This window comes from Cydia pomonella, chromosome 26, assembly GCF_033807575.1.
Source record: "Cydia pomonella isolate Wapato2018A chromosome 26, ilCydPomo1, whole genome shotgun sequence".
Taxonomy (NCBI): Eukaryota; Metazoa; Arthropoda; class Insecta; order Lepidoptera; family Tortricidae; genus Cydia; species Cydia pomonella.
Window position 1 is genome coordinate 6,402,616 of NC_084728.1, and position 144,179 is coordinate 6,546,794.

The window sequence follows — 144,179 nt, forward strand, 5'->3', positions numbered from 1 at the left end:
TGAGATTTTCAAGACAAATTTTTCTCAAGTTCGAGTTCTGACGATGGGGTCCATGAGGAATCGAGGGAACTCTTCAAATGTGAAAGGCATACATATAGTGATTTTAGTATTTTCTTTAACAAATCGAGCTTTTACATTTTTAAAAAGTGACATTTGATGAAGTGGAACTGCTGATGATGATCAGAATGGAACTCTTCAACGACGTATAATACACGTTTGGCGATCGATTTGTTCTCTTCGCTGTGTTTGTTAAGAAAATTAGACTTTCAAGACAATATTTTGTCAAGTTCGAGTTCTGAAGATGGGGTCCATGAGCAATCGAGGGAACTCCTCAAATGTTAAAGGCATATATATATAGTGATTTTAGTATTTTCATCAACAAATCAAGTATTTACATTTGTAGAAGTGACATTTGATGAAGTGGAACTGCTGATGATGAACAGAACGGAACTCTTCAACGATGCATAGTTCACGTTTGGCAATTTGTTCTCTTTGCATGTTTATCAAGCAGTTAAGTTTTCAAGGTACATTTTTATATTGCTAACCTATTTTTTTTTAATTATTATCTGGCGCTCTATTTCATGCATGGTGTGAAATAATTTATCTTAAATACAGTCGAATACCCTATTGCGGGTATCTTACCAGTCAACCATAGGGCAAATCAGAAATGTGCCAAGGTGGGTACAGTGACAAAAAAAAAAACATGTTACCTCCGTTTCTACATAATTAAGCATAGGATGCTGTAATTTCACCGGTCTCCCTCATTGAAGTCGGTTTTTTTTTCTTAAAAATTATATTTATTCCTAATCACAACACGATACCGAATATGCCCTTAAAAGTATCCCCACTATTTTTGTTACATCTTGTATATGTATAGAAATATAAAATAATTACACTGTAGATAACAGATACTTTTGAACGTGAACTGTAAAAAAAATTCTCCGCAATAAATCCATGGTGGCCGTTACTTTTGGCTTGTTGTAATATAACAAGGGACCCGTCCCGACTTCGCACGGTTATTCATTCCACTCATCATTCGACGATTCCACTTGCCATTCAGCAAAAAATTATAACTAAGTACTGGAAAAAATAAATCCCAGTAGTTACCACCGAACGCTGCGCTACGCAGTGCGGCGTTAGGCGCCCTTCAGGTTTCATAGAAACGTCACAGCCAATTCAATTCATCCACACGTTAATTTCACCTTAAATACTTATTTTTTGCACTTGCACCGGTTTTTAATATTTTTGATCACTTTTAAGGTTACTATTTCTTCTGTTTTTATTAGTTTTGAACGCGAACAAAATTTTCGTGGTAACTACTGGGAAAAAAATCCCACCTTTTACTAAGAAAAAAACTCCCCGTAAGTACCACCAAACCGGGTTGGTGGTAACTAGTGGGATTTTTTCCCAGTAGTTACCACTGGTAACAACTTGGAGGTAACTAGTGGGCGCAACCCAGCAAAATCGACTCAGGACAAAAGTAAAACTTCGAGTAAATTTTCCAAGGCACAAATTTAGACAGACTGTACTTCAGTGTCAGTTACATTGTTTTTAATTCGCCCAAATAAAGACCCTCAATTATTCCCAATAAAACTTTTTCACCCCCAATCTCACACCCCTTTAATTTCGTCTGTCAGCCCCTTATTGGAATTTTTGCGGCATCGCGAATCGGGAATGTTGGTTCGATTCCGGCTCTGACAAGTTTAATTTTGTATTTTTAAGGGGTGGAAGTTTTTTAAACTGTATTAGGGTGTTTGAGACGTTGGGGGTGTTTTATTGGCATTTTTAAAGTTTGTAAGTGTTAATGTTTCTTGCAGTTTGATTGGTACAGGGTAAAAGCGCTGGTGGCCTAGCGGTAAGAGCGTGCGACTTGCAATCCGGAGGTCTCCGGTTCATAAACCCCGGCTTAGACCAATGAGTTTTTCGGAACTTATGTACGAAATATCATTTAATATACCAGTAGGCATTGTACCAAGGATGCTGGCGGCATTTCCTCGTTGTATCGCAATACTGATACGTTGTGCGAGGAAGCCGCCAGCTCTTCGGTCACCAGTTACGTCAACCAGACGTTTCGCGATTTCTCCAAAAAACTTGTGCGCGCTGGGACCCCATGGACCTAGAGTTTCAACGCCAAAAGGTACAAAATGGTACTCTCTACCGAGGCTCTTATATTTATTACGTTTCAAAATTTCGGCGCTTTCCGCCGCTGCGCCCGCTTTTACATTAGTCCGTTGGAGGTGGGACGGTGCCAGTGTGTCTACGCAGGTAGCATCCCACACTAACATCCGTCCCAAGCTCCAAGGAACCAAGGACACCCCATCAGGCCTCTTGCCATCATCCCTGATAATGCCAGTTGGCTCAAGAAGAGCAGGCACATTGATGGTGGCAAGAGATCGACGGATTATGTCATTAAGCGACGCATGTCTTGAAAAACGACCTGCACTTTTTTGACAAGATAATCCGTGGTGTCCCAGTCGGTCCACGTCCGTGCCACAAGAGCATATATGTGGCGTACATACCGAAACCCCGAGTCGCAAACCAGTCGCCAGTCTTAGGGAGGTCGGATCCAAGAAAGTACCAGTATTAGGTGAAGGATGGGCATGTAGCCAGTAGCCGGCTTCCCGGGCTCCGACCGCCAAAAGTCTCGCGTGATCTGGACCCGTACAGTTGTTTAGAAGAGTATTGTAAGTTAAATCACAGTAAATATTATCCCAGCTCCTTTGTGATTTTGGGTTGTCTGGAAATTGTTTGCCCGGGCAAGCAATTTTAAAAGCATTTTTAGCATCCTCAAAGCCCGTAATCTCATAGTTTGTGGGCAAAGCCCTTAAGATATTTCCTATGAGACCAGACGTGCTATTAATGGATGCCAAAAAGGCTGGGGAAGCCACACTGGAAATTTTGCGAATTCCTAAACCTCCGAACCGAATAGGGAGGGACGCTTGAGACCAGGAAGGCTCACTCAGCTGAATGTTTAGAATCGTCTCTATACTAATTTTGATCAAATCGTCTATAGGCGACAATAAATTTTGATGTTTCCAAAAAGGACAGCAGCGGAGCACATATGTAAATTTAGGGACAAAAAGACAGAATTTCAGAATCACAAGAGCATAATGAGGGCTAATTTCGAGTAAACTATTCGTGTGACTTTTGAATTTAGATATAGAGTTAGAAACATAATCAGGAAAAGATTCTTCAAATATAGGAGAACCCAGGAGGCAAAGAGAATCCTTGTCTACCAATTTTATATTAGGAGCCAGATCGTCAAATTTGGGTTTTAAGTCGGTCAAAGTACAAGAAGATTTGTGAATAAAGAGTTCGCATTTGCTGAAATTCAAATCTAAACCAATATTTTCGAAACTGCTCCTAACAAAAGACAAATCAGAGAGCACAGTATTCACGTCGCCTCCTAGGGTTCCGTCGTCTAAGTACCAGACGTTGAATTTTGATTTTAAATTTTTAATAATTGGATTTATAGCCAAACTAAAAATTGCTGGCCCGAGAGGGTCACCCTGCTGACAACCAACCTCAGAAGATAATTCATGTGATTTGTACATTAATTTAGACGAGTCTGAATAACAAAAGAAAAGGTAATTGTACAGTTCCGGAATTTTGTCCTTAACTTCTGTCAGCAAAGTGTCCCTATTAACCGAATTAAAAGCATTTTTAACGTCAATTTTGACTACAATTTCACAATCATCGAATGAAAGGTAGGTCCTTAGGGCATGGACGGCTGCCTCGCACCCACCTTTCGTGCCAAAACCTAGCTGTACTGGTTCAAAAAGGGACTGCAATTTTGATCTAAAGTGTCTAACCGCAATTTTTGATGCCAGACGTCGTAAAGTAGACCCCACCGCAATGGGTCTCACCCCTCCGTCCTTTTTGGTTAGGGCAATCAGGTTTGCACCGTATAGGATAGGAACAATTTCGGTGTTAATTTTGCCTGAAAACATAAAGTTTATTAATTTAGTAAGGGAACAGATAAGCTGCTCACCTGAGTCGCCCACCGAATGACAAATTAGGTCCTTCAAATGTTGGGGCGAGATCCCATCCAGGCCAGCCGCCGAACCGGTTTTGAATGACATTATAGCGTCAATAATGTCCTTGCCTCCGATTTGGAGGCAGGCCTGGTCAGCCGTAGGTGGGGCAAATGAGTGTGGTGTTGAAGGAGCCGGGGGATGTTTAGAACGTAAGGCCGAGAGGGTATCAGGAGTATCTGGCGATAGCACATCGTTTGTGAAAAGAATACGAGCGGCACCTTTAAGATCGCCGTCGCTAATTTTACTTTCAATTAATTTGGTTCTATTGAAGGTGGATGGGGCGCACCCTTTAGAAGGTCGATAAATGTGTGGAGTTGTATTCGAAACACAATTGTTTTTGATTTTTTGTGTTAAAGAAATTGCCCCATCCTTTTTGGCATGAAGGGTATTGAAAGAAAAAAGGAAAAGTTTATGCCAATCATCAATTTGATTATTTTCCACACATTTTGTAATTAGTCCTGAAAGGTGGTTAGCAACTGTGATCCTAGCGCCGCGCGGAACTCTTTTAACAACGGGAACATTATTTTTAAGTTCGCTGAGGTATAAATGGAAAGGGATAGAATTAGGTGGGTCAGAAAGGGGGGTGGTCAAAAAGGATGGGTCTAAATTTAGACCGGCATCGTTTTGACTGATACAAGGACGGTGTTTTTTGGTAATATGAATATTGAGGCCTCTCTGCGTTTTAAAAGAGTTATCGCATTGTACACAAGTAAAATTTAGGTATGACGTGCCATCGCCTGGTTGAGTTGCGGCATGCATCCACTTACCGGAAAACTACACTCCAATAGTTAGAGCACAAAATACTTATTCACAGAATATCACAAATCACTTAAAATATACAATAATGTAAATATAAAGTCCATTAAAGGCGTTGACGTCGGCCGTCAGGATGACACGACGTAGCCCGGACAAGGCCGCAACGTCTGAAACAAAAAGATATGTTATTATTTGTTCAGTATTGGGCCTGCCCACACTATTGCACAGTAATTCGATGGTTTTTGATAAAATAAAAGCAGTTTTAGGCATCTAAGGCCATGTATAATTTGAAAAATTAGACAAAAATATTGCTGTGCAAAGTGACAGACAGATGGTTGACAGTTTATTTTCATTGACTTCTAAAGACGCTAGAAGTACCGTTTGTATAAGCCATTTGGTAACGAGGAAATGCCGCCAGCATCCTTGGTACAATGCCTCAAGGGCCTATTTTAGATATAAGCTAGTTATAGTATTCATCTGTATATATCCATTATGTATATTGTTATTGTCAATAAATAGATTTATTTATATACCAGTTGCTTTTCGGTAAAGAAAAACATTGTGAGGAAACTGGTCTAATCCCAACAAGGCCTAGTTTACCCTCTGGGTTGAAAGGTCAGATGGAAGTCGCTTTCGTAAAAACTAGTGCCTACGCCTATTCTTGGGGGATAAGCGGACCCCAAGCTCCCATGAGCCGTGGCAAAATGCTGGGACAACGCGTGGAAGAAGAGTGTGATTGGTTTTTATCCACTTATTTTCATTGACTTCTAAAGACGCTAGAAGTACCGTTTGTATAAGCCATTTGGTTTCAGCAGGTCCAGAGAAACTAAAGATTAACATTTATGTGGTGGTAGTCAAAAAGCGTGGGTTCAAACCTCAGTTATGCCGTACGGTCACGTCTGAAAATATCGATACGAAATAGTGTCAAAAATATGTGTACACGACTTTATTGCCCATATGTTAAGGTAGTGTATACATATTTTTGTCACTTTTTTCGTATCTATATTTTCAGACGTGACTGTACAGCCGGCCCAGCGAAGGCGACAACGCTATCGCTACGACAATGAAACGCTCTGTGTCTCTCTATCACTCCACCATATTAGTGTGACAGTGACAGTTGCGTTTCGGTCGCTACGGAGCATAAGCAATTTGCATGATGGCTACTCTGCCTGAGCAGAAAAAATCGCTCTAGAAAAAAAATGCAAAAATATAACAAAATATTCGGTCAGGATCCTTATCATATGTAGACGAGAGGTTAATAACCAACTAATAACTATAAATTGTATTTAATACGTATTAGATTTGAAAAAAAAATCTGCGTCATTCTTGGTTGAGTATATGGCGTTCAGTCCCAGAAGTGCCCCAGAGGCGCAAGTTCATCATCCAGACCTGTGATTTTTTTTTTCTAAAAAATGTATGTAGCTTCTAATAATGCAACGAAGTAACATCTGTATGCTTTGTAAGAGCTTTAGGGTAAGAACAAAATACAAACAAGGAGCTATTTTTATAACTTGTTTTAATAATGTTTTTCCTATAAACTGCTACTGTATGGTTGGAGCTGGTGACATTCTGATGAGTGCATTATTAGCTATACGTACCAAGTGATCAAAATTATCTGTACAAGGGAACTTAGACCGTCAAGACGTCAAGTAACGCGGGTGAGTACAGCCCATTATTTCATTATTTTATTATTATTCGTGCATCCCGACAAGGTCCACAATGGCGCGCCGCGCACGATATACGTGGCGTTCTAAAGGTGAAAGATTTATTTTTCTGACTGTCATAGGGGTGTCACCAATGATGTTTTCAGTCTCTGTGTTTCATGATATCAGAGCAAGTATTGAGATTCTTGTAGATATTATTTGTAGACCACAAAGGTGGCAAACAAGAGAGCTTTGTTGTCGAATTACCAGTTTGTCACCAACCCTTACAACTCTACTAATTAATACTGCTACATTGCACAATAAATAACTTAATTATTATTAAAACTTATTAAATAATATTTACATGATATTTTAAATTATTTATTTATACAATCGAGTGGGACATTATTTATTTAACATTATTTATCTAAATATTTATTTACAAAGCCCATTTGTATGGCAAATTAATAAGAATGACAAATAGATATAGCGTCAATAAGTAAAAAAAAATACAGCACTTATCTCTTTTACTCATATTAATTTATGTTTCAGTGTAACTAAGAGAACGATATCTATATCAATGTCAACCCTTGAATATAGCTATCATAATAGCATTTGTAAAAATAAATTTCTAGGTGACAGCCCTAGTATCAATGCACTACGCTTTCTAGAAAAGTGGTAGAGCATTGTGCGTAGGTATTTACTATGGAGTGACGATTCTATACGCTAGTACTATTTATCGTTCTTATATAGAAGTTCAGGACAAGGTTTTATTCGGTTTTTTCAATAAGTACATGTAATTAAAGCAGATACCTACATATTTCAAATTTTTGCTGTTACAACTAAATTGTGTTTGACTTGACCACTATTCTCAGAATAAACATATGATATTTAATTTCTATAAGTGTTATTGCACAAAATTAAACAAATGTGTCGTTCCACGGGTAAAGGTACCAGGCGGTTGGCGCTTACGCTATAATTTCACCTCAATACTAACTCGGCGCTACGCGACGTAATCGCCAACCGCATAACCTTTACGCGTGGGACGTCACAAATTCAAAACAAATAGACGGCCCGATTCGAAGAATAATTAAGACACGTTTAAGATCTTGGAAAAATCTTTAAAAGATCGATAACTAAACGACATGTCAAAATTGACGTTTATTTCGATTCCGCTAAGTAAAAATAAGATCTATCTACGATATTTGTAACGTCAAAGTGACATTGGTTGCCCGAATCGAGCTGCTTCTGGCAATTATACGACATACAAACGAACTAAATGAGAACTTATCTAAACCAGAACTTATCGTCATCGTATTTAATTCTACTAATCGGGCCGAGATTTGATGTTATGAAGCTGTTATATCATACTGAATAAAACCCTATATAAACAATATTCTTACAAATTTTCGAGTCCATATATGTCATGGCACTAATAATTAGGAACAATATAACGGACAATCGCTTAGAAAACTTAAAAGATTTAACAAAGATTGTAAAATTTGTCATGAAAACGAAATCTTAAAGTTTGACTAATTCCTGAGTAAAAGTAACCTATCGTGTCCAAAAACTACAAATGCACGTTCTATTCAAGAATTTACATATTTCTGCTAAAAGACAAGGCTAAGTCTTTAAAATGTATAACCTATTGCAACGTTGTGTAGCAAATCTGTTTGTCTAAATTTAGAAAAGAACTTTTTAATATTCGTTTTCTATGATGTATGCTGATAGAAAACCTAAGAGATGCCCAGAAACACTTCTAGTCACAAAATAAAACAGACTTACTTAAGGATGACTCACGCTAAACCAGCCCGGGGTCGGGCCGGGGAGTCCGACACTTCATTTTCTATAACGGGTGATCACGTAATGCTTTCTGTAGAAAACGAAGTATCGGACGCCCTGGCCCAGCCCAGGGCCGGTCTAAGATGAGTCATTGTTTATATAAATTACTGTTCCTCCAACATGTATAATACAATAGTTTGTGGCATTCCGTTCTAGTCTTGATGTTAATCCAGATATACAAGATTATTTACTCAGCAGGTTCATTCATTTATTAAGTAATTTCATCTTTACCTTAAAATTTGTCACAGAGGCTGCCTTTAAAGGATTATAAATAACTGATCCAAAAATGGGTGCATATAATATCTGCAATAGCAGACCTGATTCTACCCAAATGAAGTAAACATTAGCCTCGTCTTTTCACAAAATCTACTGTCTATTCTGTTGCTCCCTCTCTCTCGCTTTCATCTCCAGCTCCTCTTCTTCCCTCGTCAGCGGCACCGTGCTGTGATTATACAAGCCCTGTGCCATCAGCTGTAAGGCTAGCGGGTTCCTCTGTCCCGAGGCCTTCTTGATCTTGGCTCGCTTGTTCTGGAACCAGATCTTGATCTGAGCTTCAGCCAGACCGAGCTCCGCGGCCAGAGCTTGCCGCCGCCGCTCCGTCAGGTAGCGATTCTCGGCGAACTCGTGCTGTGGATAAAAAAATCTTTCAGCATGTGTATCATTAAAAAAACGAAGATAAGCAGTCTAGAGGATATTTATGTGGACAAAACATAACCTTTAAATTGGAAATGTATGAAAATTATATGTTCTTTGAAAATCATAATTAGAATAGCATCATCAATTGGTAAAAAGCCATCTCAGGTATAAAGTGGTAAAGGCAATAATCGATCAAGACCGATGGAAATAAATTATTAGAACCTCAAAAACACGTGGTCACGATCCTCAGTAATACCAAACCGACAAAAAGAAAAGAAGTCATTGGAGAACCGTCTGTTTCAAAATATCATGGCTTCATATTTTCCGGGCACCTCTCAAAAATTGTTACAAATTGTCTCAACATACAGATGATCAATCAAGATAAGTACTATCGATACTGTATGAGTTTCCTCCAAGTCTAGAAAATGCCTTAAACTTCGTCTTTTGTCTACTGTTAACAGGAACTTAAAAGCCAAGAAGAATTACCTCTAGCTTGGCAAGTTGCGGGCTAGAAAAGGCGGTCCTGGACCGTTTTTGGTCGCACTGTGCTCGCCAAGGACTTCTTTGGACGACTGGACTTAAGTGCTTATTTCAGAATTACTTTTAGCTTGGCAAGCAACATTGCGGGACAGAGAAGGCGGCCGTAAGAAGGTTTTCCTCGCTCTGTCTGCCCAAGGGGCATCTAACTAACTATAATAACTACTAATGATATTTAGCAGTAGCTTCTCGGTGAAGAAAAACATCGTGAGGAAACCTGCATACATCTGCGAAGAAATTCAAAGGTGTATGTGCCGCATTGGGCCAACGTGGGGAATATAGCCCAAGCCCTCTCGCGCATGAGAGGAGGCCTGTGCCCATTAGTGGGACGTATATGGGCTGAATTATTGTTACCTTTAGCCTGGCGAGCTGCGGGCCAGAGAAAGCGGTCCTGGGGCGTTTCTCGTCAGTCTGCGCGGCCTCTCCAGGGGGCTTCTTCGGCCGGCGCGTGCGCGGACCTGGACAGAGAAAGAATATAATTATGCATATTTTCAGCTTCTTTTCATATGAGAGTTCAGGAGAAAACTTTGAGTCCATATATCCTAAATTAGGTTAAAAGACCAAGTATTTCATAAACGGGCAATATTTGACACCTTCCCTATTTTTTTAAATTATAATATTGATACATGTAGTAGTACAGGATGTTTTCTCTTCATCTGTGAGATGTTGAAATGACCACCTAGTTTAGTAAAACAGTAGTTTTGTTAACTTTACCTAAAGTCGAGCCGAAATTGTGGTTATTTAACGTTGAAATAAACATTCTAGAATCTAGATGACCATTACAAAATCTCATTGAAAGTGTAATGACTTTCGTACTTTTGTCGATAACTCAAAACACCGTAAACATTTTATAAACAGGGTAATCTTGGCGCCCATGAAACCACATAGAGTATAAAAAGGGTTTAATAAAAGATATGAAAACGTGGACAGTTAGTTTAACCTTGTGCCTACATATTGTGCTACCCATAGGACATAGTAGACCACCTGTATGTATGGGGTATATAATTCAACTTAAAAATACAAGTAGGCAGGATGTTAAACCAACTATGTGCCACAATTCTAATACAATTAACACCTGCAGCAAATTAATGCCAATGTCCAAAGCGACAGCTCTTTTCACGAAAGCTGGCACGAATGGAATGAACGAGACTTTAATTGTATGAGTGAAACATGTATCGGTATACATTCAGAGCCGCCATTTTGTTGGTGATACACACATAGATATTTCCATTCATTCATTCGTTCCGGTGGGAATTGACCTGTACCTTTTAGGGCCAAAAAACGCTGTCCTTTCGAATTTTCATACTCAAAATCGTTAGACATAGAGAGTTCTACAATCGAGTTTTTATAATCGTAAAACTGGATTAAAAAGTAAAACGAAATCATTCAAATGAAATATTTTTGAGGCTTTATTCTTTACCATCAAGTTTTAACTGTTTTAAGCCATACCTGTGTATTATTTGTCCGCATTTTCGTTAGTCTTTTTTTTCAGAAACGCGTAACTTTTCAGGATTACCATAAAACAAACCTAACCTAACCTATCTATAATATAACCTTACGAAAATACTGAGAAGTTAACGGTTTCAGAATTATGACTAATGATAATCCGATAATCATTACATTATGACTTTTAATAATTATGTCAAACAAAGGGATCCGGATATTTTTATATCCGTGACAACCCTACAAAGTTATTTACATTTGAAATGGACACTTCAAGTTGGTTGAAATATACAGATTTTTAAAATTACCAAGTGTAATATTTTTAAGCTGAATTGGCAGGCAATTATGATATTGGCGGACAACTCCTCCGATACAAAGATGTTCAGAAACGACACATGAAAAGATGCAACATTGACGCCTCTCGGTGGGAAGGTTTGGCAGCACATCGTCCTGAGTGGCGCAGGCTGGTGCAGGGCAATGTGCGCGATTTCGGGGAGCAACGTAAAGCTGACCTCGACGCTAAACGCGACGAGCTGAAAAAGCGCCAGCCTGCGTCCATTCACTACCACTACATAGCTGGTGTCCTCACGTGCCCTCAATGTGCGCGGGGGTTCACCTCAAAGATCGGCTATGTCAGCCATCTTCGAGCGCATAAGCGCCGAGCTAACTAGGAGTCGAAGTGGTCGCCATGGTCGAAATCGGCCGGAAAGATCATCATCATCATCATCATGATATTAAGTGATGGTAATGATATTTTACATGCTAAACATGTCGAGTTTTTTTTTCTTTCATTTAATTTTTACTTGTAAATATCGTTATAAATGTTGACAGTTTTACAGAAACACACACAAACGTCAGATAAGCATAAAACACAAATAACAGTAAATACAAACACAAAAAACGCTGCACGTTAACTATAATCTAAAAATGCAATGATTAAGAGGCTGTCAACACCCAATGTCCTTGAAATTGATGTTACTTAAACAGTTTTTTAAGAAAGACTATTTGTTTTAGTCAAGTAAGAAAAATATATGTTCATATTAATTATATTTCAAAGACCGTGGTTGTACTCGATACATGATTGAACGAAATCGCCTCGATAGAAAATAATTGCAAAGATTGTTCTTAAAATCACAATTAAACGGTTTTATGTCTTTATTGTTTTGACTTATGGGTCTGCAATTAAAATCACAATTTCAAAACATTTATATCTAAACCGCTGTTGAGTAATATATTACACTAATAATCCACTTTTTTTTTAAATATTTTTTCTTATTATTCCCTTGCCCAGGCCCAGTAACATGCGACAGTGCTATCTCATTTACTCCGATACAAATAGACAGTGTGCGCGCTTTAGGTATTGACAGCCTCTTAACAACATTTAGGCTAATCAAATTATTTTTTTTAGAAGAATTCATTTCCAGTAAGCTTTAATACCTTTATTTACTAAACGCGTGTAATCCGAGTTTGCGCAATGCCAGGAGGTGTGCAAAAATGTTTGCACTTTTTCAGTTATTCTCTTGTAGCTAGAAAACGGTACGTCCGACGGATAATTCACTCTAATCATGAAAATTGATATCTGAGGATCCGAAAGGTACCTTAATATGAATTCGTAGTAAAAGTTGTAATAAATGGCCGCCATTTAGATTTTTTAGATTTTTGATATAATCACATTAACCTTTTGAACGCCACGCCTATAGTACGCGGCGCGTAATCGTGAACCTTGTCGGTAGTACCTACCGACTCGGTACGCATGAAGGTTGATATTGGGCTGTAGCCGCGCGCGTCATATGACGTCTTTGGCAGTTAAAAGGTTAAAACCCGAAAACGCCTTTTCACCAGTGTCTGATCCACCAAACATTGCTGGTAGTGCCATTGTAATTGATGGTGGGTTCCTTCTATATCGAGTTGTTTGGCAATTCAAGGAAAATTGTATTTCCCAAGGCTCCCAAAATGTATGCACACCTCCTGGGATAGAGCAAACTCGGATTACACGCATTTAGGACCAAATTAAGGTATCATAACAATTTCCAGCATGCTGCAAATTAATTTCTCAAAACACTTATTTTGAGTCTAATTTGATTAGCCTAATTTCAATCTAGTACCTCATTTGAAAAAGGAGTTTGCCATAAACACTAGCATGAAAAATTACACAGTTTAGTATAAAACAAACACACATAAACCTAAATCACAAAAAAAACAATACTGCAACAACACACAAGTATAAAAGTATGTAGTAAACTGTGAATGAAGCGATGATGACCGAGTGGATATGACATTCGACTTTCAATCCTCAGCTCGTGAGTTCAAATCCTGCGCTAAGTTTGAAAAACCAGACAAGTGCGAGTGGACTAGCCCACCGAGGGTTCCGTACTTTTTAGTATTTGTTGTTATAGCGGCAACAGAAATATATCATCTGTGAAAATTTCAACTGTCTGTCGTTCATGAGATACTGCCTAGTGACAGACGGATAAACAGACAGAAGGACGGACAGCGAAGTCTTAGTAATAGGGTCCCATTTTACCATTTGGGTAGAGAACCCTAAAAAAGACCGTGGCAAAAAGCTGAGCCGGGATATCTCGCTAGGAATATGATGGTAAGTTTGAAATAACCTAAAGCTCGTTACTTTATTTGATTTATTCTTTTAAAAAGTCTTAAAAACTAGCAACACTCGCCCATAAATATATAGATGTTGCCTTAGAATAATAATGGTCCTAATATTACCAGTTTTTTAAATAGCTATCGGCTGTCAGTCTGTCACACCCGCTCGACCAACTGACGGCATATTTGTCGCGTCGTGTGTGTTACAAAAAGTATAGATTGATCTGATAGCCTAATACGTCGTAATTTATATACAAAACTATATCTTGAGAGTTGTGATGTTTGAAAAACATTACCAGAGAGCGGATTTCAGGGGGCAACATTTAATGGCAGATAGGGGGACCGATATCTAATGATAATAATTTTGTACCAATGTACATGAACAGCAATCTAGTGCAATATAAGCGTGTATAACCATGCATAAGCCTTTATCGTAAGTTATCGTTTGTTACGTCAAACCAATGGCACCCGCCACACTGGGGTATGATCAAAGAGTAAAGTACGAGTAAGTATGGTATGATAATGGCGCACCTGAATACTATCGAAGATAGGGCCATCTTAAAAGTATGTAAGTACTTATGCAAAATATGGCGAACGATCAATCTGCGTATATTAAGATATTAGATAACACAATACAAGAAGATGATTAGAAAAATAAAAACGCATTAAAAAACATACACACACATTCCAAAATAACAAACATTGCAAAAAACACACATAAAAGCCACAACACAAGACTTGCGTACCGGACCGCGATCTTGGTCTGGTCACTTCCATACCAGCCTCGTCCAAGGCTAAACCATCGAATGGAAGATAGTTAGCCGTACGTCCGTCTAGGACGCAGCTATAAGTGAAAGTGCTAAAGAGATAACCTGACCGTATCAAGGTCGCGTTTCGGTACTCCCGTCTGTTAGCATTATTACAATAAATACACAAACAAAAAACACACATTGCAAAAACCATGGCGCCCTTCGACGATACTCCCGCACGAGCAGACGATGCAATATCTTAACCAATTCAGTGTGTGCGCACGTAACTTTAAAATTGGTCAAAATATTTCACCGACTGCCTGCCGGGTCTGAAATGAAGTGATGGTTGCTGTGGGGAAAATTAAATGAACCATTTTGTACACTAGAAAGGATGCAAAAGTGAGTAAGGTGAAAAGATCGTCTAAAAGGTAAGATCGTCTACAAGTACATACACCTCGCTCGCACTAATATGCGAGTATGAGGGAAATATATAGAAAGTAAGTTACTCACTGACATCCTAGCGAATATTCGCTATATATATGTCAGTGTCAAACTGGTGGTAGCCATAAAGGTCTTTCGTCTTCGGTCTTTGTACACACATACTCAGCATACAGAAGATCGGTGGAGCAGAAGGAATGAAGCTCTTCCTTTTTAGAGGGTTTACCGCGAACACCGAAGTTTGCAAATTGCGGGTATCCTTCTCTTTATAATTTTATAACAAACAGAAACGTCAGCTAACGATGCTATTACCCCCCCCATTTTATATGCCGGTCTTTTCCATATTGACCTTACTTAGATTTTCATTCCAAATCATGATGTCTACTGATTGATTTCTTACTTCATTATATTTATTTCTCGATATAATGTTATGAGATAGGTATCTGATAACTTTAATCGAAAATCTGAGAATAAAGCCTGACCAGTAATACATGATCACGCGCCATATTGCGGAATTTCATTGGAACTAAATTGTTCATACTAATCTGAGCTGTCACCTGAGCTAAGAATAACAGCGCCATTTTGACAATTATTTATCATATATTTCTGGTCAAAAACCAATATTTAGGTAAAACTCTACTTTTTTAGTTGGAATTGTAATTTTAACACGTTTATTATGATTTATTATAAATTAATCTATCTCGTATGAAAAAAGTACACTTATTTCTTATTATCGAAGTGTAGTTCATAAACCATTTTTTTACTAAGTAATCATTGATTTAATATATAGAAACTTGGACTCAAAACCGATAATTTTTCATAAATACAAAATTTTACTTTCGTTATTTCGCTTTTTAAAATATACCTCTATTCCTTGATCCTTTTATTTACTCACTATCACTATGGACATGGACATGGTCCGAAATAAAAATAAATTGAATTGAATTGAATTGAATTGAATTTAGATGACCTGATAACTCAGAAAGAAAATATTTGTTTTTTTTTATAATTTTTTTAAGACATAAAAAAATTAAAATAAAGTCTATGTCTGAAAAAAGGTCACATTTCGATTTTCATTGAAACCAGTATAACGGTTCCTATCTCGAACACAGTTTAAACGAAAAGCAAACATTAATTTTACTCCATTAACAACTCTAATCGATTTACTTTACATTCCTCAACAATCTTTAATTGTCAAATGACTCGTCTAATACCAAACTTTTTTTATTTTCTACAGACCACGACCCAAACCATTCCGCCTCAAACGAATGACACTTTTTTGCTCCAACTTTTTTAAACACTTTATGATGGATCGTCTAAGGTCATTGGCCACGTATTTTTTCTAATCAACCATAGACATTTTTTCTAAGTTTTCTGAGGTATCATTTAGTCTATTAATTCGTTTTTTCGTAGAGTTTTTATTGTGGTGGCAGTGTGAGGGTTCACGCATGAACTGTCAATGAATAGGTTTGACATTATTAATGTTTGTGTCAAAATATTTGGTAAAATGACCATGTCATTCCCTTTTATTAATGAATCATGGCACAAATAGCCTTTAGTTAGTTTTAGATTAAAAGCATAAAAATATAGGTTTTTTTTATACTACGTCGATGACAAATAAGCATAGGACCCGCCTTATAGTAAGCAGTCTCCGTAGCCTATGTACGCCTGCAACTCCAGAGGAATTACATGCGGGTTGCCGACCCTAACACTCCGCACCCTCGTTGAGCTCTGGCAACATTACTCACCGGCAGGAACACTACACTATGAGTAGGGTCTAGTGTTAGGGTTTGAGATTCCATTTTATACTTATATTATGATCTTTTCAATCCTTTATAACGTTGCATTACATCACAGATTAATATTTTATACTTAATTATTATTATAGTTAAAAACAACCGTTAAATACCGTAAATTATAAAAAATCAAGAAATCTAAATGTAAGCTTATTATTAATAGTTATTTTCATGTTTTTTTTTATAAATAATATTAAAAATAATAAAATTGGATAGTTCTCACGTGTCTGCCGTGAGGTCCCGTACTTACTTCGTCCTAAAACAAAAGAGAAAAACACAATTAGCATTTTTGCAAACAAAACAATTTTCACACATGTCAATTGGAAAATAAACTTAAAATAAACATGTTTTTGATAAAGTCCGTCTCAGCTCAAATCAATGTATGGGAGTGTCATTATAAACGTCATGTTTTCATAGAAATTTGACATTAATTATGTCATTGCAAATGTCATGCAAAGTTGGCTTGGTCTGACTCTACGTATTACTTAAAATCATATAGAGCCTTTTCAAGTGCTTGAATATGGACCCCAAATGTTATAAATAATAATGTTTTATTACTGTAGATGTCGATAAAGTTTATTTCAGTAAATGAGTCCGTTAATTACTTAAAGAATGTTACGAATTATTCGTGCAACGGTTATAGCCTGCTTTAATTAAATTATACGACAAAAATATTTACATTTTCATTAATAAGTAATCGTTTTATAACATATTTTGCTATAGGTGGGGTGTGTGGTTGTGTTTAACAGATGGGTTCATTTGGAATCAAAGAATATATATGGAATATATTCGCAATGTAAGAGCCTCGGTAGAGAGAACCTTTTTATACCATTTGGCGTTGAAACTCTAGGTCCATGGGGTCCCAGACCGCACAAGTTTTTGGCGCACGAGTCTAGTTGACGTAGCTGGTAATCGAAGAGCTGGCGGCATCCTCGCACAACATATCAATCAGTATTGCGATATAACGAGGAAATGCCGCCGGCATCCTTGGTACAATGCCTCAATGGCCTATTTTAGTCCTTTATCCTCTGTATAATTATATCCATTATGTATATTGTTATTGTAAATAAATTTAGATGATATTTTTTATTCGAAATTAAAGTTCTTATTATTCCAAATTAGGCGTTGGTTCCATTTACCAATAATCCTAGATCGCAAAACGGAATGGTCTCAAAATGCCAGAGTCCCAGAATGTGTATTTTTTTCTCAAAATACTCCACATTCGACAATGACAATACCCAAACTTCAACACCTAAATCGTAAATGAAACCAAAGCTTACTTATAATTAGTCTCTTGACTTATTCTAGTTAAGATTTTATTAATTCAAAAATAACCTCTAATTTAGAAAATATCTTAACAGTAAATTAATCATTAACTTTCTTTAAATTGACATTTCTCAGCTTCAATTAATTAACATTTAAATCAGATTCACAATTAAAAAATAAAAATCTTGTCTATGCCGTTTTAAGCAAACATGGCGGCAGATAAAGCCATTAAACATAACACTTGGTTATTTATTCGCGTCCGAATTAATATTAACATATTTAAGTATTCTAACTGGTTCCAATTTCGCTATTTCTAAAACTCGTTTTTGGTATAATATTAAGATAAAGATAAGTTATTGACTTCCTTTTGCATGTTAATTTACACGATTGTCTGTAGAGTTAGAACAAGAAAAGTCTGCAACGATTTTGATAGCATACGCAGTGCAAGTGTTATTTATATGTCATAATTAATATTATAAGGCGTATATTATATTATTACACAAATTGACTAAGCCCTACATGCAGTAAGCTCAAGAAGGCTTGTGTTGTTGGTACTCAGACAACGATATACATAATATATAAAGCCCACAGCCCTAGGGTACCCGCAGTCTCAAGCAGTTTTTTTGAAAAATTCTTGTATATAAATATTAAATATTATAGGACATTTTCTCACTAGATTATAGGTATGTTAATATGCTCATACTTCTACCTACCGTATTACTCAATGTTTAGTGTACCTATTTAGTTTAAGATTATTTTAGAGCGCACCGCCAACAAACTGTTTCACAGTTTGGCGAAAAATTAGATTAAGGTACTTAAAATATTGTATTTTTTTGGTAAATAAAAAAAAAAAAAAAAAAAAACAAATTGGTTAAGCCCACATTAAGCTCAAGATCAAGAAGGCTTGTGTTGTGGGTACTTAGACAACGATATATATAATATACAAATACTTAAATACATAGAAAACACCTAAGACTCACGAACAAATATCCGTGCTCATCACACAAATAAATGTCCTTACAGGGATTTGAACCCAGAACCACCGGCTTCATAGGCAGGGTCACTAGCACTACCCACAAGGCCAGAACGGTCGTCAAAGGTACTTTCATAGAAGTTTGACATTTAAAATAACACTTGCACTGCGTGACACCCGTTGTCTAAACAGCAATGCTTAAATCGTCTGCAATAGACGCAAAGGCCTGTTGTGACGTATTCTGCTCCGCATTACAAAAAGGTTTTATTTATGGTTTACTTTTCATGTATTATTTTCTATTTGGTTTTAGAACCATGTCACAGTAAAATAGAATAATTTGAAATGTATGTAACCATGGCAGTCTGAAAATATCGTCGCAACAGCGATGACCTATTAATTGTTATTCTTTATATATATTTTTGTGTTCAGTTTATCCAAGTGTTTCAATAAATAACGCGAGTTCAACACATCTGGCGACCGTGCATAAATAAAAAATAAAGATGGAATCGTGGAAACGCAAACGAACACAGTTCAGAAGAGAATTTACAACTCTCGCGGACAAGACGGCGAAGGCGGTGGAGAATAAAGATTCGGCAGCACCGCAGATTTTCGACCTCCTGTCCGAAGCGGCTTCGAGTTTGTTTGAAGCTGAAGCCACATTGCGAGACTTATGGGTCGAAAGTGAAGAATTTGACGAGGAACAATTTCATTCAGACCAAGAAAAGGCGATGCAATATAAAATACATTGGCATCAAGTAAAAGCCGCATTTTCAAAACCACTTCCTTGCATCAGTAGTGCGTCGTCGCTACATTCAGCACAATCCAGCATCCAGCGAAGCCTTAAGCTGCCCAAGTTGGAGTTGGTTAAGTTCGACGGGAATATCAAATCCTGGCTCTCATTTTGGGGTCAATTTAAGAAAATTCACGAAGATAAAGTAATGGACGCAACTGATAAGTACCAATATCTTTTACAATCAATGACCCCAAATAGCAGCGCACGACAGCTTGTCGAGAGTTACCCACCTTGCGCAGAGAACTACAGTAAGGCAGTGGAAGCTCTAAAGGCTAGATTTGCTGGAGACGACTTACTCATTGAAACTTACGTAAGAGGTTTGTTAACATTGATGCAACAAAGAGGAGAGCCTAAAAACTTGTCGAATTTGTACGATAACCTGCAAACACACCTGCAAGCATTGGAAACACTCGGCGTGACAAAAGACAAGTACGCTTCAATGCTGTTTCCTATGATAGAGTCGGCACTGCCAGAAAGCATACTTCGTGCTTGGCACCGCAGTCAATCTGAAACCAGGGACCTAGCCAACCTGATGCAGTTCCTGAGAAAAGAGGTGGAATCTGAAGAACGGATTAAGCTAGCCAGAAGAAAAATGGAAGATATTACCCTAGCAGAGCAAAAGCCACCCACCGCTTGTTTTGTACAGTTGACAGAAGCCAAGAGTAATAAAGAAGCTTCCCGCAGACAAGGTGAGACATTTACATCAGCATGCATATGGTGTAGCAAGGACAACCACTCAGCCGTCGAGTGCTACAAAGCGGCCAAAATGACAGTGAGTGATCGTATCGAATTTATCAAAGGCAAAAAAGCCTGTTTAATTTGCTTGAAAGGCAACCACATTGCAAAGAAATGCAAATCTTTCCCAAAATGTCTATATTGCAAAAAGCGTCATTTTACAATCATGTGCGTCGACATTCCAGCGGATCAAGGCAGCAGCAATAAACAGTCGGAGACATTCAATAACGTGTCGTGTGTACAAAAGTCTGCAAGTACAACTTTATTGCAAACCGTGATGGTGAAACTTGTACACGACAAGAAAGAGGTCAGTATTAGAGCATTTATTGACAATGGTGCACAACGGTCCCACATAAAGAAAGACCTAGTGCAGAAGCTCGGCCTAAAATCTATCAGAAAAGAGGTAATAAGTCATTGTTTGTTCGGCGGGTTCGAGACGAAAAAGGAAGACTACGGAGTGTTTGACATATGCGTCAAGAACGTCGAAAACGACTTTTCTATGAATTTATCTGTTGTAGAACAAACAAATATTTGTAATTTTTTACCTAAAATAAGATCTTCTGTAATACTAGAGCAGCTGCGTCGAAAAAATATTATTTTGAACGACTCCATGACCGACTCTCCTGACGAAGTAAGTTTATTGATAGGTGCTGACTATTCTGGGTTACTACTTACAGGCGACGTAATACAATTAGATAATAACTTGACTGCTATAAAGACGAAATTTGGGTGGACCGTTCAAGGTCCTATAACGGGGCTTTACAGTTCCATGACAAACTCGACGACGACTTTCCATTGCTTAACAAAGATTGATCTTACAGATTTGTGGTCTTTGGAGGCGATAGGTATCAACGATCCCGCGGTACAAGCAACTAAGACAGCGCGCGATGAAGAAGTCCTCAGATCCTTCGAAGAAAACATCAAGGTCAATGAAGAAGGTCGTTATGAGGTAAGTTTACCCTGGCGTGACGTTCCGCGACCAAAAACTAATTACGATTACGATCTTGCCAAAAAGAGGTTAGATAGCACCATGGCTCGCCTTAAGCAGCTCGGTAAGCTCGAAGATTACGACAAGGTATTTCGCGAGTGGTTACAGCTAAACATCATTGAGGAAGCACCTGACCAATCTGTCCAAGGCCATTACATGGGACATCATGGTGTGATCAAGACCTCCAGTTTGACAACCAAGCTGCGTCCAGTTTTTGATTGCTCAGCCAAGGACAGGCATGGGATTTCATTAGTTGCTGATCTCGAACGTAAGAAAACTGGTACTGTTGCCATGCACGTTGAAGAAGAGTCTTTCCTAGACAGATTAACCTACTTCTCAAGCTACATCAAGTTGGTTAGAATGTTGTGCTGGATGTTACGATTCAAGAAAAAATCGACATCGAAGGAACTAACTTACGAAGAGTTCGAATACGCTGAGAATACACTAATAAGGTTAATACAAAATAAGTGCGTAAACTCTTTAATAAATAATCAAAACATACAAACCTTTGCGGATAAAAATGGCATTTTACGTCTAAACACGAAACTGTCACTTGGTAATGAAAATTACAATTTCAAGTTCCCCGTGATCCTTCCTGGTTCTGATCCGATAGTTCGGCGTCTAGTTGAGTATAGGCACATCGAGCTTAAGCACACTGGAGCACAAACGTTACTCAATAATCTACGTCAAAACTTTTGGATTATCGGTGTCAGGAAATTAGTCCGTAACGTTATACATCGCTGTATAAGATGCAAAAGATTTAAAGCAAAACGATGCCAAGCACCCACTGGAGTTTTACCAAAGGAACGAATGGAAGCGAGCACGGCATTTCAACATTCGGGCGCCGATCTAGCTGGACCTTTGACTTTACGCTCTGGTGCAAAGGCGTGGATCGTTCTATTTACCTGTGCTACCTACCGTGCTGTGCACCTAGAAGTGGTGGAGTCGCTGTCAACAGGTGAGTTTTTAATGGCACTAAGAAGATTTGTAGCACGACGTGGACGGGTAGAAACGTTATTTAGCGATAACGCTACAAATTTTCGCGGCCTGGACAATGCGTTTGGTTCCCTAGATTGGGACGAAATTCAACGATTTTCCTCAATAACGCGGATCAAGTGGAATTTTTTGCCTCCGGCTGCTCCTTGGTGGGGAGGGTTCTACGAAAGATTGATAGGATTTCTAAAACAAATCCTTCGTAGAGTCTTAGGAAAGGCATCTATCTCGCTTATGGAGCTGCAAACGGTGCTCTGTGACTGTGAAGCGGTAATAAACAGCAGGCCACTCACATACGTAGGTGGTCAGAGGGATCTGCAACCGTTGACCCCCTCAATGTTTATTCAGCCGTTGCTGTCAAATCGTTCAACCGACTTTGATGAAGTTGATAGAGTAGCCCTTAACGTCAGGCAACGATATTGCCAAGATTTGCGTGAACATTTGCGTAAACGTTTCAGGGACGAGTACATAAGTTCACTTGTACAAAAGCGTGAGCGGAATGGACCTGTACAACTTCAGCCTGGAGACGTCGTCTTGGTGGAGACTGAAGATAAGCGTGTGACATGGCCACTGGCCATAGTTGAAGAGGTTTACCCTGGTGCTGATGGCATGAGTAGAGTGGTTCGAGTTAGAACTGCAGCCGGAACAAAGGTGAGACCTGTACAACGCATTTTTCCTCTTGAGTTGAACTCACATGACCGACTTGACTCGTCTTTTAGGCTAGTTGATACTGACTGTACTAGACAAACACAAACAGAGACAAATGATAGTAGTGAGGTACGATCGACACGAGCCAGAAGGTTGCCACAACATCTGTTTGACTATATTCTGGACTAGAGTAGCTTAACCTTCCGGTTCTTCCCGTTTGGGAGTGTGACGTATTCTGCTCCGCATTACAAAAAGGTTTTATTTATGGTTTACTTTTCATGTATTATTTTCTATTTGGTTTTAGAACCATGTCACAGTAAAATAGAATAATTTGAAATGTATGTAACCATGGCAGTCTGAAAATATCGTCGTAACAGCGATGACCTATTAATTGTAATTCTTTAAATATATTTTTGTGTTCAGTTTATCCAAGTGTTTCAATAAATAACGCGAGTTCAACACACCTGTGATGACTGCGTGACAAATGAAAAAACGTAGTGTCGGACAAATTAATGCCAAATTTCTATGAAAATATGACGTTTATAATGACACTACCTTACTTTGTTATGTTGATGTCAGTGCAAAGTTTGTTTAAAGGGACTCCAAAGCCTAATATAAAACTATTCTGTGATATTCCCTGATAAGTAATAACTTTTCTATAACCCATAAATTATCAGTATCAGTCTCACGAATCGGTTAAGTATATTATGTATATATATGTATATATATATTTATTTATTTATGTAATGTATGTATGTGTCTTTATGTATTTAAGTAGTTTATAATAAATTTATGTGTATTAGGACTCTAATTCTTTCAATAGCAATTTCTTTTGGTTTTAAACGCGCCGCCTACATTCTTTTCTGCTTTGCCCTGAGGTTGACTGGTAGAGAATGCCTCATGGCATTAAGTTCGTCTTTTGTACATTAAGTTTGTCTTTTGTGCAATAAAGTTTTAAATAAATAAATAAATAAATGTATGCTCAAAACATTTTGAACACTCCCGTTTAGCAACTTCTATAACTATGTGTACCCGATTTTATGTTAATTTTAAAAGCTATAATAGTTAAGTACCTATATTCATTTCTTACTTTACGTTTTAAATTCAATTACTGGAAAAAAACGCAATAAAAAAATACTTATAATTTTCCAATCCCATAACACCTACTACTTTTACGGTGCGATCATAATTTTTAATTAAAAAAACAACATGTAATTTTCACGCCCAAGTCTTATTAAAACGTAAAAAAAGATAAAACAGGTCTTTGCTACCTCGTTTTACAAAGGAAATGTCAGTTCTTGAGTCAGAGACAATTATTTTCGACCTTTGTGGTGAATTATCGATGACAAGTGTGATTCGTGTGTTGCCGTTATTGAAAAAGAAAGAACTGTAATTAAATAAATAATTAAACACTTGTCTTCGAGACGTGTAATATAGTAATAACTGTAATTTAGGCTAAAATACGTATTTTCATACGTATTTTTTAAACTTCGTCGTATTAGTAAGTGACAGTCACTAATACGACGAAGTTTAAGTTTTTGTAGCAACGGCCATATTTTAGTTGGAGGATTTAACAACTGGAGACGCCTCGTCTGTTATTTTCTGTACAAAACAGTCTGCCGATTTTTGCGAGTTGAAGGAAACGTCAAAAAAAACAAGCATCGTAGTTTATATTTTCTGTCAAAAAAATTTTTTTTTCTCTTTATTTAAGAGCTTTCTGTCAAAATTATAACGAAAGAAACAGGCGAACAGGGGCGTGATAAGCTCTGGGGTTACTTCGAAAGCAGGATAATTTTGAATATCTCTGTATCTACGAAGATGCTATGCAAGATGCCTTGATAAGCCTTCAAGTAGTGTTAGTGTTGCCAAAGTAGTGCTTTTAATTTAGTTTAGTAGAAATAGCCGTCCAAACAAGTTTGTCAGTAGAAAAAGGCGCGAATTTAAAATTTTCCATTTAAAATTTTCCAATAACGCCAATAACTCTTAGCGCCTACATATTTTAAATTTGCCGTTTTTTCTACTGACGGAAATGGCTTGACAGACTATATCACAGACATTGTTTTTAATAGATAGTTTGTTCATAATTTTGTGATACGATTTGTCTTGTGATCAGACAGAATGCATACAGCAGATTAAGTCAATTATGATTATGACCTACCTTAATCCTGCCAAATATCTTCTAAGAATTAGCACAGTATGCGTTTAACATAAAACCAATAGGGTTGTTTCCAATTTTTTGAAACGCTCGTATTACGTTCTATATTAACTAAAAGTTGCCCTAAAATTCAACTTTTATACTAAAAACGTCTTTAAATATGTTAAGATAACAAAATATATTTTGACAGATGCTTTCGCGCCCAAAACGCTCTTTGAAAATTGTGTGACGTCACAGTTTACGGTTTGACACATAACTACATACGCACGTAGAAGATACGAACTGTCAACTGACATTTGTCATTTGTTGTTTATCGCCTAACTGTCAACAGTGTCAATCCGAGAGTTGTGACGTCATCAGAATGTTCAATGACGTTTCGAGTTTGGTCACGTGACGTGTGCCAAAAGATATTTTAAATTCAATATTTACAAAATATGATTATTACAGGTCCCCTAAAAGTAGTTTAACATGTTCTTATAATCCAAAAGAATGTATTAGGATACAATTCTGCCCTAAGATTTGTAGATGGAAACAACCCTATTGACCAAACTTGCGTTCATTAATGAACATTGCCATTTCTTTTCCAAAAATTATACTTTACAAATTATACCTAACACACAAAACTTAAGGTCATATCTGTCATAAAGCCATACAGAGCATGAACCATAGAGAATTGGATGTCTGTATTCGATTCGTTAATAATTAAAATTCTAATAAAATTCCTCAAACCGTCCGGCGGGACGGTATAACCATACAAACCGGACATGCGCCACCAACGACGATCTTTAATGAAGACATTTGCCTCCAATAAGCAACCCATTATTACTACTTAGCTGATAAAGAACCTCGCAATAACGCAAGGAAATTTGAGCCTTGACATATTAATGTTTAAGTTCAAATCGATTTGCAGAAAAATTTTAGGATAGATGGAAACGTCCCGTTCGAAAATTCGAAATTGCGCTTGAAATTCAAAAATCGAAGACGAATTTTGAACTTTAGCTTTTTTAATTAAGAAATATTTCAGGTTGAGGTCGTTTGCTTTCGTTTTATTACTTAAGAACAAACTTAAAATGAACTTTATTGTGTGTAGGATAAAGTTTACTTTTGTTTAAGTTTAAGGGTTAATTAATTAGAATATAATAAATCGTTAAAGGCAATTAAAGGTTATGTTTATTTAGGTTGGGTTTTATGTTGCCAGCGGCGAGATCAAACGTTCGGAAGCCGTGGTTTTGAATTATTTCATGTGGCAACACACGATTTATTTGATAAACTAGCTGCCTCACTTGAATTATTGGGGTTTATATTTAATAATAAATAAAAAACTACACAGAAAACACCTTGTCAAAATTCCCCTTAAAATCTTTATATCGATTGTGTCAAAAGTGATGTCTATCTTTTTTAAAACTTACTAACAGATAGACAGGCAGTTTTTAATTATCAACCTACTTTGGCTGAATACAGTCATTCGCTTGAGTCGGCGCATGTTAAACAACATGGCGGCCAATTAAAAGAGCGATATGATCGCAATTATGGCCTGATGTCTTTATTAGTCAACGGTTGCGGGTGGTCCCGGCTTCGAATCCCGTCGAGGCAGTTTGTGTGTTCTATTGTTTTAAGTTTAAGTGTGAAGGTTGGCCTAGTGACAGTCAAAGGTCAAAGATGTTCAGTTCGAGAAAACTGACTGTCTCGGTTTTAAACTGAGAACTGGTGAGTTTCTTAAAGTTGTCATAATTGTCGAAACCATCAGTTTATATTACTTACACTCTGTACCTTTAGGTATTTAAATAAATGTAAACAATTTATACATTTTCAGGTAGTTATAATATTTATTCTCTGACTCAAGAACTGACATTTCCTTTGTAAAACGAGCTAGCAAAGACTTGTTTTATCTTTTTTTACGTTTTAATAAGACTTGGGCGTGAAAATTACATGTTGTTTTTTTAATTCTGTACCTTTGCTTCAACCTCAAGATACAATACCTACAGATATGGTTTAAACCTACATTATCCGGGAACGACCTCTGCCCTTGTTAATAAAAATATAGTATTTATGTGCACAAAAATTGATAACTATCTCCCTAAGGAACTGAAGGAATTGGACTTACCGCAATTTAAAGCAAAACTATTTAGGTGGTGTTTAGAGAAAATGTATTACAATGACTTGGAACACTTTGCCATTTCGTGACGAAGCAATGTAAATATAGATATAAGTTCTGTAAATATAGTTGTAAGGTTATTTAATTTGTATGTCTGTAATAGGCTGAAAATGGAGAAACTGTCTACAGAATAAGATCCTTTATGTATACCTATTTTTTTTACAAATAAATAAATATAATATAATATTGGTTAACCAACCAAATACAAAACCGCCTGGATCTGTCACTGAACGACCTGACTTTAACCTGCATATACATTATTTGATCATATAATGTTTTCATCTACCCTCAAGTCCCTAAACGGGCTGGAGCCATTTGAGGGTAGATTTTGTTTACTTTTATTGAAATACCTAAAGATATAGAGTATAGTGTTGATTAAGACGAAAATGGAGGACCCGTGCGAAATCGCCTTTTCATACAAACGCGGTCCTCATTTTCCTCTTCGGATATTAACATTGTTGAAAATATTTTCTCAACTCATCAATCAACTCAATTTTATTACTAATAAATTTTAGTCAAAAAATATTTTTGGTAGGTTACAAGCTTTTATCGCTGACTGTACTTTTCTTCCCACAGGCAACTATCATCGAGACAATTCTATAAACCACAAACACAATTAGGTTGCGTTGTTTCATCACAGAGTTCCTATGGCCACCTCCTGTCTCCATCATCAGACCAGTCCGATGATACCATATTGCATTGTCACCAGACTTACATCTGTTTGCTTTTCAGCTCAATCGGATCATAAGTATCATTATACAAGGTGTAAAAAAATAGTCCATTTAAGGTCGTATTCGGTATTGTGTACTAATTAGTAGAAGAACAAAAACCCCCGATGCAAAGGACATTTATTTTTTTCGACAATTTTTTTTTCTTCTACTTGTTTCTAATCAGGATACGAATATGCTCTTAAACTAAATGGATCCTCACTACTTTCGGTACACCTTATTGGTGGATCTGTGAAGAATGACCATCCCGGATATATCACCCGTCAACCCGATATTGATGACTAGACTAGTTCGGTCTTGAGATAATGGTCTGACACCTGCCATTTGAAGTTGGCCAAGTTGAGAGCTACCACAAGTACCACATATCAAAAAGCGGGGTCTAATTTAGAGAGCTTACAATACCACTAGTTTATTGTGTCATCTGTTTCAAATGTCCCTGTAAAATGTAAAATCTTAAATCAAAGTCCATGGTTAGAATGCCTACAGCAAAATTTATATTTTCGATTTTAACGGTAGACCCTCAAGCCAGGGTCTAGAAAGATGGGTCAGAAGCGTATACTATTGCTAGAAGCCAGGTATGTAGTTCACAGATTCACTATTTTATTTTGTAATTTTTTTTTAATCACCTAATAATAGAAATCTCAGATCATATCAAGGTACAAGTTTGGCATCCACTGTGGTGTTCAGAGCAGGGTCTACGACGGGCCAGTAGCCTAAACCATGGCTAGAAGCGCAGCGCGCGGTGCGCACGCGCTGCTCGGCGCCTGGGCACAAACACGCGCGGGTGGTCGCCCACCCAGGCCGAGCGCACATAGCCGTGCGTGGAACTATTGGGATTTAACAATTAAAACTTTTAAAAGTCTAGTGCTCTTAGTTACTGGGGTATCTAAATTTAGGACATTATACATAGACGAAGCTCTCAATACCTTTTTGACTTCGAAAAATGATCCATATGACTGAAACTTAAATATCTGACACAAATCACCGTCTCTCCATAAATACGGGAAACCGCGGTTGTACATAGTATCCTATACATTATACCTATTCTGTAATTAAATAAAGTAGTGACGGCTAAAATAAAATTGTATATTGCAATTGGTTGATGAGAATGATGAGTTCGCATCACGCGCGCGATTGGTGGCAACTAGTTGCGTTAGATTACACGATTGGCTCGAATTTGTGAGTGACACCGCTGAACTAGCACCATTCTTAGTGCCCGTAAGGCCAGTCCTTAGATATATGTCAATGCTTATGATATGATCTTGGAAAAATCGAGGTAATCCTTTAAATGTTATGGGCATATCTATGTAAAGAGTCGCAAGAATCCGTCGCCAAAAAACCTTGTCTATAGTGACCCCTGGCCTACAACGTCCCGGGCTCCAACCCTGGTATGGGCAATTATTTGTTCTATATTTGTTCCGTTATGTATGTTTTCTATGTATATGCCAGATCTTAGAATTAATCATATCATGATGTGGCAATTTCATGAAATTTTCGGTCGAACAGATAATGAAAAAGTCACATTTAACCTAACCATTTCATGAAGTGATCAAATATAAAAAGGAATTTCATGAAACAAATTCTATGATCTGGCCACGACATATGTTACAAGTATTTATATCGTCTAGTACAGTCGGCATCAAAAGTAGCGGTTCAAACAAGGTTTCAAAGTATCTACCATTCTGTAACAGCTTAACAAAATGTGGTGGTTCTATATGTAGAACAATTAAGACGTTAAAAGATATACTTTTGAACGTAAATTTTATGGATTTATCAATGTTTGGAAAAGTTATCCGGAATACCAGATACTTTTGGAGCGTTGTTTTATCCGCTACTATTGATGCTGACCCTACCTAGTACCTACAATACACGCCTTATTGAGCTTACTGTGGACCTAGGTCGATTTGTGTAGGGTCATTAGGGTCAAGGTGGGAACAGTAGCTCAGCTCGAACAGTGGCTCAGTCGCCCAAATATATATCGCCCATAGGTTGTCTAGAGGAGATCGCTCTCTAGCGGTAAGACCGCCTGTCGTCTGCCTCTACATTTAATCATTTGTTTATTTTCCATTCTTTTGTATTGTTTTACTGAGGTGTGACAATAAAGAGTATTCTATCGATTTATATTGCTCTATACTGTAGCTTTGCTTGTCTATTTGTTCGATTACTAAATGTTTCTGCTGTATTGAAAATGAAAAATGAAAATGAAAATGATTTATTTCATAAATGTTAAGTGCACATATGACAACAAGGTTGGGTCTTCCTAGTAGGTAAGAAATACCTGTGTCAGGAAGTCCCGTTCCTCCATAATAAACAGTGGTTGTTTGTAACTATTTAATTACTTATCTATAACTTAAAAACTAGAAGTAATTATTACTCATTACGACAACAGAGTGTAGTAATAATAGAGTATTAGCAGAGCTTCTCTAGTGTTGTAATTAGATTGAGTGAGCCACTGTTCGAGCTGAGCCACTTTTCCGGCCTTGACCCTAAGATTACATTTTTTATTTACTTTACTCTAATTACGTAAAGCTTGGCATAAAGTTTTCTTTGCCAAAATTGTTATAAAATTGAGCTGAGGGAAATTTTGTATGTCTAAAATTAGGTACGTACAGTTGGGTGGATTTAACAAACAACAAACGTATTGCCGCTAACGTATCAGTAAGGTACCTACCAACTTAAAAATGCATAATACTGATAATGAAATGCATAATTATTTTAACAAACGCGACTCCACCCCCTTCAGAATCATGCGTTGTGCGCATGTCACCAAAACATTTCAAGCCAACTGGCTTACCACATCTCTCTGCAACACGTTCAAAAACACACTTTGTGATAAGCTATTAAGGTTCAATTTTGAATGTACTGTATCGTCATATTTACTCATATGTCACAGATATGAAAGTGAGACTTATATGTTAATCATTAGAGTTGTTTTTTTATTGAATTGCTTTAAAAGGATTATAAAGGAATTTGATAGAATTATAGCTGGTGTAATTTTGAATTTTAACGCTTTAACTTTAAGGTTGACTTTCGTACGGTATTTGGACTATCTATTTATAAGTTTTGTGAGAACTAATTGAGATATCTTCCGTTGTTTTGTTTTGTCTGTCTGTCTCAGTATAGCTTGAATGTTGTTTTATTGTTGTTTTTTGTGGATAGTATTAAATGGAGCACTTTAACCGACTTTAGACAGGCTCACTTTCACAATTTTTTTTTCTATTTAGTCAGCTGTTTTCAAATATAAGTACCTACTTTAAGTTACAATAATCATCATCGTCTGAGGCATTTCAAGCCTGGCCTCAGCTTGTTCAAGCAAATCTAGTGTTGATTAAGACTCGAGTCCTTTGAGTCCTCTGCTCTGAAACTCGACTCAGTTATTCAGACTCGCATAACTGACCAACATGTGTTCAGCGGCTTTTGAAAATAAGTTGTATTTTGATTTTTAGTGGAGTGAAACACATTTTCCATCCAAATTTTTAATGCTTCTAACTCTTATATATAATTAAAAAATCGATAAAAATCAAACGAAGGGGAATAGAGTCAGACCAAGCTAAGTTGGCAGCGATTGATAGAACAGACGGGGCACGTGTTATTTTAAACGTCAAACTTCTATGATGACGCTAACTTAACACTTGCACCGTCTGCGTCTGGGCTATCAAAATCGCTGTCAACTTATCTTGGTCTGACTCTAGATAGGTGTGGTTGATATAGATTATATAGGTACATCAAATAGTATCACAATATTTTCAATAATGTCCAGAGAGGGAAAAGGGGACTACGTTTGTATGGAAAGGCGGTTTCGGAGCGGTCAGCCACTTTCGTTTTAATCGTTGACACATTTAATAGGTAATTGTTGACATGTTCAGTGTGACGAAAACCCACTGTTTTCACATCGTTATCGGCGACATCCGCTCGAGAAACAATAGTAGCTGTTTCCAGAGGGCCTACCGCGAACACCGAAGTTCTAAAATTCCGGACATCTTTCTCTGGCACTCTAATTAAGCCTATTGGAGTAAAAGAGAACAATGCCCGCAATTTGCTAACACCGGTGTTCGCGGTAGGCCCTATGTTTCCAGGTCGATTTACGAAATTAGACTTTAACGTAGTAGTAATAAGGTTATATGTATCTATATTAAACTGAAAAATGTTGTGAGTAAGGCACCAGGAATTTTTGGTGGGCGTTGGATGCAATTTCGCTAATTTTTAGTGATTCACTGTTTCATAATGATTTTATACTGATTATTAAACTGTTAATAAATGCATTATAAAACATGCTCCTGTCGATGCAAGTCTCAAAAAAAGTTTACTATGTATTTCTAATTCAATAATAAAATAAAATAAAATATATTGTTAGAACAACGGTGGTTTAAATTATAAATAAATATAAATATTATAGGACATTATTACACAAATTGACTAAGTCCCACAGTAAGCTCAATAAGGCTTGTGTTGTGGGTACTTAGACAACGATATATATAATATATAAATATGTATAAATACTTAAACACATTGAGAACACCCATGACTCGGGAACAAATATCCGTGCTCATCATATGAATAAATGCCCTTACTAGGATTTGAACCCAGGACCATGGGCTTCATAGGCAGGGTCACTACCCACAAGGCCGGATTTAGGGGAGGGCAACCGGGGCTACAGCCCCGGGGCCTCCACAAAAGAGGGGCCCCCACAATAGAGACTTTGGAAAAATATAATTTTATTTGGAAATTTTTTTGGGGCCAGGGGGCCTCCTCTCCTTTATTGCCCGAGGCCTCCAGACCTCTAAATCCGGCATTGATTACCCACTAGGCCCGACAGGTCGTGACAAATATATAAATATATATTTTTTTATTTGTTCCATATTAGACTTAAAATTCTATATTCCTGTTTTAATTGTGTTCTTCCAGAATATGCCTGGAAGAAAAAAAATAGTCCTAGTTTAGATTGTCTGTTGACGTTTCATATGTCGGCTCAAATTTCGATTGAGCTCTATCTATAAAGCAGTAAAAATCGTTCTTAAAAAAATGCAAAAGATGACTAAAATTCGGTCCAGATTACACAGACAAGAGCTTAATGGTTGTGGTGGATTAGGACTTTAAAAACTCATGCGTTTTAGAAGATAGTTATATGTACAATTTATTTACAATAACAATATATATAATGAATATATACAACTTAAATCTAAAGTAGGCCCTTGAAGCATTGTAGCAAGGAGGACAGCATTTCCTCGGTGTATTGTGCGAGGAAGCCGCCTCTTCGGTCACCAGTTACGTTAACCAGACGCTTCGCGATTTCTGCAAAAACCTTATCCTTGCTGGGACCCCATGGACCTAGAGTTTCAACGCCTAATGGTGCAAAATGGTACTCTCTAGGTAGTAATTACGCTTTCAGATATGAGATCAAATAATCATATATAATATTTAACACTACATGAAAAATAAGTTTGAATGTTTAGGAATTTTCTAATTTATTTTACTAGTGTCTCCAGTAGGTAGGTAGGTTTAAAGTAAAGGGTTTTTAGAAATCTACAGGTACTTTTGCGAACTTAATAGGCCGTTATCGATATTAGTCGCAAAAATGTCAAATTGATAGATTTAGTCGATGAAATTGTACACCTTTTGTTTACTATTAGTAATAACAAGTACTGGTTTCTATTAGTATGTCTTGTTATTTTTCATTTGTTTTTTTTTTTTTTTAATTAGTTTTTTAAACAGTATTTTTTTTTTCTGATGGACGTTTAATGTAAACGCGCGTAAAGCATTTTGTCGATCTTATTTGTATTTCGTATAGTTTGGACTGATAAAAATGGTAATTTTGTATTACACATATCCTGTACTTCAACTTTAATAAACTACATTGATGTTATTATAAATCTGAAGTAGTGTAAATGAAAGTTAAACGAAATAAATTTTCTCCAGAAATTACTTCAAAAAAGTGACAATTTCTCTGAAAATCGACTTAATTTCAACGTAATTTTGATACTTAAACAATCTGCATCATTTGCTGAAACTATTCTTATACATAATTTTGTATAATTTACTACCATATTTTTTTGATGAATTTTTAAAAACTGTCCCTTCTCGTCACATATTACCGGGGACGCACGCTTGCGACCTCATTATTGAAGGCAAGATGAAAAAACGTGCTAATAGAAACCAATACTTATTATTTAGATATTACGTAACAAAAGGTGTACAATTTCAACGACTAAATCTATCAATTTTACATTTTTGGTCTAAAATCGTTACCGGGCTCTGATTTTAAGGGGTTATTCATAATAATCATAATTTATAGATTCAGCTTTTTTCACTGATAATGTTTTTACGTAATAAGGTTAGGTTAGAATGTAACATAACATATCTAAAAAACAAATTCTTAGGTCTTTTGGTATCTAAGCCTTTTAGTCGCAGACAATTTATTTATTTATTTTAGATTAATAAAGTGGATGACAAAATGGGCAACAATTTTAGTGTTAATAAAGTAATCAACATCCCTACTACTGGAGCCCATTTCTCGAACGATAATATTAGTCCACGAACTGTAAGTCATATAAAAAAACACACACTAATTATATTAGACGCATACCGTCATATTAGGGGCCCATTTCTCGAATGGTATTACACTAATATTATTAGTGTGTTGTCATGGAAACCTATACGATTTGACAGTTTGTGGACTAATTTTTTTTTCCCTGCCCTGCTCTGCCCCTGGAGGAAATCATAGTGTATTTATATAGGTTTATCACATACCTATATAGACCTAATATTTTGTATTGACCTAATATTTTGAAAATGAAAAAATGAAAATGAAAATGAAAAAATATTTATTTCCTTATTTGGCATAAGTGGTTGGAGCTTCCTTTTAGGTGAATGAACCTGTATCAGGATGCCCCGCTCCTCCATAACTTACAGTCTTTTTACTTAGTAGTAGGGAAATATTGCATAAGTACATGAAAGTTTTATAGCTATTTTATTATATATATGCTATTTGATTTGTGTCTAGTCTAATTAATATATGAATATATGAGTGAATGAATAATATTTTGACGTATCGTAAAGTTCTAATCGGACCGAAAATAAGTGCACAGCAATTAAACTATTAAATAGGTACTAATATTTTATTTTATTCGTATTTCTAATTTAATTTAATGTATAGTTTAATTTATTTATTTGAAAATATTTTAATTGTTTGTTGTTTTGTGGATATGTGGATATGGATATCTTGTCCGAAATAAACGCTTTTTTTTAAACTACTTTTAGTCTCGAAACGAAACGAAGTAACTATAGGTACCGATAACCACAGCACGTGTTCGAGGTAAAAAATGTAGGGTGATAACAAGTTTACCAAAAACAATAATAATCCTCAAAGATAAGATCAAACATTAAAATGAAGGAAACGTGCAATTTCCGCCGCCAGACGGCACCGAACAGTAGCGAAATACTTGATGTGTCACTTTTTTCATACAAACGTTTTTCCATACAAACCTACTTAGTTAGTGGGCCGCAACCCAAATCTTAACACTTTGGGTGGACGTAAAAAATGTGGGCAAGGCGGTTGACCGCGAAGTTTGAAGGTTCCGTACCTATTATTTAATAACATTTACTCCGGTTGCAGAATTAATGTAATATCATGAAAAAAACTCGTGACTCAGAAGACACAGGAAAACTGTAATATTAAATAGTGCAACATAATATTGCAGCAAATTTTGCAGCAGAAGAGGTGGTTTTTATATTGAATTTTTGCACATTTTAATCAAGGACAAATTTCACGAAAAAAAACAAACAAACGGAAATTAGAATATATTTGCAATGGAATATTTCAACCAAAACCTTAAAAGGTTCAAGTTGCGACCGGTCTGGCCTAGTGGGTAGTGACCCTGCCTATGAAGCCGATGGTCCTGGGTTCGAATTCCAGTAAGGGCATTAGTTTGTGTGATGAGCTCAGATATTTGTTCCTGAGTCTTGGGTGTTTTCTATGTATTTATGTATTTGTATATTATATATATCTTTGAGTACCCACAACACAAGCCTTCTTGACCTTACTGTGGGACTTAGTCGATCTGTGTAGGAATGTCCTATAATATTTATTTATTTATATTTATTCAAGTTGGCTCGATAGAAAGAATAACGAACACATGTCTAATTTTCATTTATTTTCAGTTATATATCTTTACCCTGAATATAGTACTCGTATATATTTTCTCAAATGATTTTTACGCCTAAGACTTAGACCTTAATCTGTTAAACATAAGCCATTGTTTCTTAGAGTCTGTACGGAAAGAGAAGAGTCGTGAAATGTATGGGGCCCAATACATTCCACAACTCTTCTCTTTTCGAGCAAACACTCATCATAATCAGAAATTTAAGAGTTGCGCTCTTATGGGTGAAACAATCTCCAGGTATTTCTTTCTTTGGCCTTTTCTTTTACAGCCTGATACGACACGACGTTCTCTTTCTCCTTCACTTGGTCCATGTATGTCCTTCTTGGCTTTCCTCTCTTCCTCTTTCCTTCGACTTTCCCTTCTATGATGGTCTTGATGAATTCGTTGTGTCGTAACAGGTGTCCCAACATGTTTCCTCTTTTACTTTCAAGCAGAACAAACGCTACCATAGCAATATAATTTTAGTTAAAGTATGTAACAGAACGAAAAGAAAGAGACCTATTAATGTGTAGTTCATACTGAGCAACTTTTACTATGGGACTAACTCTGAAATCGACAACACAATTTGGGACAGAGAAATAATAAGTAATAGAGTGTTCACTTTGTACATCAGTTTTGGTACCAAAATGATTATTATATTCGCAGTCGACATCTAGCATCGAGCGGAACTCTCAATAGTACTGCTACTCGACAATAGATATCGCGGCAAACATAAAGTCTAATGATCAATGGTTTTCCGCTAACATTATAACCAGAGTAAGCGGAACTTTATTTTCAACTCCTATTTTCAGAGTAAATTAGATAAAAGGTGAAGGTGGTGAAAACCGCGAGGTGACTAAATTTACCGACGCAAATTTATTTTGTTTCTTTTTAATTTCCTGTCTTTACTGACTGTCACACACAGGTAATCAAGCGAATTCACTCCTAAACTCAACATTGTCCACCACACACCACACAACCAACCACAACCAAATTCAATCTTAGATATGTGAAATTTGTCTAAATATGTCTCGATTCTCACGGAACCCTATCCATAATCCGCTCTCTTAAGCCTTTTTAGCTACCCATCAGTTACGGCTTGACTCACTATGCCACCCAGCGCGCCATCTACGCCCGTCCCTCTCGCGCGTATAGCTCTATCCCTGTCTATCGCTTTTTTATCTCCATTGAGGCTGGCTGTCAAAATAAGGATTATAAAAGCGTTTGGATGGCTTTATGCTGTATTGCTGTTGCGTGAGTTGCATATGAAGTAAGTGAAATAGTTGAAGGATTATATTTTTTGCAGTTTGCAATGGTTTTGTTTATGGTAAGTATGGTTTCCGGATTAGGAGTTTCCGCGCGTACTTTACTTTTATAGTCTGTCAAGCTATTTCCGTCTGTAGAAAAAAACGGCAAATTTAAAAATGTAGGCGCAAAGGGTTATCGTCCCATAGAAAAGTTGAATTTCGCGTCTTTTTCTAGTAACGAACTTGTTTGACAGGCAATACTTACGGAGTGGGATTATGTGCATTTATTTTATGATATTTTATGAATCTGTTAGACTGAATTATTTATTATACAAGATAGTGATTTACGTAAATTAAGTCGAAATATAAAATGGAATCTGACTCTATGCGCTATGGTTACTTGGATTGAATTGTATGGTTATATAATATCAGGATAATTTACCGTTAATGAGAAGTTGAATATTATTATTTTAATCCGAAGGAGGTCTTGGGGCCTAGCCATACATAATTTAAGTTTCTATTGGCGTTTTCTAACAAAGATTGTCATCTTAGCTAGGTTAGGTCTCCGAGTGGTATTCTCGATTCAATTTCCTATCGACCAGATTCATATGTGACCGCGGCCGAATTTAAGTTTTTACAAGCTTTTATTTAACTTGCCCTGTTAGTATGTATGGGACAAATCTTGCAAGTTAAATTTGACCCACTTCCCGGTTTCCGATAAAGCCGAAAATTTGCATACATATGTAAGTCGGGTGACAATGCAATATTATGTTATCATGAAGCTGATCTGATGATGAGACAGGAGGTAGCCATAGGAACTCTGTAATAAAACAATGCAACCGAATTGTGTTTGGGGTTTTTAGAATTGTCTCGATGAGTATTAGTTGCCTGTGGAAAAAAAGTATAGTCAGCGATAAAAGCTTGTACCAAAAATTTTTTTTTTGCCAAAAACTTATTAATACATCACTTGGTTATGCTTTATTTCGTTTGTTTTATAAACTGGAATAGAAATAATTACATGTCATTGTATATGAAAAGTTTCATTACAATCCAACACGTATTACACACACGAGTTTTGAAATGAGAACGAAACTCTGTTTGTATGGGAAGGTGAAATTCGGCCGAGCTTGTTGGGGACTCTTAAGATACTTTTTTTGTTCAATACTTATTATGCAATAACATGCCCAATGTAAAGAAAACCCTAAATATCGAATTCCGTGGTACGCGGTAAAGTTCAACTAATGTCATAAATATAAAAAACAATGCGTTTCGCGTAAACATGTTGGCGTGGGTGGCATACAGCCGTCCCGCAGTAAAAAGGCAACAAGTCTGTGAGTGATGACTTAATTTTTAGAACCACCGCGGAGTAACCGGACACTGCACTGCGCAAACGCCGATGGTTGATATGATAGGGTTTTATTGGTTAATACTAGTTATAAAAAATAATTTTTAAAAATATATGTATTTTCTTATAGATTGCTATACTTTAGAAATAATCCTGAGGTAAAAATTTAATATAGTTGCAAAAATATATTATTATATGTATTTTTTTATACTACGTCGGTACGGCACAACGACAAGCATACGGCCCGCCTGATGATAAGCAATCTCCGTAGCCTATGGACGCCTGCAACTCCAGAGGAGTTACATGCGCGTTGTCGACCCTAATACACCGCACCCTCGTAGAGCTCTGGCAACCTTACTCACCGGCAGGAACACAACACTATGAGTAGGATCTAGAGTTATTTGGCTGCGGTTTTCTGTAAGGTGGAGGTACTTCCCCAGTTGGGCTCTGCTCTAGATCTGGAATGACATCCGCTGTGCAGTGCCCTACCACACAACGCGAGATGACATTCACAGTGCCCATACCTCTCTTTTGATAGGCATGCATGAGGATATAGATCCAATACCTTAGGCCCTTTAGAGAGATTTAATGTCATGTAGAATGCCTGCTGGAACCCGTTCACAGGCGCAACAATAGACACCCATGAACCGGTATTTTTTAATTTAATTTAATTTCATTTCATTTTAATTTAATTTATTTATTTCATAAACATCATAGTTTATGGATTGAAGTTTGGGTGGACTATGATACTGGGTTATTACAAAGACGTCCGGACATCTGCCATAACAATGTTTTCAATAGTTATAGAGGGAGGCGGTGACTTGCCGCCCACTAGATGGGCCCCTGAAACTGCCGTCGTGAAGACGACCAAGAACAACACCGATGTGAGCGGCTCAGGGCTGTCGAGGGGTGTACGCCACTTTCTATCCAGTGGCTGATAATAGAACCTGTGGCCGTTGGCGTCGTATGCATCTTTCACTTCCACCTCTAGAGCAAATAGCTCTAACGACTCCTCTCCGGACGGTCAATAAAGGCAAGCCAGAGCTGAGAGTCCTGCGGGTGCCCTTGGGGTCCACTCCGACCGACGAAGATACGCCTGAGACGGAGACCCTGACCGACTCTTGGGAGTACTCGGGTCCGTGGGGTCGTTACTCTCCAACAGCTCGCATAAGTTATTCAAAGAGTTACTTACTTTAGCATTTATAATATATAAAATTAGAGATAGCATAACTAATGTAACATCAATATTAAAAGTTTTAAAAAACTAACTATTTTGTTATTCAGACACAAAAAAGTTGGCGACACCAAGAAAATTAATGTAAAAGTTGGTTTGTCATCCTTATCAATTTAAATTAGGTATATATTTTTGAAAAACAGAATAATTTTCAAGCAACAACCATCGCCGCCAGCGGGTGTGCATCCTGATACCCAATATATCCGTGACATATGATATTTCCCGCGACGATAATAATATCCAAGATAGCGACTATAAATCCACAGTTAGGAAATTAACACTGTTTTTAGGCGAAATGTTGTTTATTATTGTCTTTTATCAATGTTGGCCACACAACGTCAACGTAAGGGTATTTTTTGGAAAAGATTTTTTGAAGATGCTTTTTTTAAACCAGTTTTAAGTTTTTTCATAATGTTGTTGTGAAAAATGAAGAATGATATTTCCCCCGACATAACGGCAATAATAATATCCACGATAGCGATTTTAAATCCACAGTTAAGAAATTAAGTGTTATAGGTGAAATGTTGTTTAATTATTGTCTAAAATCTAAATCTACGATATTTTATCAATGTAAAACAAAAAGCCTCCATTAAATACTTTTTTTTTATATAATACGACTATACTTTTTTTAAAGACGAATATCTGCTATCTTTATTCGCCTAACAGTGCATTTTTTTATCCCGTTGTGTGACTTTTCCTCATAATATGTCGAACACTATAAATATCTACTCGTGTGACGAACGCAGACGCAGTATCTAATTCTATCAATCAACTTTTTACAGGTTTTTACATAATTATACAATATCAAACAGTGCAGAATTACTTGCCGTAAAACGACCCAGCTATAGTCAACCTAATAAATAAATAATAATAAATATTATATTACATTATTACACAAATTGACTAAGTTCCACAGTAAGCTCAATAAGGCTTGTGTTGAGGGTACTTAGACAACGATATATATAATATATAAATATTTATAAATACTTAAATACATAGACTCAGGAACAAATATCCATGCTCATCACACGAATAAATGCCCTTACCAGGATTTGAACCCGGGACCATCGGCTTCATAGACAGGGTCACTACCCACGAGGCCAGACTGGTCGTCAAAGTAATACTACGAGTATAACTAAGTAAGCACAATGGTTGACGATTTGCGGAAAATGCCCATCATAACCAACTAACTATGAACTAACTATGATACCAATGTTCATTTTGATTCAATCGGGGTTTTTTTCTCCCATCTGTGAAAATGTTTTGCCTCAGAAATGCGTCATTTAAATAATAATCACACCTAAACCACAGACCTAAACGAAGAAATTCAACTTAGTATCAGATTGAACAATGACTGATATACTTTGGGCTGTAACTTTGGTGGTTTTACGGTAGTCACTTTCCACACAGCATCATATTATTATAAAGTATCTGATCTTTATTGCATAAAAAAAAACGATCGTACAAAAGGCGGACTTAATGCTATAAGGCTTTCTCTACCATTACCATTCAACCTTCGGGCAAAGCAGAGAATTTGTATATTCGCGTCATTTTGAATACTTTAGATATCGAAAAGGTATGATAGAACTTTGGGTCATTTTCGAAATTACCCGACATTCTGAAGTGTTCAAGCTTAGTGACTACTGTCAATTAAAATAAATACACTAGAAACAATTAAAACAGTCCAGTTTGTACCGATTTATCCATATCTAAATATTGCGAAGAATAATGATAATTTTCTATCAATCATTGAACCATTCGGCTTGAAAATGGTATTTCCAAAACTATTAACACCAGTAGTGACTAATGCCTCAAATAGTTCCCTGCCATCCATCATGGCGTTTTGACAGCTGTCAAATTAGCGTCAATGGGAGCGTTTAAGCCTTTGGATGTTTGAACAAAATTAATGTAGGTATAACTTAAAAGGTTCCACTGAAATACAGAACAGTATGAAGAAAACGAATATTTTGGTGGATAGCGCAAAAACTATAAAAACTATTTGTATATTTTTTTAATCTGAATGGTCTTTGTTTGAATCAAAAATAGGAATGTAGGCACCTAATTATACCTAGTTTAATTATAAAAATATTTCTAATACAATCCCAATGATCTATGAGTATGGGGATTTTTGTGAAACTAATCTACAATACAAATACTTGGCAAAAAAAATAGGTGCGAAGAGTTGACTTCTCATAGATAATTTGAATTTCGCGCCTTTTTCTACTGACAAAGTGGGTGTGTTTCAGTATAAATATGGATTTCCCTTAAGAAACGGTTAACGGTTTTGGTACTTCATATTCCCGTAGAGAATATTTGTGAGAAACTATGAAATTGCCAAGTAAAGAAGCGTAACGGTGTTTCACGTCCATAATTGAGCATGAACGTAAAATTACTCTTAACAAAGTGCAATCGCACTTTTAGGTTAACTTTAATTACCTAACGGCTACGAAATCCAATTGATTCACCCGAAACGTATAAAAACGCCTCTGAATGACACTCAACGACTCCCATTCAGGTCATAATTGTTAAAAAAAGACACTCGAGAACGCACCCATGTGAGACGAGAATGACAAGATTCTGTAACAGAAAACCGGCTGCATTTAAAAAGAAAAAAACAGACAACTTTGACTCTAATCGGCCAAGAAATAAAGTCAAATTATTATTAATTATGTGAAACCATAACTCTGTTTTGATGTTACGACCGTATAAATATGTCCACGACAACATTTAGTTCCACTAATCGTAGCATTAATTCGCTAAACGCCTCTAAAAATACGTAATCGGGAACGCATTGGATGGAACATGACAGGTGCAACGTTTCGCGCCAAAATCGCTGTCAGACGGACAGTTCGTTTGATTAACGCGGCTAAACCATAGACAAGATTTTCTTTTATAGAGCGTGAATTAATTTTGGTTATTTATCGGACCACACATTGTGAATTAAATATGCTTTCAGTTTTCATAACAGTCTGGCGTGTGTCCTGTTAATTATGAATGGCGCGGTTAAAAATGGCGCCATTCGGGAGCTATTTTTGGTTTCATTAAGCATTTTGTTGCGGGTTCTTTTATTGTGTACAGAAATCAAATACAAAAAGTAGTTTATCTTGGTCGATAAAAGTAAAACCGTAGGCACGAATGGTCCTCCCATAGAATATATCAATTTCGCGCCTTTTTGACAAAATGGGTTTGCCAGAGAATAGCGTATGAAATAAGATTTTGGCAAAAATTTCATTTTTGGTACAAGCTTTTATCGCTGACTGTACTTTTCTTTCCACAGGCAACTAATACTCATCGAGCAAATTCTAAAAACCCCAAACACAATTAGGTTGCATTGTTTTATCACAGAATTCCTATGTCCACCTCTTGTCTCCATCATCAGATCAACTCGATGGTACCATACTATTGCATTGTCACCCGACTTACATATGTATGCAAATTTTCAGCTCAATCGGAAACCGGGAAGTGGATCAAATTTAACTTGCAATATTTGATTACAAACAGACAACGGTCAGGTGAAAGTAAATAAAAGCTTGTAAAAGATTGTAAATTAGGTGAATAACTTAACATTGATTTCATATACTACGTATCAAGACCTAACTATTTACTAACACCTAACTACAAGTACATTACAACTAACACCAAATGTTGCTACGCCCTAGTAGGGTCCATGTTTGTACTGACTACCTAATTATAAGAACAGCTTGGAATACCATGGTTGCAACGAATAAATGAAATATGAATATGAAATATGAGGTACAAATTTTTAAATTCGAAGTTTAAAAATTTGTACCTCATATTTCATATTCATATTTCATTTATTCGTTGCAACCATGTTACGTTACGACTTGTGACCAAAAACTAAAATTTAAATCAAATTAATTTAACAATATTAGGATCCAATATACAAAGGAATGAAGGCCCTCTTATAAGTCACTGGGAGAGCAACAAATTTCAATCACGGAATTTAAAGATTTACTACTTTGCGATTCTCTGTCATGGCGTTAGGGTTCAAAAGTGACGAACTTTCAAATATGTATATAAGTATCGTGTCATTCACGAAGACGCGTGCCTTGATTCGTATTTTTATTTTATTATAAGTTAGTTTTGACAAATCTGGGCGTCATCATAAATAACACGAACTACTACTAGCGATTCTGATTTTAGTTTTACTAGGTTTATATTGAACTTTTGGTTCATTAACCCAGCTTACCTCATCATTTCATAATGAACTTAAATTTAAAACTTTATAGCTCAAATTAGATGCGCTTTCTTTTAATTTAATTAGATTAGGAAACAAAATGTCTTAACGAATTCATAAAAAGTAATAAAAAATCATGGCAAAGTTATTTTGACTGTTGAAACTGTAGATGACAATTTTTTTTTTTTCAGTTAGTTAAAGATTATTCTTCGATAGCGAAAATCACGGAGTACTAAGGAATAATTTAATTCATTATATTTCATTAGTGCTAATTTTAAAACACCAGGGGCCCGTTTCTTAAAAGCTTGTAACTTGTAATAGGTACAAGCGGATGTCACTTTTTGATAGCTTTTGTTAGAAAGGGACTTCCACTTGTATTACAAGCTACAAGCTTTTGAGAAACGTGCCCCTGTACGGCTACCACCAATTTGACACTGACATATTCGCTAGCGTGTGTCTAACTTACTTTCTATGCATCTCGCTCGTACACGCATATTAGTACGAGCGAGATGTATAGAAATTAAGTTACGCCGACGTTAACGAATATGTCAGTTTGACACTGCGAAGCCATTTTTAAAAACGTTCGTCTACAGTTATAGCACAACATAAATACTACTTTTAATGTGTGCTTTATTGTCACAACAATAATGTCTGAAATAGCTTTACGGTCTTAGCACACTATTACAACTCACCAGCCACTCGACTCAAAATTAAATATTGAAATTAAAGCCTTATCTTGTATGTCCTACAGTACAATGTTTAACATTTAGTAACTGTCGGGTGGTCTACGCGTCGTCCACTCGTCGTCCACTAAGCTGAACCAAAAGTGAGTTGAGTTGGTGTGGAATTGATATAGTGTGCGAAGACCTTAACACAACTTTTCAAGTAATTTATTTAACTACATCATCTAAGACGACACGGCTACCAGATAAAATTAAAAAAATCGCCATAAAAACAAATGAGCGTCAAAGACTATTCCAATTAACTTTTTAATTACTTGGACCATGGAAACTGGACCATTGACAAATGAGTTTGACGTTTTGTTTTTTTTAAAGATAATTTGACACGGCCCGATAAGTCGGGTGATGGATCAGGCCTAATAGGCCCTATTTATAAGTGTCTCCTTTAGATAAATCTGTAAAGGGCAGTTTTGTCAATCGAGATAAAGTTTTTTGGGTTATGCTAGTAGGTACTGCTGGATTAATTAAACCGAATGCGCAGTCTCTGATATCTTAACAAAAAGATACAAGTCCCCTGTAGAAGTGTATATTGAACAGTTAGACTCACAAATATTTATACAGTACATATGGTGCTACTTCCCCAATCCGCATTGGGCTAGCGTGGGGACTATAGCCCGAGCCCTCTCGCACATGAGAGGAGGCCTGTGCCCAGCAGTGAGACGTATATAGGCTGAATTATTATTATTATTATATATGGTGCTACTTTCCCGCACACGTGCGGGAATGAGCACTTGCCGTGCGTATGTCGAAACTTTAAAGAACCATATTATATACTTTAATACGTTGTACGATACACGTGCGAATAGGTAATTCGCAATTTGTGTCGATTTTAAACACTCCCTTCGGTCGTGTTTTAATTTATTACGACTCGTTGCGAATTTCCTATTTTCTGCACTTGTATCGTAAATAACTATTTTATCAAACTTGCTCGAAAAAGATCATATTTCATGCAGATATACTGAAGAACAAAGGCATGTATTGTTCCCGCGGAGTTGTGGATTGTGAAAAAAAGCTATAAGTCCCAAGGGAGTTATAGCTTTTTCTTAATTTGTGTCACTAATTCATACGAACCAAGTAGTAAACTCATTTATGAGTTTTACTTTTAAAATACCGACGTATATAATTTATTTTTATTGTTTATGTAAAAAAAATACGTTGATATACTTAATTACGAGGGGTATACGTTATCCCAGGTTTTTGCTAGGAGAGCCTAGGGTCCGGTCGGCAACCAAGAAATTGTGTCCGCAAGCAGACATGTACATATTTATTTATTTTGTTTAGTATGTTTATGACGCCCTTGGCTACCCGCGAAGACATATGGCAGCTTGCGTAGGCGCGAGCCGGGATTTCTTTAGTGTTCCAAATGTACAGGTTGATGTCGGAAAAAGTACAGCTGGCAATAGGCAAATGAAAACTAGGGGAAACCATCATTTTTGATCTATCATATTAGAACTTTTTTTATTATTCTTGTACATTATTTAACATTAATTCGAAATTGACTGTAAACTTTACTTAAGGTACAGCAGGTTCAGAAAACGGAGTTTAAAAAAAGTCGTAGCGCTTTTTTGGCTCACAATACGGCTGCCATAAATTTAATTAGTAATCTTAATGATATTCTATAATCACTTCATCGATTCGAATTGACTGATTGACTGAACTGACTGAACCTGATTCTTTGACTTTCACTCTATAGAAAATAAAAATAAATGCTCAAAACCTAAACATATGAACATTGCTTCAAAAAATGCGCAATTTTATGTTTAAGGGACATCAATTACTTTTTTACTGGTCCGGCCTAGTGGGTAGTGACCCTGCCTATGAAGATGGTTCTGGGTTCGAATCCCGGTAAGGTCATTTATTTGTGTGATGAGCACAAATATTTGTTCCTGAGTCATGGATGTTTTCAAGTCAATTTGTGTAATTATGTCCCTATAATATTTATATTTCCTGCACGCGTGCGGGAATGAGCACTTTCCGTGCATATGTTGAAACTTTAAAGAGCCATATGTAGTGTAAAACGTTGTACGATACACGTGCGAATAGGTAATTCGCAACTCGTGTTGATTTAAAACACTGCCTTCGGTCGTGTTTTAATTTATCACCACTCATTGCGAATTTCCTATTTTCTGCATTTGTATCTTAACTAACTGACTATCCTTTATTTCTATTTGTTCTTAGGATGAGGTTTTTTACAATACGGATATAAAAGTAAAATATAAAAACAATTACAAAACAATACAAAAGATATAAACACATTATATAAAACCTAACCTAGGGTGCCGCCAGCAGCGGGGCAGGGCCCAAGCTGCCGGTGGTCAGGGCCGCAGAGAGAGGAACCGACCTACTATACGCGCCGTGTCCAAGATCACCGCCTTCTGAATCTGATCCTTGATCCAGCCACCCAGCGAGAGTCTCTCTAGGTGTTGGTCGAGACTCTTCGCTATGAGACCGTTCGCTGACACGACTATCGGAACAATGATCTTCGTGTCAACACCCCACATGGCGGTTATCTCGTGAGCCAAGTCTAGGTACTTGCTGGACTTCTCCTTCTCGGCTTTCACGAGATTCTCATCATGGGGATGGTGACGTCGACGAGTACGGTTCGCGTCGATCGGTCTATCAGCACGATGTCAGGCTTATTGGCTACAATAGTCCTGTCGGTGATGATAGATTATTATTTATTTATAGTGAATATATATTTTTGTACTTTGCTTGCACCCTGTACAAGCAATAGCAATTGACAACTATATCGCGTCGTGTGCGGTCTATAGAGGCTTCAGCCCACGCCGGTATGTTCGATACTTCGATGACGTCCCTTCATTTCGTACAGGAAAGATTATTTTATACATCTGTCAATCTCTCAGAATCACACTATGCCACGTTTTTGTGCCGAGTTGACGTCAAATACGCTATCCTATAGGTCCTATAGATTTGTACCCGGGTGTGCCCTAAAGTACGTCCAAAATAGATGTATGGGCATTGTGAATGTCATCTCGCTTTATGTGGTAGGGCACAGCACAGCGGATGTCATTCCGGATCTAGAGCAGAGCGCAACTGGGGAAGTACCTCTACCTTACAGAAAACCGTAGACAAATAACACTAGACCCTACTTATAGTGTTGTGTTCCTGCCGGTGAGTAAGGTTGCCAGAGCTCAACGAGAATGCGGAGTGTTAGGTTTGTATGTTACACCTCTGGAGTTGCAGGCGTCCACAGGCTACGGACATGCTTACCACCAGGCGGGCCGTTTGCGTATGATATCGTAAAATGGAACGCATTAATTAGTGACAGTAGGTAAAGGTAGAGTAGTGTTTTCGAATAGTTTTGACGTTTATAAAAGCCAGTTGAAGGTAGATCGATTCGATGGCTACTCATGGCCGTATGCGCAAGCTCGTTCATCGTAATAAAACAGAGGACCTACCGCGAACCACGTTCGACGTGTTGCCTCTCTGTCGCACTTATAAATTCATACGTAAGCATGACAGGGAGGCAACACGTCGAACGTGGTTCGCGGTAGGCCCTCAGAAATACGTTTAAACTGTCGATTTGTGATCGAAACCCTCGCCGGAGCCACTACAGCATCACCTCGCTATTGGAGAGTGTCGGTACCGACCAGCTGTTCGCCGTGCAGAGACGGGGATTTGTTAGATGAGTTTCCCAAACGCAGTTATTCCTTGCATGCACAGCTAAAGGGTGAGTTGGTTTTCGATTGATTCGCTTTCACGGGTATTATATTGTTAAATTACTCTCCAAAATTAATTTCACTACTCGAGGACGTTTGTACGTAGGTTATTATAATATTGATCAAGTTTATAAGTTTTGATTAAATATTTATATTTATTCGTCTCAATAAATGATATATATTTAATTATTATAATAACAATATAAATAATGGATATATACAGAGAATTACTATAACTAGCTTATATCTAAAATAGGCCCCTGCGGCATTGTACCAAGGATTCTGGCGGCATTTCCCCGTTGTATCGCAATACTGATACGTTGTACGAGGAAGCCGCCAGCTCTTCGGTCGCCAGTTACGTCAACCAGACGTTTCGCGATTTCTGCAAAAAACTTGTGCGCGCTGGAACCCCATGGACCTAGAGTTACAACGCCAAATGATTAGTTTATAAATAAATACATACTAAGTATGTGTATGTGTTATGTGTATAGCATATTAACTGCATAAGTACTATTAAGTATAGCGATATGGCTTGACATCGCTCGATGTATGTTTTGACAAATTAATTCCGCGCGGTGTGCCTGTAATTATATTCCTGCACAGGGTTGGCACTCGCTACAAAATAAATTTTAATTTTAATCTACTGTTTGTGTACAATATTATGTTGTAAATAACTATCAAGAATAAATGCTTTTGCCTTTACCATTTAACTAAGTGGTAAAAACTTTTTTTGTACTAAACAAGGATAGGTTATAGCTGATATATATTAACCCCGTTATTCATCAACGTGTACTAAAGTTACGATGCCGCTGATCATCGTTTGTCCCTTTCCGACGTATTAGTATGATGGAAAGGGACAAACGATGATCAGCGGCATCGTAACTTTAGTACACGTTTATAAATAAGGGGGTATAAGTACAATTTCGAACCTATGACGGATCTTCTAGCTAACCTCAAAAAGTAAATATAATCTGTACCTAAAGTAATCTTACATTAACTCAGGAACGGTGGAATGGTTTTAAGTCTCAGAATTTAAAACAAAATCTAGTATACACAGGTAATATTCCTGGGGTATTTTTAGGTAATTTAATGTGTAATCATATTTTTCTTTTCATTTAAAAATTATAATATATAACAACGCTAATCTTGACCTTATACGATTTTAGTGCATGCTATGTATGTACTTACCAAAAATCTAGAAATTTCTTTCGCATAGATTTTGGTTAGTATTATGTCAAATGGATATGTCAGTTGTCATCTCAATATGTACTATTTTTATAACAATAAAACGTAAATTATACCGGAATGAAGAGAATTAAGATGGGGAGTTAAACCAGGAAAATAGAAAGAAACAAAAGATGTGGCGCGCCGCGAAAAAAATGGCGATGGAAGATCTAAATTATTTAAATTTCTCTGAAAATATACTTCAGTTTAAAATTTTGCTCGTCATCTCCATCGCATATACCTACCACTACTTAATTTGTTCTAACTCACGTCAAACGTCAACTTTTGACTACCATAGTTAGTCTTGTACGGAGCTGTACTACACCAGAATTCATCTTAGACTTTAAACATCTTATACAATCAATGAATATTTACTATAGTCAAAGATACATTGACGATGTGTATAATCTAAGACAATTTCGTGTTTCGAATTTGACAGGTAAACGACTGACTGTACAGCTCCATATATTTTACGGTAACTCTGATTGTCAAACGTTGACGTTTGACAATTTAGTGACCGCAAAAAAGTACAGCGCCATCTGTTTTGGATGACAAACTAAGGGGCACGTTCTTTTTGCTATAATTAAAAGTGTTATTTGTTTAATCCGTCAGCGCCAACCCTAGCGCGCCGTCTGGGTGGCCCGGCCGTCCGATAGCGAGGCAGTTTAAAACAAAACCAATAAGCGAGCGGGACGTACTGTATCTGCGGCTCTTTCGCACTCGCGCGCTGATCTTGCAGATTATTTATGTATAGACAGAGCATCTAAGTATTAGACTTTATGAGTGTCTGCGACACTAGCATCTCTAAGACACATTTGTTTTCAAAATTCCAAAAAGAGATCTTGAATTTTAAAAAGGTTCTCGATTTCGTTGTAATTTGAGTCAAACCAACATAAGTCGGCAGCGATTTTAACAGCCCAGTCTACATGTTATTTTAAACGTCAAACTTCTATGAAATTATGACGTTTACTTAACTGGCTAAAATAAAATCGCTACCAACTTAGCTTGGTCTGAGTAGATTTTTCAACCTATTGGCAAAAGTATATTTTTTTATTGAAAGTATATATAAATACTTACTTACAGATTGGTCCCACTTTTGTCAAAGTCTAGTTCTGGTGATGGGATTTACGAGAAATCAAGGGAAGTGCTCAATTCTTATAGGCATACATATGGCAAATAAGTGACAAATATGATACATATATAATCGTCTAGTCCCCACAACACAAGCCTTAGTGCGGTTTCAGACTAGCGATTTATAAGAGCGTATTGACCAAATGTAGGGAAAACTAACGCGCGTGTAAGCTCGTAACGCCGAAACGACCGTATACTTACTTCCGATGGCGCTACAACCCTTTGTGGCTCTTGGCCACCTCCACTTATGTTCCTCCAGTTGTCGCGATCCTTGGCAATCTTCCTACAGCTGGTATACTTCCTCATCCTCCTAAGATCTTCCACACAGTCCAGCCACTATAGGTTTGCCACTAGGCCTTTTCTGTTGTGGCTTCCATCTTGTCATAATTTTTGGAGCTCTCATGGCGGGGATTGGTCTCCTGTTTGATCTGAGCTTCCAGTTCATGGTTCATGCGCTGCCGGTAGCTACCGTCAGGTTCCTTGGACCATCAATTTTTCGCAGCACTTATATTTCATAATCCATTCTATAATATATATATTTATGTTTCATGGTGCGTAGTCTGTTGGGTGTACTCTATGGCTGTACTGCATGTGGAATCGCTACTAATTTCTATAGATATCAATGAAAGTTCAGTTTGTACCGAAATAATTCATATCACTTTGATTTCCGCTTGTTTCATACTTAGGAATGACGTTGTCACTGTCATAGGAAGGAATGGGACAGAAACTAATAGTTGTCTCACTCGCACTGGTACCATGTTCTTTTAAGATTTGGTGGAACTGGATTTGCTAATTCAGTACGTAGTATTAGTACATTACGATACGCGTGCGAAAAATAGGAATCTCGCAACGAGTGGCGATAAATTATAATTTATAAAACACGACCGAAGACCGAAGGAAGTGTTTTAAATCGAAACGAGTTCCGAATTACCTATTCGCACATGTATTGTAAAATGTTTTACAATACATATGGTGCTACTTTACCGCACTAGTGCGAAAATTAGCATATTACGTTACTGTGTCGAACATTTAAAGGGCCATATGTACTGTAAAACGTTGTACGATACATGTGCGAATAGGTAATTCGCAACTCGGGTCGATTTAAAGCACTCCCTTCGGTCGTGTTTTCGAATTTCCTATTTTTCGCACTTGTATCGTAATGTACTATTACAGTACATATGGCACATAAAATTTTCGACATACGCACGTATAGTGCTTGCTAGTTACCGCACTAGGGCGGTAAAGTAGCACCATATGTACTGTATAAAACTGTACTTAAGGGTTCCATGTTTCTGTTTTAGATTTTTGCCCTTGGGAGTAGACATGACACAGTATTAGAGTCAGACCAAGATAAGTTGGCAGCGATTTTGACAGCCCAGACGGTGCAAGTGTTATTTTAAACTTCAAACTTCTGAACTAGTAAGCATCTAATAGTAAACTATAAATAAATAAAAATTTAGTTAGTTTGTGTATTTAAAGATTAAAGATAATACTCCCTAATTAATGCAATGTTCGGCCGCCAGAGAGCAGCACTAGCACATATTGTAACTTTAACATACTACTACTACTTTATCAGTAGTTCCACATACCACAGCACTAGCACATATTGTAACTTTAACATACTACTTTATCAGTAGTTCCAATTACAGTATCAATAAAAAAAAACGCATTTTACTTACAGACAACTAACCAATCGATTTTCCGATCTCTACGTAAAAACGTTTAAAACTACCCCTTGGAATCCTCCCCAAGGGTGAGTAATGACGCGAATGAACATCCTGTAGATGAACACCCTATCAGAAAGTGAACACCCTATCGCTGCTGTACACTCGGCAATAAATGTTTGTATAAATGACTTTACGGTTTTTGAATTAAACAACGGTACTCTAATGTTGTTTTGCGTATTGGTTAGGGTGGGTTTTCTGGATCTTTATATTTCATATGCTTAACTTTACTTTCTTTCGTATGGCTTAGTTTTAGAGAAGTTTCCAAATTTTTTGAATATTTCCGTAACTTACATATCGGGCAATAAAAATAATTTAGAAATCGCGAATTTTTTACACTTATATTTTTTTTAATTAATGTATTTAGAAATGTAATAAATAAGATACGGTAAAAAATACTATTCAATTAAAAAAACCCTACGTTCACCAATTACTTTCTTCAGGGGTCCTGTTTTTAAAATAAATATTATAGGACATTATTACACAAATTGACTAAGTCCCACAGTAAGCTCAATAAGGCTTGTGTTGAGGGTACTTAGACAACGATATATATAATATATAAATATTTATAAATACTTAAATACATAGAAAACACCCACGACTCAAATAAATGCCTTTACCAGGATTTGAACCCGGGACCATCGGCTTCATAGGTAGGGTCACTACCTACTAGGCCAGACAGGTGGTCAAAATAAAATGATCATTGCGGAGTTTATTAAATACGCAAAAGTCAAGATCATTTTGGAAAAGAGCTAATTCAAACTCTTCTCTAGAGCTCTTCAAACTTCTATCATACATAGCTATGAACTACCGCAAGGAAACTCGCTTTCATGTTAAAATCGATATCGGTCCGTCTGTTGAGCTACGATGCCACAGACAAGACACGCAGACAGACAGACATTGGCGTCAAACATATAACACCCCTCTTTTTGCGTCGGATGTTTAAAACACATTTTTTTAATTTAAGCCCAACATAAAGAGACGTGAGAAAGTGACGCGAAAATAGTGACGGCCATAGTTATTTGTGTCCCAAGGGAGGAAAAGTAGGAAAATGCGAGCCGCGTGTAAAATTGTTACCCGAGCCGAAGGCGAGGGTGCAAACACGCGGGATGGAATTTCCTACGTTTCCTCCCGTGGTGCGCATGCTATTTTTCTGCTCGACGGAGGCGGAAAGCGGCAACTTCGTTTAGCGCAGCGGGACCAAAGTTCACGCTTTCCGCCCGGTAAATGTTTTATCCCTTTCTTTACAAATACATAAGTCAACATGACAGATAAAGACAAACGCTTCATAGCTAGTTCAGGCCAATAACGCGTTTATGAACGCCATTAGAGTCTGTGCGGAAAGAGAAGAGTCGTGGAATGAATGGGGCTCAATACATTCCACGACTCTTCTCTTTCCGAACAGACTCTACCAAAGAAATAATAATGTAAACTCTATATAGCGACACTCAAGGGACTGGACGTTTTTTGACGCTATAGTTTTCGTTATAAACAGAGAAATTAAGAGAGAATTATACCTCGTGGTCGTCCATACAACGAAAAAAACGAACGTAAAAAGAGAAAACGTTTATCCACTTCTAAATATTCTCCATGACTTTTTTGTATGTTACTGACACATTCAAAAACTAGGTTTTCTTCAAAATTTGCAAAACAAAAAACGAAACATAAACCTAGAATATATTATGCTGAAGCGACCGACATCAAAATCAAAGTGATTTGTTAAGATTTAGTTAGTGGAAACCGATTTCTCCCGAAATGAAATATCATAGAAAATTTACCGTTATTTCTTTAGATTCAAAAAGCTATTTTTCCCTCTTAATATTAAAGTAAAGCAATTATACACAACAACTGATACAGATTGACATATTCGCGGATAGTGTTGGTTGTTTTGGTAAAAAGCTATCAGTATTCCTTAGCCAATATTTGGCCACATAAATTTTGACTTCTATTTTTAATAATTAATTATAATGATGATGATTTCCATTTGACTAATTTAATTTATTTAATATTCCTGTAAATAATGAACTATGTTTTAATGTACGTAATGTAATTTGTATTGTAAATTCTACTGTAATCTTTAGCTAGTTTGTAAGTTTGTAAGCGATTTGGTGTACCTTTTAAGATTATAAATGTCTAATAAATAAATAAATTATACAAATGTTACAAATATCGACGTTATAAGGAGTAAATCGATATGTTTTGCGTTACGTTTGCACTCTATTTCTATAATTTTGATCACTATTTATTTGATGCTGCCTAGCATTATATAGATAAACAACAATTAAAACATAAATCAAATTAAAACCGTTACAATCCTACCAAGTAATAACACAATTACATAGCCAGTTAAATTGCGAAGGGCGCTGCGAGCTGTCAAAAGTGACGGCCCGCCATCTTGGATTCCTACGTGTTACTTCTTGGCGTAATTGCTGGGGCGATTAGTCAAGTTTGCTCCTTAAGGAGACGCCTTTACACCGACGCTATTTATTTCAATAAAGATATACCAATATTCAATAAGTAGCTGATTTCTATATATTTTTGTTAGCCAAATTGAGTGTTCCACTGCTAGGCAAAAGCCACTTCCCTGTCGAAATAATGATATGATTTATATGTAAAACGTTTTAAATGCAAAAATTTCTACTCACTTCATTATTTTGTATTACAATTTCTAGCAACATCTACCACTACGTTGTTGTTGTATGTTATTTGAGGTTGTCTAGAATATTCTTTATTGTACCAAAGAGAATTTAAAATAGAGGTAGATTTTCAAAGAAAACTTTGTAGCCACGATAAATTTACTACCATCTTTCGACACATGATTAAAACTTTTAGAACGCCATTTGACTTTGATCCTTATTCTTCCAAGGATATGTGTTACATTTGTTAAATATCAAAAAGTGGCGCCATCTAATAGATCAAAGGCCAAAGGTATGGTGACATCATTTCGAGCGATGGCGCCATAACCTTTTGGTTCGCCCCGGCGAGATGGCGCCACTTTTTGGTATTTAACAGATTGAACACATATCAGTGAAAGAATACGGATCAAAGTCAAATGGCATTCTAACAGTTTTACTTATAGACAAACATCGAATTTTAAAAAATTTAGACATGTAGCATACAAAATGTTCCAAGTAAATCAGAGCTATGTCTTCGACTATCTTGAGTAATCAAGTAATGATTGCATCCATTCCTATCTTTAGGTATAATTAGTACTGCTACCGTATGAGGTATACCATTGCATGCCTATATCCATTTACTTGTGAAACCCATTTGGTGTGACGACAAGTTACCTTATGTGATAGTTATCACGGACACGTGCCTAAAAGGTTCACACCTATTTTGTGATTAAAAGATAAAATAAGATTGTGGTGTGATAAGTTTTTTATAATAGCTGTAACAGACGGGCGTACCGGACCGCGACTTTAGTACGGTCCGAGGCGTGTTCGATCGAGTGGTTGTGCGCCGTAAGTCCGTTAAGACGAAAGTGGAGGATCCATGCAAAATTGCCTTTTCATACAAAGTAGTTCTCATTTTCCCTTTCCTTAATATGAACATTATTGAACATATTTTGACACAATTTGTTGAATATCAACCACAGCTATGCCCCGTTTGATTCAAATTTTGAATTATTAAAAGAGTTAGGAGCATTTAAAAAATTGTATGAAATCTGTTTTTCCCTCCTAATTTATACAATAATCAAAAAATCGAAAAAGTCTAACGTAGCGGCATACCGCGTACCTATGATTAATTAATATACATGAAATGATGTAAAAATATTTTCAATAATGTCAAATTCTAGAGAGGAAAATGGGGACTACGTTTGTATAGAGAAGCGGCCGTCACCTTTCCTCTTAAGAATGCAGCTGTAAGTAAGAGTGAGAAAGAGATATACTGACAGGATCAAGCTTGCGGTCCGGTACGCCCGTCTGTAACAGCTATGTAAAGTTAAGTAAGTAGATGTTGTTTATTGCACCAAGAATAATACATTTTACATGTAAAATACAATAAAATTTTAAAGGAAAATAGAACTAGGTAAGAACAGGCAGTCGTATTCCTAAAAAGGGACAAAACAAAAATACAAGAATACTAAAAAAAAAGGTAAGTAAATAATATTAGATTGCTAACCAAGGGATGAAAGATGAAAAACTTGAATAAGTACCTATAAACTTACATAGTATTTCTTGAGGGTACTTACAACTTAGGTAAAAGTATCGTTATTTATGGAATGGAGAATTAATTACTGGAGAATATAAGCGGAAGCGGTGGTGGCCGAGTAGATACTAGATATGATGTCCGACTTTCGATCCGGAGGTCGCGGGTTCAAATCCTGGCTCGTACCAATAAGTTTTTCGGAACTTATGTACGAAATATCATTTGATATTTACCACTAGCTTTTCGGTGAAGGAAAACATCGTGAGGAAACCTGCATACATCTGCGAAGAAATTCAAAGGTGTATGTGAAGTCCCCAATCCGCATTGGGCTAGCGTGGGGACTATAGCCTAAGCCCTCTCGTGCATGAGAGGAGGCCTGTGCCCAGCAGTGGGACGTATATAGGCTGAATTATTTATTTATTTTATCGTAATATAAAAGAAAAAAAATCGTAGTGGGAAAGTAAGATGCTCTAAGGCAGATCATATCATTTTCTGCACACTTTTTACAACTACAACGACCCAACAGAAATGAAAGGTTTTTAAAGTTTCTTAGTAAATTTACACTGCAGTTGTCGATATTGCCATATAGTTTTAAAAAATGTTCTTGTTTTAACTGTTACGGTGTAACACGAGCTCTGTTTAGCTAAAGCTAGCGACTTTACAGATAATGACCGGGCGTCCATTAGTTCGTCATTGGCGGTAAGGCTGCAGCCTTACAGTAGATACGCGTATAGTTCAATTTTCGGCCGAATCGTGCTGGGACGTCGTTGGCTACACGTCCGGTCAATAGTAATAATAAGTACCTTTAAACGAGCAATTCTTGTATATATATTTCCGAGTACATACAACTTAGTGACGTAACTTTAACTTCAACAGCAACTGAAAATTAATTTATAAAAAAATATTCGCAGTTCAGTAAAAACAAACTTTTTGGAACGATAATCGTTTTTATTCATTTAAATTTACTTTCCTAACCAGTTTTCGGTTTGGGTTATAAAAATACTGATAATTTGATAAAACATTAACAAAATTGCCAAAAATGTGACGTCACATCGTCATAGGTCCTCCCGTCGGAGGGGTTCGCCAAATGTGGCCAAGTGTGATAAGGAGGGGGGGATGGGTAAAAAAATCTATCATTTCGTGTAACGTCATTAAAGGATGACCCCTAAATGAAAGGTTAGGTAATCTTCCTAGTCGATCGCCCCGCTAACTCTAAGACGGCGCCTTAGGCATCGTTAAGATGCAAGTACTCAAATTAAGCAATTTTACAAATGACGTCTTGGAGAGCCGTACAAGGACTATATTGGCAAGCCTGACGGGGACAAAATGACGTAACTAATAGGAATTTGTTCTCAGGCAAGGACAGTAGCTTTTCAGAGAAGGGTAAAATTTCATTAGGCTGCTTTATAACGGTAGTTTTAACCAAAACAATGTTTTACATGTTTTATTTTATTTATTAGGGGAACGAGCAGATTAAAATGTACACAATTCTGTATTAAAAGTAACTTATATACTAGACATGCATTTATTTACCTCCACAGCAATCCTCACCGAGACCAGCAGTAAAGTTCAGTTTACGAATTATACAATTAAACGGCCCGATTCGAAGAATGATTAAGATCTATAATACGGAAGGTGGAGATAAGGAATGGAATCTCTATATACCAAAAAGTGTCACCAAAAAACCTTAAATAGGTGGCGCTACAATACCTAGAATACTTGAAAAAAAAAAAAACAAATAGACAGCGCACTTCACTCCGTTAATAACGCCTAGGTCCTTAGCTACTCTAGCGCTACTCTGGAGAGATTTGGAACTATTATTTATAGCTGACCACTGGATACTTTTGCATAAGTTCTGCCTTTGGAGATTGCGTTCCTTAATCTATAACTAAACGACATGTCAAAATTGACGTTTATTTTGATTCCGCTGGGATCCCAATAAGATCTATCTACGATATTTCTAACGTCAAAGTGACATTGGTTGCCCGAATCGAGCTGCTTCTGTCAATTATACGACATACAAACGTTATCTAAATGAGAACTTATCTAAACCAGAACTTATCGTTATCGTATCTCATTCATCGAATCGAGCCGTAAGTATGTAGGTGGTACCTATCTGTCCTATAAATGTTAATCCTTTGCCAAGCCTTACACAAAGACAATATGGCGTAAATGCTCAAATTCGTCCTTTAGCGAGGACAGTAGCATTTAAGAAACTACAAAAAATTCAACCCTCAGCTCTCTGTCGGCAGAACATTGCAAATAGGGGGTATTTGAACCCTTACATTACAATGCCCCTATTCGACAATACCCAAAGCTTGCACTTGATTATCGCAAGCTCATTTTAAGCTTAACTAATTACGCCCGCGGTGGTCTTCTCTCGGTATTGCCTGCCATTTACTTTTATGTTTTAATTGAAGGAATTGCATCATTAAGCTTGGGACAAAGTAAGGGCTTTTTCACCATACCAGCCCGTCTCAAAAACAGATGAAAAAGTTGCATTTTATCCACGCGTGGCAAAGAAAGTTGATGCATATTTGGGATGTTTCCTTATGTTGACTGGAGAATTGACTTTACAATAACAATATACATAATGGCTATATACAGAGGATTACTATAACTAGCTTAAATCTAAAATAGGCCCTTGAGGCATTGTACCTAAGATGCTAGCGGCATTTTCTCGTTGTATCGCAATGCTGATACGTTGTGCGAGGAAGCCGAAGCCAACTCTTCGGTCACCAGTTACGTTAACCAGACGCTTCGCGATTTCAGCAAAAACTTATGCGTGTTTGAACCCCATGGAATTGACTTTTAACGAAATGATTTTGAATGTTAAATGTTTAATAACATTCATTTGTGTTCGATTTCTAATTTTACTCACGTTGATGTATAATTTTTTTTTCTTATACCACGACGGTGGCAAGCAAGCATACGGCCCGCCTGATGGTAAACAGTCACCGTAGCCTATGGACGCCTGAAACTCCAGAGGTGTTACATACGCGTTGCCGACCCTTTAAAAATCAGTACACTCCTTTTTTGAAGAACCTCATACTCTAGACCCTCGGGAAAACCTCGGCAGGTAGCTCATTCCACAACCGGAGCGTGCGAGGGAGGAAGTTCCTCTTAAACCGTTTGTTTTTTGATGTTTCATTCGGTAGCAATCTTTGTTTAACATTCGTGCCTTGAAACCCCTCTGGTGATGCGGGTATCCATAGGCGGCTAATCGCTTACCTGCTGTATCATAAAACAAACTTTCCAATACATATTTTCAAAATAACTTCATTTTTCACGATTTCACGACAATTTCACGATAGCAGTAGGTAAGTACATACTTATTTCAGGGATTTTAGAAGCCTCCTCACCCGAGTATTGTGATCGTCCAAGCATAATCAATTAATTACTGAGCCCGATAAACTTCAGACTTTTAATTGCCAAAGTTCCAATTGGATGGACCAAATGGAACAGCGGAGAGGAATTTAGCTAAGTATTGTGCTTATTTTACTAACTTTTAGCCGCGAATTAAGATATTTCAAGGGCTTCAAGGCCCCGTAGGCTCGTGTTCTTCTCTCACTCTCTCTTAGCGTAAGCGTGAGAGAGACGGATGTGCGTATGCTCGGGACCGCGGATATCATGTTTTTGAATTTTAATTTGCCGTAAGTTTAAAAAAAAAGCAATCAATGAGTTCCTTCAAAAATAAAATTTCGCATGTGTATAAACAATTTTCTATCTTTTAGCTTTTAGCGTTGCCTAAAAACCTGTACACGTATGTTACGGTACGTTTTTGAAGAACCCCAGTAGCCCCTGTGTTTATTTACCTACCTATATGTATTTACCTTCTTTAAAGACAAATAAGCCCATTGTATGAAGTAACTGTGACAGTTAGGCGACGACAAAGTAGGAACTATTGTAAATAGTTCAAGTCACACATCAATCTACGTAGAAAGGGGTACACTGGCGGCAGTGCGAGTCAGAGGCGGTGGCGATTCATTTCCGCTAACTAACTGTGACAGATGACGACAAAGTAGGAACCATTGTAAATAGTTCAAGTCACACATCAATTTACGTAGATAGGGGTACACTGGCGGCAGTGCGAGGCAGAAGCGGTGGCGATTCATTTCCGCTAACTGTGACAGGTGACAACAAAGTAGGAACCATTGTAAACAACCGTCGCCAGTACACAGAACTGTTGGCAATTAGAATAGTTGCCAGTTGCCACTCGCCCGTTATTCCCGCCACACGCTACTATTATCTCTAGTATCTTGTAAGTCGCGCCGCAACTCAACCGTCGCCAGTACACAGAAGTGTTGGCAATTAGAATAGCTGCCAGTTGCCACTCGCCCGTTATACCCGCCACACGCTACTATTATCTCTAGTCTCTTGTGAGTCGCGCCGCACTTCAACCGTCGCCAGTACACAGAAGTGTTGGCAATTAGAATAGTTGCCGGTTGCCACTCGCCCGTTATTCCCGCCACACGCTACTATTATCTCTAGTATCTTGTGAGTCGCGCCGCTACTCAACCGTCGCCAGTACACAGAACTGTTGGCAATTAGAATTGTTGCCGGTTGCCACTCGCCCGTTATACCCGCCACACGCTACTATTATCTCTAGTATCTTGTGAGTCGCGCCGCCAATCAACCGTCGCCAGTACACAGAACTGTTGGCAATTAGAATAGTTGCCAGTTGTCACTCGCCCGTTATTCCCGCCACTCGCTACTATTATCTCTAGTATCTTGTGAGTCGCGCCGCTACTCAACCGTCGCCAGTACACAGAACTGTTGGCAATTAGAATTGTTGCCGGTTGCCACTCGCCCGTTATACCCGCCACACGCTACTATTATCTCTAGTATCTTGTGAGTCGCGCCGCCAATCAACCGTCGCCAGTACACAGAAATGTTGGCAATTAGAATAGTTGCCAGTTGCGACTCGCCCGTTATACCCGCCACACGCTACTATTATCGTTAGTCTCTTGTGAGTCGCGCCGCAACTCAATCGTCGCCAGTACACAAAAGTGTTGGCAATTAGAATAGTTGCCGGTTGCCACTCGCCCGTTATACCCGCCACACGCTACTATTATCGCTAGTCTCTTGTGAGTCGCGCCGCAACTCAACCGTCGCCAGTACACAGAAGTGTTGGCAATTAGAATAGTTGCCGGTTGCCACTCGTCCGTTACGAGACGCCACACGCAATACAGTTGCACATATAGATATGCCTAGTCTTGAGAACTGTCTCAGAACTTGCGATCGTAACGAAATAACGATACTTTTTTCTATGAAATTCCATTCCCGGAGAAAACGGTTTCCATTAACTAAATCTTAACAAATCACTTTGATTTTCATGTCGATCGCTTCGGCATAATATATTCTAGGTTTATAGGTTTCGATTTAAAAAAAAATGTTTTGCATATTTTGGAAAAAGGAACACCTATAAACCTAGCTTTTCACTGTGTCAATAGCATACAAAAAAATCATGGAGGATGGAAAATATTTAGAAGTGGAAAAACGATTTCTGGTTTTGTATATGGATGATCACGTGGTACACTTCCCACAAGTAACAGGGATTGCGGTAATCTTTCTCTTTTACTCTCACTAAGACGTCATTAGAGTGAGAGAGATAAAAGCCCGAATCTGAGAAACTTTGATTTTCGCAGTTATAGCCCCTGCCTTGGGGGGGGGGGGGGGTCAGCGTGCAAAACCTGCTATAGGTAGACCGCTTAAATGAGTCTTCGCCCGCGCGGTACAGGGGCGCGGGGGTAAGACGACAAAGGGGATCGAGAGAGATGCGGGCGGCAGGCGCATTTTTGCCGTAGCTCAGTTTGCTAGCCACGCGGTTAGCAGTCACTCGTGTTTATAAGTTCCGGGCGCTTGGTGAAATATACACATGAGATTACATTCTCAAGATGCCTCGACTTATCTTTGGACAGAAACTTAATGACGATAAACTTAGAAAATGTGACTTATTACAACTAATTAAAAGAGAGTTCACAGAAGATACATATTTACAAAATTGACGAGTTATTAAAGAAAAACGGACATGAAGTGTTGCGTTTGCCTCCATACCACCCAGACCTAAACCCAATTGAATTGGTGTGGGGGGATATTAAGGGACAATTAGCACAAAAGAATATCGAACCTAATTTCGACCAAAAGAAAATTACATTAGAGGGATTATTTGCTGAATATTCCGCAGAGAAGTGGGAGCAATGTGTCAATCATGTAATTAAAATCGAGGACGAATACTGTAATCATGACAGAATTCTAGATGATGTTGTTGATCAATTGATTATAAATCTGCAGGACGATTCTGATGATGACGATAACTCCGAAAGTGAAGAATCAAGTTCAAGTGATATTGATATGGACATAAGTGATTGATCTATAATTTATAAATCACTTTCGAGTCGTCATCATCAGTATCGTACTTACATATTATTATAAATTATTATATTCATAATTTGCATTGAATAAAAGTACAAAAGTTAATTAAGTTTGTTGTTTTATAAACTTTCAATAAAAACGTCATATTCTTTCCCATTAAAAAAACACCAACTATTAACCGCTATAACGTCACATATCTCAAAACCTGTCCAGTGCGCATTTCACCTCTTGTGTATCACACTAGGCGCGCCTGCCGCCCGCTCCTCTCTCGATCCCCTTTGTCGCCTTACCCCCGCGCCTCTGTACCGCGCAGGCGAAGACTCATTTAAACGGTCTACCTATAAATGGCCATATCATTCATTCGTCGCAAGTTTCACGTGGTGCGCCATATTTTTTGTTTTGTTTGAATAAATTAGCAACATATTAACAGCATATTCACGAATTATTTTCTGGCTGAAAGAGTCCAAATTTCCGTAATTAGAGCAGTCTCCATAAGAGTCAGAGGCACAAGACGACACATCAAAGCTTTCGAGTGCGAAGATGGAGCAGGAATCATATATAGAAACTCCCCCAAGACCCCTCTCTTCTACTACGTCTTCACATCACTACTGAAGGCAGCAGTATTTTTTATATGCTCTTTACCGTCTCCAAGTTTTATTGTGTCTTACGTTATCTGAATAAATTTCATAATTACATTTGCAACTAAACATTAAACGTGAGAATCAGGATTGGGGTGTATCTACATTACACGACATACGACGTCGAATTAAAATTATGACGAGTTCATACACAAAAGGAAGAGCGCGCGCTACTGGTAGCGGAGAGGAAGATCTACCGAAAAATCCTAGGACCCACACGTCGAGAGGATGGAACCTGGAGACTCCGCAGGAACCAGGAGATGGAAGATCTGTTGTCCGAGCCGAACGTCATTGGAGAAACGAAAGCCACCAGACTCCGATGGCTCGGGTACGTGGTCCGGATGGGTGAGGATCGTTCAGTCTGGAGGGCGTACTCTGGAGTTCCAAATGGCCGAAGACCGTCTGGATGCCCTAGGTACTGCTGGAGAGATGAAGTGCAAAAAGACCTTAGCGAACTCGGCGCCGTCGACTGGACAGCAGACACGACTTTGGACAGAGAAGCATGGCTGTCTTTGGATACACTTCGGGTCGCTGCGCCACAGCAGTAAGTAAGTAAGTACAAGTTCATAATTACCAAGAAATAATTATATAAATTACTTTAATTACTCTCTATAGATCCTATAATAATAGATTAGATAGGAAGGCGTGGCGCGAGCTTGTGAAGGCCCTTTGCACCTCTAGGGTGCTTTAGGACAACAACTCTCTATTGAAAGTGTGGACATTTTTATTATTAAATTTATATAATTGACTTTTTATTTTGTATCTTTTTGTTTTTTTTTATTATTTATACCACGACGGTGGCAAACAAGCATACGGCCCGCCTGATGGTAAGCAGTCACCGCAGTTTTTATAGATTTATAACTGGCATTTAATTGGATTATACTATGTAAGGATAATTTATTTTCAGTGTTTTTTTTATTTGTATCCATACAACTGTCATGTGAATTAGCTTTACGAATAAAATGATTATTATTATTAGCAACATTTGAATATAACGTCCTATGTATGAAAAGCCCTCAATCCTCTGACGGTTGTCATAAGATTAAAAATAGTATAAGTGCAAAAAATTGTTGTTTTATGAATGTTAACTAATTTTTAATACCACGTCGGTGGCAAACATACGACTAGCCTGTAAGCGGTCACTATAGCCTATAGACGCCTGCAACTCCTACTATCGTCGGATCCTATTGCAGCCCAGTTCACGTCCTAAATAAGCTTAAACCGTAAATATTTCTCCGCCGGCCGGCAATCGATTCACGTCGCATTTTCCGGGCCATTTGCTGGCGGCCATTTTTCCTTTATTTCAGCTTTGATGTTCCGTAATGGACTAGTATTGATTTAGTACTATCCGACTAAGTTTAGTAATCAGTAATCACTGATAGATTAATCTTCGTAATCACCAATAGATTAAGGCAGAAAGAAGGCTGTCGTTAACTATTTTACTGGGTCATAGAGAAAAAAGTACATAGAGTAGTTTTGATATCAAAACGCTTATTATTTTGGTAGTTGACATCTAGCATCGAGTAGCGGTATTATCAGTACCGCTACTTGACACTAGATGTCTCAAGTGTCGCGACTGACGAAAATTGTATTGTCAATTCACAACTAATATTACAAACCGAAGGAGTTGAAAATAGAGTTGTAATATATGCTGAAAATTGTTGAGAATTAGACTTTTCCTTTGTCGCAGCATCTATTGCCACCGACGTAGTATTAAAAAAAAGTTACTGCTGACTAGGCTAAGAGAAATATGTAGGTACTATGTTTGTTTTATACACTTTTTTTCCAAACGTTTCAGCATCAGAAGTAACCAGGCGCGGATACAAGGGGGGGGCCATAGGGGCAATGGCCCCCCCCTAAAACCCTGGCTCTCACATTACTAAATTGAGTAATTTTTTTTTTACCTTATTTTCTGTGCAAAAATATATGATTTTCTCAAAATGGCCCCCCCCTAAGCCAAATCTTGTATCCGCGCCTGGAAGTAACGGATCAAATAACGCTTCATAAGTATCTACCATTCTGTAACAGCTTATCAAAAAGTGATGTCTTTGATATAGAACAAGTAAGACTGTACAAGATATACTTTTGAATGTGAATTTTAGGAATTTATCTATATTTGGAAAAGTTATCCGGAATGTCAGATACTTTTGGCGCGTTGTTTCATCCGTTACTATTGATGCTGACTGTACCATTTCGAAGCAAATTACAATAAAATTACTAGTTTAGCGAACTTTTTACGAGATAACACGATTTACTTTATAAATGAGTTCAACTGTATAAACGATAATGTCAATTACGCCCCATTTCACTGTGGGTGGTACAGTCAGTTAGAATAACAGCGTCGCTGGAATTGCTCTTCAATGATGGCTAGATTTAGCCGATTACGGGCAAAAAGGTGTAACGGGGTATACAATTATAATTAACTGGGCCGGGTTCCGTGTGTATACGAGGCTTTGTAACATGGGCAAAAAATTAACCGTATTAGTAGAGGTATTTTTTCTCAATAAATTCAAATAGCAAGCTAATTATCAACTTAAAATAATCACAAATCAATTAGTAAATTGTTTTTATAAGAACTTTTTAGGTTACTTTAAAAAGCGCTAAAAACTGCCAAATAAATGCGCTGTAAACAGACGCCTGCTGGACGCCTGGGATACAAAATTGGCAACCATAAACGCAAAAATCAAAACGCTCAGACATAGATAATTTTCTCTGGCAACCTTACTCACCGGCAGGAACACAACACTATGAGTAGGGTCTAGTGTTATTTGGCTGCGTTTTTCTGTAAGGTGGAGGTACTTCCCCAGTTGGGCTCTGCTCTAGATCTGGAATGACATCCGCTGTGCTGTGCCCTACCTCACAGAGCGAGATGACATTCACAATGCCCATACCTCTCTTGTGGACGTAGTTTAAGGACATACCCGGGTCCAAACCGGGTCTTTCTCATTCCGTTCCCAAAAATTTGTTATGATTGGTTAAATAATGGCGGAGAAAACGACACCTCGCTTCCTGAGATTTCGCAGGGTTGTTCGCCTAAGCTGCAGTTGTTAGCTGCAGATATTACCTATTCTCAAATCTGAGAAGGGTTGTTAACTGCAGATATTACCTATTCTCAAATCTGAGAAGGGTTGTTAGCTGCAGATATTACCTATTCTCAAATCTGAGAAGGGTTGTTAGCTGCAGATATTACCTATTCTCAAATCTGAGAAGGGTTGTTAGCTGCAGATATTACCTATTCTCAAATCTGAGAAGGGTTGTTAGCTGCAGATATTACCTATTCTCAAATCTGAGAAGGGTTGTTAGCTGCAGATATTACCTATTCTCAAATCTGAGAAGGGTTGTTAGCTGCAGATATTACCTATTCTCAAATCTGAGGTATTTCCTCTTCTCTTGTTATATAACTTATGTACAGTCAGCATCAATAATAGCGGATGAAACAATGCGCCAAAAGTATCTGATATTCTGGATAACTTTCCAAATATAGATTAATCTCTAAAATTTACATTCAAAAGTATATCTTTTACCGTCTTAATTGTTCTACATATAGGACCATCACATTTTGTTAAGCTGTTACAGAATGGTAGATACTTTTGAAACCTTGTTTGATCCGCTACTTTTGATGCTGACTGTACTATGCCAAATACGTACGCAACGGACTTGCTCATTAAAGTCTTATATTAATGACCATATCAAGAACTAATTTATTACCAGATGTATAACAAAAAAAGCGGCCAATAGCGAGTCGGACTCGCGCATGAAGGGTTCCGTACCATTTAAGACGTATTAAAAAAAAAATCTACTTGCTAGATCTTGTTCAACATTTTACCACTTTGGACACACATTTTACCACTTTGGGACTGTCTCTCGCGCAAACTATTCAGTTTAGAAAAAAATGATGTTAGAAACCTAAATATCATTTTTGAAGACCTATCCATAGATACCCCACACGTATGGGTTTGATGAAAAAATGTTTTTTTTAATTTATTGACGTATTAAAAAAAAACTATTCACTAGATCTCGTTCAAACCAATTTTCGGTGGAAGTTTGCATGGTAATGTATATCATATATTTTTTTTAGATTTTTCATTCTGTTATTTTAGAAGTTACAGGGGGGGGGGACACACATTTTTTCACTTTGGAAGTGTCTCTCGCGCAAACTATTCAGTTTAGAAAAAAATTATATTAGAAACCTAAATATCATTTTTGAAGACCTATCCATAGATACCCCACACGTATGGGTTTGATGAAAAATTTTTTTTTTTTTTAATTTTTATGACGTATTAAAAAAAAACTACTTACTAGATCTCGTTCGAACTAATTTTCCGTGGAAGTTTGCATGGCAATGTATATCATATATTTTTTTTAGATTTTTCATTCTGTTATTTTAGAAGTTACGGGGGGGGGGACACACTTTTTACCACTTTGGAAGTGTCTCTCGCGCAAACTTTTCAGTTTAGAAAAAAATGATATTAGAAACCTCAATATCATTTTTAAAGACCTATCCATAGATACCCCACACGTATGAGTTTGATGAAAAAAGATTTTTTGAGTTTCAGTTCTAAGTATGGGGAACCCCCAAAATTTATTGTTTTTTTTCTATTTTTGTGTGAACATCATAATGCGGTTCATAGAATACATCTACTTACCAAGTTTGAACAGTATAGCTTTTATAGTTTCGGAAAAAAGTGGCTGTGACAGAATCGGACAGACAGACGGACATGACGAATCTATAAGGGTTCCGTTTTTTGCCATTTGGCTACGGAACCCTAAAAACCATCAATTAATAAATGACTGCGTATCTACAAACATTAGCATGCATCGATAATTGTTCAAGAAATCAGAGCTAATTATTTTAACCGCTATGAATTGTCTTTGAACTGCGTAATGGAAAACCGTCTGTATTTTGATGGAATAAAATCCATTCTTGTGCGGAACTGGATTCATGTTGGTACTTGGAAATGTATGTTATATGCGTATGTGAGTCAATATCGTAAGGGCTAATTCACATTGCCGATGCGGTTTACCTGCGTGTCAAGAAGAGACGCTTTCCACAGAGATTTTCGTACAACCCGCCCATTGCACGCGTAATTATATTGCTGTCCCACCCATGATGCCGGTTGTTAATGTCACTGTGCGAGCTTGACAGCAATATAATCAGTGGTTTAGATATACCTACCGACAGACGTTAAAGTTTCAAAAGAAACAAGCAATTTTTATCTGTAAATAAAGAATAAAACTTTTTTTCGACATGATGTAACTACTTTGACGACCAGTCTCGCCTAGTGGGTAGTGACCCTGCCTATGAAGCCGATGGTCCTGGGTTCAAATCCTGGTAAGGGCATTTATTCGTGTGATGAGCATGGATATTTGTTCCTGAGTCATGGGTGTTTTCTATGTATTTAAGTATTTATAAATATTTATATATATTATATATATCGTTGTCTAAGTACCCTCAATACAAGCCTTATTGAGCTTACTGTGGGACTTAGTCAATTGTGTAATAATGTCCTATAATATTTATTTAATATTTATTTATTTATTTATGTAAAAAAATAACGTGTCGTGTGCAAAAAGACCAACAATTTTTTTTGCTGAATTAGATCGAAACCCTAAAAATCATTGTTGCTTAGGAATGCCTGGTTGAAATGTCGGGTCTTACCAGTCCACAGTGTATGGTAATGTGACACAAATGTGAATATTTTATAAGAATTACTTGATTTATTCCTAATTGCGTCTATCAGCAATACTTTAAATGTAAAAAGACTCAATATCATACCAAAATATTTAATTGTAAATTAATAACTTAAACAGGGGTTGCATCCTTATATCTTTGCCTTAGTGACCTTAGTCCATATAATCTTAAAAATATAAGATTAGTTCTAAGTAAATAGAAAAGTAATTGTTTTCCTATAACAATAAACACTAATTTTTTTTGAGGTTAACCTTTGTGTGCACTCAGCCTTGTTTCGCACGAACAGCGGCGTTTCAAAGCGGCCATTTTCCGAAGTAGATAATAATTCTATTACTGCCTATTAATTACTGCTGACAGCCTGATTATGTACTGCCACTGTTTAAATAACCGTTACGTAATGATTCAGTGTACTTTAAAAATGTTCACTAGAGTTGGATCAAGATAATTTAACTCTAAAAAAGTGTGGACATGTCATCATAAATGTCTTTTTAGGGTTCCGTAGCCAAATGGCAAAAAACGGAACCCTTATAGATTCGTCATGTCCGTCTGTCTGTCCGATTCTGTCACAGCCACTTTTTTCCGAAACTATAAAAGCTATACTGTTCAAACTTGGTAAGTAGATGTATTCTATGAACCGCATTATGATGTTCACACAAAAATAGAAAAAAAACAATAAATTTTGGGGGTTCCCCATACTTAGAACTGAAACTCAAAAAATCTTTTTTCATCAAACTCATACGTGTGGGGTATCTATGGATAGGTCTTTAAAAATGATATTGAGGTTTCTAATATCATTTTTTTCTAAACTGAAAAGTTTGCGCGAGAGACACTTCCAAAGTGGTAAAAAGTGTGTCCCCCCCCCCCCCCCCCCCCGTAACTTCTAAAATAACAGAATGAAAAATCTAAAAAAAATATATGATATACATTGCCATGCAAACTTCCACCGAAAATTGGTTCGAACGAGATCTAGTAAGTAGTTTTTTTTTAATACGTCATAAAAATTAAAAAAAAATAATTTCTTCATCAAACCCATACGTGTGGGGTATCTATGGATAGGTCTTCAAAAATGATATTTAGGTTTCTAATATCATTTTTTTCTAAACTGAATAGTTTGCGCGAGAGACACTTCCAAAGTGAAAAAATGTGTGTCCCCCCCCCCCTGTAACTTCTAAAATAACAGAATGAAAAATCTAAAAAAAATATATGATATACATTGCCATGCAAACTTCCACCGAAAATTGGTTCGAACGAGATCTAGTAAGTAGTTTTTTTTTTAATACGTCATAAAAATTAAAAAAAAAAAATTTTTTCATCAAACCCATACGTGTGGGGTATCTATGGATAGGTCTTCAAAAATGATATTTAGGTTTCTAATATAATTTTTTTCTAAACTGAATAGTTTGCGCGAGAGACACTTCCAAAGTGAAAAAATGTGTGTCCCCCCCCCCCTGTAACTTCTAAAATAACAGAATGAAAAATCTAAAAAAAATATATGATATACATTACCATGCAAACTTCCACCGAAAATTGGTTTGAACGAGATCTAGTGAATAGTTTTTTTTTAATACGTCAATAAATAAATAAAAAATTTTTTCATCAAACCCATACGTGTGGGGTATCTATGGATAGGTCTTCAAAAATGATATTTAGGTTCCTAACATCATTTTTTTCTAAACTGAATAGTTTGCGCGAGAGACAGTTCCAAAGTGGTAAAATGTGTGTCCAAAGTGGTAAAATGTTGAACAAGATCTAGCAAGTAGATTTTTTTTAATACGTCTTAAATGGTACGGAACCCTTCATGCGCGAGTCCGACTCGCACTTGGCCGCTTTTTTTTTATAGAATAGAATTACATCGAATTTTTCGACACGTTCCAAGTTTAAAAAAAAAAAGAATTCGGAACAGTACCTTACAATTATACGTGTCCTAAATTTTATTAGCGTGATCCGAAAAATAAGAATTTGTATCTGGTCACTTTAGAATGATAGATAGCAAAAGTCAATCTAAAAACATTGCTTTATCATTCAAAATAGGTACCCATTTAATTCAATGAAATTGTACAAACTTCACCATACAAATTACATCCAACATACGCCATACGCTATAAATGTAAAAAAGCGCCAAGACCCCAACTGAAAATGTACCCCAAAACAGGGAAAAATCTAATCAAATTAAGGATCATTAGGCATGAAAGTGCGAACTGATAAATATTTAGTCGAGGGGAGATGCTGGGAGTTGTAAAGGACGTAAGTGATTAAAATGTTGTACAGGGTGCTTGGAATATAACATTTAAAACTTTCGCGTTCTTAACACAATAACACATATTGTATTGTATTGTAATGCGGATTTTCTGATTTTCATGAGACTTTAACTTGCCAAGTGTCGAGAATGGACCCTCAGGAACCCTTGTTCCCAATTTGCCTCACTACGGAGCAATTTGCGACCAAATTGTCTTATTGGGGATCTGCCCAATCCAATTATGCCTATACTTCGCCGATTTTCCGCAACTCGACGACTGGCGCCTATTTTACCTGACAGGGGGTGCCAGCCCAACTCCTCGAGGAATTCTATCAAACCTTTGATAAAGAAACCATGAGTAGGACCTCGAGAAGGTCTCTCGAGGATCCGAGATGTTTTGCCCCGTAAAGGGTCACTTCGCTGTATTCCAGTTTTTAACACATATTAAGTGACTTGGTGGCAGGCGGCAGTGGTTTTTGTTTGTTTTTATATTCATAAACTATCGCCATGCGAGTTCGCCTTACAAATAGTACCTAAGCTTAGTGTTAAGTGCATAGCATAGATATCAAAATGTATAAATGGGCGCTATCTCGCCAACAAATTGCGATCGCATTTTGGCGAGGAAGAAAGTGGTGCCACAATGTTATGTAAATCCTGACCAGAAATATTAATAATAATATTTCTTGCAAATATTTACAGTACCTATATACATACAGTACAAATATATGTAACATGCATAAGTATATATTTAAACATATAAGTACATTGACTAGTGCTGCACTGGTCGTTTATTAGTGTAGGTTTTAAGGTTCTGACGGAAGATCAGCGCTGTGGTCTCCGCAGCATTTATGCTGAGTCAGCGCCTATTCTTTACCACAACACATGACCCTCTACTAATATCTCTATTAATCTAAAAATAAGACACGTAATACATTTGATTGTTGACGTAATTATTGATATTAGTGTCAAACTGTATGTTACTTTTTCTTTGTCTCTTGTCAATTTTCTTTCTCTCTTGTTATTTGTTTGTGTCACAAAGCATGTAAGTTGTGGTTGAATAAAGATTTTATCTATCTATCTATCTATCTAAATATATGATCATTGTCAAGAGGGCGCTTCTGTCTCATGTGTAGGGTGACAGTTCAGTTTAGTATGAAAAAAATTGTTCCAATGAAATTCCGCAATATGGCGCGTGATCATATATTACTGGTCAGACGTTACATTTATGATTTAAAAAAAATTATAACCGCCGACGTTTCGACGCAGCTTTTACTGGTCGTGGTCGCAGATAACTGATGGTGGTGTCCCAGCAAAATGTTAAAACAGAGATTTGTGTAATTACCTGACGAAAAGTCTATGAAAAAGTTATGAAACGTCGGTAAATAAAGGTAATAAAATATAGACGCGTCGAATCAAATGACACGTATTTAAGGCAAACAGTTGTTGACATGACAAAAAGTGTTAAACATCTTGTAAGTTCAATGCACATGATGAATATTTTTTTGTAAGAATTATAATTTAATTACTTTTCTGAGCCCCTACTATAAATTTATTCGATAGCGAAACGTGACGTACGCGTTTGCGTTAAGTCTCATTTTGTATGAGAAACACCAAGTTTCAAAATCATCAGTCATCAAAATTGACAATAAAGTTAATCCAGAGAGGAAAATGAGGACTACGTTTGTATGAAAAGGCTATTTCACGTGGGTCCTCCACTTTCCTCTTAAACCATCCTGTAGAAATAACTTGGTCCTTTATAACACGACTAGAACAGAAGGAACGACACAGATCCATAATGACGTACACGCCACTAAAACGTCTACATTTTGTAACCGTTGTAAAATAACATGTTTTTGAGATGGGGTGGACCGGAGTCTATTGAATCCAAGTGTGATGTTTGCTATTGGGGTTCTTAAGGGGATAATATGGGTTGTTTAATAGATTGACTTAAACAATATATGTCTGCGTAGATATTTCGAAAATTTATAGGGTAAAAAGAAAAATGTGTTAAGTGTGTCTTTTAGAACTGAAGTAAAAAGCAATAGGTGGAAGAAATCAATGGGCCCTGAAGGGAAAGTGCCTTGAAACCTTAAATTAGCTCATTTTACTTAAAGTAAACATTCTTTTATTTTTATAAAGAAATAAATCTGCATTTTTTTTTACAATTTGCTTGTCTAAATATATTTTTATGTAGGTATATATTCGATTTAATGGATTTTGTAGGACAGACGAGTATTGGTAAGACCTAAATGTTTCGTGGAGGATTATTAACATTAACTGTATCGATTAGTGAAATAATAATTAGTGAAATAAAACAGCGGGTGTTTAATAAAATAATTTAAAAAAGCATAATTTTAATTTGTTATATATGTTAAAACCAATTGCAGTGTCCTTCATTAAACACGATGAAAACATAAAAGACAAATAGGTAATTCAACTTTTAATGCGCAAATCGTAAATACAGGTATCGGTGAAAAATCAAAAATACTTACTCCAAATTTGCTCTTAAAAATCTCTTGATTGGTGCCACAACTATAAGCCAACTGATACGTTTCGTAGATGTATACGTAGTATGTACCTAAATTTGCTATCTATGGATATATTTTGCCGTTGCAATGCCATTGGTACAAGATAGAAAACATAGCAAACCAAGCTTGATACAACCAAAGAATTGATTATATTCCTTAAGTCTCTATTTCAATACTACGGCGTTACCCGGGACCGTCAACTTCGCTCTTCCGGCAATATGTCTCTATCTATCCCTCTTCACCGCACTGGGTTCATGTCGAATTCGTTTTCCGTGCAGGCGCCCCGTCTTTGGAACGGACTTCCCTACGGCATCAAAAATGCTCAAAATAAGTTTGCATTTAAAAAATCCTTACGTGCTTTCTTTGCTAGCAGAATGAAAAAATAATAATGTATGGGTAAGCTCTATATGTTTTGTCGTTATTTATGTATATATTATAAGAAATATAAGTATGTATATTTATGTATGTATGTATGTATTATGTATGTATGGTATATTATTGTATTATATTTGGTTGTTGTTGTTAAAGTAGCACCACCCACAATCTCTCTGCTTTGCCTAAAGGTTGACTGGTAGAGAATGCCTCATGGCATTAAGTCCGCCTTTTGTACTATAAGGTTTTCTTTTGTGCAATAAAGATTAAATAAATAAATAAATAAATATATTAGAGAGGTAAAGTCTAAGAAAAAACCTGCCCTGCTGTATGACATCCAAAACAGATGGCGCTGTACTGCACTGCGCCATCTGTTTTGCGATCACTGAATTGTCAAACGTCAACTTTAGTCAATCAGAGTTACCGCAAAATGTATGGAGCTGTACAGCGCCATCTCGTTTACCTGTCAAATTCGAAAGCACGAAATTGTCTTAGATTTCAAACATCTTACTCAGATCCGGGTCCAAATCCTAGTAAGGGCATTTATTTGTTTCTGAGTCATGGAGTCATTGTATTTAAGTATTTATAAATATTTATATATTATATGTATCGTTGTCTAAGTACCCTCAACACAAGCCTTATTGAGCTTATTGTGGGACTTAGTAAATTTGTGTAATAATGTCCTATAATATTTATTTAGCACCCTAACCATATCATAACCACATCATATCTGCGCTGTACATTTATGAGATTACACCCCCAACCCTCTGGATGCTGGCTGAAGATAAGGGTGTGTCCCATCATAGACTTCTACGAATAGACTTCGCTTTATATAATATTTGGGAGAATCAACTTTTTAGTGTCACTCGTTGCCATGGTTACGATTAGTTGTCCAGGGGATAAAAGTTCATTGAAATACTGATTTTATGGTACTTAAATGTATTAAACTTGCGTTTTTGTGGTCGTTATAACCAATGTCCATAATGGGCTCCCTACTAAGCATGTTAATAGAACGGCATACAACGTCTCTTCAAACAAACTGTGCCACTGTTGTCCCTTGGACAACGGGACAGGATAACAAAACAAAAAAAGTTGACTCACCCATTTACGAAGATCGCTACCAACTTAGGTGCACTTTTATTTGACGTTTTCCTAGCCTATACTCTCTGCTGCATCTTTAGGTAATTAAATAAAAGTAAACAAAATCTACCCTCAAATGGTAGATGGAAACATTACATGATCAAATAATGTATGTCAGGTCGTTCAGTGACAGATCCAGAGTTAAGACGACGCATTGTAAAATTTTGGCGTCAGGTATCTTGATTTATCTTAGCAATTACAAAACTCATGTAAATATTGTTTGTTCGTCATATTAAGGCAAAGTTTTGCACTAAAGCGCATTTAGGGTACGTATTTTTGCAAATCTTATTTTCAATAAACTGCAACATTGGTAACGGGGTCTGGTCATATTCAACGCTACATCTAGTGATCTGCAGTCTCGATTTATTATGATCAACCCTAACAAAATCTTACCCTAGACAACAAGCGAAATTATACTTTATCCGGACGTCATAAGGATTAAATTTAATTATATTTTCTCACTATATACTTATACAGTGAGTGGTGTTTAGTGAAAAGTGTTAACACTGCTTTAACGGTTGTTTAAACACGTCTGTAATCTCATGGGGGTTGGTGGGGTTAATTTTCCAGTGGATTATTGATAAGGGGAAACCGCAGCCAAATAACACTAGATTCGACCCTACTCATAGTGTTGTCTTGTGTTCCTGCCGGTGAGTAAGGTTGCCAGAGCTCAACAAGGGGAGGGAGGGTTGTTAGACTTGTTAGGGTCGGCAACGCGCATGTAACTCCTCTGGAGTTGCAGGCGTACATAGGCTACGGAGACTGCTTACCATCAGGCGGGCCGTATGCTTGTTTGTCACCGACGTAGTATTAAAAAAAGGGTGTGATTTTGGGATTGGAACAATCGTTTGGGATGCTCGGAGCATCCAAGCGGCTGTCGTATGATATAGTTTTGATAGGCAGGCGTGCTGCATGCAGTATTGTCTCTGGGCAGTCCCAACCACACGCGCTGTAGCGCACAGAAAAAGCTGACCACTGACTAACAGTCTGCCGGACGGTATCGGCCTGTCGGTTGTTCAGATCTGTCAATTTTTTGTTCTAACTGACAGGCCGATACCGTCCGGCGATGTTAATCAGTGGGCCCCTTTAGTGCCCGCACGGCCTGAGAGGTTCTGTCACAGCCCGTGCGGGCACTAAAGGGGCCCACTGATTAACATCGCCGGACGGTATCGGCCTGTCAGTTAGAACAAAAAATTGACAGATCTGAACAACCGACAGGCCGATACCGTCCGGCGGACTGTTAGTCAGTGGTCGGCTTTAGACTCTTCTCGAACGTTTCTCGTTCTTTAAAACTCGCTTCTGTCATGATGGGCAACAGAAAGTGATATTTTTGCTACTCCCTGGGCAAATATATGTCAGACATGTCAGATGTATTGTGAAATTCTGGATGTCACTTGAAATTATTATGTTCCTGTAATTTCTTGTATATAGTTTTTCTTTTATCAATAATATTAGTTTTCACAAGAAGCGCTAGTGCCCTAGCGCCAACGGTTAGAGCGTGCAACTTGCAATCCGGAGGTCGCGGGTTCAAACCCCGGCTCGTACCAATGAGTTTTTCTAAACTTATGTACGGAATATCATTTGATATTTACAAGTCGCTTTTCGGTGAAGGAAAACATCGTGAGGAAACCGGACTAGTCCCAATAAGGTCTAGTTTCCCCTCTGGGTCAGTCAGGGTGGAAGGTCAGATGGCAGTTGCTTTCGTAAAAACTAGTACCCACGCCAATTTCTGGGATTAGTTGCCAAGCAGATCCCAGGTTCCCATGAGCCGTGGCAAAAAAATGGCGGGATGACGCAAGGATGATATATGATGATGATAAGTGCCTTAGTTTTCACTGTAATGCTGTACAAATTTCATGTAAAAATAAATAAATAAATTTCAAAGCTAACCAACAGATATGGCCTTTAGGTATGTATACAATAACTTTTTTTATCTAGAGCGCGCCAACGGATTAATTTTTATCTTAAACCGGGCTTAAACAAAAAGTTTCCACCTAAACCCTAGGAACTAGAATAACTATAGGTCTAACTAGAGCTCAGAAATGACCCCACGAGTCGCGAGCGACTCGGCCATAGATATAAGTAAGTCTATGATCTAAGGACTCAGCCATACTTGCACGTAGCTTGACAACGTCAAATATTGTGATGCCGCGGAGGTTTGACATATACGTACCTGGGCCCCATTTCTCGAACAATATTAGGCTAATATTATTAGTGTGTGTCATGGAAACCCATCGACAGTTTGTGGACTAATAATTATTCTAATACCGTTCGAAAAATGGGCCCATGTTGATTATTTTTACCAATCAAAACTTTGAACGAGTATTTTACTAGCTGGGACCCATTTCTAGTACTAGGTACATGTTTTTACCCAATTCATTAACGATTTTATGTAGGAAACAAGTAAACATCCATATTTATGTTTGCTAGTTCTGTTTTCCAAAGCACAACACGTTCTTTTTCCGCCTTACAGCTTAATTAACTTTTAAAAAGCGTGAAAAACTAAATTTACAGTACATATGGGGCTACTTTATAGCACTAGTGCGAGAAGTAGCATATTACGTTACTGTGTCGAACATTTAAAGGGCCATATGTACTGTAAAACGTTGTACGATACATGTGCGAATAGGTAATTCGCAACTCGTGTCGATTTAAAACACTCCCTTCGGTCGTGTTTTAATTTATCGCCACTCGTTTCGAATTTCCTATTTTTCGCACTTGTATCGTAATGTACTATTACCTTTTCTATTACAAGTCAGATTAGAGAGATATGAAAATAAAGACTTTCAATAGCCACATAAAGTTGAATGAGTCAACATTTTAGATGGCGCCACTTAATGTGTAAATCCATATAACAACTTTAAAACATATAGGTACTAGTACATAATGGTAAGGTACTAATCAATGAGTAAATAACAATAAATAACAATAGCAGTAAATAACAATAGCAGTGGTCGTTGTTATATTATAGTACTCACCGGAACTGGGTCGGTCGCTATAGCGTGTACAGTACACCCAGGCTGGCCACACCATGGGCCCGTCCCCGGACGTCGTCCCTGAAATATAATGGTATTACAATACACTTCTACAAGACCAATCCCAACTTAAATTGTAACATCAAAGCGATGTCTAGTGGGCTGTAGATCTCGCGAGCATAACTTGAAGCTGAACCCCTAGTGTAATTTTTTTGAAATAGCGCGCCAAGCGGGACGTTTTGAAAACTCAAAATCTCATACAAAATGAGACTGTCTGCGTCTCGCTATCGAATAAATTTACACTAGGGGTACTGAATAAATGATGATTCATTTTTAAATACGAGAATCGGTTGAGAGTTGCGACTTGTAGAGGAGAATATCCGGACATACGAAAGCATTTTTTCCCAGGCGAGACGCAGACATTATTTAGATAGGTAGCATTGTAATTTCACAATGTAAGTTTATATTGGCCTTTATGTCATAATTGTGAGCAAGGCCAGTAGGGACATCGTGTAAACACATCCTTGCTTTAACATGTGCTCCTGATGTTTTCCTAGGTTACCCTCAGAGCTATAGGAGCATCACAGAAGAGGTTAAGGGTACGTTAAGAAATCTCACTGTCTAACAAAACCGATGTTTGACAGCGAATCGTGTAGTCTATTCCTAAGGCATGGCGCCAATGACGCGCTCATGTACCTAAACAATTTAGAACCTAACTAAAGTTACATTTTTGAGGCTGCGTCTTGCCCATACATACTTCATCATCAGGGCCTTGCACACCTTTACAAGTGATTAGCAGTGGTGGGCAAACTTTTTTCATGGGGGACCAGAAAGTTTAAGAAATTTAAGAGGAGGGCCAGAATTGCAGCAAAACTGTATTTAGATTTGCGACTATCGTGGGCCCATGTCATATACTAATTATTTCATAGGACCGTCAGCGGGCCGGATAAAAGCCTTACGCGGGCCGGAGCTGGCCCGCGGGCCGTACTTTGCTCACCACTGGATTAGAGAGGATGACTCACGCTAGACCGGGCTGTGCCCGGGCCGTGGAGGAGGCGTCCGACACGCCATTTTCTAGGTATGACGGCTGATTGGTGATCACGTGGTGCTTTCCATAGAAAACGGAGTGCCGTAAGTTCCGGCCCGGCCCCGGCCCGGTCTAGCGTGAGTCATCTTTTAAGCAGAATTTGCGATTATTGAACGGCATAATCGTCTACATTTATGACAAGTAAAGTGAGTGTCTGCACCAAGGCGAGATTCATCGTGTAATTATGTGTCTTATTGCCCGTTTTCGGGCAAAGTTTTGAAACCAGGACCTGTCATAGGTTTCGCGACCTGTTCTTCTACTCAACGCGGTTTCTTGTTAATAGGTCATCCCATGAGTTGCAGTTGATGTTAAACACAACCATTTTGCGCTTTATGCAGTCCTTAAAGCGGAGTAAATACCTATTGCTTTCATAACTTATATTTGACGCTAGAGCTATATTACTTAAGAAACGCTTACCAGTGGTAGACCCAGAATTACTCGCACTGTCATCCCCCTTCGACAAGTCGATCGCCCCTCCCTTCTCCCCACTCTTCACCTCCGGCACCCTCGCCTCCTCCTTCGCCTCCTTAACCTCCTTAACTTCAACCCTCTTCTTCCTCTTCATAGGGTCAGTTATCCTCCTCCCAAAATCTGCTTTCAAAATATTATCTATACTAAACTTTAAACTTTGACTCATGAAATCCCTAGATTCGTCAGGAGACTTTGGAGTCATATAGTTAAGTCTTCTATTTTCGTCTGTCCGTGCGTTTCTTAAATCTTGAGTCTTTCGACTGAAATTTAGGTTAAAAACTTGAGGGTTCATTAAATTACTCGGTGCAGGCCGAGGTATAGGTGCTTTTAGATCCATAATCGGATTCTGAAATAATAATGGCTGATTTAAAAACATCAGAGGATTTGGGGTTATAGGATTCGGTCGTAAGATTAAAGGCTGGTTCATCGTCAAATTCTGACTCAGTTGTGAGATTGCGTTTAAATGTGTCTGTATGTGTTTGAAAGATGTTAGTCCCTGTTCTTTATCATTGTTTTCATAATTGACAGGTGCTTCGTTTCCGACAGATAATACTGTGTCATCACTACAGCAAGAATTGTCATCATCTACACTTATTTCTGCTCTGGATTCGTTTGTCTGATTATCGTCATAGTCGATTCTAGGGCTGACGCTTTCAGAGTTTCTAGAATCGTTATTGTCATTTTCTTCATAATTAGGAGTATTTTGGAGGAGTTTATCAGTTGAGAATACATTCTCAGGGCTGGTGCGTTCCTTCTTCAGAACGTTGTGGATGGAGAAGGCATGTAGGGGGCGTTCTTCCTTGTCTTCTTCGTTGAAGTCGGGGGTGACAGTGTCTCTGGTGGTTGGGGAATATGGTTCTTCGTCACTTTCTTGTATTTTGACACGGGAGTCCTGCATGTGTGGCGTTGATACCGCCGCCATTTTGGTTTGCTGTTGTTACGCCATCTGTTGACAAATAATATAAAAAAATAGTTTAATAAATGTTTGATACCTACATCGCGCTTACGGTGTTTCAAATGTCAGTTGCTATATATACAATTTTGACCAACTCTCAGTGGACTTCCGTCCCCAGGCGTAACACATAATAAACCTAGCTATACATATAACATTAATGTTGGTCCAAGTATATGTGTTGTCTCTACATACTTTAGCGATATTAAGTTAAATAAATATCGAAACGTCGAGGTAAATGTCACATAAGTTCAAATCCATTTATTCAACGTTACCATAAATTCTTAACCCATAACTTAAACTATGCCAAAAAAAACCAAGGCTCTAATGATCGCATAGAAATTAGCACAAAACAACAACACTAAGAAATTGTAGTGGTGATCACAACAAAACGATTCAATACCGGGCTTTAACACTTTAACTAACAAACAAGCTGAAACTAACCTTAACACTCAGCAATAAGACTGAAAATCGAACCAGAGTTAAAAGTAAACGACTTAACCCGATCGCACTTCTGACAAATTTAAAAATGCGGCTAAAGTAATCTTTACTGCTTTAAATTAAGGCTTAAATCAGTTAAACCGCCCGTATAGTTAACTTTGTATAAAGATTTACACCAGCTCCAAGATGTTGTTAATTATTTAAAAGTTAGTCTTCAACCGTTGTATTAAGGTCGATTCTCGTTTAGTTAACTGCGAGAGTAAAGTTAACATGTGCGCAATTTTATTAATGCAGCTGTTTTCATAGGTTTGAACCCTAAGCCGAAAGAATAAGGTTGATTTTTGTATAAATAACGCTGAAGATAATTTTGTGGAAAGATTAAGCGAAATGTAAGGTCTTGCGCAGCTTCGTGTGTGGTCCCGGTTGGTCTGGAACGTTGCTCTACTTTGATTTTATTTCCTCTGAACGTAAATAAAAATAATTGATTATACGGGGCTAGCTATGTATATAAACGTCTATAAAATTACTGTAAATAAATATAATACCCAGTTACATTACAAGCCCTATTTACACATGTGCTAATTTATTAATTATTAAACATACAGCTTTTTATACGCCTCATTGTTAAACGGTTTACTAAACCCATTTTTTGTAACCATCACAAAAATAGTTATTTGATTGTAGATTAAGGAATAACACGAACGTAAAATAAACAAATACGTTTATATCGGTAATTTAACATTACGGAACCGAGTGATTGTGTAATCAAGTTTAATAGCTTCTTTAACTGTTTAATAGCAGTTTTTACTGGATTCGATAATGGCCGATATGCGGTTCCGAGACGGACATAAAAAGGAAAATGTGGGTAGTTTGGAAAAACAAAACGATGCTATTTATTGGTTAATTTAAAGGCTGCCCAAATGGTTATATCGGTGTACATAACTGGAATTTAAATACAGTCAGATGCAAAGATAGGTGACCCCCCCCCCCCCCTGCATACAATCAGTCTATGGAGGGGGTACATAATTAATGGTAATACTCATTAGGATACGATAAAAAATAACGTATCGAAAGATAAAAATAATAGAGATTTTGACTTATATAGCCTAAAATGGACCTTACGTAATTTTGGGCTTTGCTCTAGTTTCTCCTAAAACCGAAACGTAACATGATTTTTTTGCCCAACCCTGCCGAAACCAAAACCGAAGCTTCGATTGGACACTACCGAAAAAACTGTTTCAGACCGGCCGAAAGGTTCGACAGTTTTTTCTACCAAAACCGAACCTTCGGCCGATAATTGATTTTTATGCCGTAACCGAAACTTCGGTTGGATACTACTCGTAGTTGTTTTATCCGCTACTATTTAATTGATGCCGACAGTACAATATATATTAACAGAAGTCCATTTTCATCGCGAAGGCTCGGGAAAACGCCCGTAATTTTGAAAACAACCATAATTTAGAACCTATGTTGAGTCGAAAATGTTCGTTCACAGTCTACGGATGTCATTGAGGCATATTTAATCGTTGACATTAGTATTAGGAAGTATTTGAAGTGTTGGAGTATCGATCCAGAGGCCGTGAGTTCAAGTCTCACCCAGTAGTCATTTTTCCACTTTTAAATATATTCTGTGTCGAGAATAGAATACACGGAAATGGAGATGGATAGGACATACTATTCGAAGAGGGGAAACGAATAATGCTACCATAGCTTTCGCGTGGAAACCGCCGGACGGAAGCCGTGGCTCCGGGCGTCCTGTACACTCTTGGCAACGGTCCGTCCAAAGAGAGTTACGAGCGGTCGGGTTGAGCTGGAGCGAGGCCAGAGGACGAGCTGAAGATAGGAAGGCGTGGCGCGAGCTTGTGAAGGCCCTTTGCACCTCTGGGGTGCTTTAGGACAACAACACAAATATATTCTAAGCTTAATAGCCTCGTCCGCAGACGTTTCTGCTTATTACAAATTTAAAGAAATCTCTATTGTACAGAACAGGGTTACGTTTTCAAAATAACGGGCATTTTCCGAGCCTTGTTCATCGCAGTTATCTATGGCGGCAACTTTTCGAGAGATGGCGCCAAACCTTTTTTTAAAACCGGCTTTGCAAGTCATATTAGAGCGTTCCATGTTTCCGAATAAAAGCAGTTGAAGGAGTCGCCGTCGTCGGATACGGCGAGGAGGACTATGTAGATGGCGCCACTTTTTGATATTTAACAAATTTAACACATGTCAATGAAAGAATAAAGATTAAAGTCAAATGGTGTTCTAAAAGTTATAATTATGTGTCGAAAGATGGCAGTAAATTTACTGTGGCTACAAAGTTTACTTTGACCATCCACCTCAATTTCAAATTCTCTTTGGTAGAGCATACTTCCCTCGCCCGGCCTCAGGCTGTGGTTTCGTCCAGTCAACTATTGCGGTTAGCAATGCCCCGAGCGAGCACCCGCGTGCTTCTCATTTTTACGACTTCCATTATTATTTATTATAAATAATACGTAAATAAATTTACACCCTTTCTCTTTTCATGTGGGTTTTTCAAGACCACAGACAGTTTTCTAGAAAATACTCCTTTTCTTTTACTAAAGCTATCAGGGGCCTAGCCAAGATGCTAATCGTTGATAGTAAATGCCAATTGAAATTTTACATTATTGAAATAGTTACGGGATTAGTTACAATATTTTAATGATCGTTTTTTTTAAATTATATTTTACCTCTGACACTTAGAGACTTTTACATCACTAAAGAATTTTACTATTTTTTTTTTTGTATTTGTTATCATATTTTTTTTGTGTAATTCGACATTTATTTGACTGTATCCTTCGTGTAAATTTATTCGATGGCGTAACGTGACGTACGCGTTTGCGTTAAGTCTCATTTTGTATGGGATTTTGAGTTTCCAAAACTTTCCGCTTGGCGCGCTGTTTCTAAATCCCATACTAAATGAGACTTAACGCAAACGCGTATGTCACGTTACGAAATCATCTCACCTCATCATCTGTATTCATCTCTGACAAAGTATCTAATATTTAATTGATTCCATATTTGTAATTGTATTTTGTTATTTTTAAGATTGTAAAAATTTGACATATAAAAGTGCCCCTGTGGCCTATTTTCTAAATAAATGTTTGTTTGTTTGTGTTTGTTTGGACTTTTCGTAGCATATCTGGGTGCCTACCCAAAGTGCCAATCTTTTACGGTCCGTAGCGTAGCGATCTCTCTTTACACTTCTCCATATTAGTGCGACAGACATTGGCGTTTCGTTCGCTACGGAGCGTAAACGATTGACACCTTGGCTAGGCTGTCATACCGATATATTTTTTCATTTCGTATGGAGATTGTCGATGTTCCTATACGTGAATTATATGATCAAAATAGTCGGATATAAGTAAATAATATAAAGATATTTTATTTGGTTTTTATTGTCTCAATATGGATCCCTAAAAACTAGTTTTTAATAGCCGTTTTTTCATACCGGAGCCTATTTTATAGCCATAAACAGTACAAAGGGTACTTAAACATAATGTCCCCTTAATTACCCGATTGGGGCAAATGAGTTAATTGTAAAAACTGCCATGCTAATGCCATACTTAATAGGACATGTCTTTAATGTATACAGGGAGGAATTAAATTAGGGTTAAATAAATAACTATATACTGTAGCATCTGTTTCTAAGCCTATGTATACAGTATGTAACTGAACGGTCGGTGTTAACAACGCGCATGTATCACCTCTGGAGTTGCAGGCGTTAATAGGCTACGCTAACCGCTTACCATCAGGCGGGCCGTATGCTTGTTTGCCACCGACGTAGTATATTTAAAAAAACATAACGTAAACGTATTTCGGGGTTGGTCTCATAGTACAAGTTGCTCAGGTTAGGTTACAGGTATACCTACTGTATATTGTCTTCGATTTTTACGATCACTTTGTTGTCCGCCCGGCCGTCCGTCCGTCCATCTATCTGTCCGTCAAGACCCTTCATCTTGGGAACGTGTGGAGGTATCGTGTTGAAATTAAACCATATACTCATGGCCACAGTCTCTTGAAGTTGTGAAAAAATAAAATTTCTAGGTTAACAGGTAAAAACATACGGACGTTTATGCCGCAAGAAACGTACCTATATATTATCGACACTCTCCAGGGAATCAAAACTTATAGGGTGTTTCCTGTTGAACTAGAACTATGAAATTGGGCAAATAATATCGTCACTACAAGTACAGGGAAATGTCTGAAAACTAAAAATGACTAAAATTAGAAAAAAAGTAAGGGTAATTTGTATTAGCACGGAATCCTCTGTGGGCTATTCCAACTCGCACTTGGGCTCCTTATCCTAGGTGCAACGTGCAATAAACACGAAATTCCAATTTGCGACTGTTATTTTTCCTGATTACGTATTTACATACGTTTTCGTTACTCCGTGGAAGATCTTTAGGACATACGCTGACATTGCGTTTATTATGTACACAATAGGAGGCAAATTTTATCCAAATATGACAAAAAAATCGACAAAAAATAAAAATCGCTCCATCTGTAGAGAATCCCAAGCAAAAACAGATTGACGACGAAAATTTTCTTGACCGAGAAATCCTTGACCCGCAGATTTTAAGTGTAGGTAATATAAATAATAAAAGGCATTTTATTTAATATTTTTGACCCTAATATTTTTAGACGTTTTCACGGGTCTTGTTTCCGTAAAGTTTTAAATCATAATGTATTGTTTGTCCGTATTTTCGTTAATCACTATTTGTTTTTTCTCAGAAACGCGGAAAACTTCAGGATTGCCATAAAAAAATTTTTTTTACAAAATAAACATAAAACTAACCTAATCTAACCTATCCTGAGAAGTTAACGGTTTCAGAATTATGACTTATGATAATCTGACAATCATTACATTATGATTTTCAATAATTATGTCAAACAAAGGGATCCGCGTTTTCATACTGGCCTTTTTGATGGGTCATCCTGTATATTTGTTTCTAGTATCATGTGGTTTTACAGCTTTTATAGTATGGGGACAAACAGCGGTAAAGTTATTATTAAGGTGGTGATACACAGGTGGTGGTATTTAAAAGGTAACTCATATTATATACGCGCTAAATCCCTTGCTGTTTTCAAATCCCATCTTAAAGACTATTATCTGTCCCTTCCTTAGTGTTCCTGTCCGCGTTACTGGTTATCACTTTTGGCAAGAATTATATAGTATTGTATATATGTAGGTATATAATTATGTAAGTAGTATGTATGTATATCTATTGTCTTACTGTTGTAAACTTAAATTTTAAGGGTATTTTAGTTTTAATTTAGTTTGCTATTTAGTTTTTTTGCATCTCCTAATTAGTTAATTTAAGTTTCATTTCTCCACTACCTAAAGGTTGCCTGGAAGAGATCGCTCTGTATCGATAAGGCCGCCTGTTGTTTACCTCTATCTTCATGTATTATATGTGTTTCCATGTACATTTTTTCAGAGGTTGTGCAATAAAGAGGATTTGTATTATACTTACATATTATATGTATAAGGAAGATATCTTGGTAGTAGCGAGTGAGTAGAAGTTTTACATATATTTATTTATTTAAACTTTATTGCACAGTTAAGATTGTACAAACGGCGAACTTAATGCCTGAAGGCATTCTAATTAAGTAAAAACTTTATTGTACGAGAAAAATAAATTTTGATTACATCAGATACAAAATAACCGAAATTATCCCTCAAAAGAAATATCTACCAGTTAACAGAGAACAAGCAGTAATAGGTGCAAGAAATTTTTACAAACTATAAAATATTGACACAAAAACTTTTGAACTTTTGAACTCTTGAATATACAACTCCTACTCGTTCTATTTTAAATAAAAAAATAGATAAAAACTTAATTGCATAAAAGTATCATTACAATGATGAACTTATATTAGAAATACTAACTTAATTAACTACTAGGATTTTTTCCCACGACACATTTGCGAAAAGGCGCCGACTCAGCATCTGCAGCATTGCTGGCGCAGCGCTGGTATTCTGCTGGTATTTTCTTTGTATAACAATTTTTTGCTACGAAAACTAGTGCCAGACATAGATATATGTTACGTTAATGCTCATGCCAAGTTTCATGTAATTTAAGCATGTCGTGATCAAGTATAGGACGTACTCTTCCATACAATACATAATTACATTTCCATACATAATTTTCCACTTATTTTGACATCATAATTATTTACAAATAAAAACTTAAATTAAACACTTATAAATAAATAAAAAGCTACGAGGAAACAGAAGACTTACAAAATTAAAACATACTATATCTTACTAGAGATCCACACACACACACACAATTACTGGCTCCATTATTCCTTTTTTTACTATTTTCTACTGCATGTCTGACAACCCCGATACTTACCTAGTTCTATAAACAATTGTTATATGTGATTTTAATTGTATACATATCTTATATTATTAGACTTACTTAAATTTTCGTGTGAAAATCTGTAAATTAAGGAAGAGCGGTGTTGCCCAATACAGGCAAATTTTGCTTACCGGGTAGCACTATCCCCTACTTTATAAACACCTGTATATTTTACGAAAATAAATATTTTTTTTTTTTTTTTAATTTTAATAAATAAAAATTTGACCCAAGTCGAGACCGCTTGGTAGGGTGCCCCGAAGGCTAGCTGCATTGCTCCTCTAGACAGCAATGCTTATCCGCTGGGCGAAATACACGCCAGCCCTCTGGTCACTTGAAGCCTCTATAAAGCGCTTTGCTAACTCCTTATAGAGGCGGCGCACGCTAGGCCCCCACTTATTTTCTATTCTCCATGAGTTTTAGTATATTATTGACACAATGAAAAACTAGGTTTATAGATATTCCCTTTTTCCCAAAACTTGCAGAACAAAAACTTTTTTTTTTCTTAAAAGGGAAACCTATAAACCTAGCAAACATTATGCTGAAGTGATCGACATCAAAATCAAAGTGATTTGTTAAGATTTAGTTAGTGGAAACCGTTTTATAATGGGAAAAGTACCATTTTTTCGTTACGATCGCAAATCTATTCTTCCCTCTTAAAATAAGAGGGAAGAATAGATTTCATCATTTCATTTAGAACATCGCTTGTATAGGAGCGGCTAAGTTGATACTAACTTAACTTAAAGTTCGTGTCATCCACGATGACGCGCAGATTTGTCAAATCTAACCTTTAACGACATGAGATTACGAGTCAAGGCACGCGTCTTCGTGAATGACACGATCTCTATGACTCTTAACATCCTGCATGTGTGTAGGTTTCCGTAAAATTGTCCATAGACAAGAACCGGATAGACAGATATCAGGTTACTCACGCAACTAACTAACCTAAGAAATATGCAAATGTATGATAAAACTAGGCCTAGTAAAAAGTCGTAAAATGGGCTGTAAATGTACAGCTGTTTACCTTACCGGTACCATAGAGAAATAAATAAGTAAGCAGAGCAGGTTCGCTCCATACATCAGTTTTTTTACCACAACGCGGGTATTTTCGTAGTCGACATCTAGTGTCAAGTAGCGAATTTATCAGTACCGCTACTTGACAATAATGTCGCGACGAACGAAAAGTCTAATGCTTAACAATTTTCAGCTAATATTATAACCGGATTAACCGGGACTCTATTTTCAACCCCTTCTGCTTGTAATAGATGTAGATTATTTTAGCAATACATTTATCGTCATTCGCGACACTCGTGACATCTGGTGTCAAGTAGCAGGACTGATAAATCCAGTACTTGACGCTAGATGTCGACTACGAAATAACTCGCGTTTTTGCAAGAAAACTGATGTATTGAGTTCACTACTTGACGGTTGACGCTATATGTCGACTACGTATTAAGTATATTTATCTGTGGTAATACGCCACTCGAGTCGATTTAAAACACTCCCTTCGGTTGTGTTTTAATTTATCGCCACTCGTTGCCAATTTTCTATTTAGCACACTTGTATCGTAATGTACTATTGTTTCAACTTTGACAGCGAATAGGGTTGTTTCCATCTACAAATCTTAGAATTGTATCCCAATAAATTCTTTTGGATTATAAGAACATGTTAAACTACTTTTAGGGGACCTGTAATGACCATATTTTTGTAAATATTGAATTTAAAATATCTTTTGGCACACGTCACGTGACCAAACTCGAAACGTTATTGAAGATTCTGATGACGTCACAACTCTCGGATTGACACTGTTGACAGTTAGGCGATAAACAACAAATGACAAATGTCAGTTGACATTTCGTATCTTCTACGTGTGTATGTAGTTATGTGTCAAACCGTAAACTGTGACGTCACACAATTTTCAAAGAGCGTGTTGGGCGCGAAAGCATCTGTCAGAATAAATTTTGTTAATTTAACATATTTAAAGCCGTTTTTAGTATAAAAGTTGAATTTTAGAGCAACTTTTAGGTAATATAGAACGTAATACAAGCTTTTCAAAAAATTGGAAACAACCCTATTGAAACGGCAGTATTATCATAAGCGCCTATTAGGAATTAGAATTTAAGCGCACTCACAACCTTGTTACAACATAGAATTCGAGTCCGTATAACGCCATCTATCTGTCAAAACTGCCTTTATATTTTTACTTATATCTAAATCAAACGACTCTTACATCAAAACTGGTTAACATATAGGCTATAAAGCAAAAAAACATACATACACTCGAGATACATTCTGAGTCTGGTATGAAACATATTTCATGTAAATTAAATTATCACATATGATCAATCATATTCAATTTGCAAAATAATCGCATTAAAAATAATAATGTACCTTAATACGGCCAGTGTGTACACGCCCTTATATAGTGGCCATAGACTACCTCCTACCGAGAATAGTATGTGTACTATTTGTGGTAATAGTATGCGAAACAAATGTATCAATATAGAACGTTTCCGAACGTATTTAAAAAAATATATTTAATGTCTAATGGGCCATCTCCCTCTCTTGCACCTAAGCCAGCTTAACGATAAGAACACGCCCACTCTGTTTTTTTTCTTCCTTGCGTTGTCCCGGCTTTTTGCCACTGCTCATGGGAGCCTGGGGTCCGCTTGACAACTAATCCCAAGATTTGGCGTAGGTACTAGTTTTTACGAAAGCGACTGCCATCTGACCTTCCAACCCAGAGGGTAAACTAGGCCTTATAGGGATTAGCCCGGTTTCCTCACGATGTTTTCCTTCACCGAAAAGCGGCTGGTAAAAGTGGTAAATATCAAATGATATTTAGTACATGAGTTCCGAAAAACTCATTGTAACAAGCCGGGGTTTGAACCCGCGACCTCCGAATTGAAAGTCGCATGCTCTTACCGCTAGGCCACCAGCGCTTTAAGAACTGTAGGCCAACAGGTAAAAAAAATACCGGTGGACCCGCTTTGGGTCAAAGCAGTGGGACCACGGTTAAAACGCGAAATAAAGTGATATAATAATCTGTATACTTTTCTTAACACCCAATAACAATTATTTGAGAGCCATAAATTATGACGTATAAATAACACTTCCAAATTTGCTCTGGGTTGGAAGGTCAGATGGCAATCGCTTTCTTAAAAACTAGTGCCTATGCCAAATCTTGGGATTAGTTGTCAAGCGGACCCCAGGCTCCCATGAGCCGTGGCAAAATACCGGGACAACGCGAGGAAGAAGATTTGCTATCGAAATCGCTGCAAGTGTTATCTTAGTCTAACTCTAGTATATATTATATACGTACGTAATAGGTGTTTTAATTTAATATAAAAATAGCATAAGACATAACACAATTGAACGGTACGGCTTGATAACGAATAATTTTAAAATATACTCAAACATTTATAAATTAGCAAGCACGAGTCTTAATAATACATCTTGTAGGAGGCCATCTATTATATCAACGAAGGAAAGTTACAGAAATTAGACTTTAACGTCATTCAAACAAGACTCATTATCATTGATTCATGGAAAGAATGAACTGTTTATAGTACTGAGTGAATGATAATGTAATGGTTATTACTTCTACTGAACAATATTGATGACTGAGAAAATGAACGGAATTTTAGAATGTTGAAGCGGCATTCGGACTCGAAAATGCTGAATTTGATTTAATATTGACTTAGTAACATTGCTAATCTTGCAACAATATGTAACTACGAACAAGATGGTGCACTACAAGTAATATCAAATTAAAAAAAATAACAGATTTTATAATCCGAATGCCGCTTCTGAACAATGACAATGGCTAGAGTTGTCACTTAATCATAGTAGATTTTTAACATTGGTAGTTTTTTACAATAATTTAGTCAAGTGTGAGTTAGACTCGCACACTGAGGGTTCCGCGTAATGAAAGTGAAATTTAACATGTGTATCTGTGTGTCTGTCTACGGCAACGTGCTCCCAAACAGATCAAGTTTTGTGATAAATACCATCAAAGATTTTTTAGGTTGGTTCGATTCGAACTCATTAGATATCGCTGTTATAGCTGTGAGTAAAATTCTACACAACAATTTTTAAATTTTAATTTAAAATTTACTTCAAGAAAATATACGTATATAAAGAAGAGACTCTTTCCAGATAGAATTTCGTACATTGCCTGTTGCTATCTCTATTGCACTCGCATAATTATATTGCTGTCAAGCTCGCACAGTGACATTGACAACCGGCATCATAAGCGGGACAGCAATATAATTATATGCGTGCAATAGACATAGCAACAGGCAGGACAATGTACGAAAATCTATCTGGAAAGCGTCTCTGCTTTATACACCACCATTTATATGATTGGCAATTTTCAACTATGCCTTTTCTCAGAAACATCCTACCCTAGCACAACTATACTGTGTCGCTCGCGGTATTTCCAAATCGATACAATCTGGCCTTAAAAAAAAATCGGGCTAGTGCGAGTCGGACTCGCCAACCGAGGCAGCAACAGAAATACATCATCTGTGAACATTTTAACTGTTTAGCTATCACGGTTCATGAGATACGGCCTGGTGACAGACAGACAGACGGACGAACAGCGGAGTCTTAGTAATAGAGTCCCGTTTTAACCATTTGAGTACGGAACCCTAATAAAGGTAGAGTCACACCAAGACAAGTCTGCAGCGATTGTAATAGCACAGTTGAATAGGGTTGCCAGAGCTCAACGAGGGGAAGGGGGGGATGTTAGGGTCGGCAGCGCGCATGTAACTTCTCTGGAGTTGCAAGCGTAGGTATATAGGCTACGGAGACTGCTTACCATCAGGCAGGCCGTATGTTTGTTTGCCACCGACGTAGTATTAAAAAAAAGAGCAGTGCAAGTGTTATTTATCCGTCATAATTTGAGACCGCGGTACATTTAATAGAAGTTTGACGTTTAAAATAACACCTGCACTGCGTGGGCTATCAAAATCGTTGCAGACTTGTCTTGGTCTGACTCTAGGTATGTTACAATACAATTCAATATCAGCAGAACAAATCAACACACAAACTACTTCTTTATTAATAGCGATTGAAAACCGTAACATTTTATATTCGTACATTTTCCACGCATTTCATAATTTCAGACGTTTATAATCGGAAATGTTTCTATCATAAATCTGCATGACGTGAACAAGACGTTTATAGTCAGTTAAAACATAGTAATCATGACGTTTAGTTATTTATCATGTAAATTCGGAGAAGATAAGAAGGTATTTTTAAGTTGCTCGACATGTTTCGCTCCATAACGAGAAGCTTCAACCGAAGCACGCGCTCTCGTCTCCCATGCCGCCGCCGTCGCCTGCGCCGAGCTATCATCGGTCGCGGAGAGCTGGGAGCAGATTTTTGAATTTCGACCGCTCGATTTCGTGGTTTTAACCGCTAGATTTCATGTTTTCGACCGCTCAATTTCGTGTTTTTGACCGCTGAATTTCGTGTTTTTCGTTCAAAAGTATCTCCACTACTAGTTATTTAAATTCTACTACTTAATAGAATTGAAAACGAGTGGTCAATACCACTTTCTATCACGCGCAGATTTTTGAGTGACGAAATCGAGCGCTCGAAATTCAAAAATCGCCTTCCTGTCGCCCGTAGTCTGCGTCGGTCCGCCAACGTTTGCTCCTGTCGAAGTAAGTACCTCGTTATGGAGCGAAACATGCCGCTACTAAAAAAAAATACGCGAATGACCCTTTTTAATATGTGTGTGTCTCCCGAAAGTATTGTTATTTTTTTTTTATATTATATATTTCAGACGTTTATAATAAGAAATGTTTCTATAATAAATCATAACGACGTGAACGGGACGTTTATAGTTGGTTAAAACGTAGTAATCATAACTTTTAGTTATTTATTATGAAATTCGGTGAAGTTAAGCAGATCTAATCAACTGTTTTTATTTTTGTCGACCTATGGTTCCATCCCTTGTTGTGTTTAGTTCTGTCATTAATACTAAATAATTAATTGACCGAACAAGCGCAAACCGCGAGCGAAGCGTCTCCGTTTCACTTTGGGCAAAAATATAAGATTCGTATGTATGATTGTTCTACTCTACAGGCCGCTTATCCAACGTGCAAATCTATGGAAGGTAGAGGTAAGAAATTCAATCTCCTTAGGCAGAACTGTTGTAAAAGTGTCCAGCTGTCAGCTATAAATAATAGTTCCAAATCTCTCCAGAGTAGCGCTAGAGTAGCTAAGAACCTAGGCGTTATTGACGGAGTGAAGTGCGCTGTCTATGACTTGAATTTTTTCTTCAAATATTCTAGGTATTCTAGCGCCATCTATTTAAGGTTTTTTGACGGACACTTTTTGGTACATGGAGATTAATGCTAATCGCTTACGCTCCGTAGCGATCGAAACGCAGCTGTCACTGTCGCGCTAATCCGGAAGAGTGACAGAGAGACACAAAGCGTTTCGTTGTCATAGCGATAGCCATTGTCACCTTGGCTAGGCCGGCTGGTCGCATTTCTTTACCGAATAAATTCACTTCTAATTAAAGAGCCTCATAAAAACAACACGCTTACTTCTGTGGAGTTCTTTCTGATGCTAAAAAAACGAAGTATAGAAGCCCTTCCTTCTCCCAATTTGTCCCAGCATTTTTCCACGGCTCAATTGGGTAGCCTGGGCTACGCTCAGCAATCTAATCTCAAGAAGTATCATAATTATCTACTGCTTTTTACGAAAACGAGTGCCATTTGAGCATCTGCCTTCCAAACCAGAATACTTTTTCCTCACAATGCTATCTTCCACCAAAAAACGATTGGCAAATATTAAATCTCATTGGTACAGTCACGTCAGAAAATATCGATACGAAAATTGTGCCAAAAATATGTGTACACTATCTTAATATATGGGCAATAATGTCATGTTTACATATTTTTGGCACTTTTTTCGTATCGATATTTTTAGACGTGACCGTACGAGCCAGAATTCGAAGCAGCGACCCTCAGTTTGATTGAAAGTCGCCTTTCCGCTAAGCCACCAACAGTTCGAAAGCCCTATCGTTTTCTAATTAGATTACATCGCACTAATGTTTTATTCATTAATTCATATCCTTTTAACACTAATTACGAGTAATTAGTAACGTAATACCCACAAATGATATTATTAAACTATACACAGACAAATAGTTTCGTAATTAATGTACCATAGATGGCTTCTTTTCGAAATGTCAGGTCGTTGTGTACAGAATACGCGATGGGTTAAGTACGTTCCTACTAAGCGCGCGTATCGCACGCACTAAAATAAATGTTTGCATAATATACTCTGGCACACCCAATTTGTCAGTAAGAATAAGAAGAAAATAAACAATACTCATCCCTTTTTTGGGTGCTAATACAAGCGTAGGTAAGACAAAGACAGTATGATTCTCTCTATCTAGGTATGTTTAAAATGAGAAAAAATTTTTGTTACTATTTACACAAAAGTGTTTGACACACTGTGACACGCCACTTTTTGATATTTAACAAATTGTACACATTCAGTGCAAGAATAAGGCCCAAAGTAAAATGGCGTTTTAAAAGTTTTAATTATGTGTCGCAAGATGGCAGTAAATTAACGTCGCTAGAAAGTTTTCTTTAATAATACACCTATCATTATTTATTTATTTATTCTACTGCTACTAGCAAAATTGGTTTCCCGGACTATAAAAATAGTTCTGTTTTACAGAGCTAATAGATATGTACTACTTATGCTTATCTACGTTGTATGTTAATATGTATTTACACACATATAGTTGTAAACACATAATATACCTTATATGGACAGGTGCACACGGAGATATACCTACGTTTAATTTCTTTCGAAGAGTATTGCACCCTATAAAACGCATTAAACTGTTCTCCGAAACCTACTTTAGATTCATATCAATCGTTATAATAATTATCAAAGCAATAACAAAACGCAATTATAAAACAACATCGTATTAAGAACGGGTATTCTATCTCGTTCTTATTTGAAACCTTCTGTATGATAGAACAGGTAGGATATGTTATGGTTTTTCGCGCTGTTTAAAATGGCTGACTGGCCGTAACTGTTCCATAGATAACGTTTTTTTTAATGAATTAATAAGTATTGATGGCAAAGGCAACTCAGTTAATGTCACAGTGACACTTCAATGACATATTTGGAATTAATTTATGTAGTTATTAGTGCGGTGTCACATTTTTGTGTTAATTTTGTGTTTTTGCGGCATTTATTATTTCTTAGTATATTCTGTGTAACTATTAAGTGCAAAATGGACACTTAACGAGAATATCAAGCTAAATACCGATCACGCTAAGACTAGGTCAGCATCAAAAGTATGGGATAAGACGTCAAAAGTATCTACACGCATTCCGTAATGACTTATCAAAAAGAATGGCTCTCTATGTATCTAGAGCAGACTGTGACAGATACTTTTGGATGCGAACTCTAGTGAAAAATCCCTATTTGGAAAAGTATTCCAGGGCGGCAGATATTTATGGTGCGTTGATTACTATTGATGCTTGTACATACCTAAATACAGACTAGATGGAATTTACGTACAAAAATTCGCGCGATCATTTCTTCACTTCAAGAAGACGAATGAAACAATGTCTACAGAAACCGAAACTAAAATAGCTAACACCTATCAAACTTATGACAATATTTTACAACTTATTATTTGCACACTCCATAAAAAATGGTGAAATAGAAATTGAACAAAACGCAACATATATACTCTGGCGAGCCAGCTTTGTCAGCAGAGAAAGGAGTAATATATGATCACGCGCCATATTGCGGAATTTCATTGAAACTACATTTTATTTTTCATACTAAACTGAACTGTCCCCCTATACATGAGAATAACAGCGCCCATTTGACAATGATCAAATATTTCTGGTATGGCTATAATTCCATTTTTTTACGGGATGTTTTTCTACCTACAGTTTATCAAATTTGGCGCCATTTTTACAGACAAACCTGGCTTGCCAGAGCGTAAAAGCTGAACAAAATGCAACATATAGTTATAATTAGGTTCTTTACAAGGCACCGGGCGGTTATCGCCGATCGCGCTGTAAATCGTGCCGCCACAATAAACAACCTGCGCGCGCCATCTAGCGCTGCCGCGGGGAAACAGGAATCTGTGGTCGAGTTTTGTTTTTTTATAACGGTTACGGCCAGTAAGGTAGTAAGGTTTTAAAGAATAAGTAAACTTTAGCACAGCGGCCTTGACAGTAGAAAAAGGCAGCAAATTTAAAAAATGTCGGCGCAAAGAGTTGACTAATGAGAATGAATAGAAAATTTTAATTTCGCACCTTTTTCTACTGACAAAGTGGGTGTGCGAGAGATTGTACAGTTTGCTATATTATCCTAAAATCGTAATTATTGGCAGCTATTCATCGGTGGAAGAATATACCTAGTTTATTTAATACTGATCATTAACTTTGCTCTATACTATCAGGTAATATTTCATAAAATCCAATTGTTCTTTCTTCTCGAAAGGATTCTAGAGCCAGGAGAGAATTTTCGTATTTGATTAATATCGGCCAAATCTCAATTTTAGTTTTGCCGAATGGCAATTTGTCTCCAATGTCTTCTAGCATTAAGTCCGCCATTTGTACTTTCATGTATTGTGCAATGATGTTAAATAAATAAATATAAGTAAATTGTATAGTTAAATAAAATCGGCCAAGAGCATGTCGGGCCATACTCAGTATAGGATTTTGTAGTTACCATTCTGCCAGAACAGGCCAAACATAGGCTAAGGATAAGGGAGTACCTTCGCAGCGCTTTATACGTATTTAAAGGTTACACGTACTTTAAGGCTAAAGGTTGTCTGGAAGAGATCGCTTTATAGCGATAAGAACGCCTGTTGTTTACCTCTTCTTTATGTGTTATATTATTTGTACTGTTTCTGTATTGAGGTGTGCAATAAAGAGTATTTGTATTTGTATTGTATTGTATTTTTACTAAGGAGAAAAGATTTTTGCAATAACGCATAAACGGCTAAACCGATTATGTTCGCTATAGTTTTCGTTAAAAGTATTTATTAAGCTCTTGTTTTACGATTTTTTTTCATATTTTTTGGACCCATTAGGCGAGAACACATTTTTTTTTCAGAGCGATTATTTCCTAAAATATTAACTTTATCAAAAAACTGTTTTCGAAGGCCCTTATTCGTTTTAAAAGACCTATCCAACGATACCCTTACTATTGGGTCAAATCATAAAAAAAAATTGGCAAGAAATATCATATTGTATGGGAGGGTACCCTCAAATATTTTTTTAGAAAATTTTATTTTACCATTCTGTCGCCATGCATGATTTATGTATCCATGCCAAATTGCAGCTTTCTGGCACTAACGATCACGAAGCAAAGGCGCGAACGGACGGACAGACGGACATGGCGAAACTATTAGGCTTTCTATGTGACCACGAAACCCTAAAAACCCGTTATTTTTAATAGACTCGTACATAAGATTGTAAAATTGTGTCTGCTACTACAAAATGAATGATGGTTTCCGTAACAAATACCTGTATTATGTATCAATCATGTTACAAATCATTACCCCATCCAATCATGTTATTACAGTTTAATTTAAACACAAAATTGAGCGTAGCGAATGCCACAACGGGCATTCTGTACATTGGCCATTTCAAGTTACAAACTACACTTTATATTGGAGTTGGGATTGTTTTTGTTATTTTTACTCAAAGCCGCCAGACTCCGATGGCTCGGGCACGTAGTCCGGATGGGTGAGGATCGTGCAGTCTGGAGGGCGTACTCTGGAGTTCCAAATGGCCGAAGACCGTCTGGACGCCTTAGGTACCGCTGGAGAGATGAAGTGCAAAAAGACCTTAGCGAACTCGGCGCCGTCGACTGGACAGAAACGGCTTTGGGCAGAGAAGCATGGCGGTCTTTGGTGTCGGAGGCCAAGATCCACTTCAGGTCGCTGCGCCACAGCAGTAAGTATTTTTACTCAGAATCACGATCTCTTTTGATACTAATAGAAGAAAAAAGTCTCCCATATTTTATTATTACAAGCTTTATATTAACTTGCAATGTAATATACCTATGTATGTACGGGGCAAATCTTGCAACTTTTTGACCCACTTCCCGACTTCTAATGAAGCTGAAAATTTGCATACATATGTAAGTTGGATGACAATGCAATATTATGGTACTATTGAGCTGATCTGATGATGGAGACGGGAGGTGGCCATAGGAACTATGATAAAACAAAACAACCTAATTGTGTTTGGAGTTTTTAGAATTGTCTCGATGAGTATTAGTTGCCTGTGGAGATAAGTAGAAACGGCAATAAAAGCTTGTACCAAAAATTATTTCATTCAGTTACCATTTTTCATAGACTTTCTATCATGATGACGAAATGGAAAGAACGAAATTGTATGGATATTTTAGGCAATGGTTAATAACTCAAGATAGCTAAGTATATGCGTTGCAAAATTGAAGCGCTTGCCTTGTGACAAATAGTACAAGTTGCCTTTAGTCGCATCCGGGCAAGCGAGAAATGTGCACGTCCCAAAGAGCTCCCGCTTCAACACTTATACAGGCGTATTCTGGTGCCAATGTCAGAAGTGACATTTATTTAACCAAAAATGTCACTTATGACCCTGACAGATCAGATCCGTATCTGATCTAGATCTAATACGTGGCTCGTAGAATAAGTTTGATAGTTTAATTTTAATGCCAAATTGAGCGTAACGATTACCTTAACTGGCATTCTGTACATTTCCACAGACAATATGTTTTGTTTTAGATATTTGTCACTGTCAGTGACGAAGTATTGTTAATAATTAAATTATCACAGGTGTGGAATTACGTGCAAATGTTAGTTTAGTGTTAATAAATTTTATGTGTCAATGTAAGTTTTTTTTATACTACGCCGGTGGCAAACAAGCATATGGCCCGCCTGATATACAGTCTCCGTAGCCTCTGCTGTGACCTACTACAAAAAGCGAGATGACATTCACAATGCCCATACCTCTCTTTTGGACGTAGTTTAAGGACGGGGAAGGAAGAGGTAATGTAGAAGCAAAAATACAATTACTGTAATAAAAGGTCCTGTAGTCGGTAATTAGATTTGATATCAAGTCAAGTCACTGACGTTGTCTGCACGCACCAAGTATTGGCCGTGTTCGCATTAGTTCTTTGGCGGCTACAAAAAATCAATAAATATTCGCCAACAAACTATCTCGAGTTTGGCGAAATGTTTGTATAAGTAGCCATAAGTATTTTTTTTATAAATAAATTAAATTAAAACAATATAGAAATAAAGGACAACAGTGACATATTGTCATATTTAGCGTAATATATATCAAAAGGGGCTGTATCCCCATTTATGTGTTACAATCTTAGAATGTATAATTTTTGCAAAAATTTCATTTTTTGTACCAGCTTTTATCGCTGACTGTACTTTTCTTACCACAGGCAGTTAATACTCATCGAAACAATTCTAAAAACTCCAAACACAATGAGGTTACTTACAGAATGGAAGGAGATATATTTCGTTACAAAATTAAGACCACCATAATCGTGATTTTTATTTTTATTTTATTTGTAATTTTAATGTGTATTCGGACTCTGTCTATAACTGTGCTGTGGATTCAGAGGACCAGTCTGGTTCATCAACGATATACAAGAGATACGAATTATAACAATTTCCCTCACTGTACTGTATATTATAAACACAATGATCCGAAGGGTATGCGAGGTCGAAAACTTGGATTTGTCATTACTATTTCATCACTACCAATATATATAAGAAACAGAACTTGATGTAAGGCAACACCTCTTTTTAGGTATGATTTCCATGTATTACTCTGTATCTTTAGGTATTTAAATAAAAGTAAACAAAATCTACCCTAAAATAGCTCGTGAAGCCAGTTGGGGGTAGATGAAAACATTACATGATCAAATAATGTAGGTTAAAGTCAGGTCGTTCAGTGACAGATCCAGGCGGTTTTGTATTTGGTTGGTTAACCAATAAATATTATAACTACCCGAAAATGTGCAAATTGTTTGTTTACTTTTATTTAAATACCTAAAGATACAGATAAAATATTTTTTTATCGATTCGGACGTCGTAATATCACGTGCCTAATATGTTATTGTAGATGGCGCTATATATTATACATTCAGTTTTGTGCGTATGAAACAATTAAAACTGTCATTTTACTGCTGCTTATAATGACTTGACGTAATTAATGCGTATCGTTCGAAAACGATATTCAATACGAAATCAATAATAGCTGTCTTCCAACAATTAATAATTATTATAATACAATAATTAAAACAAAAGACAAAACTCCGTGTAACTCCCAACAATACGGTAGCAACTGAATAAACGAAATTACGAACTCAAGTTAAATATTAATTATTTCCGAGTGAATAACTCATATTATTCGGTAAATATGCCAGTCTTTTGTGTTGGAACGTACGTCACTGTTTCAATGTCTGTCATCACCTTGGTTGTCATCTGATTTGGAGTTCCGTAGGCAAAAATAAGTTTTGACCTAAAGAACTTGCTAACAAACGAACGAACTAACACACAGTTGTAAAAAGCGTTATCTTTTAAGTAAATAGAATAAAGAGCCGATTTTTATATTGATGTCGATTTTTTTCGTCAGAGATAGATACAATTTGGTGGATATGGCGGGTGATCATAAGATCAGGCAGATTGAGGAGTGTAATATTTTGACGCTAGCCACATTAAACCAATAAATAGGTAGGATAGGTTCATCGGGTTGCTTCAGATGCCCGAAGGGCATCCTCTCCAGAAATAGCGGGGCTCGGCCGACTCAGGAAACGAGACAAAGATTTTCATGTTTCGCAATATGCCTAGGAATTTCACGATCTGCCTGATCTTACGATCGACCGCCGACAGATACATACAATACCTATAAGCGCAATTTTACAGTACGTCCTAAAAAAACATCCACTGAGTTACGAAAACGTAAGTGTTTTCGTAACCCAACGTAAAATTACATAAATATGTTTTTTTTTGTACCAAATTGGCATTTTCTTTATGATTTTTTAACTGTTTATTTGCTTATGTATAATTAAAAACAAGTACAATAACAAAACCTAAAAACTTAATAATAAACTACTACTAAAATTAACTATGAACTAAAAATTTTTTTAAATAAAACTTAACCTCACCTATCTTAGGTCCCCTAGATCTGACCCCTGCGGTAGGGTTATTTAATCAGAACTTTTAATTCCCATGTTTCTCAATAACCCTAGCTCTGTTAAATCGCCAAAGAGAAGCCAGTGATGAGGAAACCAATGCAAAGAGGGAGGTGCGACAATATGCTTGACTTATAATTTGGTCGCACTGGGTCCGTTTTCTTTGTTTTAAAATGCAAGTATTTTTTTAATGGATGCGCTGCTGGCCTAGCGGTAAGAGCGTGCGACTCATACTCCGGAGGGGGTTCCGATTTATACCCGGTTCGTACCAATGAGTTTTCAAAACTTATGTACGAAATATCATTTGATATTTACAAGTCGCTATTCGGTAAAGGAAAACATTGTGAGGAAACCAGGCTAATCACAATTAGGCCAAGTTTATCCCCTGGGTTGGAAGGTCAGATGGCAGTCGCTTTCATAAAAACTAGTGCTCCCATGCCATGATCTATGACAAACGCCGGGGCAACGCGAGGAGGATGACGTGACTTTTGCAATAAGAATATGATTTTTCATTAAACGAAACGTGACTTACGACTCGAGAGCCCTAGCAACACTGCTGACGATATCACATATCTGACGATGAATCAAAGCTAAATAGGGTAATCTAGGCGAGATTCCGTCTAGACTTTATTAGGAAACTTGACTCCGGCTTGAATTCAATAATTTATGGCTGTTTAGGCTTCAGTTAAGTACAGATAAAATATAGAATTAATGGTTAAAGCTCACCCGACCTCCATTTGACGAGCTAAGCAATAGCAGGCTCAGATCATTTTATATTTAAGTATTTGTTTGTGATCCGACCAAAGTACCCTTTATACACATAATTAAATTAAATTCAAAGCGCAGAATGTTTAAAAAAACTTAAAATGCTTGTGGTATTATATTAGTGCGACCACAGTCTTGTAGACAAAAATATGGATACTTGGTGTCTGAATTAAATATTTTCATTTTCATTTTTTCATTTTCATTTTCATTTCATTTTCATTAGTACTATTAGTAGTAGTTAGTATTTTCCTATGCATGTTTCAATCACTTAATCTATTAATGTATAGTTGTAGTTAATAATGTAGTGTAAAAAGCCTCGAACTGTTTGAGTGTTGTTGCACACCTGTTATTGGTGCATAGATATTATACGTGGCCACTATACTTGTTACTTTGCTAGCTTTGTTTATGTACTGTTGGTGTCTTATAAAAAAAAAAAAAAAAAATATGTGAAATTATCTATGAAAAGGGACCTTATTGTCGGTGGCGCGTACGCCATTATCAACGATGCTCCCATATTATAAACAACGCAGTGCAGCGTAAGCGCCATCGACAATAAGGTCCCTTTTCATAGATAATGTCACATATTTTCTTTAGGGCCTGTTTCACAATGTCCAAGTAAAGTCCCGAATAAGCTACTTGCCACTTATCTGACGAATAAAGTCATCGTTGACGTTTCACAATCTTGAAATAAGCTTAGCTGGTAGATAAAATGCTGCCTGCAGGAAGTTATATCTGGCAGTTGATTTATTTAGTAATTAGCTATGTAATACTTAGACTGTGTGAAATAGATCCTTAATATTTTGACTTGTGCTATTTTAAATAGTATTTTATATAAAAATGTATGTGATAACATCTGCTGCAAATGAAGAACACTCAACTTCGGCCCGCACATCGAGTCGAAAGCACAGTTAGCAGCAAAAAAGCTGGGCATCCTCAACAAGGTGAGGCAGTATTTTACACCTAGGCAACTGCTCGACCTTTACCTAGCACAAGTGCGATCGTGTGTGGAATACTGTTCACATCTGTGGGATGGTTCAGCAAAATACCAGCTTGAGGCACTCGAGTCAGTTGAGAGGAGAGCCAAGAGAATCATTAATGATGACGATCTGACGAATGCTCGACTCCAAAGTCTGGAGCATCGTCGCAAGGTTGCCAGCCTAACGATCTTTTACAGGATACATTTCGGAGAGTGTGCCGAGGAACTGCACAACCTTATTCCTCCGTCCCCATTTCACCATCGGACTACCAGACAATCGGCACTCCGGCACCGCTTCATGGTAGGTATTCCACAAATACGCACGAAGCGTTTTGCTTCAACATTTCTTATGCGAACTGCCAAGGAGTGGAATGCCCTGCCCGAGTCTGTGTTTCCGCATGAGTACAATCTGGGTCTCTTCAAGGCTAGGGTAAATAGGTATCTCATAGGTAAGCGTGCTCCACCGTAGACCGCATCATCACTTACCATCAGGTGAGATCGTGGTCAAACGCTTGCCTATCGTTATAAAAAAAAAAAAAAAAAGAAGATGGTCCAGCAGCACTTAATCAATTTTTCGTTTTTATTTGACCTCAATTTCGTCAATGTAAATATTATGGTAACACACCGCCGTATAAGACACATTTAGGCCAATTCGAGTTTTAGTCATTCGATCTGTTTCCGATATGGTAGTATCTGTTAGTGTCACAAGGGACATTTTTTGATTAGAAAAATCTTCATTACTAATACTATACTTTGGCGCAGCCACTTAGTAGAAAAAGGTGCGTCATTCCATTTTTTATTTCCTTAATGCCTATATTTTTTAAGTCTTTCGCCTATTTCTGAAAAAGTGAGTATATTTCTTCCCAAATGTTACCCCGGAATCTTAATTCACATTTGAAATGAGTTGAAATCCTTTAACAATAACAAAAATTCGCTTGAAGTGACCAATTGGCAATTTTTAACACTTAAATCGACCGAAAACACTGAAGGTCGTCTTTTCAAACCTCTTCGGCGCTCAATGGTATCTATCAATGCTTATGGTTAAAAAAAAGAGGGCCAAAGTTTATGTCCAATATTTTGGACGTTGCCGAATTAAGGCTTAAAGCCATTGTTATGTTCTGTCCAAACGTCGCCGATAGTCGCATGCGGTTTTCAATAAATCGCAGCTTAATACACTAGCGCCATCTGTTGAACAACTTGGGACCTTCTTTCACTGATACGTGAATTTTCCGATTACCTACATAGACAGGTACCTAAGGTAAAATCATCATCATATCAGCCTTTTATAGCCCACTGCTGAGCATAAGCCTCTCTTCTAGTATGCCACTTGTCCCGGTCCTGAGCCAATCTCATCCAGAAGTGACCCGCAATGCGCAATCTTCCAAATGTCGTCCACGCAACGAGCCAACGGACGCCAAGATACGCTTTTTAAAATATCCTGCATTTTCTGCTTTCATTATTCACACATACGAATTTAGTAATAGGTATACTAATATGATTAAGGAAACCAACATGTTACTATATCAAGCGTGTCTGGTTGAATTTATTGTGAGAAGCGACCGCGGCCCGCTAAAGCTCAAAAATGTATAATAGTACATTACGATACAAGTGCGAAAAATAGGAAATTCGCACAGCAAACACAAACCTATTCGCACATGTATCGTACAACGTTTTACAGTACATATGGCCCTTTAAATGTTCGACACAGTAACGTAATATGCTAATTTTCGCATTAGTGCGGTAAAGTAGCACCATATGTACTGTAAATAAATATTATGATACAATCTTATACCTTTAAACGAGCAATTCTTTTATTATATATGTATATATTTCGGGGATCTCGGAAACGGTTCTAATGATTTCGATGAAATTTGCTATATAGGGGTTTTCGGGGGCGAAAATTTTTCTAACAAGGTTTTATCTCTGGGAAAACGCGCATTTTTGTGTTTATATACATTTTTTGAGCAAAGCTCGGTCTCTCGGTCGATATTTTTACATAAATCGACCAGTTTTTCAGTAAGAGCCACTTTGCACGTTTCAAGGTTAGCGAATTATTTCGTATTTAACCGTTTAAACATAATCAAACTGTACGGGTAACTGTAGGGTTAAACGGTTAACTACGAGTTAGTTGGCTAACCCTAGCTGGAACGCAAAATTGGACTTAATACTTTCATCCCTTTTTAAACAGAATTATCGTATTTCTTACTTGCTTTTACGTTCCATATTTAAATTTTGGACTCAAATTCCATATCAGTACTCTACAGTCTTTACATACATTGTTGCAAGATGTTTCACACAGGTCACTCGTTTGAATCCGGTTCGAAGGACCAGTTTATTTAAAGACGTTATTAATAGAGTCTGGCTACTGAAATATTACACAATATTTTGGCGGAAAATTCAAAAAATCTTGGGCTGGTCACACTTTGTGTAGTAGAAATTAAAGTTTTGATACTAGAAAATATTTTTGATTCTCTGTGCACACGTAAGTTACCTAAGGAAATAAGTTAATGTACGTTGGCGTGCACTCAAAGTCAGCTCACGTAATTTCTTCATCTATGTAAAGTACAAAAACATATTATATAGACATGTTTCGCCAAGAAATTATTATATATATTTTTAATTTTTATATCAATTTACTACTGACCAGTAATTCCGCAGATTTTTTCTAAATATTAGTTTTCAGTAAATCGTTACGTTCCAATGTTTTAATTTTATTGATATTTTCCAGAATTTCTACTTTATCCGTTTCTTTACACACTTGTCCTTTTCATGAGATTCAGGTATTAATAAATTCACGTACTTAATCAAAGTTATAGGCAAATGTTAGAACTAGTACTTACAGTATCAAAATAATAGAGCACCAACCTACTCAATTGTTTACGACTTGTAAACATAACAGTTTTTCGTTATAGAACGCTTCACGTCGACTTCGCACATTATCGTAATTATTTATGAGCTTAAATAATAGTTTGCGGACGTCACTCGGTATAGTCATTATTAATATTATTTTAAATAAACCCCTTATAAACCGCGAACAATTTGAATGAATGACACAAATTGACAGCAGACTTTTAGCTTTTTTTTAATCATAGGCAATTGGTGATGCAACATGGAAATATCTGTCAACAATATTTGGCTAGCAACGCATGCACCGGAAAGGCCAGACTCTAGTACCTGGGAGAACGAAATTTGCTAGGAAAACATGTAAAAACTCAAAATGCGCATTTTCCCAGTGATAAGACCTAGCTAGATCGATTTTTAGCCCCCAAAAAACCCTCATATAGCGAATTTCATCGAAATCATTAGGGCCGTTTTGAGATATATACAAGAATAAAAGGTAAAAATGTAAAGGTATACATTTTTTTCATCGACATCTACGTATGAGTACTTTTATATAACGAACTAATATTTTTTTAATGTTTTTAGCAATTACAGATGATCTAATTTTAATTCTAATTTTTTTTTTTTTTTTAAATATTATAGGACATTATTACACAAATTGACTAAGTCCCACAGTAAGCTCAATAAGGCTTGTGTTGAGGGTACTTAGACAACGATATATATAATATATAAATATTTATAAATACTTAAATACATAGAAAACACCCATGACTCAGGAACAAATATCCATGCTCATCACACGAATAAATGCCCTTACCAGGATTTGAACCCGGGACCATCAGCTTCATAGGCAGGGTCACTACCCACTAGGCCAGACCGGTCGGTCAATTCTTAATCTGATTGTGTGTGCGTTGCGTTAACACCGGTAGTGTAAGAGCGCTTTCACATTGTACGATACGATATCGGATGTCGAACATTTTTTAAAGAAAAATTAGTACTTATAGTAGTTTTCAAAGACGAAGTATACAATTTATAACCTTAAAACGTCTAATCTCCCAAAATTGTATTGAAATGACACCTGTCACCGTAGCCTTTGTATTTCAAAAATACTATAGATAATGCCCAATGGAATTTTGCCTTTTATTTTGAATTATAACTTTATTTTGAACAACAAACAATAATTAAATTTATAAATAAATATAAAAAGGCACTTTTTAGAGTTCCGTACCCAAAGGGTGAAACAGGACTCTATTACTAAGACTCCGCGGTCCGTCCGTCCGTCCGTCCGTCTGTCACCAGGCTGTATCTCATGCATGAACCATGATAGCTAGACAGTTGAAATTTTCACAGATGATGTATTTCTGGTGCCGCTATAACAACAAATGGTAAAAAACAGTACAAAATAAATATCTAGGGGGGTTCCCATACAACAAATGTCATTTTTTTTGCTCGTTTTTAGGGTTCCGTACCCAAAGGGTCAAACGGGACCCTATTACTGAGACTTCGCTGTCCGTCCGTCTGTCACCAGGCTGTATCTCATAAATCGTGTCAGTCAGCCAGTTAAAATTTCTACAGATTATGTATTTCTGTTGCCGCTATAACAACAAATACTAAAAACGGAATAAAATAAATATTTAAGGGGGGCTCCCAAACAACAAACATATTTTTTTTGCCGTTTTTATAAATAATGGTACGGAACCCTTCGTGCGCGAGTTCGACTCGCACTTGGCCGGTTTTTTTTTTATACTACGTCGCTGACAAACAAGCATACGGCTCGCCTGATGGTAAGCAGTCACCGTAGCCTTTGTATTTCAAAAATACTATAGATAATGCCCAATGGAATTTTGCCTTTTATTTTGAATTATAACTTTATTTTGAACAACAAACAATAATTAAATTTATAAATAAATATAAAAAGGCACTTTTTAGAGTTCCGTACCCAAAGGGTGAAACAGGACTCTATTACTAAGACTCCGCGGTCCGTCCGTCCGTCCGTCCGTCTGTCACCAGGCTGTATCTCATGCATGAACCATGATAGCTAGACAGTTGAAATTTTCACAGATGATGTATTTCTGGTGCCGCTATAACAACAAATGGTAAAAAACAGTACAAAATAAATATCTAGGGGGGTTCCCATACAACAAATGTCATTTTTTTTTGCTCGTTTTTAGGGTTCCGTACCCAAAGGGTCAAACGGGACCCTATTACTGAGACTTCGCTGTCCGTCCGTCTGTCACCAGGCTGTATCTCATAAATCGTGTCAGTCAGCCAGTTAAAATTTCTACAGATTATGTATTTCTGTTGCCGCTATAACAACAAATACTAAAAACGGAATAAAATAAATATTTAAGGGGGGCTCCCAAACAACAAACATATTTTTTTTGCCGTTTTTATAAATAATGGTACGGAACCCTTCGTGCGCGAGTTCGACTCGCACTTGGCCGGTTTTTTTTTTATACTACGTCGCTGGCAATCAAGCATACGGCTCGCCTGATGGTAAGCAGTCACCGTAGTCTATGGACGCCTGCTACACCAGAGATATTACATGCGCGTTGCAGACCCTTGTTGTGTTGTTTTTATAGATAATGGTACGCAACCCTTCGTGCGCGAATCCGACTCGCACTCGGCCGGTCTTTACCTTTTTTTCTAGTCGTATCCGATATCGGGTTGGACAACGTGAACACGCTCTACAACAAATTTTATTTTTCAACAGTTCATTGTTGAGCTTTCATTGTCGGCACTTTTCTTTGCTTAGTCACCAATTACTTAAAGAAACGGTCCTAACGAGCTCAAACTAGCGTTAATAGCCATTTAGCCTAGTTGATAGTGGTTTTACTTCTAGTAAGGACACTTTTTTGTATAATACTTTTGATGATTTTCGTAATAATATTTTTTATTTACAGAAATACGGTTACTTACATTTTTCTAGTGGCAATTTTTATTACATACCTATGTTTCATATTTGTTTAGCTAAGTATTTGTACATATTTCTTCCTTACGGTAATTTCTACTACCTGAAGGTTGTCTGGAAGAGATCGCTTTTTAGCGATTAGACCGCCTGTTGTTGCTCAGTTTTTTTTATGTTAATTGCTGTATTTAATCATGTTTTCATTGTGCACAATGAAGAATATTATTATTGTTTGTCTATATACCTATGTATATATAAAAAATATAAATAAATATAATTAACTGTAAATATCATGTAAATTATGTAAATCATATTTAGATTTCAAGTAAAGATTTTGCAAGCCCATGTTGTCGGCGAAATGTGCTGAACGTATAGAAAATTTTACCATCTAATTTGTTGTACCTACCACATTTCACGCAAATAAATATATTTTTATTTCTATGTATTATGTTATTTTTTTTTTTGTGAATTTATAAACTTTATTTATTGACAATAACAATATACATAATGGATATATACAGATGATTACTATAACTAGCTTATATCTAAAATAGGCCCTTGAGGCATTGTACCAAGGATGCTCGCGGCATTTCCTCGTTGTATCGCAATACTGATACGTTGTGCGAGGAAGCCGCCAGCTCTTCGGTCACCAGTTACGTCAACCAGACGTTTCGCGATTTCTCCAAAAAACTTGTGCGCGCTGGGACCCCATGGACCTAGAGTTTCAACGCCAAAAGGTACAAAATGGTACTCTCTACCGAGGCTCTTATATTTATTACGTTATTTACGTTCCTTATATCTTATCCCAAGCCTAATTGAGCTTACTATGAGCCTATATTCATTTATGTACTTTCTCGTAAGACATTTAGGTACCTACATATTATTTTATTGTGAAACGTACAAAAATGCCCGTATTCACGAATATCACAAATGATTATAACATACAATATGATTCAAACATGATATTAATATCTTTACTGAGGTTTTTTTTTAATCATGTCTCTAAGACTGTTTTATATTTTAAAATATGTATCTAAAGATAAGATAAGATAAAGATAGTTTATTATTCAAGTAGACTTACTTAAAAACTTTAAGAACTCCAATTCCTATTATAGGTATGTGGGTCAAAATTAATTTCGTTGTTTTATTTTGTGTCCACAAAAAATGTGACGGAGTGTAGCTTTTTGTACGAGATGAAATTTATTTTTTTATTTTTTTCTCATGATAAATGCAATCTACAGCTAAAAAGACATGCAATAGCACTCATCTTTTTTATTTATTTGATAAAATACAGAAATACAAGCGTGACGGAGTGGTCCAAAACAAGGCAACGAAAACAGTTTCAACCCAAGTAATAAAGTCCGGGAATTTGTACTGTTATAATCAAGCTTATTAATAAGTAATTGTATGATAATTGATTTGTATTAAGTACATTTACAGCGGACGTGGTAACGGATTCGATACCATTTAAATAATTGTTAACTACGCGTCTAATAACAAACAAACACCTACCTAAATAGGAACACACCTTATTAAAATAATTAGGACTATCGAATCACCTAATAATTGCTTATTCATTAAATTGTCAAATCATTACATTATCATGAAAACGGTTATTAATTTTTGTTTAACAAAATTAAAATGACGAGATGTTTTCAGAAGCGTATTTATGTATTAAAATCTAACAAGCAAAAAGGTTTAGATTAATACAGATAATCATAAATAATAACAATAAAAGTTTCATATGAATCATATTCTTAAATCCTTATGTTTTTTACAAGGAGTTTAATAGCCACAATGTGATTTAGCTTTTTTCTCTAAATCTACTGATGTACGGAAATTTTATGTCCAACCCTGAAAAAACTTCTGAAACTTACCATTAAAAATCCTTCCTAAAGCTTCCAAAATGATCCCCCAAAAAACACACTCACTCACAGCACACAAACATTAAAAACCCAATCTGTCAGAAAGCGCGCCAATTGGCGCTGGAAATTGACAGGTTTTCTTTTTAATTATTATTTTTTTAAACTCGAACGTACGCGGGTCGCGAATGCGGGTACCGACTGGCAAATACGATCCGTTCCCCCACCAGCGAAGGCGTGGCTCGAACGGGCCTCTGCGAGGCGTGGTCTGTCCGAATAGCTTTTTTCTCCTTAGCCCCATACTTACACACGTCGAAATTTCACCCGTTTTATTTTTACTTTATTATAATGTAATGTATATTTGTTTGTTGTATTTAAATAACAGTGAAGTTGTCATTTCGTCAGTGTCCGTATGATTTCGTATCTCAATTTTATTGTTTAATATTCGATCGCGAGTAAATGTTGTTTATTATTAATTTATTCTATTTTGTGTGCGTTTTAATATTAATAAGGTATGGTATCTGAAGATGTTGTTTACATGTTTGTATTTGAAGATTTAAGGTAGCTAAAGGTAACTATTTTTTTTAATACCTAAGTTTAAGTTATATTGTTTTTTTATCTGCAAATATTTATTTTTTAAATTGATGACTTTATTTTATTGAAATAAAAAAGCTTTTTGGACATTACTAACTATAATAACAAATAATACCGTCCATTTAGGTACTGACTTAAGACTAATTAATTACTATACCTATTACCTATTTTTTAGATATAGTTATTATGCAATTTGTTTTATTTAACTATTATCGTGTTATGTGCAATAAATTTACTATAAAAACTTACCATGATGATGATGTATCGAATTAATTAATAGTGGCGTAAACCTATAAATTTTATCTTCTTAAAAATAAGGCGGATGCCGCAGTCATCTTACAATTGTCGTATCTAATGATAATAATATTATGGTTACAAATAAAATAATAATAATAATATTATGGTGGTATTACAATTTAAAATTAACATTATCTTTAATAATGTTACCCAATTTACTTGTGTAAATGTCTGTATTTTGATATGATAATTTACTGATACCTGTGAACTTAACTAAATATTTTTGGCAATTAATTTGATAGTTTTTTTTTTCAATACTTATGCCTATTACATATATTGAACCCGATGGTCCCGGGTTCAAATCCTGGTAAGGGCATTTATTCGTGTGATGAGCTGATGAGTACGGGTATTTGTTTCGGAGTATTTAAGCATTTATATTATATATAATATATATATATATATAGTTGTCTAAGTACCCACAACATAAGCCTTATTGAGCTGTGGGACTTGATCAATTTGTGTAATAATGTCCATATAATATTTATTTATTTATAGACTCAATGTCAAGCTACGTGAATTATATATGTCACTAGAAGACATAGGGAAGGTCTGTCAAGAATAGGGACCGTGCGCGTTGGAGGGTCTGCCATCTTATGGCGTGAATCGGAACCATAAACATGCACATGTACACGTCACGTGTTTTCTTGTGCATAGTAGGTTCTGCCATCTTGTGGGCTACATCAGAACAAAAAACATCACATTTACGCCTCGCGCCAAATATCTGACGGCTCTTGTGCTGCCTCCTACAGTTCATGCACGCTCCCTATTGCCAATGCTTAACGTGAAACACCAGCTTTCAAAATGGTGTCTATTCAAGGATAGAACATATACAAATTTAATCAGCTTCAAGTCGGCGCCTTAGCCCCTTATTCATAAAACTTTACGAGACTGAGTTAGTTAAATTATGTTTTATCCCTTTCTTACAAATACATAAGGCAAAATGACAGATAAAGACACACGATTCATAGCTAATTCAGGCCGGTAACGCGTTTATGAGTAACGCCATTAATCTTTATTTACATACGTAACAAGAATACAAAATAAAAACACGTAGGTACAGTCAAGGACCATTTCGTTCCTTGTCACTGTAACATTAGTATGTCTTTACCATGAGTGACATCTCTTATGATAGAACTGTTGCAAAAGTGTCCAGCTGTCAGCTATAAATAATGGTTCCAAATCTCTCCAGAGTAGGGCTAGAGTAGTTAAGAACCTAGGCGCTATTGGCGGAGTGAAGTGCGCTGTCTATGATTTGATTTTTTTGTTCAAGTATTTATGTCTAATAGTAATTATGACTAATATTATAAACTCTTGGGCTTGCCGTAAAATAAATTTATAGTCGAATAAAAATCAATTAAGATACTTAAAGTCTGTTTTTTTATTCCGTAGACTAAAATAACATTTCATATGTAAGAAATGACATTTCTTAGTACCACATGAAATGTCATTTCTATGTAGTCTATTCAATGTAGTCTACGGAATAAAAAAAAAACAGAATATACAACACCTTTATTTTTATTTAAAGTTACTTGGTATTGGTAACAGAATCTCTCACTCCCCCGTCGACTAGACGTCTCTCACCCCGTCGGGGGTGAGGGGGGAGGGGGTGATGAAATAAAAGAAACACTCCAAAAGAGGGCACTTTTTAATTAGTGCTCGTTTTTTAAGTGTTCTTTAAGACTGCGTGCGTTTAGACAGACAAGTGGAGCCAGTACTCTCCTAAAAGACTTGCCAATGGAGTTGGCAACTGTCAAAGGTTTGCGTAGATGGCGCGAGCAGTTTTGTAGCAGACGCTATGCATAGTCTGATCTGATTTTTGATGCTAATTATACAGTAGGGGCTGAATCTAGTCAAAATCTAATTACAATCCACTGCAAGTCCGTAGCGTATGGCCCGCTCATGCATATTACATTATGCCAGAATGAAATAATATTACTGTCTCATAACAGGGAATCATGAGGGAATTATCAAGGTAATTAACAGAAATAGCAGCGGCGATGACGCAACAGTGTTCCAGCAGCAGTCGACATCCGCACCTTAACACCCGGACACTTTTTGAGTCAGGGCTATCCCTACAAACAATTTTATTTTTAAATCTTTCTATGGTGTCAGAGAAAAACATAAATTCACTAGATCTTTCGGGATACTTGATTTTTTTGGCCGCCAACGTATGATGACAGCATTTAGTTATAACATTCTCCTTGAATCTTTCGATGCGATGGCCTCAGCGACATCTGTAACAAAGAAAATATTTAAAAAATATATACTGATCAGTACCCCTAGTGTAAATAAATTCGATTTTGAAACGTGACGTACGCGTTTGCGTTTAGTCTCATTTTGTATTGGATTTAGAAAGAGCGCGCCAAGAGGGACGTTTTGGAAACTCAAAATCCTATACAAAATGAGACTTAACGCAAACGCGTTCGTCACGTTATGATGTCGATAAAATTTACACTAGGGGTACAGAATGAAACTCCGTTTATTTTTTTAATTTTTGTAGATTTTCTATTACATGTATGTTAGTTTGTAAGGTGATATGTATCTAGGGGTCTTAGTTGCCTGAAAATAAATAATAATTATTTGACTTTTAATTTTGTAATTTTCAGTATTTGAAGTTTGACTTTTATTATGGCTCTTCCACACTGTTCTTTGCCAAGCCCCTACTCTTGTACGGACTCTAGATAAAGAGTTAGTTACTAGTCCTACTCAACAGCCCCATCTAAACGAGGCACGGCGACAACTCAACAGAAAAGGGGAAAAAATACGCCTGTAACTTGCGAGATATTCTTAATTAAAGTTTTTTACAAGTCACTTTATACTCTTAGCTCCTGTTTTAGGGATCTCCTTGTTTATGAGACATTTGCACGCTTTGCCTTTACTTTTTACGTTTTAAAAAGTTGTGAGTACCGAACAAATAATTTTGGATAAATTAATTGATGAAAACTAATCTTATAAATATTTATTTGACTCAATTTAACAATTTAAATGCTTTGGTATCTATAAGTATTATAAAAAAATAGTAAAAAGTTTAGACGGATTATAATTATAATAACATTAATAACATAGACATAGGCAATGTGCTGTGTGTTTATATGTTTATTTTAAGTTTCATGCCACATTGGATCAATCTGTAAATAAAACAAAATAAAAATGATTTTGGTCAGAAGTAATACTGATGACAAATATGTAATTATACATATAGGTGTGATATGTAAACAAAACATTCATTCAAAATAATGAAACTGGGTTAATTCCTGCAAAAATATTTCCTAGAACGTATTTCTTAAAAAAATCGTTATAAAAACTCGAAAACATTACTTTCTACCAGAAAATAACCGTGCAATTTCTTTACCGACCCCTTAGATAAATGATAGTCCTATAGTTACTTCACCGGTTTTAATTTAATTAATTATACATCTATTTAAATTTCACATCAGACCTACGAGTACCTATGCGCTGTAATAGGTTGAGGTAGGTTCACTCCTAACACAGGTAGGTAAGTATGTCAAACTAGTTTTTAAACACCTCTTCGCTGTTTATGTTAAACATGGCCATTTTGGATGATTGGGTAACGCCTAGTATATATTAAGAGTATATACCTATACTTAGTTATAATTATGCAGTAGTTAAGTACTAATATAAAATGGCCGTGAATTTCTTTTCTGCTTTTATATAACTCTAATGTGATAAAGATCAATTAAACAAATAAATCTAGGAATGGGCATTGATCATATTTTTCCCATTTTATTTCATTAATATTTTTTACCTAAATTTTAAAGTAGTTAATATCTAAAGTACCTAAAATACAATATGCAATTGATTTCCAAAGAAGGATTATTTTCCAAAATAAATAAATGTTAAAAACGTTAACCTTTTGTAACTATGGTTTTTCGAGAGAGTAGTTTTTCGAGAGAGTAGTTTTTCGAGAGAGTAGTTTTTCGAGAGAGTAGTTTTTCTCAACAATGCCTTGTTTTAACTTTACTACTTTTTTTGTGAAGTATTTTCTATGGAGTGAAGAGTCCGCAACAAGCTCCGCATTTCACTTGTTCAAACAACGTGCTGGATTGTAATGAAACTTTGCACGAGAGGTACATCTATACCTCTAATTATTTTATATAGCTGAAGCTTATAAAACAAACGAAATAGAGCAATAACAAATTTTATAAGCAAAACTTCCATTCGCTGTATTTTTTTTTTATTATGATATCTGAAGCTACGTAAACCAATTACCAGATATTGGGTCATTACCTATGAAATTTGCGTTTTTGTTCATAAGTATTAGTCATGTCATAGTTTATTTATTTTAATAGTAACTTCGAAGTATTTTTTAATTTCATTAGTGCGCTACATAACAACGATTTTACATACAATTATTTGCTACTTTTATTGTTTTATGTACCTATTCAGAATACCGCCCTGGAAACAGCTCTTTTCATGTGCTGCCGGCTCGAGGATTTAAATGACTTATATTTTTCTGACGGGACAGATTAAAAAAAAATATGGGGTAGAAAATGTGCCTTAAAAATGTCTCAGATTAGGTACTGGAAAAAGTTTGGTTTGAAAATGCCATCACAAAATAATCCGCAAAATTCATTCTATGAAAAATCGAATTTCGTTAAAGTTCTCCATAACGCCAATTTCATAGGTAATGACCTAATATATGCAAAGTTTCAGAGAAATCTAACTAGTCGTTTTAAAATGACTGGAGACTAGGTACTTACAGTTGTAACAAACCTCATAAGTTAATTATCTTTAAAATATATTTAGATACTACCTACGTAAATATGTACCTGCCTATTCGGTTTGTAATGTTGTATTAATTAATATTTTTTGACAGACTTGACAAACTACACTTTGCGCTTTGACTATATAAATTCTTTTTTTAAATTGTACAATTAACGATCAAAGTAATCACAATCGGTACCAAACCAGAATTAAAAACCTAAATTATTTGTTGAAGTGGTTTAGTTGCACAATATACCGCTATTATTTATTTATCGTGTTCTTTAAGAACCCGCTGAAAACCATTTTGTAACGTTTTCAAGCCGTCGTAATCTCACTCGTTCTCAACTAAGTACCCGCATAATAACGTATCAACTTAACCACTAATGAGCCGATACAGTTTATTATAACCATCAATCACAAGATCACGCGATACTAACACGCTTCTAAAACAATTACTACGCTAACTCTATTAAAACTAGATAAAAAGAACTGAAAAACACATAATGCCAACCTAGCGGCCATAATGAAGACCGTACGTCAAAGTTAATGATACGTATCGATCTTATTTGCAACAGAACATCGTTTTGCTGAACGCTCTGATATGGATCTAGAATACAAATACAATTTTCACGATAAAATCTCTATGGATGATGTTGATGCTGCCATCTAACGGGTAATAGATGCAACAGGACACTGTACAGAATAATGTTTATTTAAGCGCCATCTAGAGGCGAATAGCAGTACTACAACGAAAGCTAGCTTGAGTTGATCTGAATGATAGTTGGCGTGTATTGCGTAGTTTAAAGTATGAAATCGAGATGGCGCTTTCATCAGTGATTTGAACTTTGTGCAATGCTGTCGTTAGATATCGCTAACACATGTGTGTACCGTGGTACCGTGCGCGTGAATGCTTGAAGAGTATTGTGAGATGATGAATCATAGGCTGGCGTAACGGATGATTGCCGATTTACGGTTCAATTTGTAATGGTTAATTTTCAATATTTTCAATTATAATTAGCTATTTACTAGTAGCTATATGTTATATTTTTTTGACTTTTAAATCTATTTCCATATCTAGTTTCTTATATTTTGTTTTATATATTCTTATTTTGTTCTCTCTTCCCTGTTATCTCTTACGGTCAAGAGACGATGAAAATCGGAACAAGTGATACGGTCTCGCATCGCTTCGACTTCGTGGTACAGGTCATTTATCATTCGTCTGTCAAATTTAACGACTAGTATTATTCGTTCTACAACATATATCAATAATCGATTTTAATCTATATCGGACAGACGAATGATATTAACTATTAAAAAAAAAAAACAATTTATTAGTTATTGATAAAAACACACTCATGTCTTCATTTTACACATCTTAAAAAAAGGAGGGTACTTTGAACATATACTTATATATCTTTATACGTTTAGTATGTTTATAAATTTCTATTGTATTAAAAAAAAACTTTCATTAGGTATTCTAGTTTCCCACATGATCCAGTCGTAAAAGGTAAACGGATTGCAGTTACGGGAACACGGGATTGAAAGACTGATTCCCGACAATACACTACCTATTTGTTCCATACATTTTGAAAACAGTTTCATTGAAGGGAAAAAGGTGATCATTTATCAGATCATTCATCCGTCGTTATCATGTCAGAAAATCGATGTCATTCATGTTAATCGATTTATGATTATAGGCGTGGTTCGCGGGGGACCGGGGAGTGAGCGAGGGAGACCGCAGATTTAAAATCTAGTATGAGCGAGGCAGACGCGGTTTATTTATTTAGTATAAATTTTATTTTGACACTTGGAGAGACTTTACACCTCCAAATTTTATTAGTATTAGTACTCTGACATTGGGGACCTTTTACATCTCCAGATTTAATGTGTTTTTAACCATAGAGACTATACATCTCTATTGTATTGTAGTAATTATTTATTTTAAGATTATTATAATGTAATGTTTACCCAGGTATTGGCTGTTGTATTTATAAAATGTTGTTATGTATTTTTCATGTCACTATATGATGATACTATAAATGTTGTATTGACTTGTAAAAGAGCCCTTGAGGCCTACTTGCAGAATAAATTTTTGAATTTTGAATTTGAATTTTGAATTTTGAGTTGAATCGTTTCTCATAGCTAAATTTCGGCTGTGACGTCACAGTAAAACATGATATTAATTAATACAGTGCTAAAGTGCTCAAAATTGAGAATCTAAATACATGACAGCAAGTGTATGACCGCGTGTTACAACTCTCCGTATCTTTAACGATTATCGATTTTTCATCACACTTGTACTGAAGGCTTTTTTTTTATTATGTCACTTATTTATACAAACCAAGTAGCATAAATGAGTTTTACTTTTAAAATACTGACATTTATAATTAAATATTTTTATTTATGTTTAAAATTAAATAATTTGATTAATTTAACAGCCGTTTAAAATCTTTTTACATAATTTTTTTAATCATGGCTGAATGCCCAATAGGTCTGTGCCCTCGATGCTAACCTGTTAAGAAATTTCAAAATGGTGGACGAATGTTTGATATTTACGAATTATTTCGTTTAAAATTTAGCTTTTTCTTCGCAAGTGTGATGAAAAACATTGTATGTTACTCCGGGGGTAAACATATTGCAAACTCGGGTCTTTAATTCCCTCCAGTCTGCGACTGTCGGGAATTACCACCCTCGTATCCAAAATTTCACTTCTTTCTCGTCACAATGTACTATATCACTTTTCACAAACAATCTCCCTTGTTACATAATAACTACTTACGTATGTACGATTTATATATTTTACCATTCAAACACTGAATGGTGCCCGCATATCGCATTTGTATTGCTATCGCTGCTATCGGTAGTTTGCAGCCGACTGCCGGAGACCGCGGACGCGTCATGGCCAAGGTAACTTACATTATTCACCCCCACAATTACGGGTTCATACCTATGTAGGTACTTTATGATTCTTCAAGAATTTTTTACAAGAAGATTGTTCATTTAAACTAGGTAACGTTTGGGTATCAAAGCCAAATAAGAATACCTATTTTGAAGCTATATAACACAGTTTGTGTCAGTTAAATGATCGTATAGTTTTAATTTTAATGACATTTTGTAAAAGTAAGCTAGAAAAATATTCCAAAAAAATCCTAGGTAAAACTTACATGAAAAATTATGAATGTAAACGCTTACCAATTCTAATATAAATGTATTTTTTATTAAACTTATACCAATGTTTACAAAATCAAGATAAATCAAATGGTTTCTTACCATTTCACTTGTTTTTTACCTGTCATGTTTGTATGTACTGCCTACTTACCTATTTACATATTTGTATTATTTTAGTGTTATAATTTCCTAAAGATTAGCTATTAGTGTAGACACTTAATTTTTAAATTACCCAAGTAAAAATACATCGTAGTTTTTCATTAACAAACTTTTCACTGGTCGTATCAATTCGCAAACTAAATTGCCTGATTCAAGATTCCATGGCGTGTTTATGTGAACGAGTCGCCGGTTCCGTATTTATAAATAGACTCATGCCGCGTCGTTGCTACTGTATTATTATTTATTCTGTGCTACTGTCAAACATTCGCTTCTGTGGGTGATCCTTGCTACCTATAATAATAATAATAAAATTGTTTATTGCACGCTACATAAAAAAATACAGAAATTGAGAAAAGATATAAATTATAGAACTTATTAGATCCAGATGGTCACCGGCCACTTACGAATGGGGCCTGATGACTCTGTACCCCTAGTGTAAATAAATTCGATTTTGAAACGTGACGTACGCGTTTGCGTTTAGTCTCATTTTGTATTGGATTTAGAAAGAGCGCGCCAAGCGGGACGTTTTGGAAACTCAAAATCCTATACAAAATAAGACTTAACGCAAACGCGTTCTTCACGTTATGATGTCGATAAAATTTACACTAGGGGTACTGATGAGTAGTTTTAAGATTCAAGAAATATCAGAACATTAACGATATTTTAAATTAAAAAAATATATGCATGTATGTAAACTCTTCATTGTCCATAAAGGACAGGTAAAGATACAATAAAAAAAATTGGCAATGTACAAAGGCGAACTTATCCCTATTAGGGATCTCTTCCAGTCAACCTAAAAAATAATAAAATAGTTATAGTGTTTAAATATCAAACATTGAATATTTTCTGCAGTTCGAGACAAAGTATTTATTTACATTTCAAATATTGTTAACGATGTTCTGTACCCCTAGTGTAAATTTAGTCGATAGCGAAACGTCTCATTTTGTATGGGTTTTTGAACAGCGCGCCAAGCGGGACGTTTTGGAAAGTCAAAAATCTCATACAAAATGACACTTAACGCAAACGCGTTCGTCACGTTTCGCTGTCGAAAATATTTACACTTGCAGGCCTGCAAGCTTGCAAGAGTCATCGGGCCCGACATCAGGTCCCGTTCGCAAGTGTGGATCTAATAACTTCTTATAGAGTTGGACCAAATTATACTCTGGCAAGCCAACTGTGTCTGTAGGAAAAGGCGCGAAATTCAAAATTTGTACGGGAGGTCGATCCTTCACGCCTATATTTTTTATGTGGAGCACGTCTTGAACATAAAATTACTAACTAACCGGCCGTACCCAGTGCATTTAATGATTTAACCGGCTAATGAACATTTAAACATAAGTAGAGTCAGACCAAGCTAAGTTGGCAACGATTTTAATAGCCCAGCATGTACAAGTGTTAAGATGATTACTATAACTAGCTTACTTATATCTAAAATAGGCCCTTGAGGCATTGTACCAAGGATGCTGGCGGCATTTCCTCGTTGTATCGCAATAGTGATACGTTGCGTTGTGCGAGGAAGCCGCCAGCTCTTCGGTCACCAGTTACGTCAACCAGACGTTTCGCGATTTCTCCAAAAAACTTGTGCGCGCTGGGACCCCATGGACCTAGAGTTTCAACGCCAAATGGTACAAAATGGTACTCTCTACCGAGGCTCTTATATTTATTACGTTTCAAAATTTCGGCGCTTTCCGCCGCTGCGCCCGCTTTTACCTTAGTCCGTTGGAGATGAGACCGTGCCAGTGTGTCTACGTAGGTAGCATCCCACACTAACATCCGTCCCAAGCTCCAAGGAACCAAGGACACCCCATCAGGCCTCTTGCCATCATCCCTGATAATGCCAGTCGGCTCAAGAAGAGCAGGCACATTGATGGTGGCAAGAGATCGACGGATTATGTCATTAAGCGACGCATGTCTTGAAAAACGACCTGCACTTTTTTGACAAGATAAATATTCATAGAAGTTTGACGTTTAAAATAACACTTCCACTGTCTGGGCTGTCAAAATCGCTGCTAACTTATCTTGGCCTGATTTTAACTAAGGTTAATGTTATCATGTTTCTGTAACTCTTGTAAACTTACATAATAAAATTATCTTTATATCTAAATATTTGTAGTAGTGTAAATAATTGTAAATATATGTATTTCTATATTTAGATATGAAGATAATTTTATTATTTAAGTTTACAATTTGTAGGTAAAGGCAAATCATTTTGGCCAATTATGGCAAACAACATTGGCATAATATTTACTTATCACGATTTTAGTATTCGACCAATCGTAAATAGTGACTGGTTAATTACTTTTCAAGAAACATTTAGTTAGTTGGAACTTATTTACTGCTCTCAGAAAGATAATTGAATACCTGTGGATTTACTTTTTTTTTTATAACCAACAGTATAAACTCCTGAGACCCAGCGTTCAATTCCACATATTCCACAATTTCAATTTATTTTTCATTTCTCACTCTGAAAGTGGGTCGTTGTTAGAACAACAAGTGCGCAGAAAATGGTACATTTCTGCACTGGAGTATTTTACTTTCCCAGTAAGTTTTTTCCTTTATATTACGATAAGCAATAAAAAATTGGTATTAAGTAGATTTATAGTACAGTGTTAAGGCCGTATTTAATTTATTTACCGTAAAATTTTAGCAATTTGTGTTCAGGGTGCGAGGCCAACATGCCAATCGTTTACGCTCCGTAGCAAACGAAACGAAACGTACTAATATGGAAGAGTAATGTAGATGTAGTGTAGGGACGCCCGGCCGGAAGCAGGCGGGCTGTCGATCGCGTGTTGCGTTCATTCAGCCCAGTTCCCTGAAGTTGGAGCTGCAGGTTACTGTCCCGGCGGCATTCCCATACCAATCTCCTCAAATCTTCTTGTTTTCCTGCAGAACAGAAGGACATCTTTAAGTGTGACGTCCTTTAGTTCGTTTTCTATTAGTGAGTCTCTACCGAATGTATTATATCGCAGTGCCGCGTACATGATACATTCTGCTAGTACATGAAAGCTAGTTTCCTCCTTACCACAGTGTGGACAGGACGCGTCTCTATTTATTTTCATTACCTTGAGATGTCTGTTGAGAGTGTTGTGACCAGTAATAATACCCGTTAAAATTCTTAGACTGGAAGAGTGATAGAGAGACAAAGGGTTTCGTTGTCATGGCGCAAGCGATTGCCACCTTGACTAGGCACCTAAAGGAGCGTTAAGGAGATTTGTAACTTGAATCTTAATTGACAGTTTGTCTATAAATTGCATTTGGCAATTCCTTAAATTCAACTACGCTGCACCGAATTTACTAGAATAATATTTGTTTCATATAAAGCTAAAATTAGCTGTGTGACTACTTAGACCATGGGCGTAGGCAGGTACAGGCAGAGAGGGGACATAGAGCTAAAATTTTCCATACAATGTATGCCTAAGCCTCCGGCGATGTGAACTTCCCCCCCCCCCCCCCCCTAGCTTAGCTTAGCTAGGCCCTTGTACTATACCACAGATTATATTATAAGTAGTTATTACGAAAACGATACTACTATACTACTTTACGTAACCTAAACCTAATACTTACGCTAGAAAAACTAAGTAGGTAGTATATTGTGTAGGTACTCCATCGAATTGTTCAGTCGAAAGCTGCATTGCTACATATTCAAAGTCAAAAATGACGACATTTACGACTATCGCGAACGTATTCTTTAGGTCAAAGAATTTGATTTCTGTTCCACTTATTCGTGTTTTCTCAGCGGCTTTCATATTGTTTGTACGAAGCGGCACAGAAATCAAATTCCTCCACAGTAAAAGTACATATTTATACATAGTAGTAATTTTGAAATAAATTAGTCTAAAGTCAGGTGTGTTAAGAGAAACATGCTTTATTTTGCTCGGGACAACATAAACAGTATCAGTCAACAGTATCATCTAAAAGTATCAGGACTCCTCCTGCCTACAAGTGTTCCTGTTGTCCGTTTTTTTTCCTTAACCACCTGACTTTATACCTAAATCTAATAAGACCACTATGGTACAGTCGGCATCAGATATTTCGGAGCTGACGAGGTGCTCAAAAATATCTGAACACGCACTCTAGCGCCTTGACAATAGAGGCGTGTTCAGATATTTGTGAGCATCTTGGCCGCTCCGATATATCTAATAGTGACTGTACCTGACTGTGGAACCTAACCACATGCTTCTCTTCTGTTTTTCAGGTCAACATTCCCTCGTTCACGCTCAACAATGGCATCCAAATGCCAGCTCTGGGTTACGGCACCTGGCTTGGAATTCGTGCGGAGGTAAGTACCCATGATGATAAAATGATGATCTCTGATAGACACGTTAACAAATATTTTGAGACCTAGGTAAAGTTCGCCTTAGCAAATTTTGCACCGATTTTGAACGTCATAACAGTTTTGAATGATTCACTGTTAGTTTCACTAGACTTAAATCGACCGGGATATAAACCGTGATTACCTTGTATATTGTTTTTGAGCTCCCGATATTTCGACGCAGTTACACGCATCTTGTTCACGGGTAACTGGAGATAGCGGGTGAGAGTCAAAGTTGTGTAGACCGCACTCGGTCTATCCTCATTCGTGCGCATGCATGTAACTGCGTCGAAATATCGGGAACTCAAAAACAATATACAAGGTAATCACGGTTTATATCCCGGTCGATTTAAGTCTAGATAAATGTCATATTTTCATAGAAATTTGCCATTAATGATGGCATTTCCACACTTTGTCATTGCAAAAGCCATGCAGAGATAGCTTGGTCCGACTTTATCACCTTGGATTATGACACATTATTTATTATTATTTATTATTTATTTCCAAAATAGTTGTACAGCATAACAGTATATATACTAAATCACTGCAAAACTACAAACAAACTGAAACAAAAATAGGTTAACTAATAATATTAAGTACAATTACTAATTAGGCATCGACAGTTTCTAGGCAGGTTACCACACTAAGCTATAACACTGGCTCATCCGCTATAAGAGTATAAGGTAGGGTAGGCGGGCCCAACGCGGGTAAGCTAACAACAACCGTCAATAATCTACGATTTTATTGTATTAAAGTAGCGAAAATGCAGTCATTAGTTAGGAAATTTATCGAATTTCAATTTAGAACATCGTTTTTTTAAATTTTTACTTAAAATCTTCACACAATCGAAGAAAAGCAAAGGGTCTGCTAAAACTCGCTTTGCCCAGACTTGGGCCTAAAGTGGGTTGGTGGTTTGGGAAAAACGGGTAGTGGTTGGGCAAAGCGGGTATTTTTAAAATTTTACTTATATACCTTATATGTAAAGTAAATATATAATCACAGAATTGTTGCATAAACAATGATAATCACTACCAAACGGTATCATAAAATGAGATTTAACGTCATTGAATGTCCCAATCTACTACCTTTTGAAATTTTGATTTCTTTGAGGTTTCGACGCGAATCTTTAACAATTTTAAGTTACTTTATTGTATTTTACCTACTTATATTTTTGACTACCAGTTTGGCCCAGTGGGTAGTGACCCTGCCTGCGAAGCCGATGGTCCCGGGTTCAAATCCTGGTAAGGGCATTTATTCGTGTGATGAGCATGGATATTTGTTCCTGAGTCATGGGTGTTTTCTATGTATTTAAGTATTTATTAATATTTATATATTATATATATCGTTGTCTAAGTACCCTCAACACAAGCCTTATTGAGCTTACTGTGGGACTTGGTCAATTTGTGTAATAATGTCTTAAAATATTTATTTATTATTTATTTATATTATTAATAACAGTCATATTATCAGCATTTCGACATATTTTAAAGATCTTACAATTAATTTAAATGTGTTGCTACATTACATATAAACTTAGTAAGGGTGGCTACCCACTTTGCCCTACCCGCTTTGCCTAAAACTACTTATTATGATTGACAAGATACACCTAACTTTGAAATATGGACACAGATGTAAATGCATTAAATAAATGTCATCTAAATGATAAATCTAGTTAAATCATACAGTTAACTAGTAATCTGCTAAGATATCCGACTAATCAGACAACACTTACCTTGATTTTTTAAACAAAAACACCACAAAACTTTAACGGCATACAGCCAGGCGTCTTCTGAATAGCGCGGATTGCTGGGACCTAATTAAAACTCGTTGGCGGTCGGTCTCTTAGGGTGCATGCATACATTCACAGTACTGTTACATACAACGATGTATAGGCGACTAACCGCTTTAGGTGGCCTACCCGCTTTTGGCCTGGTTACCCTAAGCCCGAAATCAAGATTTGGAACGTTTATTCGAATTTCTAACGGTTATTCGATTGTTTCAACCTCAAAAGAGGTCCGATCAGTACCCCTAGTGTAAATAAATTCGATTTCCAAACGTGACGTACGCGTTTGCGTTTAGTCTCATTTTGTATTGGATTTCGAAAGAGCGCGCCAAGCGGGACGTTTTGGAAACTCAAAATCCTATACAAAATGAGACTTAACGCAAACGCGTTCGTCACGTTATGATGTCGTTCAAAGTTACACTAGGGGTACAGATCAAATATGAACTTCAAGAGATACATAATAAACGCTGTCATGTGCAATAATAATGACTATAATGAGGCACGCGACGTTGCTAGGGGACTATAATACGTTCTGTATCACGACTGTATTTATCCAGGTTTCTAATATTACTAAGAATATGTGCTTTTCCAGGACGAAGAGTTCGACTACTCCGGCTGGGACAAGATGGTGGACTGCATCTCGTACGCCATCGACGTGGGCTACCGCCACATCGACACGGCGCACCTCTACAGGATCGAACCAGAGATCGGTCAGATCGTACAGAAGAAGATCAAAGATGGCGTTGTGAAGAGAGAGGACCTGTTCATCACCACCAAGGTAAGGTCAAGCTTGAGTTGAGCGTAAAATCTAATAGTATACACCAGAAGACAAATAATATAGTCGTTAAGTTTACTACTATTGAGAATATCAGATACCACAAAAACAATATACTCTTTCCACTCAGTTTCCGATTTGGTTAGCGGAACTACCTAAATCTCATTTATTTATTTAATCTTTATTGCACAAAAGAAAATGCAAACCAGTCAACCTTCGGCTGCATCCAATCTATTTAATTGTAAATCAACTGTGTGCAGGTGTGGCAGACGTACAGCCGCGAGGCTGACGTCGAGGTCTCTGTGCGTGGGTCTCTCCGTCGTCTAGGCCTCGACTACGTGGACCAAGTGCTTGTGCACTGGCCGCTTTCCTTCAATGTGAGTATAGTTAATCCGTTGGTAAGAGATCTGTTACGAATTATCTTAAAATTCACACGGCACCAAGCTGTTAACATTTGAAGGAGCAATCATTAAATGGGGTCGCCATTATAAACTCTATCCCCCAGTAAATTAAGACGATTAAAAATGTATATAACGGGTGGGCTGGCATATATTTCCGGCACCCACCCTATCAACAGCTGGCACCTTTTACATCATTCATAAAATCTTTCGGTGTGTATAACTAATAAGTTTATTTAAATTTAGGAAGAAGGCGTAGACCAAAACATCGACTACCTAGAGACCTGGCGGGGTTTCGAGACCGTCCTCAAGAAGGGTTTGACGCGCTCCATTGGCGTTTCAAACTTTAACGTTGAACAACTGAAGCGGCTTATCGCCAACAGCAACGTTAAACCAGTCACCAACCAAGTCGAGGTATGACCCCCATCATCATGAAAAGGGTCCCTCAGGTCCATATCTCCATACAAGATTTCTATTAAAATGCCGTACGTCTATTTTATCTCAATTGGATTAGATCAGCTGTGTCGGTTTAGACATTTTGATGCCGTTTGTAGACAAAATGCCCCACTGTCTTCCGGATCGTTCATCAGATTCGAAAGATTTCTGATCAATGGTGATTTTGGAGTCCTCGCAACTGTGGCACCTTAAGCAACTAATTAATTACTTGCTTGTTCATTAATCTGGCGCTGCAGACCACGACCTAGCGTTTTAGTGTGTTCATTTGATCAGATTTTTTTCTTGGGCATATGAGACCCAAAAAGAACAGCTCTCCTGAATCATATGTGTTTTATACGGGTACATAATTAAGATCACTCAAAATTTTAAGATTTCTATAATTTCTATTTCTGCAGCTCTTGCAACATTCGAGCTACATAAATAAAGATAGCCGACTTTTGATTATCTATGTTAGTAGCCCGCGATCACCCCTTGAAGTTATACCTACTTATTCTTACTCTCCTCAGCTCAACCTTGCCTTCGGCCAAAAGGAGCTCGTCGACTACTGCACCTCCCAAAACATCAGGGTCGTCGCCTGGGCGCCATTCGGAGCCATGATCGCCAGCCGTGCCGCCCCTGATGCCAAGGGACCTAAGATAGACGACCCAACACTCGTCGCTATTGCTAAGAAATACAACAAGACTGTCACACAAGTTGTCCTTAGATACTTGGTAAGCTTATAACCTCAAACCAATGTGCGTATACCAGCTAGCCTAAAGATTTATCAGGGCTCACCCCATCCAGAGGTAAAATACCATCTAGAGATCTATCTGGCCTCATCCCATCCAGGAGACCAGTATCCTCTCAAAAGTACAACAAGACTGCCACATAAGTTGTACTGAGATACCTGGTAAGCTCATCGTTAATCTGTACTTAGCCTGCAAATAAACATCAAACTCATGCATATATAAGCTGGAGATCTATCTGGGCTCACCCCATCCAGAAGATCAGTATCCTTCATACATAACATCAAGGTTGTCGCTTTGGAGCCAGCAGTTCTGCCCCTGACCCCTGATGCCAAGATACCTAAGACGGTCGATCCCACCGTCATCGTTATTGCTATGAAGTATAATAAGACGATACTTGGGAACTTCGTCAAATATGTCCCGTGTTTATCATGTCAAACCAATGAGCATATGGATAACGACTGTTCAGCATCACCTCATCGAAAGGTATCCTCCATAAAAAATACCTAAATCAGTCTAAACTGACATAACGTTTGAACCGTTTCCCTGATTTCTCCAGGATCCCATCGTCAGAACTTGACATGATAAACAATGGACCAATTATGAACAAAATCGAAAAGCGAACTTTTCAACTCTCTTCACCCACCCCCGAGAAATCGGAAAAGATACATAAAAGAAAACGAAGATTCCTAATAATGGAGAATTTCCCCCTATTGAGGATGGTCAAAAAATTAAATTACAGCAGTTAGCAGCAGTGCAGTTTAACTAAATACCACTCTTCTTCATTTCAGTACCAACACGGTATCATCACCATCCCAAAAACCGTCACCCCAAGCCGTGTCGTCGAAAACGCGTCCATCTTCGACTTCGAACTGTCGCAGTCGGAGATCGACACGCTGGCGAAGTTCGACGTCAACTACCGCTCGAACAGACCGACGTTCTGGCAGAACCACTCCAACTACCCCTTCGAGAAGTACGACGTTCCCCCCAGTGCGATCCCGAAGGCGCTGCTTACGTGGAAGAATGGGAAAAATCAAGATATCGATTAGGAACCTAGCCATCATGTATATTATCTGTATCTAGAAGGTCTTAAGGATACGTAAACAGTGTTATTTTTATGTTAAATATATTTGTTAATACAAAAGAAGTTTTACAACCCACACCTACGTCCTAAATACGAAAAAACATAATGTGACAAAAATACTATAGTAAACATTTTACCATACACAAGAGCCAAAGAGCTGCTTCATTTTAATTTTTCATTGATATTTGTTAGTTTGAAAATTAATGACGCCTTGCATCCCATGACTGGAGCAAAAAACCATATCTTTCATTGGTCAATAATACTGAAACCAATTGCAGTAGCTTTCATTAAATACATAGAAAACATAAAGGACGAAATGGACATTCAACTTTTAACGCATAAAGCGAAGCGGTAGAAATTTTACAGGTGTTGGTGAAATATCAAAAATACTCCAATCTTTCTCTTAAATGTCTCATGATTGGTGCCGTTAACATACACATCATCCTTTTAAAATTAAGGCTTCAGTCCAGTGGGATTAATTCGCAAGTATCCAGGTAATAGGAGCTTTAAATACGACTAAAATTGTACGGTTAGTATAAGACAGTGTACGGTGATGTTATCGGCTCCTGTAAATCGATATCTGGACTTTACAAGTAGCACGTGGACTACCGGCCTTTGACTCCAAAATGGTGGTTAAACGCGTTTCCAGATTAATTCTCCATTCACTGCACACTACCACATTAGTTTACTGTATAATAAGCTATCGATATAACACTTTGAACAATATTAATGAACAATAAACAAAGGAATTCATCACGAGGCGTAACTATCAAGATGGCGCTCGAACCGGGAGTCACCTAAGTACTGTAAGTAGTAACTTCACTAGATGACTTTATTACCACTTACTTATTATTTTTAGGTAGGTACAGTCAACCCATTAGAATACTAGGCCACTATAGAACCTTGTCGCTTTAACTACTAGATACTTGACACGCATCACTGAATAAGCACTGTCGTAGAAGTCATTATGGCATGGTTCTATAGTGGCCTAGGAATCAAATTGGTTGACTGTACTGTAAGTAAGGTAAACTGCTCAATTATTGGCCTCTATTTTTTTGTAGTCAGTCATGCTCCCTTTAAAACGAGATTCAAGATTGAAGGAATTACCGGAGGGTGGCTATAAGTATTAGTATTAGTTTACCCTAATATTTAGCTAAGTACATACAAAAGACGGTAGGTACAAAGAAAATGTCAATAACATCACTGAATACTTGAAATAAACTATATATTTACTTATAGCTATAAATAATGCGGTTTTGCCCTTAATAACTTAATCCTAAGAAAAACTTGCGCATAAATTATACCTATAGCCTTGAAAACTGCATACTTAACTCAAAACGACAGATTTCAATATAACACGTTAAGCTCTTACGTCCTTTTATAATTAGCAAGTTTAACATAATCTTATATCTTTATTAAGTAACTACTCTAGTGACCAAACCGGTAACTTATCAAACGAAGCAAAGATAAATTAGCATTGTACATGGACTTTAACTAGATGTAATAAAGTTCTGATTTCTTTAACTTAGTAAATGTTATGTTTGTTTCTGGACATCATATTGAGGAATTTCATTAGATACGTTCGGATATATACCACAATTACTATCTAATTTTAAATCATTAAATACATTAATATGTTAAATTTGAGAACATTTTTGACAAAAATGTTCTTTTAATTTTACTAGCCTTGAAATGCTTTTTTAGGGTTCCGTAGTCAACAGTCTGTCCGAGGCGTTGCTCCGTGGACGTTAGTGCTAGAAAGCTGAAATTTGGCATGGATATATAAATCAATAAAGCCGACAAAGTCGTGCAATAAAATCTAAAAATTTAATTTTTTTTAGGGTACCTCCCCTACACGTAAATTGGGGGTGAACATTTTTTTTTTTGCTTCAAACCTACAGTGTGGGATATCGTTGGAAAAGTCTTTCAAAACTAATAGGGGTCTTCAACAAACATTTCTTGATAAAGTGAATATATTCGGAGATAATTGCTCCAAAAGAAAAAAAATGTGTCCCCCCCCTCTAACTTTTGAACCATAAGTCCAAAAAATATGAAAAAAATCTTGGAAGTAGAGCTTAAGAAAGACATTAAATGAAAACTATAGCGGATATGAACAGTTTAGCTGTTTTTGAGTTATCGCAAAAAGTTTCTCATAGTAAAAAGACGTACACCCACAGTTCATCCCTTGGTTAACAATCTACCATACTTTAAGCTCCAGTTTAGCTTATTGTGACGGAAGAGTAACTACGGAACCCTACTCTGAGGGAACCCTAAGGTATGTTACTATACTATAGAATTAAAACGATTTATTTTCCCATAATATTTATTCAATATCCTCCTAAGGCCCAGCCATTCAAAGGAAAAATCCAAAATTTGCCACTGAAATTTAAATATAAGTAATGCAGGGAATAGAGTTGATTTTATTTTGTTTGAAAACTGAACGAAACAATCAAATGCAACTCTGTTCCAATTGAATATGATTACATTTCATCGTACTGAATAAGTCTTATAGGTAGGACCTTGGGCCTTACGACGTTAACATACATAATAGGTAGTATTACAAATCAGTCACACGCAGCCAAGCCTTCAATCGGTCCGTATTAGTTAACCATAATAACTTCTTCATCTTCAACTAAGCTAAGGTAGGTCGCTTTTTAGCTTTGAATCCTGGATAGCATTGGGATCGTTTGCCATAACTTCGTCGATAGCTTACCACCAGGCGTGCGAATCACGCAAGTACCATATCGATGTGGAAATAGTAGATTGTTAAAGCCATGCCGAGGTAAATCTCACTGCGTTCGAACGACAACAGTCCCAGGCTGAAATCATGCCTACATCCGAGTTAGACGCTTTATTTTTCTCTCTCTATTTCACTATATTTCGAATACGAGGAAAGTAATATGCATGTGTTTCTTAAAACATGACTAAGTATAATTTTGTATAGCATTTCTTGAGGGTAGTTTCAATTAACCATTTGGGTAAAAGTATCGTTATTTATGGGAGGGAGAGTTAAATATCAGAATGAAAATTGTGTAACAAATCCGTCTAAAACCAAATCCCAATAGCTTATCGTTAAAAAAAAGAAAAAAAAATCGTACTTGGAAAGTGAAAAGCTCTAGTGCAGAAACGTATCACTTTCTGCACACTTTTTAGAACTACAATGACCCTATTTTAGAGCATGAGAAATAAAAAGCATTTTGTACCTTGTCTTCACAACTGTACTGACCCGTTACTTTGTACACCTAGCCACTTGCACCATCCCTCTAACTCGGGGTTAACCGGTTAAACCGTTAACCCAGTGTTAAATCGTACTGGTAACCATGGTAACTCCAGGTTTAACCGGTTAACCCCGGGTTAGTGATTGGTGCAAAGCCCCTACTTGATTTAATTATAGCACATATCCGAACTTCACCACGCTACAACAACAAAAACTTAACCAAACATAAATAGTAGGAAACAGACACTGAGAATAAATGTTGTAAGATTATTAGTTGTGCTTCTGTATTCGAATAGCTATGTTGTTTTTAACGCTGGCTGGCTTGTTCGCTGTGGCGGTAAGTTTTACAATTACAATAAGTAGTACTTACCCCTAACATTTTATTTAATAGTCGAAAGTCGAAACGGCCTCTACAGTTCTGGCTCTGTACCCGAACACTATTGTTCCAAGCACGAGAAAGAGAGATAATTATAATTTTGGATAAACTGTGTATATTTCTAAAAGTTTAAATTTCAAATATAAGTAATAATGTAGGTACAATTTCATATAATCGCACTAATATAATAATTATTACAACATTTTTCATTTTATTTTTTTACGACTATCATAAAACTATTTCCAAACCAGCTATGTACCTTATTATATGGACCTGGTTATATTTTCTTAAGAATTGTTTAAGACAGAACCCAGTTACCCAGTCACTTGGCTATGTTTGTGTTGTTTTTCAGGTATGTGACGAGAAAGATGGCGGCAAAGCCCCCAGAATACCTCTGAACGATGGCAACTCCATGCCCGCTATGGGGCTCGGCACCTTCCTTGGTTTTGACGAGGTAAGATTTTTCCGACCGGTAGGTACCCAGTGCCAGTACCAGTATATTGTCATCTTATCTGTATTAACATAAGTATACCGCTTATTACAAGTGAAATTAATAAGTGTGTGAATAATGAAGTGATAGGTAAGGTACTCGTAAATTTTGTTCACGATAAGTTTTGCTAAGTGTTTTTACACCACTTTGACGTACATACGGCGTAGTACATACACTATGAACTTTTCGGCAAATAAATAAAAACTACAATAACGATTACCTATAATACCTATAACATTTGGTATTCGCAGAATGGACAGAAGGAAGCAAAAAGCCTGGAGGTGGAGAATGCCGTGTCATGGGCACTTGACGCCGGGTACAGGTAGGCAAAAACTATCATTCGATTTACAATATAGAAGTACAATTAGGGAACAATCGTCAGGTGACAAGCAAAACTCGCTAATTGTTCATAGCCTAGCCATAACGAACCAGACCAGTACTGAAATAAGGTTGATTTTGATTCAATCATTTTTTAGTAATTAAGTAGTGAGTTTTGCTTGTCACCTGACGAAATCAATTATGGAAAAATGGTTGTTAAAGACCTCTGTTCGTTTTGAAAGACATATCTAACGACAACTTATATTATAAAGTTGATACCAGAAAAAAAACATCCCTACTTAAGAGGGAAGAATAGTTTTGCGATGCTAACGAAATACGAAAAAACGGTACTTTTTCTATGAAATTCCATTTCGGGAGATCACGGTTTCCACTAACAAAATCTTTACAAATTATATATAGTATATTGTTTTATATAATATATAGTCTTTCTTAATTTTTTAATTGCCATCATAATGATAGATAGGTATCTACTAACACAAGATAACTAACCACGAAAGTGACATGACCCGTATTATATCGTCACACAATATTATCAGTTTAAATATTTCAAATCATTCTTAGATTGCAAACTAAATAAACTTGGTGTTCATTTTAGGATGTTAGATACAGCCTCGGCTTACAACAACGAAGTGCAGGTTGGGAGAGGCGTCCAGAACTCGACAGTTCCTAGGGAACATGTGTTCCTAGTTACGAAGGTAAAAGATATACGTATAGTAGCGGTCCATACAGGGCCAAACATGTCGGATCCCCGAGAGGCCTCTCCGAGGTCCTATTCAACATTAAGGGTTTGATAGGATTCCTCGAGGAGCTGGGCTGGCAAGCTGGCCCTAGCCCACCCCCACATGTCACGCAAAATAGACGCCAGTCGTCGAGTTGCGGAAAATCGCACGAATACAGTACAATAGCAAGCAAGCAAATAGTAGCGTCTGTCTGTACTCGATAAAAAAGTCCGATTTACTGCGAATGATGGTGATAGAATTTCCTTTTGTAGAGTTCGTCCTTTTGACACACAGGTGGATTAAAGAAAGTGAGCCGATCAAACTTATGATGCTAAATGTTGTCTTAAGGCGGGGTGTCCAAGGTGTAAAATTCAAGTTTAAAAATCGTATACCTAATATACATTCTACATTAAAATTTTGTTACGACAAACTTTAAACATCTATAGGGAGCGTGCATGAACTGTAGGAGGCAGCACAGGAGCCGTCAGATTTTTGGCGCGAGGCGTAAATGTGATGTTTTTTGTTCCGATGTAGCCCACAAGATGGCAGAACCTACTATGCACAAGAAAACACGTGACGTGTACATGTGCATGTTTATGGTTCCGATTCAGGCCACAAGATGGCAGACCCTCCAACGCGCACGGTCCCTATATATATCTTGTCATTCACGACGCGTGCTTTGACTTGCAACGTTAGGTTTGACAAATTTGCGCGTCATCCTGGATGACACGAACAGCTTCTTTATTTAAATTCTTTGCTATTTATATTTAGAACTACATATATGTATTTATTTATTATTCAGTTGGGCAGCAACGAGAAGAGAGACGTTGTGGGAGCACTGAGAAAGTCTCTGGAACGCCTCAACATGAGCTATGTGGATCTGTACTTGATTCACAACCCAGTATCTTTCACCGTGAGTTGAGTTCATTAATCAATTTATTTTAGTTATTGTAAAATGGAAGGAAATGAAGTGTGGTGTAGTTAGTTAAGTACTTCTACTGTAGATGTCACTACGCGCCTCCCTAAGGCGTGCAAATAAAGAAGTCAAGGAAATTACCAGGGTCAAGCATGCTTCGATAGCTCAGTTGTTTATTGCAAAGGACCAAATATAATGTCCGACAACTGGTAAAGAAAACTAGATAAATACTTTTACAGTACATATGGGGCTACTTTATAGCACTAGTGCGAGAAGTAGCATATTACGTTACTGTGTCGAACATTTAAAGGGCCATATGTACTGTAAAACGTTGTACGATACATGTGCGAATAGGTAATTCGCAACTCGTGTCGATTTAAAACACTCCCTTCGGTCGTGTTTTAATTTATCGCCACTCGTTTCGAATTTCCTATTTTTCGCACTTGTATATCGTAATGTACTATTATAAGGGTTACAATAAAATTTGTAAACCCAATTGCCCTAACATTTAAGAGTCCCGTAGGGTTAGCTCCTAAACAGAAATAGGTAAAATAACACTATTTTAACGGCTAGTACATAAACGATCAGCAAAAAAATACTAACCTAACCTAAAAACTAAACTTAACTCTTTTTTCTATTTTTAATGACTTTTCTAGCCGGACCACAAACAATACGAAGTTATAGACTACCTAGACACCTGGAGACAAATGGAGCAAACTAAGAAACTGGGGCTGGCGAAGTCCATCGGAATATCCAACTTCAACATCAGCCAGATGGACCGGTTGCTGGCCAACTGCGAGATCAAACCCTCGGTACTGCAAATCGAGGTATAAAATCTGTCATACCAGCCTGGAGAAAGCTTTTTCAACAAGTACCCTAGTACCAATAGTTTGGAAAACCATTTCTGTAGCAAGACGCAGCAAATAAAAAAAAAAAACATGTGTCAAATATACTCTACCCTTGCTCGGTATGTATATTCAAATGGTACAGCGACATCTAGTGATGATCCTTACGAACAATCCTTTAGTTTTTTTTTTATTGCAGGTGAATCTCAACCTCGCCCAGAACGATATCCTCCAATACTGCCAACGTCATAACATGGCCGTGATGGCTTACACGCCGTTTGGCAGCCTATTCAGGTAGGTTCCCCTCTTCCCGTCAATTTTTCCTTCGAATATTAGTTGTAGTATATTATATTTGTCATTTCTGTATATGTGTTACTGACATTAAACTCTCAAAACCTCTAAGGACTCTTTGGTGCAACTAAACTAACTTTAGGTACCATCGCCCACACTGTTAATTGTCCATCGGTGGACCTGCGTAGTGCTGCGTAGTGGTAGGCAGTAAAGGAAATACATAGCCCTCGAATAGTTTTTAAAATAGAAATATGTTTAGTCAGCTGCAGAGATAGTTAGTGATGTAAATCAGTTATCTCTGCAAGTAACTGTACATAACTACAGCTCGCGTCTAAAAGTAGGACCTGACACGCCGCTGCGGACTGAGCGGCAAGCCGTCGCCGCTGTCGTCCAAAACAGTCGCATTGAAGTCTATATATTTTTTGGTGCTGCTAGAAACCGGGCGCCGCGTGCGTCGCGAGCGGTGGTTCGCGCGAGACAATCAAAACGTATAGACTTGAATGAGACTGTTTTGGACGACAGCGGTGACGGCTCGCCGCGCCGCGCGCCGCGTGCGTCCAGTCCGTCGCCTAGCTGTTTTGTCGCGAGATCTAATCCGCTACTCTTAATGCTTGCTGTCTAAAATCGCCCCGTCTTATTATAACATATTACTTTTTATTCAGCGCTGACAACGGGCCACCGCCCCCACGCGCTAGTGACCCCACTCTCAAAGCGATTGCCACTAAATACAAAAAGAGTGTAGCGCAAATCGTGCTGAGGTATTTGGTAAGTGTTATTTTTAAAATAGGGCATTAATTCAAAAAAGTTTTAAGAGGTTAAAATTAAACCACATCGTCAGGAATAATCTCTTAAGAGATAGATATTTTGTTTTGATGTTCTTTAGTTTGGCTTTTTTTTGTCGGATCACCATAAATGAGCATAAAAGAATAGTAGGTAATAACCTGTACTCATAATACTCATATACATATATAGTTATGAAGGGAATATCTGAATGTTTTACAGATACTTCTCCGATACGGATACGGAAGGAATTATGAGTGTCATCATACTTTTATATAACTTATTAGCTTGTCTTGCGATATTTTTTCCTTTCATATATTTTCCATGGCTCCTAGAACTACTGAAACCAGTAGTTATGTTACTGTTCTTAATGAAGGGAATTTAATCAAATTTTTACTTGTAGGTGCAAACAGGTGTAGCGCCCATCCCGAAGTCAGTCAACAAGCCTAGGATTGAACAAAACATCGATATCTTCGACTTTACCCTGACGCCGGAAGAAATGCAGATCCTGAGTAAGTTCCCTCTTCCCTGCGCTTTACATTAATTCGCAAGGAACAGAGTTCCTTGTCCAACAACATGCTTCATTTCCAGGTGGTTTCAACAGGAACTACCGCACGGTCTGGCCGAGCTTCTGGCAGGACCACCCCTACTACCCCTTCGAACAGAAGGCGGTCCCTGACCCAGACTTGTTCAAGCCCAAGACAGAATAAAAGAGACCCCAAGAGAGTATAATAAGAAGAGTGCACCAAGTGCCCCCGAGGAGTATGCCAAGGGATAATGCTAAGGGATGTTTGTGGCATGATATATCTAGAAAAATAAATTGAACTATTATAATAATTACATACCCTTTCTACTCCATGATACCCTTTTATCTATTTTTAAAGTAGATGAATAGGAAATGAAAACAGTGTAATATTGTCATTTTGTATTTTTTCTTTATTTTGGAGATATTAAATTATTTGTAGAAACGCCTATTTTATTGGCACCCGGCTGATGCTGGCCAATCGCAAAACTGAAAGTAAGAAAATATGTTATTTAAGTAGGCCAGGGGGTAAATATTGAAAATCGCTAATAAATATCTACTGAACTAGAAGCACATTCTACTGTTTAAACAGTAAGCAAATGCCTTGATAAGAAGCGTTACCTACGAAAGCATGAACAACGGAGTAAGTAACTTGAATGAGCTTCTTAACCCTTTGACTGTCAAAGACGTCAACTGAAGCGCGCGAGTACAGCCAAATATCAACTTTCGTGCATCCCGACAAGGTTAACGATGTCACACCGCACGCGACAGGCGTGGAAGTCGTGGAATTCAAAGGGTTAAAAATTATATATTGAATATTTATTTATTTTTATTTATATATATATGTATGCATTATTTTATGGTTATTTTTCTATCTATGTATATTTGTATCAATGTGTATTCAAAACGTGCATTTCATTAATTTCAGTGATTGTACACTTTTGTTTGTGTTTGTCATTCATTCACCGTTACTTCTGTTTTACTCATTTCCTCAAAGGTTAACTGGAAGAGATCCCATACAGGGATAAGTTCGCCTTTGTTGTATTTAATTTACTCTGTAACTGTGTTTTTCGTGTTTTTATTTCTATGTACAATAAAGTATATACATACATACATACATAAATGGGGCATGGAGATCGGAGCACCGTCTTAATATGTAAGTAGACAAAATTATACGACGATATACTAAATAACACATCTAACAAATATGAAATATACATATATAATGTATTTTATTTTATTTTTATTTTATTTTATGTATGTAGCAGAAACCTGCCAGGTAGAATTACTGACCAGACTTCAACTAAAACTACCGATCGATTGTATGCTTACCGAGAGTTCAGAGTTCCATTGCAAACCAGCCGGGCAATCCATGGCTACTTGTACTCCACCATCGCAAATATTATACTTGCTGCAATCTTCATGCTTTGACAGATCTCCTTGTTGACAGCCTCCTACTTGTGATCCGCCATCTTCTTGGCCGCCATTTTGTTGATCGCCATCTTGAGACGACTCCGTTTGAGGTTTTTCTGATGACGCTTGTGAAATGTTGCAATTAGATTCGGTGGGCCATACGCATTCCTGAAACAAATTTTATTCATTATCGATGCAGTTCAGGGTCGCTTTATGTGTGCTTAGTATTTCGCGCCCATAAGGCACAATAAGCAGAAAAGTAAAGCTATTTGCTGTTAATTTGATACTTAAGGGTTATACACAATCACGAGGTTATAACGTTAACCTCTCTCTCAGGAGGCCCCTCTTTCCTACTGGGCACGTGCCCGGGGCCCCGAACCTCACGGGGGCCCCGAAAGATCGTAAACGTCGTTTTTTTTACAGTCCAACGGGGTTTTTAATAGGGCCCCCTATTCCTGAGTGCCCAAGGCCCCCGTGTGTATAAAGACGGCCTTCTCTCTCAGCGTTAAAATATAACTCTCAAGCATAGTTTAGGTCTCGCTATTTAATCTCAACACTTTTTAATCCACTATAAACGTATTATATGTCCCTAATCAAAAGCAGATCTCTACCTATCTGTCAACACTGTAACCGTGAGCCACAGCCACATTACTCACATGAACAGGACGTTACCATTATGTTACGAAGTTAAACGTTGCATTCCAACCCATCATTACAGTCGAATACATTGACGGTGCCGTACTGGCAAACGATGAACGTGCTGCTGGAGTCAGGGTGTGACCTATGGAGGAGGCTCCAGTCTGGACACAGCTCGGCATGGAGAGAGGTAGGGATATAAATATACCAGAAGTAGAGCGTTGAAATCCAACCCCTCGGGACAGTCGAACACATGGAGCGTGCCATATTGGCAAACGATGAACTTGCTGCAGAGTTAGGGTGCGGCCTTGGAAGGAGGCTCCAATCCGGGCACAGCTCGGGTCAGGTGTTATCAGGAGTCGGGAACTCCTGCTCTAGGTACAACACTCGAGAGATACTGATAGAAACATTCTCTTACCAGAAGTTCAGCGTTGAATTCTAACCCCGCCGGGCAATCGAACACGTGTACGGTGCCATATTGGCAAACGATGAACTTGCCGCAGGAGTCAGGGTGCGGCCTGGGGAGGAGGCTCCAATCCGGACAGAGCGCTGGGAGAGTGTTGTTGCAGCCGGCGAACACAGGGTTTTGGCATACCTGTAATACAAGAAAAAATCGATAAATAAATAAATATTCCCCGTTATTTATCGTATTTAATTTTTAAGTGTGTGCCACCAAAGTTTTGCAGCAAGGGGACTCCATTGATTGAGAATCCTACGAACTTATCAAGTGCATAGGGGCTGAAGTATGTGCCACCAGAGCAGGTTCGCAGCATCTGGACGCCATGGGCACAAATGTAGAACTTGGAACAGTCTCATTAAGGTATGAATGGGGATCTCTACCGACTTACCAAGTGCATAGGGCTGAAGTGTGTGCCATCAGGGCAGGTCTGCAACACCGGGACGCCGTGGGCACAAGTGTAGAACTTAGAACAGTCGGTCTCATGCGGGATGTTGAAGAATGGAGAGCCCTCTGGTGGGCATTCTGCGCCGAGTGCTGACGCGGCGAGGAGAGACACTGTAAAATAAAGATTGCTGTAAAGTTGGGTTATGTTAATGCCCCACGGGCAGAACCTTTACTTTAAGGACTTAACTAGTTTAGGTAAACAAGACCTAATGTCTAGTCCTACCCTACCTGAAGTCCCGCTTTTCTTCTATCTGATATCCGATACCGGATCGGACAGTGTGAAATGCTCTTATGTTTAAAAATAATTGATACCTATATCCAAAAGGAAAGCCATCACGTATTCGAACATTTTGAGAGTACGAAAGAGGCAAACTACAAATGAAAAAAAGGTTACCATTTTTGAGCTTCATAGCTCGACCACTTGAATATAACAAAACGTAAGTTAGCGGACTAAATAATAATAATAGCTCCTGTACTCGATGACCCTACGCTGGACCAGCGAGATGGCCACGCGATGGAATGGGCCACGTGTAAACGCTTACGTGCCATAGCTGGCCCACTACCTTTGATGTGCGGACGAAAACCGACACCGTGACCATCCCATCACCATCCCGCCGCGCCATAAGCCATCCGACACCACTTCCCTCTCTACACGCTGGCCCATCTTCCTAGACCAGTATGATGGCCCATCGTGTAGAGGAGCCATATAAGCTGTACCTAATCAGGGGGTACGATGGGTGATTATATCTTAGAAGATAGCGTAAAAAAATTACGCAATCACATATTATTTGTAATTGTATTGAATTGTATTATTTCAGAATTAAATATCTACTTCCTAGCTTCACTAGCCAAATCTAGGACTAAGGAACGGAACTCCGATGTTTGACTTACAAATCCAATACCTACGTGGATATAAAAAATATGTACTTACCAAGTAGCACTGAGTACATCTTGAATGATTATAAGTACGCAGTTATAGAAATTGCTTTCTTCCTGTTGCTATTTAAGCAAGTAGGTATTTTCACCACACACTGACGCTGGATTGTAATCAGTTCCCTATTTAAACAATGCACTATCTCCTTATCATTGAGCTAAGTGTCATTAATCTTACCTACTTACAATAACAATTATTCAGAAATACAGTCATAAATACAATAAATATCTTAACCCAGATATTACCAATGTATCTTGTAAATATGTTCAGCATAAAAAATGTTAATCAGGTTGCCTAAAAATGTAAGGTTTTAAAAATCAGATTACTTTCAAAAACATTAGTTTTGAGTAACAATATTTTTTTATTAATTTAATATGAACACATGTAAGTTTGTATTATATTTTTAACGTATGTACTGTGAATAATATATTTTAAAGAAAACAAACCCGGGAGTTAATAGTAGTTAATTTGTTTAAACTCATCTCTGATTCATAAAGTATTTAATTGAAATTGATCAATAAACCTCTTATCTAAAGATATGATAAACCTGAGGGGATTCCTCAATATGCTCCAATGCCTTAGAATCAATATGTGAGTTAAGTAACTTTTAGTAAGCAAGCGATTTTGTGTTTTATTGCAAGCAACCTAAGTACTAGAACTAAATTGAATTTAAGTCTTTCTAGTTCTCAAGCAGATTAAGTATAGATATACTAGGTGGTATTAGGTAGGAGTAGGTGGGGTAGGGAAATTCATTTGGTATATAGGTAGGGAAAAAAGTAAACTCCCTGGTGATATGATTCACCTTATCCGAGGGATAAAGTTTAGTGTTTTCACGTGACCAACCTAATCGTATTTAGTGCAACAGGTACGAGGGTTGCCTTTTAAGTTGTGCTATTTGAATAGAATAGAATAGAAATCTTTATTGCGAAACCATTACAAGAAAGAGTGTGAAAACACATGGCACCCTGTTAGGGCATTGCAAATAATCTTACATCTAGGTAGTTTCTGAACAGTAGGACTAGTATAAATCATGTAATTTTCTTAATTAAATATAAATAACATTGTCTAAACTTATTTCTACTTAATATTTAAGTACACAAGGCGTTAATTAAGGATATATAATATATGTAATATATATAGCAATAAGGGAATATCATTAGTAGTTCCAACAAAAAATTATCTTCCATGAACTCTTGGACGGAATATAGGTAGTATGCCTTCTCCATTATAAATAATTTTAAATTTGATATGAATGACTTTAAATTTTCTGTTTCTAATTTTGTTGGGCAGTTTATTGTAAATCTGGATGGCCCTGAAATAAGGACCTTTTTTGTAGATGTCTAAAATTGGTTCCGGGGGTGAGAGCTTATTATTTCGACGTGCACTTTTACAATATTCAAATAATTTTATGTTCTTTCGGACAAAAGTTGAAATTTCTAGAATGTAGAGAGAGGGGAGAGTCAAAATTTGGAAGTTGGTGAAATGTTTCTTGCAACTGTCGGTTTGTTGTATATTAGTTAGTATGCGGACACATTTTTTTTGGGCTATAAGGAGATCATGAGCGTCACTGCTATGACCCCATAACATAATACCGTAACGTAACCAAGCTTGAGCGTAAGAGTGGTATGCGGACAAGGCGCACTCGGTATAAGTGTTTGACTTTAGAATGCTCAGTGCAAAAAGGAAAGTAGATAGTGTTGATTTTACTTTTGATATTTGTTTTACCATAGACAATTTGGAAGTGA

At 37.0% G+C, this 144,179-nt stretch overlaps 3 protein-coding genes across 4 annotated transcripts; 1 reads left to right on the forward strand and 2 right to left on the reverse strand.

Moving 5' to 3' along the window:
- Positions 1-7,974: 7,974 nt before the first annotated feature.
- Positions 7,975-111,891, reverse strand: LOC133531959 (homeobox protein invected-like). Of its 2 annotated transcripts, XM_061870413.1 has the most exons (6): positions 111,591-111,891; positions 80,186-81,185; positions 78,685-78,762; positions 16,702-16,734; positions 9,806-9,909; positions 7,975-8,905 (listed from the first exon to the last, which is right to left on the reverse strand). In XM_061870413.1, the coding sequence occupies exons 2-6, from the start codon at positions 81,159-81,161 to the stop codon at positions 8,645-8,647; spliced, it is 1,452 nt and encodes a 483-aa protein (XP_061726397.1). In that variant the 5' UTR covers positions 81,162-81,185; positions 111,591-111,891; the 3' UTR covers positions 7,975-8,644. The 2 variants fall into 2 exon arrangements, with proteins under 2 accessions (XP_061726397.1, XP_061726398.1); XM_061870414.1 differs by lacking the exon at positions 16,702-16,734 and having other exon boundaries at positions 111,591-111,890.
- Positions 111,892-120,020: 8,129 nt separating this feature from the next.
- LOC133531838 (uncharacterized) lies at positions 120,021-138,992 on the forward strand. The gene is made up of 17 exons (XM_061870229.1): positions 120,021-120,098; positions 124,714-124,797; positions 127,206-127,391; positions 127,649-127,765; positions 128,033-128,200; positions 128,749-128,952; positions 129,759-130,013; positions 133,543-133,605; positions 133,997-134,098; positions 134,386-134,456; positions 135,069-135,168; positions 135,995-136,105; positions 136,765-136,935; positions 137,153-137,247; positions 137,907-138,009; positions 138,428-138,536; positions 138,616-138,992. Exons 1-17 carry the CDS (start codon positions 120,090-120,092, stop codon positions 138,732-138,734), a joined length of 2,067 nt encoding a protein of 688 aa, XP_061726213.1. The 5' UTR covers positions 120,021-120,089; the 3' UTR covers positions 138,735-138,992.
- LOC133531962 (peritrophin-1-like) lies at positions 138,938-142,585 on the reverse strand. Its single transcript, XM_061870416.1, has 5 exons — positions 142,432-142,585; positions 141,445-141,611; positions 141,015-141,191; positions 139,880-140,128; positions 138,938-139,036 (listed from the first exon to the last, which is right to left on the reverse strand). The coding sequence occupies exons 1-5, from the start codon at positions 142,448-142,450 to the stop codon at positions 139,001-139,003; spliced, it is 648 nt and encodes a 215-aa protein (XP_061726400.1). The 5' UTR covers positions 142,451-142,585; the 3' UTR covers positions 138,938-139,000.
- Positions 142,586-144,179: the final 1,594 nt, after the last annotated feature.

What these genes read in the sequence shown, in the direction of transcription:
- LOC133531959 (XM_061870413.1), bottom strand. Translation starts at nt 81,161, where the DNA reads ATGGCGGCGGTATCAACGCCACACATGCAGGACTCCCGTGTCAAAATA. An exon ending in CGGGACCTCACGGCAGACAC is followed by an intron (nt 9,910 to 16,701) that starts GTGAGAACTATC and finishes TTCTCTGTCCAG; the next exon opens with GTCCGCGCACGCGCCGGCCG. An exon ending in CGCAGCTCGCCAGGCTAAAG is followed by an intron (nt 8,906 to 9,805) that starts GTAACAATAATT and finishes TTTTATCCACAG; the next exon opens with CACGAGTTCGCCGAGAATCG.
- LOC133531838 (XM_061870229.1), top strand. An exon ending in ACCTGTTCATCACCACCAAG is followed by an intron (nt 127,392 to 127,648) that starts GTAAGGTCAAGC and finishes AACTGTGTGCAG; the next exon opens with GTGTGGCAGACGTACAGCCG. An exon ending in AAATCGTGCTGAGGTATTTG is followed by an intron (nt 138,010 to 138,427) that starts GTAAGTGTTATT and finishes TTTTACTTGTAG; the next exon opens with GTGCAAACAGGTGTAGCGCC.
- LOC133531962 (XM_061870416.1), bottom strand. An exon ending in ACTTCAGCCCTATGCACTTG is followed by an intron (nt 141,192 to 141,444) that starts GTAAGTCGGTAG and finishes CTTGTATTACAG; the next exon opens with GTATGCCAAAACCCTGTGTT. An exon ending in AATGGAACTCTGAACTCTCG is followed by an intron (nt 139,037 to 139,879) that starts GTAAGCATACAA and finishes TCTTACTTTCAG; the next exon opens with TTTTGCGATTGGCCAGCATC.